A 121,896-nucleotide genomic window follows, 5' to 3' on the forward strand; every position below is an offset into this window, starting at 1 on the left:
ATAAAACCTTCTCTTTGAGATCTTCCTTTGCTCTATGAATTATTATGTATGTAAATTATTGTATAGTATTTTAATAATAATTCAGCTATCTAAGGCTAATGGCTAGCAAATTAATTTATAAATGTGTTTAACCTAAGTTAATATATTCAATCATTTTATTTTCTATATTGTTCATATTATTTTGGATTAATTTTATCAGCCTATATAATCTATAATAATTAAAATTAAACCTAGTAACATATTAAGTATTAATGTTTTTATATCTTTTAGGGAAAATTGTGCAATAAAATATATAGTAATATAAGGTTCATAGCTATCTTGCTCAACTTTTACTCATTGATCTTCCATTTATAAATATTTCCCCTAGAATTTATACTTCCAATTTTTGCTATACTTGAGATCCTTAAAAAGCCTATTTTTCAGTATCTCCTAACACCTATCCTGTTAAACCACACTATTTCCTTCCTTCCTCATCTCCCACTTGTTAGTTTCTTTCTCTTCAGCTTCTCTCATCAACTCCTTAAGAGATAATTAACAAAGAATCATTTTTACTTAATGCACTTGAACAAGGAAAAGGGAAGAATATACACGTTGCCAAGATGTGCAGGAAAACTGATAACCTTCCTAGAACTTGTCTTCCCTATTGACTAAATTCAAACAAAAATTTGAGGTCATGAAAAAAAGATAGCAAAAGTTGAAAACTGAAGTATGGTTTTTTCATGGCTGACCAAAAAAGGGTAATTCTGACACCTATTACTCATAGATGGTGTTTATGTCCTACACAAGTTTAGCTTAATAGCATATTTATAAGCACTCATGCAATACTTTGAATAGTGACAGTACATACCAGTTGACATATTGAATCCAAAGCTTTAAGGAAAAAATAAAAAAGAAATGCTCTATGAGAAATTTCCAACTATGTAGCTATCATACAGAAAATATTTCAGATTTTGCATTTTTTAAAAAAGACTTTTTAAATTAGAAAGGCAGGAATTACCAAGAATTTCCTGGTGATTTTCTGAATTCTTCATTTGTAATTATACCAAACTTCTTAATTCTCATATTAAGTCTCTGAAAATGAATAAAATATTTTATAAGTTTAAGAAACTGTAGTAACATTGGAAATAAAACATAACTAAAAGACAACAGTATTCCTAATAATAGTTCTCAGGAAAAAACGACAGATAAAATAATTAAGAACAGTATTTCAAACCTCAGATAGCTATATAATTTGTAGAGAGTAAGTAGTAAAGAAAAATAAGATTTTAACACATGAAGATAAATATAATCTCCTAGGCTCCAAAGAAACATAAGGATGGAAATTTACCTTACCTTACCAGATATTAAAATTTCTTACATAGCAATAATTATAAAAAGTTTGGTTCTGATCATAAAATAGAATCAACAATGTTAATAAAAATTAACAATAATTGATTTATTGAGCATATACTGAGTCAATGTGTTAAACAGTATACATGTTTTATTCATGTTTACATTTGATTTAATGACATATTTAGTTCTTGTAAAAAAATTTATCTCAATTTTATAGATAAAGAAAAGTGCAGAGGTTAAGGGCACAGAGCTAATATACTTGAATGCATTATAATTTAGCATATAAGCAAGGCAGCATTTCAGGTAAACATGAATTATTTATTAAGTTCAAGAGACAACTGGCTAACATTTTAGAAGAGAAAGGTAGATATTCATGACACTTCTCATACCAAATGTATTTCCATAGTTAAAGATTTTCATTAGAAATTTAAAAGGACCACGGGGTGCCAGGGTAGCTCAGTTGGTTAAGTGTCTGATTTCGGTTCAGGTGATGATCTCAAAGTACTGGGATCTAGCCCTGCATCCATCAGGCTCCCTGCTCAGTGGAGAGTCTGCCTGTCCCTCTCACTCTGCCCCTCGCCCTTCTCTCTCTCAAATAAATAAAAAAAATTTTTTTTAAGTATCAGAAGAAAACAATAACATACATTTATATAATTTTGGAATTGTGATTATTTGCATTAGGAGATCAAGGAAAAAAACACTAAAAAGCTCTCTAATATATTTGATTACATAAAACCCCAAACATCTACATGATAAAATACACCACCACAATGTTAAATACACATAATAAATGGTAATTTTTTTTTCAACGTATAGAACAAAGTTTTTCTCTCTCCAACATAGGAGTTTTACAAATACTAAAACTACTGATACTCTAAATAGAACAATAAACTGGTAAAACACAGAACAGGACATTCACAAGAGAAGAAATAGAATCGCAATTAACATATGAAAATATTTTCATCTTCACTAGTAATCAATAAAATGCGTACTAAAATAATATCAAGGTATATTGCTTGCCTGAGCAAAGATAACTGGTATTGGCAAAGGCGTAGGAAAACCTCCACTGACAATTATTGCTGATGTGAGAGTTAACTACCACCATCTTTTCTGAGGGTAAATGTGGTGATGTGCACAACATCTTTTTAAAGAATCATATTCTTAGATGTAAAAATTTCACATCTTATGAATTTAACCCAAGCAAATAAACAAATAGGCATACATTTTCTGTAAAAATGTCTGAGGGCTGCGTTGGTTATAATGGAGTGAAATAAGTGGAAGCAAACAAAAATCCAACAATTCAATCCTGTTTAAGTTCAAGCAAACCCATACGCTATACTAGACTATGATTAAAATGGTTACACAAATCTACATACACGGATATGAAAAAGTGTTCACGCTTATTGATAAGGAAAGCAAGACGGAGACCACCATGTTTAATACTGTCACAATTTCACGAATACTGTATATGTAGACTAAAAGACTAAAAGAACAGAAATTAGGTCTGGGTAGGAATTTAGATAGCCTTTCCCTTATTTTGAATTTCCCACTTTTTCTAAAATAAATAGCAGCCCTTACACAAATAAATTAATTGAAAAAAACAAATAGGAAGTAAAAAGTAGAGAAGCAAATATAGACAATGCTTTTATGATAACAGGTTATAAAGGAGAGAGAATGAAGGTGATAGCCAAGGGGCTAATATATGAATAAAAAAGAAAGTGCACTCATAGATAATAGGGATGAGAAGGGCAATAGCCAAAGGAAAACACACACAGCTTGCGCCACAGAAAAAAATATTTCAAAATTATTATAAAAACAGGCTTCAAAGACCCTTGAACCAATTAGGGATCAAAAAAAGTGGAAGCTAAAAAACCACATATTATTCCATTTCTGACAATATAGTCACCAATGATATCAATGAAAATAATAATGTGGTGCCTTAGGAAACATATGAGTTAATATTTTCCAAGAGTCTATATGAAGTACAGCAGTGAACATAAAACAGAATGCTTAAGCTGATACATATGAAAATACTTTGTAAACTGCTCAGATTTATAGCAATGATAATACTAATCTTAAAGACTGAGTCAATGAAGTAGGCTCAGAATGAAAAAAATGGCTTATAAAAACTATTGAGGCAATGTAAGAAGCTTTTTAGCTAAGCTTAGAGCAAGAAGAGGAACCAAAAATTTCTGTTTGTTTCAAATGATATATAACTCTGAGGAAAGTGGCATAGACAAAATAACATAGATCATTCTACTCTGCTTCCTCTTCCTCGTCATACTAAAAAAAATCAAATTGGAAAAGGTAGAACAAATACGCAAAACTGAAATTGCAGATACGATATAGATACATTACAGAATCCTACAAATTCTTTGAATTAAAGATCTCCAAGTAAAATCTAGATCATTCTGATACGAAATATATGTTATAATAAAACACTGGCAGCTCAGCCAGATCCTAAACCTTTAGAAGCAGGGAGATATATATATATATAGATCGATCGATCGATCTATCTATTCCATATATGCCCCATATGAGCCCCAGTTCTCAACAAGGAAAAATTAATAAATGCTATTATCTAGAACTAATGTAGCTTTCATGTTCATGGGTACATGGGCACACTGAATCATGACTTAATTGAGAAGAATATCCAAATTTCTTGGAATATACATGACTTAGGTCTCCACTCCTTGCAGCTAGAAATAAAGTACTCTAAAGAAGCTAGACAGACACGAAGAAAATGAGGAAAAGCAGCTGAAATCTGTTCCTCTACCAGCAGTTAAAATGCTTCCCAAAAGTAACAGGACTATATGATGCGTATTACTCTAGTGTTAAACATAGCTAAGGTATGTACCTGACCTCAGCTAGAAAGTGGTCCTCAATGCTCCATTCCCATCAGTCCCTATCTTTATTTCCTCCTATCTTGCTGGATCCCAAGTCTATCTCATTCTATTAATGATTCCCTCTCTTCTGTACCACTTTTGCCCATTCTTCTCTACGCCACTTTCCTAATATATAAACATGTTAAAGTTTTTTTTTTTTTTAACATATTTAAAACAAAAATTCTCACTTGGCTTCATATCCCACTTTGGCTAACACACTCCCCTAATTATGTTATGTTTTATGTTTACACTCTTTCTTTCTTTTCTCATGAACTTCTTAACCCACTATAAGATAGCTATTTTTCCTGCTCTACTGAAAGTGCTCTTGCTAAGTTCCCCAATGATCTCTAAACTGCTAAAACTAAAAGATATTTTATAATCCTTGTCTTATTTGACCTCTCTTAAGCATTTAATACAGACTTTCTTCCCTCCTTCCTCAAATTATCATTTCCCTTGGCTTCTAAGAACACGGATGCTTATCTCCCCTGCATCCACAACATCTCTCTGGCTGCCTCTCCTCAGTAATCTTGTTGGGCTCATCCTGTCCCTTAAAATATTAGTGCTGGTCAGGATTCCATTCTTATTTTTCAACTAAACATATAAATACATGCCAATTCTAAGTTTTCTTTCTCTCCATATGTCCTTTGAATAACTTACCTAGAGACTTCACTTATACAACTATTACTTCAAGTCTGCATTTTCAGCTCTACCCTCTGTTCCAAGCCATATATACGGCTTAGTAATCATCTCATTGCAGATGGTCCCTAAGTGCTTCAGGGGGATAAAACCAAAAGAGGGTAACTTTTAAATTAGTATAAAACAAACAAACAAAAACCTTCCACTGGAGCCAGAAGTAGAAACATGCAAAATCACAGTGAAAGATTTTAACATCCTCTTTCACTATTCAATAACTAATAGAGAAATAAAAAATGTTCATGTATGTTTGTGTTAACAACACAATTAATGAGCTTGATCTGACCTAATGAAAGGTCGTGTGTGTGTATAAATCTGCACTCAACAAATGGATACTCTTCAAGAACATGTACAAGAGATTTATTTTATAAAGCTGTAGTAAGTAAAAACAGTGTATTAACTCTGAGACAAAAAAACCAATGCAACAGAATAGGGAATTCAAAAATCTGTGGAGGAAGGATGTACCCTAGTAACAATAAATATCATTAAGATATGGGGTGCCTGGGTGGCTCAGTGGGTTAAAGCCTCTGCCTTCGGCTCAGGTCATGATTCCCAGGGTCCTGGGATCGAGCCCCACCTCAGGCTCTCTGCTCCGGGAGCCTGCTTCCTCCTCTCTCTCTGCCTGCCTGTCTGCCTACTTGTGATCTCTGTCTGTCAAATAAATAAATAAAATCTTTAAAAAAAATATCATTAGGATAATTGAAAAACGATAATCTATATGATTAAAAAAACGGAATATATACAAAATAAATTCTAGATGAAATCAGTGCTTGAGTGTAACAATGTTGAACTTCATCTGAACCCTGTGTTCTCTGAAAGGAGTGGTAGTTGAAAAATCCCACCACATTTTGTGTTCCCAGAACTGAGTAACTACAAAAGACCACTCTGTTCTAACAAGCTCTCTCCGTCCCAAATATGACCCACTTTTACTCTTCCCCAGTGACATAACTTCCTTGTTTACCTGCCTTTATAAAACTCAAGTCCCCTTCTTTTGAGATGTTCTTAATGATTGCTGTCACTATTGCAAGACCCTCAATTAAATCACCTTCTTGTGTGGTGCCTCTGACAAGCATGAAAAGCAGAGTGAAAACACTGTGAAAAGAAAATGTGAGAGAAAATCTTGGTAACACCAGGGCAAGTAACAATTCCTTGACTAAGACGGATTAACTTCATTAACACTGTTCAAGTTAAAAAAAAGTTGCCGAAAAAACCTTCATTTATATAATTATATAAAACTTTAAAAATGTGTGTGCATGTGTGTGTAACTAAGGATCCAAACTTATGTGACAAAAATTCAAACTGTGGACAAAAAGGATACATATCAACTTTTGAACAGTCATCTATTGTGAGAGAGGGAGGTGAACAGCATGGGAGAGGGGAAAGTTTGGTTGGATATAGATCTTCATTTTATAATTGATTTGCATCAAAGTTTCCAATAACTTGGGAATTCTGTTAAAATACAGATTGTGATTCAACAGGATCGGGACTGGGGGTGGTGCTGAGATTCTGCATTTCTAATAAACTCACAGGTGCTGTTAATGCTTCTGGGCCATGGACCACACTTTAGATCCTTGAATTTAAAGACAATATGGCTAACTTTATTAAACCTAGGTGGTGCATATAAAAGAGTCTATTATTTTCTGGTATGTTTCAACTGGTTCATAAGTAAATATAAAGTTGAAGAGAATTTCTACCAGCTTCATTGAGGTGTCACCACGCAATGGTGAATAATCCCTCTCTCAACTGTATATACATATAGCTTAAGGCTGTTCTCATTTTGTGGCACATACAATACTACTTACAAATACACAAACACATTTGAAAATAAGGAACTCACGTGGAATTCTAAAAAAATATCAGGACAGTAGCATAGATTCTTAGAAAATTATTTTATTAATTTAATTAATCACTAATAAAATCAATAAACTATTAATAATTAGTAGTAAAATTTTACTTTTTTGTCATTCAGTCCCTAAAAGTTGACAAATTTCTTAGTTAATTTAATCCTAACCTCTTCATCTGTCATTGATGAGATACTCCTGAGGGATACTTTTTGAGGTGTTCTTACACTATAAAAAAATGGAATAGCATTAATTCAGATTAACATTTAGAATATAATTCAGATTAGTACGTAAAGTAACATATGTAAAGTGCTTCACAAAAAAGAGAAAAAACTCTGCTTCATGAATGGATATTTTCTGTATTTGAAGAAATGGGTTTAGGAAGTTTACATCAATTCATTAAGACAATCGTTAAGCATAGAATGAAAGGTCTCTAAAGGCCAGATCGTTGGTGTGGTTGGTTCTCTGTGATTTCATCAGCATTTAAAACACTCCTGGTTTATAAATGCCCTCAACAAATAACTGCCTGCCTGTTATATAACTGTCAAATAATTGTCTGTCAAATTAACTGTCAAATAACTGTCAAATAAATAAATAAATTTCATTTACTGATTCCAATGTACCAGGATATTATAAAGGCTATAAAGATAAACATAAGACAGCCTTGCCCTTCAGGTGTCAAAATCCAGTGGGGATGACAGACAGAATTAATTTATATCTTATATATTATAAAATTACATACTAATAAATAATATTGACATATATAGAAATATACATATTTTTATACAATAGGAAGAAAAGTATGGTCACCTAAAAAAGGAGGAAAGACATGTATTCAGAGACAGGAATGATATATAAAGTCATATATAATGTGAAAATAGGTAAGGTGGCAAGGATGGTAAAATACGTACAAGATGCTATGAAAAACCATTAAGGAGGGAATGCTCAGTTTGCTCACGGAGATCAAGAGTCAATTCTCAAGAATTAATTTTGAGTCTTGCAGGATAAATCAAAGCTTGACGGGTAGCCTGGGGTACAGCAGGAGGGATTAAGTTACTGGGAGACAGATATTCGAGAAACAGGAATGTATAGGAAAGCAGGAAAACCAAGGTTTATTTTAGAAAACTGCAAGCAATTTAGCATGTCAAGGTTTAGGGTAGAAGAGAAAAAAATGATTGGATATGAGGCTGAGAAGGTATACTGAGGTCAGACTATGAAGTGCTTGATACATCATGCTAAGAGATTTGATTTGTAACAATGATTATAACCACTAAGAGTGATTTAATTAGACTTGTATTTGAGAAAGATTCTTTGGTAGCAACAGGAAATATGAACAAGAAATGGGTAGGAATAGAGAAAAAGAAAGGTCTTTCAATATGGTTGAGGCCAAAAGTGAGTAGAGCTTGCTCTAAGGCAATAGTTTTGATGAGTGAGAAGAGATTTAAGAGCTTTCGGGAAGTGAGCTGACAAGATGATCAAGCAGATGGTAAAATGGCTCCCATATTCCTGACTTGGAAGACTGGGTGCGGTGTGCAACACGATTTTAAGTGCACTGATGCATGTGTGCCAAAAGCATATGCATGGGACAGAAAGAAGCTGGGAACAGAGAAGCATGTCAGCACACAGGAGAGATGGGGAAGGCAACATACAAAATGAAGCCTGTGGACGTGAGAGAAAAGATGGCAGCAGATGGGAAAATGTTTGTGGGGAATTTTTTTTTTTTTTTAAAGCAGTTCTCATTTTCATTTCAAGTCACCTAAAACCTATACTTAAAATTCAGGGAATGTCTAGTTCTCTAAATAAGTTAACATATACAAAGGGCTTAGAATAGTAGTTAGTAAATAGTAAGTTTTAAATGAATTTTAACTATTTTATTATTACCCTGAACCGTTGGAGAGCTTTCGTCCCTGCTCTCAGTTTTCTACTCAATTCTGAGTTCCAAAGAAGATTTGGTAAAATCTCTGGGATAAATACAACTTTCAAATTCTTCAACCTTGTCACCCAATTAAAGCATTTTGTTGAAATAAAGACGGTCTCTTTAGTCAAAACAAGGAGAAATTGGAATAAGAGCTTTCATTAACTGTCAAGATTTGCCCCAGGAAATGTATAAAACTTACCCACCCCACTGTAGCTATTACAGTGACAGTGGTTTCAGATCTGCCTTAGAAAGATACTTTACATCATCGAAGAGTTGATGCAATCTGTTTCTAAAATGGTTATGAATGAGAAGAATTTGAGAAGAAAAGGATAAAGAAATTCAATAAATTTCCAGAATTGCTTGAATTGGACCTTCAAAATGTTCTTATTCTTTTCCTTGAAGAATTAGACCAAAAATATCCATATACTACAGCAAATTTCAAAGAAAATATAAATTAAACTACACAGAGGCTTTCTTTCATTAGCTTAGTAGAAAATTAACTGTAAATTCATAGTATCAAATTACTGTCAGCATCTAATTACTCTAAGATACTGTAATGATGAGTAACTTACCAAAGATGATATGCATTTGTCATACTTAGATGTACAGTGACAGACTAAGCATTTTTAAAACACTTTGTTTTAAAAAAAAAAAAAACAAAAAATGAAGGAAGGAGGCAAGCAAGCAAGCAAGCTGGTAGGGGCAGGGCAGGTGGGCAAAAAAAATAAAATGCTTTGTTTTTTAACTGTAATATCTCTTAAGAAATAGGTGAAAAGAGATAAGGGATATGAACTAATATTCACTGGATATCTACTATGTCCTAGGTATTACACTAGTCACTTTACATTTTCCCTTATTTTGTCTTTAAAAAATTGGCAAAGTATTATCTGCATACAATAATATAGAGGGGGCACACTGACGTTAACAGTTTATCATAACAGAGCTAGTAATGGATAAAGCCAGAATTTAATCCTGAAGCTTTCCAACTCCAATGCCCACAGTCTTACAGCATACTGTGTTGCTGACTCTTAAATATAAGATATATATGCTTTATATTTGACTAAAAGTTATAAATTTTAAAGAAATTTGTATATTTCACTGACATATCATGTGCTTCTTTTGAACTACCATCTTCACTTATAGTTTCTGTTTCTTCCTCCTTTAGGGAAAAGAAAAATGTAATATTAGGACCAGTCTTAACATATATATGAGAGTAGGCAGTTTTCCCCCAAAATGTATATCCCTAAATTGCCTGAAATTTAATAATTTAGAGATTAATTTCAGAGCAACTGTTTCATTTTAAAGTCCAAATATCCTAGCCATTCACATCATGGTTCCCCCCCTTTATGATAGAATGTTTCTTTATGCCATTCACATTGATATAAATCCCTTTTAATCTAATTCTTTCTAAAACTTGGCTAAGATCAACCAAAATAAGAAAAAGGAAGTGTAATCTGTGGTTGGGAAAGAAAGAACAACCAAGAGGTATCTAGAAATATTTAGGCCCTTATAGAATGCAGCAGAAAGTACAGAGACAGCAATAAGGACATGGAACCCATAAAGTCTATAGAGAAGGATAACAAAATATACATTTCCCCCCAAGGCAAAACATCAGAATATTTGCTGTTATGAATATTAAGAAAAACTAAATAAATTTAAAGCTTTTTTTGTCCATGTGCACCATAAACTCAACATTCTTTTTTTTTAAAGCTTTTTTTTTTAAAGCATTTTTTTTTTTAAAGCTTTTTTTGTCCATGTGCACCATAAACTCAACATTCTTGTTAAGTATGGTTTGATCATCAACCAAAGTCACTAATGAACACATTTTACTGGCAAATATTAAAATGGAAAAATGGAAAATAAAAGTATGTCTTAAAACTTACTTTGAATTTAAGTTTAGAACTAATATATTTTTATACCTCAAGAATGTCAAATTCTTCTTCAAGCTCTTCTAAAGAAACTTCTTCTTCTATGTTGAATGAACACAATGAAAATGAGATGACTAAGACACTTATGCATAACATAAATGGAATTCTAGCAGTGTGATTTTTTTCAACTAACCTTCCTTACTCCTTCCAATTCATTTTCAACATGTTTTAAACTAATATTCTTAATGTACCATTCTAATAATGTTATTTTTCTAGTTAAAAACTTGTAGCTACTCTTACTAAAGTCAAAAATCTTTAGTCTGACATTCAGGGCCCCTCAAAATTTGTTTCTAAAAGAATGTCTAATATTATTTCCTGTGACCCTCCTTTGGATGAGGAGTAAGAGTACTGGTTAGTCAATATTTGCATATTTGGAATTAAAGAGAAAGAGTGTTAAATAAAATGCTATCATTCAAATATACAGATAATTGTAGATTGCCTTTTGGGTTAGGTACCATGCTGCATGATAAAGATAAGAAGAAGTAAAACTATATATAAGAAATATTACAATACTTAGTGACTTTAATACTAAGTATACCAAGCACTGAATGAATGACAAACACAAGTGCTAGAGTTTAGGATTTATTTCATTGTTTTGGAAAAAAAATAAAAAATAGAAGGAGGGGTGCCTGGGTGGCTCAGTGGGTTAAAGCCTCTGCCTTCAGCTCAGGTCATGATCCTAGGGTCCTGGGATCGAGCCCCGCATCGGGCTCTCTGCTCCGCGGGGAGCGTGCGTCCCTCTCTCTCTGCCTGCCTCTCTGTCTACTTGTGATCTCTCTGTCAAATAAATAAATAAAATCTTAAAAAAAAAAAATAGAAGGAGGCCCAGCAGAGGTAAGCGTCCTATAAGCTATGAGTGAGAAGAAAATGAGGAAATAACTTTTGTGGTGATGAAACACAGGTTCCCTCCAAATCTAGGGCTTCTTCCTTTCTTCCTATTGACTCTGGCTGTTGCTCTCCACCCACAGAGCATTTTCAACTTATTTTTTCTGTATTCTTTCACATTCTTTTACTATTTAATTTGAATGTCTTCTTCTATGTTAATGGTTTTAAATTAATTTTATTTTTTAATTATAATTCACTGCAAATCCTTTTTGGAAATAAAAAGTGATTAAGTCACATTTTCTTTACTGTTTCAAATTTTTTTTTTCTTCAAAAAGCAAACAAACTAATTAAAAATGTATCTGAACAGACTTTTTTTCCAAAGAAGATGTACATATGCTCACATGTACATGAAAAGATGCCCAACATCATTAATCATCGGGAAATGCAAATAAAAACCACGATGAGATATCACCTCACACCTGTTAGAATGGCTATTGTCAAAAAGACAAGAAACAATAAGCATAGGCAAGGATGTAGAGAAAAGGGAACCCTTGTGCATTGATCATGGGAATGTAAATTGGTAAAACCACTATGTAAAACAGTAAGAAGTTCCTCAAGAAATTAAAAATAGAACCATATGGTCCAGCAATCCCTACTCTGCATATTTATCAAAAAAAAAGAAAGAAAAAGAAAACACTAATTTGAAAAGATATATGCACCCCCCTGTTCACTGTAGCATTTATTTACAACAGCCAAAATACAAAAACAACCTGTCTACTGATAAATGAATGGATAAAAAAATATTGTGGTATATATATATGTATATGCCTTAGAATGATACTTTACATCATCGAGAGTTGATGCAAGCTATTTCTAAAATGGTTATGAGAAGAATTTGTATATGTATACATGTATATGTATATATGTACATATATAGTTGTATATGTATATATGTACATATGTGTATATATGTACATATGTGTATATATGTGTATATATATACATATATATACACATAAACAAATTCTTCTCATTCATAACCATTTTAGAAATAGGTTGCATCAACTCTCTATATTATTTATTGCTAAATAATATATATATGTACATATATGTATATATGTATATTATTTAGCAATAAAAAACATTTGTCACATTTGCCATTTGAAACATGGGTGGACCTAGAGGGTATGATGCTGAGTGAAATAAGTCATTCTCTGATCTCTTAGATGTGGAATCTAAAACACAAACTGACAGATACAGATTGCAAACTGGTGGTTGTAGAGGATGGAGGTAGGAGGAGAATGGGTGTACTGTGTTTCGTAAGTTTAAATAAATTGAATAAAAAATTATTTTTACAAGTATACCCAACATTATATAATCATCATGAAAGAATGTGAAAATATTTATTCAAAATGTTAAGTGTGAAAAAATAAAGTGAACAAAAAACACGCAAGAAACTTTAGGAAAAAAACAAAACAAAATAAGAAAAATTCCCAGCCCCCACAGCCCAGCTGTGCAATATTTTTCATGAAGCTGATCCCCCTTGCTGATGTGATTTGCATTTATTCTGAACCTTCCTCCATATTTATTCCTCTCATTCAACAATGACTCTAACAGGGTTATTTGTGGACTATTCTCTTTTAATAGATCAAACCTTCCTGGAGGCAGAGATTATATTTTATTAAATTTTGAATCCCTCTGTGTCTTGAATTCCCCAAGGTGGTTTTGATAGCTGTCTGGTAAAAACAGAGTGAGTGAATAAATCTGAGTAAGTTTTAAAATGTCACTAAAATAATTCTTTATGAAAGAGGTAAAGCCCAAAGGAGATTGCCCTTATGAAACTATTACAGGGAATAATATCTAGACAAGTCATAGCATGAATCAAAGATAAAAGAAAAGTTAATATTCAGTAAAAATTATTAATAACTTTCTCACTCATAATTTGATTCCATGGATAGGTAACAACATGGGCAGGTAAGAATGGAAAATTCTAGTGATTAAGTGGAAGAGCTGAAAATCAGATCTTCAAATAATCCTCAAAAGTAATATTATCTCCAATCTCAAAAACATAATCATAATTTAAATATAAATTATTTCTTAAATATAAATTATTTAATGCTAGAACATTTTCATGAGAAGAAAATAAAATGTGGGGCTGGGTGGCTCAGTTGGTTAGGTGCCTGACCCTTGATTTCAGCTCAGGTCGTCATCTCAGCTTAGGTCATGATCTGAGGGTCATGGGACTGAGTCCCAAGTTGGGGTCCTCACTCAGTGAACAGACTGCTTCTCTCCCTCTCCTTCTGCCCTTTTCCCTGCTCATGTGAACTCTCTCTCTCTAAAGTAAATAAATAAATCTTTAAAAATGAAAAAAAGAGAAAAGGAAAATGCTAGATATTTCATAAATAAATTTATATTAAAAAAACTATAACATTTTTGTATGAAAATTTCAGATGAATTTGCAACTCCTATACTGATCATTTTCTCAAAGATCAACATGACATTTTGGTAATAAACATTCTCAAACTGGCATAATGTCAGTGTTCTGTTTGTCTATCTCTGTATAATAAACCATATCAAGACTTAGTGGTTTAACAATTTATCTTTCATTGTCCTGGGGGTTGATGAGCTCAGCCGGGCAGTTCCCACTGGAAGTATTCCATATAGTTGTCACAGATGGCAACTAAGGCTAGAGTCACCTGAAGGCATCTTCCCTTATTACGTGGCACCTGAGTTCCAGAACAAGTGGAAATGGGGAGTCAAACACCTTTCTCCACTCGGCGAGCTTGTGCTTTCTTTTAACAATGACTTCTTATGAGGTGACCCTAACCCTAACCCTAACCCAAAAAGGTACAAAGAACTTCAAAATAGATAGGTACCTTATGTACATTTAGCTAGTTATATATAAAGACACATGGAAATGTTTTTTACTATTATTAGTGAATTACCTAAAATATATTTTTGGGCAGGATAACATCGCTGCCTTGCAAGTTAACTTGCTGTCATTTGCCAATGTCTTTAGATTAAAACAAAGCAAACTTAAAAACAAAAATGTCCTTTTTAAACAAATAAAATTAACTTTTGAGAACATACCATTTTCTCCCAAAAATATGTTCAATCCATTCCCAGTCTCTTGCTTGTTTCTTCTTAACTCATCACTCATCTCTATGATCTAAATTATAAAACATAAAATACCTACAAGAAAGTTCTTAAAAATCAAATCAGTTCAACATTAAAGATAATTTTTAATTTGCCAGCCATTATTTTGTCTTGCTAGGAAATTATATTTGAATACTGAAGTCCTTTATAAACAAAACTATTTCATTAAAGGAACAGCTAGAAACTTTAGGTTGGTTTCCAAAAGACCCAGATACAAGCCTAGATTACAACTTAGACATCTGATTTAATAATTTTCTAAAAAGATATCAAATGATTTTCCTAGTCTGTGAGAAACTTAAAAGAATTAGCTGCAATTACACTGATGTCTTAGTAAAGACATCCTCCATTCCTCTAGTAATCCGACCTCACCATAAATTAGCCAAATGAGAGACTTCTCCAAAAAGACATGGGAACTTTAGTTCTATTATGGCATCATATCAGAGAATCTAAACTGAAACCCCCCCATAAGGCTATGAGGGGCCTCAATGCCTGTCAAACAGACTCTCTTACTACAGAGCTTTTATCTCTATCCATTTGGATCACTTGCACTGTCTGAATTCTTAAGTAGCCTGCTAACTTGTTCTATCTGCTTTTAACTTGGCTAATTACTTCCAAACCTTAAAGTGTACTTCCCTGCTTAAAAATGTTAATGGCTTCCCACAGCCCTTATGATAAAATTTTCCAAATCCTTTGGGCACGTGGGTTGCTCAGTTAGTTAAGTGTCCGCCTTCAGCTCAGGGCCTGTGGGAGCCTGTGTCAGGCTCCTGCCCCGCAGGTAATCTGCTGCTCCCTCTCCTTCTGCCCCTCCCCCTGCTTGTGGTTTCTCTCTCTCTCTCTCAAATAAATAAATAAAATCTTTAAAATTTTTTTTCCAAATCCTTAGAGGCCTGAGACCCTTTATGAACAATGTTCTACTATTCTAATCCAATCTCCATTTATTCCTCAAGATCCAATGATGTAGAATTCCTTGCATTCAGCAAGGCACTGACACATGGTACTCTGTCTGCCTGAAATACCCTTCTTTTCTTTCTTCTCCCAGATCATTCCTTATCAACTTTCAGCTTACTAGTTTCTCCCACAGGTTTCTCCAAGCCGGAGTGGGTGCGCCTTTATGCTTCCATAGTGCATACTACATGTCCTCCTAACATTCATGTTATACTGCAAGTTTTTCTCCTTTAGAGGGCAAAGAATGTTTTCATAGTCTGTGTTCAGCACTGAGTGTGACACTCAGTAAATGTTACTGAATAAACGAAGATATGAATATGCAACTGAAGTAGAGAGGGAGGGGTTTGTTTTAGCGATTTCTAGCCCAATCTGAGTAGGGTGGAAGAAATCTACACCCTCAACCCTCCAACACAGATTAGTTTAAAAGATTTTATGGAAAGGGGTGCCTGGGTGGCTCAGTGGGTTAGAGCCTCTGCCTTTGGCTCAGGTCGTGATCCCGGGGTCCTGGGATCGAGCCCCGCATCAGGCTCTCTGCTCAGCGGGGAGCCTGTTTCCCCCTCTCTCTCTGCCTGCCTCTCTGCCTACTTGTGATTTCTGCCTGTCAAATAAATAAATAAATAAATAAATAATCTAAAAAAAAAAAATTATGGAAAAAGTGGCCTAGATCACAGGCACTTAAATATGGTTAACAGTAATATAGTAATAATTAAGTGAAAAGAGGTTATTCCAGGTTCTGCTAATGAATGTTCAAGACAAAACAGGGAGAAACAAAATTACGGCATGTTACAAAAGATTGTGCACTTAGGGGTCAAGTTCAGGGTCTTCATTGCAGAAGTGAAAAATAATAAGCTAAAAGAGATGGATTTGAGATTCTTGGGGGAACCGTGATATAGGATAGGGCAGTGGTTCAAATCTGATAACCCCGGGACAGGATTTTAAAAACGAAAGAAAAGATCATTATATTAATGTGTCGTGGCTTAAAGAGGAATAAAAAGTGTAATAAAAAATAAGCAGAGAATCTCAAGGCAGCAGTGGTGAGACTTAAGGGCCAGTATTCCTGGAAACAATAATGGTTTCGAAGATTAAAAAAATTTTTAAGTTTAGGTGAGATGCACCAAAAGATCTAGACAAGGTAATTATTAATTATTCATGCTTATAAAGTAATTGACAATATCAAGTCATTTTTTAAAAGATTTGTCTTTGCAGTAAAATTTATTCTTTCAGTACTTACCTTTGTTTGGTTTACGGCAGTAACTTCTGAAGCAGAACTAGCAGAGCACTAGACCATCTGTGGGCCCTGAGGCCAATCATTTAATTATTCGCCTGTAAAACTGTCCGGATTAGATCACATCAAAGACTCTATTCACTGAGTCCACCAACACTGGTTTGCCACAATCAGTCTAGACGGCTCCAATTCCAAGAACAAGTCTAATTCACTTCATCACCTTCATGTCACTATTGGTACTTCAGTCTGCTTGGCCACTTTGGTTTTTAAGTTGGTGGGGCTGCATTTGGGCGTCCAGTAAACACGTCCTATCTGCATTTTTGGTTAAGAACCGCAGGCCGCCGGCGAGAGGGGCCGCGGTGCCTGCCACCCCAGCCACGCCGCCGGGAACGATCGCGGGGCATCGAACGGCGTCAACGACGGCACGAGCCTGGCCGCCGGACCGAAGGCCTGGTCCGCAGGTCACACAACCGGGACGTGGTGGGCACGGCCGGGCCCCGCACCGGAGCTCCCAGGCGGACGGGGCGGCGCCGCGCCTGCAGGCCTTGCCTGTGCGTGGCCCCGGCGTCCCTCGTGCGGTGGCTGTGCGGGCGCCGAGCTGGGCCTCAGGCCTCGAGGGCGCTTCGGGACACCCGCACCGCGAGAGGCCTCCCCTCCCCAGCCCACCGGCCTCAGGAGGAAACGGGCCGTTCAGGGCGGGCTCTTCCTTCTCGCCAGCGCTCCTCCCCTTGCCTTGAGCCCCAGCGCCGACCTCCCCAGCCGCAGCGGCCCTTACCTCCGTCCCGGGAGCCAGGGCTTGGCCGTCGCCGCCGCCCGCTGCCGCCATTTTGTCCCGCGGGGCCGCGGCTGCCGCAAGGGCTTGCTGGGGGGGTTGGGGGGGGCAGCGGGGCAGCACGCGGGGGCGGAGCTTCCGGGGCCTCCTGGGGAGCCGGGCGGGGGGGGGGCCTCAGCGGGCTTAGCGGGAGTCCGCCGGCCCCCAAACTGCGCTGGAGCGGAGCCGGCGGCCCTTCCGGGGTGCCGGGGCGCTCCGCTCGCTTCCCCCGGACGCTGGCGGAGCGCGGCGGCTCCGGGGCCAGTTGGAGGCGGGCGGTGGGACAGCGGCACAGTCCCAGGGAAGGAGGCTCCGAGGTGCCTACGATCCCGTCTGCGTCGGGATTAAAGGAGATGAGACAAGCTAAGAAGGCGCACAGCGTATCCGGCAAATACGCAGTAGCATCTGCCATCATTACTACCGGCCTGATTGGGCACAATCAAAGGCTAAAAGAAAAAGCAAAATAAGTTTATTCGCGTTACAGGTCGCCATACGATCTCTCGCAACGATGGAAGGTTACCAGCTAGAAAATGAGTCCTAAATTTCCTTTAGCGCCGGCCCAACGTGTGATGCAAATTTCGTCATCTTCTGTATCTCTGTGGGCTTCTCTCTCCTCAGTTTACCCAGTAATTTAAAAAGGATTACTCTCAGAAATCTCTCTCAGAGAACGGCCCCAAACTTCCAAAGGGAATAATGGAAAAAATACAGTATTTGGGTATTATGGGTAAGAGGATCATATTGGCAGGGAAAAAAAGGCCTGCCTACAGGTAGAATTCCATGTATCACAACTTGTACCTCTTACACAAGGTCCTTAAGAATTGAAAACTTCTTGAGAATTATGGGAGATGGTAGAGTATGGAGATAGTGGATCCAGTATAACACATCTTGCTTTATAAAACAAACATACCCATTAAAAATGTTTCAACTTTTTGGAAATCAAGTGTTTTAGTGCAGTATGTGTGGGACCTAGTTTTTTAAAGGACATAATGAATAAGCTTACCTAAAAAAAAAAATTTTTTTTAAAGATTTTATTTATTTGACAGAGATCACAAGTAGACAGAGAGGCAGGCTGGGGGGGGGGGGGGGGAAGCAGGCTCCCCGCTGAGCAGAGAGCCCGATGTGGGGCTCGATCTCCCAGGACCCTGGGATCATGACCTGAGCTAAAGGCAGAGGCTTTAACCCACTGAGCCACCCAAGTGCCCCTTACCTAAATTTTCTATTAAATCTCTGGATCTTCCTTTCTTCTCTTATAAATATTGACCCCAATGCCCAATAATATCCATATAAGAGATAGCAATTTCTAAACTGTTATCCCAAAATAGAAGTATATGGCAGGATTTTGAAAGCTAAACTTTCTTCCTCTAAACTTTATTTTCTCACTTTCTCCCACTCTGTCTCTCCATCCCATTTTAAACAACATGGACAACTTCTGTTAGATATGCCCGCCCAGTCTTTGACTTCTCTTGGCATAGAACTGCTAAGTGTATTAGTGCACTCAGGCGGCCATAACGTCATACCATAGACTGGCTGGCTTAAAAAAAAAAACAACAGACATTTATTTTCTCACAGTTCTGGAGACTGGAAGTCCAAGATCAAGATGCCAGCATGCTTGGTTTCTGGTGAGAGCTCTGTTCCTGGATTAGAAATGGTCACCATCTCTCTGTATTCTCACATGGAAGTTGGTGAGAGAAAAGGGAGAGTGAATAAAAGCTCTTGATGTCTCTTCTTATAAGGGCACCAACCGCACCATGAGAGCCCTTCCCCTCATGACTTCATCTAAACCTAATTACCTCTGAAAAGGCCCCATCTCCAAATTCTGTCACAATGGGGGTTAGGACTTCAACATATGAATTTTGGAGACATAATTCAATCCACAGCCTCTAGTAAATCAACCAGCCAAGAATACTAGGTAATTTCAGTTTGGAGTTTACAACGAATAATTATTATGAAGGCTGGTTCTTGAGAATAAATTGAATAGCTGACGTTAAAGTTTTCAAAATCTTTTAAAATATAAAAGTCAGTGAAGCGTCTCTTATAAAATAACTAACACATGATAGTACAAAGATAGTTTAAAGACCAACTCCTATTATTTTATTACCAAATCAATTTCAATAGTAACAAATTTTCTTAAACATATTTAATCAGGTATCTTCTGGAATATTGGTTAAATGATGAAAAAATGGGCGACCATGAACACACCCTTTAATTTCATTTCCAAATTGGTCCTTCATTCTGTAGATAATGTCTTGGACGTCCTCTTTGGATAAGTACATGGGCAACTGTCTAGATAGACGCACTGCTTCTCCCTGTGAAAAGAAAATCACATGTTATACCATGATACACCCTGAAGCAGAAAACACGTTATTCCTGGCAAGAAAGAAGACAGAAAACAGATTATATTATTATTCACTCACGCACATATTAAACACATGTTCATCACTATTGTACGTTTTACACACAGTGGAGAATAAGACAAGTATCCCTGCTCGTGTTAAACTTATATTCAGTGCAGAGAAACGAAACAGATAAAAAGACAAAGAAAATTTTGGGGCGCATGGGTGGCTCAGCCAGTTGGGTGCCCAACTTTTGATTTCAATGCAGGTCATGATCTCAGGGTTGTGGAATAGAGACTGGTGTTGGGCTCTACACTGGGCATGGAGCTTACTTGGGATTTTCTCTCTCCTTCTCCCTCTGCCCCTTCCCACACCCCTCTCTAAAAAAATAAAAATAAATAAATAAATAAATAAAAAAGAGTCCTCACACATGAACAGGAGGTAAAGTCAAAACCTGTTGATGGGGCACCTGGGTGGCTCAGTGGGTTAAAGCCTCTGGCTTCAGCTCAGGTCATGATCCCAGGGTCCTGGGATCGAGTCCCACATTGGGCTCTCTGCTCAGCCGCGAGCCTGCTTCCCTTCCTCTCTCTCTGCCTGCCTCTCTGCCTACCTGTGATCTCTGTCAAATTAAATAAAATCTTTAAACAACAACAACAACAAAACCTGTTGATGAATTGGTAATGAAGGATATGGAATCAAGGGTAATGTCTACATTTCTGGTATGGTCATGCTGTTTTCTGAGATATGAAAACTGAGCACTTAGGGGTAAATGGTATTAGGAAAGCTGGTTCCTTTTAAAATTTATTTAAAAACAAATTGTGCTTCAAAGAGCTTGAGCCTAATATTATTCTCTAACCGCATACCCTCTTCCATCATCCTACTCCTTTCCAACTAAACCTATTTTTTCCTTCACTTTGACTTTTAATCTCCTCAGTCCCTCTTTATTGCTCTGCCGCACCAGCAACCTTCTTGTCATCTTTCCCTACATAAGGCACAGACAATAAGCCATTAAAGATACTATTTCTAGCTTTCTGTATTCCTTTTTGATTCCTACTACTAGAACCTAATTCATTTTGAAAGTCTTCTAGGACCTGGGGCGCCTGGGTGGCTCAGTGGGTTAAGCCTCTGCCTTCGGCTCAGGTCATGATCTCAGGGTCCTGGGATCGAGTCCCGCATGGGGCTCTCTGCTCGGCGGGGAGCCTGCTTCCTCCTCTCTCTCTCTGCCTGCCTCTCTGCCTACTTGTGATCTCTCTCTGTCAAACAAACAAATAAATTCTTTAAAAAAAAAAAAAATCTTCTAGGACCTAACACAGTTTCTTGTGTATATTATGGGTTCAAATGTGCTCACTCACCCCCTTGTTCTACCATATTCACCTTATAATCCCTATATTTGGATAAATTGTACCATGTACTATTGAAAATCACCAAACTATCTTGGCTGGATCCAATACCAATGTTAGCTCTTATCAGTGCTCAATGCCATTTGGACATCTTAGTCTTCTCTAATCAATCTTCTCTTATAGTACCTACTACTCTTATTTTTGGATCTTTTCTACTATACTCAAATCCCCAATGCCTTCCTAGCCTCTTCATTCTCAGTAGATAACTTCTCCTATACCTTTATCACATGTATCATACATGACTTCTCTCAAGTTTACCTGAAAATAGTTTTACTTCCACTTTCCTTCCCTTTTGCTCTTGATTGAGAGAAGTTTCTCCTTTCTAAAACTTATATCATTAACTCCCATCTTCCTTCCTGCCTCTTTTGGAACATCTGCTTGCCAATCTTTCTCGTCAGTCTTTTCCACCAATAACAAAGACAAGCTAATCTCTCTTTTCTTCTTTTTACCACCACATGACTTGCTGCCTACACTGTTTCACTACTGCCCTACTCTTTCGCCATTGGCAAGTCTCGCATCTGGACTACTTTTCTATCATCATTGCCATCCAGCGACCATACCAAATGGTCTTCAAGCAACTATTACCCTATAAAGAATCTGCTACTACTTTCTCATTTTTAAATTTCTTTCCTCCCTTGACCTTTATATCTACTCCTCTACTGGTTTTTTTTTCTGGTTTTTATTTTTTTTTTTAATTTTTTTTTGTTTTTTTATAAACATAAAATGTATTATTAGCCCCAGGGGTACAGGTCTGTGAATCGCCAGGGTTACACACTTCACAGCACTCACCATAGCACATACCCTCCCCAATGTCCATAACTCCAACCCCCTCTCCCGATCCCCCTCCCCCCAGCAACCCTCAGTTTGTTTTGTGAAATTCAGAGTCACTTATGGTTTGTCTCCCTCCCGATCCCATCTTGTTTCATTTATTCTTCTCCTACCCCCCAACCCCCCCCATGTTGCATCTCTACTTCCTCATATCAGGGAGATCATATGATAGTTGTCTTTCTCCGACGGACTACTTCACTAATCCTCTATTGTTTTTTCTTTCACTCTCCTGTCTTTATTTCTGATTCGTCTTATTCAGCTTGACTTTAAACGTAAGTATTCCTGTAGATCTTACAGAAGTTCTCTTTTTTCCCTAGACTCTCTTCCAAAACAATCAATCCACAACTGACTTAATGTAATGAGGTATAATATTAGTAAAAATATTTATACCTAATGCCACCCACTTTTTTTGTTGTTTCTGAAATCATATTTCTTCCCACATGGTTTTTCAGTATACAAAATACTACCCTCCTTCAACCTTCATTTAAGTTTATCCTATCTCCTTCACAAGAAGATTCCTTTGAAGTCATTAGAAACTATTAGTGTTAAATTGCTCATGCAATAGGCTAGGAACTTCCACAAGTCAAGGCTCTTGAAGGACTTATAGAATGCTACTGAATACAATCTTTAGAAAGGGTAAAAAGTGAAGTCTGGCCCTCAGAATACAGTGGGGACATCATGATTATATTCTAAACAAAAATGGCCCATTTTTTTTTTAAGGGAGAAAACAAATCTTATTTATGTTCAGGTCTGTTTTTGAAATAATACCAAACCTGAGGGAGAGAATTCAAACATTGAGACACTCACTATTACTTTCCAACAACTATCCTACACTTGGACATTTAAAACCTTATAATCTTCCTCCATTCCATATTACATCAGAACTTATTTTTTAACCCACTGTTATGTTTCTCATTTGTGGTAGATATTCCTAGGTAACTAAAATTTCCTTTTATTCAATAATACATCTTTCACTTTTTCTTTTTGCTCTTGCAGAGATCAGGGATTTCGTTTTTTAGTAGTATTTCTTCTTAGAAAAAATAATAGACCTACAGAAACTTTACTATTTTGAAAACTTACTGTTTTATTAAGAAACAGTTAAGTATGTTAAACTCTAACCAACCTACATAATCTAATAATAAATACCTCTAAGTAGCTTATCACTTTGCGAGGTCTACATTCATAAACTTCCTTTGCATTTTTGTTTAATATAGCATTAAGAATTTCTTTTAAGTCCATCACTCCATAGAATGGGAGACAATTAGCCATTTCTTCTATTTCCAAGTAGTCTTCAGCAATGGAAATGCCTAAAAGAAAAATAAATAAAACCACATGTAGCTATAGTTAGTTTTGTTTAAATTATATTCCAGAAAATGTCTATTAAAAACAAAATCACTGTTAAAAACATTTAGTGAAACTTCCTTAGAATTTAATGTAGTCAGGACAAAGTTCTGTTCCTTTGTTGGAGAACAAATAGTAATTTCCCATAGGACTTCACATTAAGTCATAAGCGTCATAGACACCACATGTGCTTTATATCATTTAATTTAATCTTAGTTATTGCACTTCTGTTCCCTACATTTGTTTAGAACATTTCTTACTTTGGAGAGAAAATGAAGTCCCATGATATTTATTAAAATAAAACTGGTTTAAGTGTTTTAACAACTGCTGCTGTTCAAAGTCTATTCTACTAGTTTAATACGAACTTAAAGGCCTGAATTATTTCTGATTATTTTAACTTATAGTTTATAAAAACGCTCATATAGTAATTTATTTTTTATGTTTTTATTGAGATATAATTGATAAACACTAAGTTTATGGTATGCATAGTATTGATTTGACACACTTACATACTGCAAATAGTAACATTAATATATTACTAGTTTGAGAATGAAATACTGTTTAATCAGTAATGTTTACTCAAAATATCTTAGTAAAATTAACATTATTTATTAAACTGCCTTAAATAATTTAGTGACTAAAATAAAACTAAAAAAAGCTACATGATTAGATATATCATGAGGTAAAATATCCATAAGAGCATAAATTCCAAAGGATCAAATTTGGCTTTAGAATGCATTTTAAGATGTTGCAAAACTGCAGATATTGAACTTCTTGGGCTCTATCTGTGTAACAGTGTTCTTAATATTTAAGTCTGCCCATGTTATATAGAACTAAGAAAATGAGACAGTTCAACGTTGGGTAAGTGGCAACTATCAACAGATGAATAAAAAAAGAGGAGTGATACGGCTTGAAGAGTTTCAGGTCCTGAGACATGAGTGAGCCTATCCTTAATCTGTTTCCAGTTAGAGATCACTTTCTTGACCTGGAGAAGATGCAATGGTGGTACACTAAACAGAGAAGGCATCCCTGGAAACAACTGGAGAGTAATAGAAGATCTATAATCATGCATTGAGGAGTAAAACACAAAGTTTGGTCAAGGAAGACAAAATAAGAGTTTGAGCAACCAGGGGAACTTAAATGGGACTTGAAACAGGATTTACACAAGCAAAGAGGAAGAAGCAGAATATTATAGTTCACATCTTTTTGCATATATAGATAAGGAAATTACAAAAATATTAGCCCAGAGACTTTTCACTATTGCTGGTTCTTTACCTTTTATAGAACAATTAGACTGGAGAGTCTAATAGTGACTAGATTTGCCCTGGAAAATCATACACATTTCACAGAATTACTTGTGGATATAGGTATAGTATTTGGCAGTAGATGAGGAAATTGAGCAAATATTTTAATCACCATGTTTGTAAAATTCTGATATGGGAAATTTACAGACATTTGGAACCACGTAACAATAAACTTTTAAGAATTTTCCATAAGATTCTGTGAAATGCTTCCCAATTTTCAGGGAAAATATTTAAAATGAGTAAGTGGTTTGACAAGTTTTCACTTTCTTAAAATACAGAATTCTTATTGATGCAGAACAAAAAACTAATCCTGTGAATGAGCAAAATTCTTAGGATCACATTCAGAATCTTTTTCCTCAGAGTCAGATGTATTCCTCCTCTCTTTTAAATGTCCTTATCATTCAAAGATGTTTAGTGACAACTGGCAAACTGCTCATCCAAAGTTCATCCAAGAAAACAAACTCATGAAGAGGAGAAATGGTTTTTAAGAAAACATGACATAAAAATTAATGAAGGAAAAGAAAGGCTTAAAAAAGAGGAAAACAGAGTTTTAAATTTGATCTGTTACTGCTGAGATAAATAATACTGATGACAATCTAAGAAAATTAATTCCAACCAAATCAAGTCAGTTTGCAGGTGACTCTTACTCATTTTTATATCTCTGGTGCCTTGTAAAGTACCTAGTATTCAACAGGACTTAAAGAACACTACCCACGGGGTACCTGGGTGGCTCAGTCTGTTGGGCGTCTGCCTTCGGCAAAGGTCACGATCCCAGGGTCCTGGGACAGAGCCCCGCATTGGGCTCCCTGCTCAGCAGACAGCCTATTTCTCCCTCTCCCTCTATGGCTCCCCCTGCTGTGTGCTCTCTCCTTGTCAAATAAGTAAATAAAATCTTTAAGAACAAAAATAAAAAACACTACCCACAAGCTAAGAGCTGAAAGCATAAACATGTTCTTAGAAAAGACAGGGAAGTAGTTATTCTAACTTTAAAAAAAAATTGCTGTGATACCATCTTTTATGAAAAAAAAAGTGGCACCTGCCAGCAATACCACACAGTTCGTTAGAAAAACAGTTTAAGAAAAAAAATATCTTATTACACACAAACCTACACACAAACACACCCCTTGTTTCACACTTCAAATAAATTAAAAAGATGCTAGGGGTCTTGAGGAAGAAAGATTTCTGGGAGGACTAAAAGCAATGACAGAAAGGGGTACTAGAAGATGGGAAGAAAAGAGAATATCCAAACACCTACCACTGGCAAGTACTATGCTAACTGATTTCCCTAAGTACCTCTCTAGTGCTCACAACTACTTTATGAAGTATCTATCTCAATTTTTGTAGGAAACAATATAACAAATTAGTTAAAAGCTAGACTGTAAATGCACTTGGGTTGAAATCCTGGTTCTACTACTAACTGGTATCCTTAAGCAACTTCATTGTGTCTTGATTTTTCCATCTGTAAAATGGAGACAGCAACAGAATCTACTTCATAGAGCTATTAATTAATATTAATATATTTAATATTTAGAATAGTGCCCTGCACATTATAATTATTTGATAATTATTAGTTGTTATGATGAGAAAACATTGAGGCCACTCCAAATCTGAGATAGCTAAGGTAAGAAGTCCAGTTCTTAAAAGTTCTTAAAAGTTCCTAAAATTGCAAAAGTAGGTAAAATTAAAGTTTGGAGCACCAAACCATTTTCTGTATATACTTAATTTCATAGCTTCGTACAATTGTTTTTACTCATTTTCTTTTTATATCTAAATAAAACATCCCTATAAAAATCTTCAACACTGTTTCGGTTGAACTTTTTCTGTATATTGGTTATGACAAGTTTAGTGGCAGGCAGGAGAGTGAACAGTGGCATCACTCTTCATGATACCCTTGAGACCAGACAAAGGGAAAATAATAGGACAAGACCAGCCTAGGCAGAGCAGAAAACAGTTAAGTATGAAAGTTATGAAAGAATAGAGAAGGGACCAACCAGGAAAACAGAAGTCTGCTTCCCTGAACAATTAACTTTTCTCTCCACCCAGTGACTTGCCATACAGAGAAGATAGTGTTACACAGTCTTTTTAGCAAAGCAATGGAATCAAATCATTCACTCTCCAAATAGTAAGACTGTTGATGTTACCAATCTAATTGGCAAAACAGGAAAAGAGACGTCCATTTTTGTTAGACCTTTCCGATATACTACACATTTATTTCTTTCATCATCCAAAGGAGTATTAAGTACTTTATTTACTTATTTATTTATTTATTTATTTGACAGACATCACAAGGAGGCGGAGAGGCAGGCAGAGAGAGGAAGAAGCAGGCTCCCTGCCGAGCAGAGAGCCTGATGCGGGGCTTGATCCCAGGATCCTGGGATCATGACCTGAGCTGAAGGCAGAGGCTTTGACCCACTGAGCCACCCAGGCGCCCCAGGAGTATTAAATACTTTAAACACACTAGGCATATTGTGCCAAAGATTTCAAAAATTACAATGAAACTTCTCGATTAGTTATGAAAACACAAATGCAAGGTAACAGACTGAAAGGGATGCCAAGCTTCATCATTTCAGGGATTACCTTTTTGAAATACGATTGTTTTTACATAGCTGACACTGTACTTTTGGTGATACAAAAATATACTGGTATGTGGATTATGAAACCCAAATGAAACTTCTGGAACTTCTTTTTCTAAGTCAGGAAATAGTAAACCACATTGTCATACCTGGTATCCATTTTATCTTGAAACCATTTGCTGTAAGACGAGGATCGGACAGGTAAGCTGATCCACTGTATCTCTGATCGTCTGTGGTCATTTTACATAAAATCTCTAAATAATGAGATCCATTAAAAAGACTGAAAAAGAAATTATGGTCCTTTAACTTATTAAATATGTAAAATGAAGTAAGAGGATTTATGGAAAAAAGTTAATGCAAGGGCCCTTTAAAAATGATTCGTAACAAAATACAAAGATGTAAGGAGCCCTGTGAGAAACTACTTTTTTACATCTCCGTTAATATCTCTTAGAAGACCTACTATATACAGCATACAGAAAGGAGGAAGAATGGATACTAAAGACAGTTTCTATCTTTTAGAACATTATGAACTAAATGTGAGATCAAAAACTGTGCTCTCTCTATAAAATACAAGTGAAAACTATAAATAATGCCATTGTTATATTATTATTCTATCATAAATTGTTGTTAAGATCAAAGGGTTTAGTAAAGTTCCTGTCATATGGTAAATCCTCAACAAACATTGGCCGTTGTTGTTATTACTGAGCTCCTATTTTGTATTTTATAGAGATCTAAGTTACGCCATTGAGAGATAAATGACACAATCTGCATTAGAACCATAGTAAGGACACTGAACCCAACTCATAATTCCTGTCTTTCACTCAGTTTTGAAAAACTTATATTAATTGTGGTGGGCATGTCACATTTCAGAAGAAGGGTGAAAACAATTTTGAATTCAGTTTTGTTGCTGTCCGTGTTCAATTAAGAAAGCTTTATTATCAGGCTAGTATGGGTCCCAAATAATAGTTTTTTATTTTTTTTTTTCAAAGGTTTTACGTATTTGACAAACAGAGAGAGAGAGAGAGATCAGAAGTAGGCAGAGAGGCAGGCAGAGAGAGAGGGGGAAGCAGGCTCCCCACCAAGCAGAGAGCTCGATGCGGGGCTCGATCCCAGGACCCGGAGACCATGACCTGGGCCAAAGGCAGAGGTTAAACTCACTCAGCCACCCAGGCAACCCGCAAATAATAGTTTTTAATGTATATGTTTTTGAATAACAGAATATCATAAAGGAAAAAAATCTTTAAAAATGTTTAATTTGTAGAAGCACAAAATGATTTTTAAAATATAAATGAAAATTCACAAATAGCCATTTAGAGAAGTAATCACGTTTAAAATTTCAGGTATACCCTAGTTATTTTTAAGGGAAGAACAGAAAGTACTATCAGATTTTTGAACTGTTTAATACAGGCCAAATCTGTATTAATTCTTTTTCTAATTCTTTGACAGTTTGCTAAGCCAATCTCAAAGAGAATACTATGAAAGATGCTGGATTTAGGTAAATGTGATTACTGCTGTCTTAATTAAAAAGACAGCTCTGGGGGCGCCTGGGTGGCTCAGTGGGTTAAGCCTCTGCCTTTGGCAGAGAGCCTGCTTCCCCCTCTCTCTCTCCCTGCCTCTCTTCCTACTTGTGATCTCTCTGTCAAATAAATAAATAAAATCTTAAAAAAAAAAAAAAAAAGACAGCTCTGATAAATGTTTTCCTGTGTCTTGGCCTTATTTTTTCCTTCTGGTAACAGGGATTTTTCTTTTTTTTTCAAAATACAAAATTGTATTGTATTTATATATATATATATCAAGAGCAGATAAATAGATGATGAAATTTAAAAAATAACCCCACTTATATTAGCATCAAAACCCAAAATATTTGGGAAAAATTTTTTCAAAAAAAATACCTCTATACTGAAAACTACAAAATACTGCTGAGAGAAATTAAAGAAGACTTAAATCAATGGAGACCACTGTGCAGGGATTGGAAGATGCAGTATTGTTAAGATGGCAATTCCTCCCAATATGATCTACAGGTTCAAAGCAATACTGATCATAATTTGGTAGCAGGGCTTTTTAAGAAAAAAGAGTTTTAATATACTTTATAAAAGATTTTTTTATATATTCTTGGGAGTTCTGAAACAGAGTTATCTAGTGACATGTCCTAGAGAACAAACCTTCAGTATCTTTCTAATTTCAGGTTTTTTTTTTTTTTTTTAAGATTTTATTTATTTATTTATTTGACAGACAGAGGTCATAGGCAGAGAGGCAGGCAGAGAGAGAGAGAGGAGGAAGTGGGCTCCCGGCTGAGCAGAGAGCCCAATGCGGGGCTCTATCCCAGGACCCTGGGATCATGACCTGAGCCGAAGGCAGAGGCTTTAACCCACTGAGCCACCCAGGTGCCCCTAATTTCAGGCTTTTATCTCTTTTCATATGTATGATTCTTTTCTCTGTCAGACCAAAGAAAGAAATAATAAATATAAAAACAGGGAAATGTTAACAGGTTAGCTGTTAGCTATTCATTTTTACAGAAAATAATTTGCTCATGTAGGATATTAAAGGGAAATACCCCATTTTGCAATCTATAATAAAATCAGTTCAGGCCAACAATCATCAATGGATGAAATCATTAGACGGAAAGGTTGACAGGGAATTTTAAGGTATGAGAGCAGCTGTCAGTGGCAGAAACCAGTGACAAGTGCCTTCTGATGTGATGAAACAAGAAGCACATAGCACAACCTATTAAATAGTCACCCCAGAAAGTAGAATCGAAATCTATTCAATCCTCCAGGGTTAACTTCTGTTTAAACATGGGAGAGGAAAAAACAAGGAACCACGAGGAAGCAAAGGGACAAACTGAGACAATAGGATATTCTAAAAAACAAGTAACTCAGTATCAACAAGTTAATGATGTGATATTAGAAGAGATTTAAGAGACAAAATGTAACAGCTGGACCTTGTTTAGATACAAATTAAATTTAATAATTTAAAAACTATAAAAAAGACATGTTGAGACAATGAGGTATACTTTCAAGGAATTAATATTGTGTAAGATTGGAAAAAGTCATTGTGGTTAGGTAAGTCATTTTTAAGAGAGAAACCGAAAGATGTTTGGGTGGAAATTGGCTAAAAAATTTAGGAAAGAAAAAGAAAATATGTCTCTGTGTGTGTGTATGCATAATATACATATATATATTTGAAAGGACAAATAAACAAATGTGGCAAAATCTTGGTAATTGTTGATAAAGGCATTCATTGTATAATTCTATTTTGGTATATATTTGAAATGTAAAGTATACAGTGACAGAGTCATGGTAACCTAACTTCAGAATTGTCCTAGGCAAGTCACTTATGAACAGGAGAATTGAGGCTGATATTTACTAACTGCAGAAGTAAACTAGCTAGAATATTCTAAAATTACTTATTCAAAAACAATTCCATTGAAGATTAGAAAATCAACTTTAAAAAAGATTTCTTTAAACTTTTCTCTACCAGAAAACACTTCCAACTTTTGCTTTGAATTTCTAATCTAGTATGGATTGATAAATGTTTTGAGAGTTAAAAAAAGAAATCTATTATTTCAACATACCTCTCTGTTAATATAATTGGCTTTTCCAGCGGCTCTGCAGGAAGTTTATGATTCTCAATAAGTCTTTTAAATAGCAGGGCTTCTTCCACTCTGTAAGGATTTAATAGCATTACCTCTGTTTTGGATGTAATTAGCCACGCATCAGGAAACTTGAGATTGTGGAGCAAGCAAAGTTCCTCCTTCTCTTCTAAGTCAAATTTATGTTTCTCAAAATTTTTTTTTAAGTTTTCCATAGAAAAGGGGATCTGAACTATTTTAATGTTTTGGTTCTTTTTTTCAATTTGGGACTGAAAGAGCTCATCAAGTTTTGGCTGATTAGATAATGAAGTTTTCAATTTGTGCTTCTGTGCCAAATTCCATGCATTGGTGGGCTTTATCTTTTTTCTGCCATCCTTAAGTGATGTTTGTGATTCCTGTTCAATGGCTCTCTTGATTTGCTTATTGTATCGTTCCAAATCTTTAGTAGCTTTCTCTTCGTATCTGGGAATAAAGATAAAATAGAACTAATGAGGTCATAATCAGAAATGTATTGGCCATCTGAAGTAAATTTTATAAAAAACAAAGAGCTGGTGTTCCAGGTCTGATAATAATGAAGGAGCCTATATTGGACTAACCTTCCCTACATAACTTATAATTCTGAATAAAATACAGAGATCAACTATTTAAAATGGACATGGAAAAGCAACCAAAAATAGGCAGATATTGGAATGATTCAACATTCTAAAAAGAGATCCATATTTATATAGCTTTTACCCAAAGGGCAGTTCCTAGCATTAAAGGGGAGTGGGGGAAAAAAAAATCAAGCAATAAGCTGCATTCTTTTTGAAAAACAAAAACAAAAACAAAAAAACCAAAAAACCCCCTTTTTTTTCAAGATTTTATTTATTTGACAGAGAGAGAAACAGTGAGAGGGAACACAAGGAAGGAACACAAGGAGGGAGAGGGATAAGCAGGCTTCTCACTGAGCAGGGAGCCAGATGTGGGGCTCCATCCCAGGACCCTGGATCAATACCTTAGCCAAAGGCAAATGCTTAATGACTGAGCCACCCAGGTGCCCCATGAAAAAGTTTCTTATTTAAATAATTTTTATTATTTATTTTTATATCACATAATATTACATTATAAAAGTTGCACTCTTACTAGCTTGAATAACTAGAACAGAGTTCCTTGCTTCCAAAACAACTGGAAATGAAAGGAGAAAAATCCCAGAAAATTCCATAAGTGGAAGCCTGGTAGATGTTCAATGAGCTAGACACAGATTTTAGTGACTACCTATGGCAGAGTAAATGGAATTTAGAGTTTGAATTTTATATAATTAGATGGCTTAATAAACGCTTTGCGCTTTAAATTAAAACTGGATGAGGGCTACATCCTAGGGTAAGGGAAGAACTATGTCCTAGAACTAGGAAAGCTGCCCCAGGGTTGGGGGCAAAATTTAAACAGTCTCTCTCTAAGGAAGTATAAAACAGCCTTCCAAGCTCAGTGTGATCTGTCAGTAACTTAAATGGTTGCAGAACAAACACCAACACTTTTCAGAAAACAACAGAATCTAGAGTTTCTTCAATGCATCACCCACAATGTCCACTAAACAATTAAAAGTTATCATTCAAGCAATAAAATGGGAAAATGTGAGTAATGATCAAGAGAAAAACTGGTTAGTAAAAACCTACCTCAACATGTCTCAGGTGTTGGAATTTGCCAAAAAAAAAAAAAAAAAGTTATTTTTGAAATAAGTTTTTATAAATATTTAAGGACTTAAAAGAAAAGATTATCCTAATGAGAGAACCAAAAGGAATGTAAATGGGGAAGGGACATTATAATAAAGAACCAAAGGGAAATTCTACAACTAAAAAATACAAAATCCGAGATGAAAAATGTCAAAAAGAAAGCCTGAATAGGCTTAACGGCAGATGAGAGATGGCAAAAGAAAGGGTCGGCAAACTTGAAGGCAGAGCAATAGAACTTATTCAATCTAAACAAGAGAGAAAAATGAGGATTAAGAAAACATCTCCGTGGCCTATGGTACAACAAACAACCCAACATATTTGGGATCCCAGATAAAAATGTAGTTGGAATCCCAGATAAAAAATGCGGAAGTGAAGAAAAAAAATTTTGAAAAAAATCATTGATGACAATTAGGCAATTTGGATAAATGAAACATTTTACAGATCCAAGGTCAGTGAACCCGAACAGGATAAATACAAAGAAATCCACAGCTTGATACATTAGATCAAACTGCTGAGAAACAAAGACAAACAAATTCCTTGAAAGCAGTGAGAGAAAAAAAAAGACATTACAAAAAAAGAATACCACAAATGATAGATATAACTTATTAGAAGCAATGTAGAGCCAGACGGCAGCAAATTACATTTTTTAAGTGCCAACAGAATCCAATGATACAAAGCAAAAATGTCCTTCAAAAATGAAGATGATATAGACATTTTTGGATAAAAGAAAGCTTAGAATCCATCGCCAGCATAAATGCACTATTAAGAGTTGACACAATAGAAACTGTGATCTACAGGAAAAAATGATAAGCACCAAAATGGTAACTATGTAGGTAAATAGCAAAAAAGGATCTTTTAAAAAAATTCTCATTTCTTTGAAAGATAACTTTAAAATTTTTTAAAATAGCATTTTAACCATATGATTTCACTCATATGGAATTTAAGAAACAAAACAAATGAACATAGGAGGAAAAAAAAAAAAAGGGAAGGAGGTAAATCAAAAAGCCTCCTAACTACATAGAACAAACTGAGGGTTGCTGGAGGGAAGGTGGGTGGGAGGATGGGCTAAGTAGGTGATGGGTTTTAAGGAGGGCAGTTGCTGTGATAAGCAGTGGGTGTTGTATGTAAATGATGAATCACGAAATTCTACTCCTAAAACTAATATTACACTACAGGTTAACTAACTGGAATTTAAATAAAAACTCGAGACAAAAATAAATAAAGTTTTATATTGTATGTAGATATAAAACATATGACATCTACTGCACAAAGGACAGGAGAAGTAGTGATGGAAGTCAAAACAGTGGCTGTGTATGGAAGCTAGCTGATAAGTGGCATAAGTGAACCTTCTGGGGTGGTTAAAGTATTCTGTATTTTTTTTTTTAAGATTTTATTTATTTATTTGACAGAGAGAGATCACAAGTAGGCAGAGCAGCAGGCAGAGAGAGAGGGAGAAGCAGGCTTCCTGCTGAGCAGAGAGCCCGATGCCGGGCTCAAATCCCAGGACCCTGAGATCATGACCTGAGCTGAAGGCAGAGGCCCAACCCACTGAGCCACCCAGGCTCAGTATTCTGTATTTTGTTTGAGGCAGTGGTTACATGGGTGTACACATATAAAAATGCGTTGAACTATATATAAAGTTAAGATCTGTGTATTTCACAATGCTACATTTTACCCAATTTCAAAAACCATTTATGGAAGCACTGAAAACACAAACACTAAAAAAAGAAAAAGAAAGATAAAGAAAAAACTTATAAAGAAATAACTAAATAAAACAGTTAATTCTACATCTGAAGAGTTCCTTACACATTTACTGTAACATCAACATGGAATAAACAATTTCCTGAGCACTACAAAAGAAAACTTGTACACAATACTCCATTTACTAATCAGACACTGGTAAAACTAAAGTTACTCTAGGGACGCCTGCGTGGATCAGTTGTTAAGCGGCTGCCTTTGGCTCAGGTCATGATTCCAGGGTCCTGGGATTGAGAGCCTTGCATTGGGCTCCCTGCTTAGTGGGGAGTCTGCATCTCCCTCTCCCACTCCCCCTGCTTGTGTTCCCTCTCTTGCTGTCTCTCTTTTGTCAGATAAATAAAATCTTAAAAAAAAATAAAGTCACTCTAATGATAACATGCAAAATAAAGATTTTATGATTAAATCTGTAATGGATTCATAGCTAAATATTAACTTTTTCAGTTGCTATTTATTTCTCATTTTAGAGTCATCAGTGAAAAAATAAACTAAAAAAAAAAGAACTCAATACATCCAAACTATTTAATTTAATTCAGTTTCAAAGTTACAAGATAATAGACAATTCAAAATTATCCTGGGTAAAATCAAGACATCTCTTCTTTTGGGTTAATGAAACTCCTACAGCCAATCAAAGACAGTCTAGCATAGTGGTTATAGAAACTGTTTCTAAAAAATTGAGATGCCTGAATCCCATCCTTAAATTTTCAAATTCTCCAGGCCGAGATTGAGTTTGAACAATACTCTTTTTAAAAGGCTCTATGGATAATTCTAAAGCACTCCGAAAACTGAAAACTACTCTTAGGTGTTCAGTAAATTGTAGTGGTAAGAGCACAGACCCTGGAGACTGACTGACTGGTCTGGTGCTGCCACTTAGAAGCTCTGTAAATCCACAAAAATTATTTAACTTTTCTGTGTCTCAGGATAATCATTCATTATAGATAATCTACATCTACTTCTAAGTTTTGATATGAGCAATAAAATGAGTTAAAATGTTTCAAGTACTTAGAATAATGCTTGGCACTACAGTAAATAATTATAAACATTTGTTATCATTGTACATCAAAGAACACATCTTATAATGAATGAGGCACATGACTGACTAAAGGCTGGTAATTAAGTAACTTTACTAAAAAAAGTTTTCAAACGCAGTTTTAAGTTTGAGACTGAAGAATTAATGCTCTTTCTAATCTTAAGTAACTCAAGAAACTGGCTAAATTCTATTGTAGCTAATATACATGAAACATTTTTAAGGAGAAATTTATATAGATATGTGTTAGGATATAAAAATGGCATTTTTGGGGTGAACTGTATTAAATGTTAAAATTGAGACTAAAAGACAAGAGACCATATCATGTTGTGTAGTTTGTACTCAGTGTATGTTTGTTAAATACAGAAATGTTAGCTGGATAAGAATGTAAAAAAGACCTTGTGTCACTGTAAACTAGATGAAAAATGCTTCTCTGGTTACCCACCAGGCTATATTCATAATTTTGTATATGATTTTTTCCCATTTCTATTTAGAATCTGACATTCAGGATTAGCTACATAAAACAGATAATTTTCAACAGTTTCCTTTCAATAGGTACTTTAAGTAAGTATTTTTAGCTCTTGGACATTCCAATTCAAGATTTTTCCCTTACGGTTAAAAATGAGTTCAAGATGAAGGTCACCATTTGTAATTAATTACAATGTGCAAATTTTCACATATGGTACGAATCTTGTGATTTACTCAAGAAGTCAACTTAATTAGTTCCTTGGGAAATATAAAAAGCTATGTCCGAAGGAAGATTAAGCAAATGTTAAGTAAAAACAGCTGCTACCTTTGACTTACTGTCATTAAGGGATTCAGTAACCTGAATGGAAAATATTAATTTTGATTTGACCAGTAATCAAATCAAATGCTTTTGTGACTAAAGATTACATGTAATTATAAAGTTTATTTACCATTTTTAATACCCCAATTACAATATTATTCTTATTTTAAGTAGAAGTATGTTCATAGTATGCAAATGAAAAGTTCACGTTAACATCAATTGACTGAAACCCCAGTGGGCAAGAGCAGAGGCCTAAATCTGGCTTCTAAACCATCAGAGGAAAGGAGCAAAGCAAAGGAAAAATATCTGGAAAATAAGAACTAAAAAATGAAGTACTCCCCACACTGAAGTCTGTCCTAAGCTCTCAGCATAAAAACCCTGATCCCAGGGCTTATTCAAATTCTTTGTTATGGTTTACAGAATCTTACATAATCTGGCCTGCTTTCCTTCAACTTATCAGACTCTCTCATATTCTGTTCCTGTTACAGAGAGCACTTTAATTTCCTCAATAACACTATTTTCCTTTTAGCTGTTTTATTTAGGAAACTCCCTATACCTTTCTGATTATTTTTACTTAGGAAATCATTTCCTGTCTCACAGATGAAATTAAGCCCACTGCTAAGTATTTTCATAACTCTTTATATTTATTTTAAAACTGACTCATTGTACTCTATGATTACTTTGTTTGTGTTTTCCTCATTATACTGTATCATTTGTAAGTAGAGAAAGTATATTTTGTTTATTACTATATCTGAAGTGATTAGCTAGAATGCATAGGGCCTTGTATACAGAATGCCCTTAATAAATATTTCCTAACTGAAGACAGGTAGAAAGGGAGGGAGGAAAGAAGGGAAGGAAAGAAGGAAGGAAGGAAGGAAGGGAGGGAGGGAGGGAGGGAGGGAAGGAAGGAGGGAGAGAGGGAGGAAGGAGAAGAAAAGAAAAAAGAAAAGAAAAAGGAAAGAAAAAAAAGAAAGGAGTAGAGGAGAGGAAAGAAAAGGAGAAAGGGAAGGGCAAAGAAGAAGGAAGGGAAAGAAACAGAAAGAAAAGAAGAAAAGGAGAAGGGAAGAGAAAAGATGAAAGGAAGGAAGAAGGGAAAAAAACAGGAAGGACAGGAAAAGAAGAGAGTACAAAAGAAGGGAGTACAGAGAGAAAGAGTAATTATCCACAGAAGAGGAGTCTACTCTGACATCCCTTAGCATTTCCTACAGAATTTAGGATCACAGAAAGAATTCCAAGATAAATATTACAGAAAAGTGGTGGTTAGTGTGATTGTTGAGTGTGATATCATTTTTGCTACACTTTCTCACTGATCATAATTTTGGACACAGCCATCATGGTCCCCAAACCCCTGGCTCTCAAAGATTCTAACATATTTTGTGACATACAGTAAGCTCTCTGATTCCAAAATACTTATATTTTCTTCTATTTATGGCCTCCAAATTAAATTTAATCTTCACTAAGCAAGTGAAAAATAATGTCAATCACAACATAGAAATTTTCTTTTCACAGGTTAAAAATTCTAAGATCACGAACAATGTGCCAGTCATTTTTCTTACATCATAACACATAATATCTTATTTAATCCTCACAACAATCTAGGAGATACAGTCCACACATTTTTAAAAAAAGCCAGCAGAGAAAGAAACTGGAGTTAAAATCCCAGTGTGGTTTCAGAGGTCTGCTCTTGCCCAACACTGCCTCTTTTGTTTACCTTATGGCAGTAAGACGGAGAAAACTTTGGATTCTCAAATACTGCCTGATGATAAGCAAATTTTTAGATGGGGACTATTACCCATAATCCTGTACCCTGATACCTTGGGGCCTACAAGAAGAAACAATGCTGACGCTCCCCAAAAGTCAGCTGGAACAATACCTGTTGTGAGGCTGTGAGGGAACAGCCATCTTTTAAGCTGTCACACTGTCCCTACCTTCCACGAGAGGGGAACATTTATGCTTTTTTCCCCTCCTTCTCAGATAATACATCACCTCCCTGGTCAACACAATTCAACTTCCGTGGACTTGCTGTACTAAAAGTTAAATGCACTGATCTTAAAATGCCTATGCCATTTAGATAAAACTAAAGATAATCACAAGGTGTGAACCTTATTTGCATCCAGATTCAAATAAACAAACTTAAAAAAAAACTGGTATTAATAAGAGACTCTTACTCACAAAACAAACTGAGGGTTGCCAAGGGGAGGGGGGTTGGGGGAGGGGGGGTCACAGACATTGGGGAGGGGATGTGCTATGGTGAGTGCTGTGAAGTGTGTAAACCTGGCTCATCCACAGAACTGTACCCCTGGGGCTAATAATACATTACATGTTTATAAAAAAATTAAAAAAAAAAAAACACTGAATATCTGATGATATTAGGAATTCTTGTTTAAAAAATTATGATGATTGTATTATGGCTATATTTAAAGAAGGAATGTTTTTACTCTTTACAGATACACAGCAAAATGTTTATGAAATAGATGATATTACCCTAGGATATACTTCAGCATAGTAATAGCAAAAAGGGGAAGTGAAGTGCATGGAGGTATGGATAATATGAGACTGACCATGACATGGTGGTTCATGAAACAGGGTGATGGGTTCACTGTACTCTTTTGTCTATTTCTGTGCATGCCTGAAAATAGAAAAAACACAACCCTCCCCACCAAAAGAAAGAAAGAAAGAAAGAAAGAAAGAAAGAAAGAAGTAAAGAGAGAAGCTAATTTTATGGAGGTTTTGCCTGTCAGTGTTAATAGGGACACGTGATGTGATGAGCACTGGGTGTTATATGCAACTAATGAATCACTGAAAATTACATCAAAAACGGATGTACTGGGGCACCTGGGTGGCTCAGTGGGTTAAGGCCTCTGCCTTCGGCTCAGGTCATGATCCCAGGGTCCTGGGATCGAGCCCCGCATCGGGCTCTCTGCTCCGTGGAGAGCCTGCTTTCTCCTCTCTCTCTGCCTGCCTCTCTGCCTACTTGTGATCTCTGTCTGTCAAATAAATAAATAAAATCTTAAAAAAAAAAAAACAAATGGATGTACTATATGTTGGCTAACTGAATTTAAATTAAAAAAAAAAAAAAGAAAGTTGCATTTTACTCCCACATACAAAATAGTGGTCATTATTATTTTAAATTGATGGTGTCTTTATAAGATTGAATAAGCTAATGAAAAAGTAAAAAAAAAAAATCGGTCAAGTGTCCATGTTTGTCATCAAATAAAAACTCTGAATGATAAGTTATGTTTAAATTTTCTTCAAGATATTTACCACATTATTGAGATACCATACATAATATATGGTTGGAAGTATAATTCCACTGTTTCATTTTCTGGTGGGCTGGATCACTCAAGACATACTTCTCTGTATTTACAGTAAGTGCCCTAAGTCAACTATAAACACTCATCGTATTAGTTTATAATATTTATTTAGATCTAGTCTAAAAATGGCAAGTAATAAGAAGTTCTTTTCATCAAAGATAGATCAAACCACCTATTGACCTACCAAAACACCCCACCATAGTTTATAAGTTGCCAACAAATAAATAAAAGATTTTAGAGGAAGCCTTCAGTTTATACTGAATAGGGACAGTATAGATTCCACTAAATTGAATCTGTAAAAATACTGTAATTTTCATTTTGTGTTACATATTTTGGAGACCAATTTAAAAAAGGGAATAGTCAAGATATTTCTTAAAACTACCACTGTTGTAACTCTTCTAATGCATAAGCTTAAAAAAGAGAAAGTCCTGTCATAGAACGATTCTTTAACTTAAGATAAAAAAAAAAGAAGAAAATATACTTTTAAATTAAGAAGCATGGAAAAACCTTTAACTTCAAATTTTAATAGTAAGTAGTGAAGGCCTGTACCAAAAACAAAAAAACCCAAAAAATAAAAAATAAAACACTAAAAACCTCTAAATTTAAAAAAGTGATGCCAAAAAGGTACTCTAGCCAAACCAAAAGGCATTTTCCATTCTGGTTTTCCATAAATAAGAAGTTAAACAACCCAGTGAGTCATATAGAATGGAAATATCCGAGCAGCAGGTCACAAGCAAGCTCTGGAAACTTACTTCAGTTTCTCCTCTTCACTCAATGTCTTCCACAGTTCTTCAATTTGTACTGTTGTATCCTCCAAATTGGTCTTAGAATTTTCTGTGAGAAACTGAGCACGATGATCTTGAATAAAAAGGGCGCTTGCTGACATGGGTTTTCTGATTACCCGATTGCTAATTAAATCATAGGCTGTAAGCTGTCCAGATTTGTTATCTACCACATTTGATTTTTTGTTACAGGAACCTTCACTGAGATTCTTTTGTTCAGGGCTTGGATAAGCATTATTATTGAGTTCACATGCTGAACTTTCTTGAGGCACTAAAATTTTCACAGGTTCAATGTTTTCTCCCATTGAATTTTTAAGTGCATTTCCCTTGCTCCAGTCATCTGCACAGATTTCCAAAGACTTCTCAGGAACTGCTGCTTCCTCATTTTTCCCACTCCCAGCGCTATTGTTTTTATTGCCATTTTCTGATTGGGTATGCTTAACGGAACCTACAAAACAAGTCTCACTACATTCCTTCCGGACATCCTCACAAGATAAATTATTCACTGGGATCTCTTGAAATGTATTTCTACTGTTTCTACCAATGTTAGAATTTTCACTATTAAAATGATCATCATAGTGGCCATCAACATGTATCTGATGATTTAAACAATAATTAGTGTTTTTCCCAGATTTATCATTATGCACATCATTTTGGAAAGGAATGGCTGAAGTATCAACATTTGGATAATTATTTCCAGATGATTCCATCTTATTAAAAAGTACATCTGTTTCTGTTGTATTACTAACAACCATGTCAGCTGAGGAAACATCTGTTTTATTATTTTCGTAAGAATTTGTACTAGGTAGTGATCCATAACAAGTCGTCATCAGATTTTCAAGAGCAATTAAAACAGATTCCTAAAAACATAAATTAACAAATGTTAGGGAAAATTACAAAAGATAATAAATAGGCAAGATGTAAAATATTTAAAAATATGTATAAATAAGCAACTTTCCCATGTGAAAATGGTTAGGACTGCGTAAGTTTGTAAATAACATAAATAAAAAAAACCAACTATCCCCAAATTTACCTTATTCTGTAATAATACTTGACTTTTATCTGGTGTTAAATTTACGTCCACATCAGCTGTAGGAACATCAATTTTCAGAAAGAAAATGGGATACAAACGAGTAGGTTCCTTTAGGCACTTCAGATTGTAATGATGTCGGATTAACTAGAAATAAATGTAATAAAGAAAAGATAAAAATACCACGTAAAGATAGTACTGACGTCCTTAATTAAAACCAAAAAAGTATAGTCTGCTGAGAAACCGAGTGGATGTAACTGCTAATGAGGAAAAGCAGTATCTAAATGGTAATACTCATTTGAAGGCCTTGAACTTACATGAAGCACCAACATTCATTAAGAAGTACAACTCTCCAGTGCACCTGGCTTCACGGTTAAAAGATCAGAGAGTCATGGATGTTTTCAAAGTCCAGGGTTCAAATCCAGACTGTTGCTTTCTGGCTATAATGGGCTTCTTAGTCACTAACTTCTTAGTCACTAATACTCCAGTTTCTTCACTATAAATAAGGATAATAATTCATCACAGAATTGTTGCGAAGTCCTATGTATGTAAGACACCTAGCACAATGCTTAATAAATACTAGAGTATCTGTTTATCTCCTTCTCCTTATTTTAGAGCAAATCCTTGAAGGAGTTCTTACAACAAGTTGACAAATGATAGAGCTAGCTTTTATTTCTGATCCAAGTAATACTTTTTTTTTCTAAAATAGATTACCTTTAATATGTCTTTTTGATGTATTGGTCGTTGGTTTATAAAGATAAAACTCCTTTCTGGCGTTGAAAGACTTGTTAAAGAGTGGTCTGCATCATGCTTTGGAAGAAATCCACTTAGATAAATCTGCAATTATAATAAATAGTTACAGAATTAGTATACAATGTCAACAATGAATGTGTTTCCAGGGGTCTGACTATATACAGTACAAAAGGTATAAAAAAATAAAATGGATTTTCATTTTACGGTCTCAAGAGTCTTATACTCGCTGATAACCATGTCTTGAACATTAACCTTCAATAAAATACAGAAGCTTATTACACTGGTGTTCTTGGCCTCTAACTCTCTCTTCCTACAATCTTTTTAAGGAAAAATTGGCATTCATAAAAGCTTCATGAATGGGCATATGTTTTACTGTCATAGGACATACAACATAAATACTGCTGTCTGTTCAACCCTATCTTCTTTCTTCTTAAAATTTCTTTACTGTCTAAAAATTCTTCATACTGTGACTTTCTTTTAGATGTTTGTCCTTTTCAGCCATCTTTTCCTATAAAGAAGTGGCTGTTTCTATCTTGTGGAGTCGATCTGACTGTGTTTTCATTTCTCATTTAAAAATCCCTTTCAGGGGTGCCTGGGTGGCTCAGCTGCTAAGCATCTGCCTTTAGCTCACGTCATGATCCCAGAGTCCTGGGATGGAGCCCCACATTGGGCTCCCTGCTCAATGAGAAGTCACCTCTTTCTCCCTCTCCCACTCCTTGCTTGTGTTCCCTTTCTTGCTGTGTTTTTCTCTGACAAATAAATAAATAAAATCTTGAAAAAAAAAAGAGCACTCATATATCCTTTCAGAAAAAATAAAAATCCCTTTTACTCTTTGATATCAATTGTAGTACTTTATTTTCATTTTTGTTCAGAGAACTTTTCTACAATCAACCCAATTATTTTTATGCTCTTTGTTTTACAAATGTATAAAAAGGAGGGAGAAAATGATAAAGGATCCTAGAAAAAAATACCAGAGAAAAGAAAGAGACTGGGGAGATAGAAGCAAAGAAAAAATTCTCCTACTTACTACTTCTAAGATAATACAGAGATTTGTTAAGAATATAAGACAGAGCCAGACCGACATGATTTACATCCTAGCTCCATTACTAACTATGTGATCTTGGTCAAGTTATCTAAAATATAAGCCTGTGCTCTCTTATCTGAAACAACTAGAAACAGAGGTATTTATATTAACCTGTTAAGAAATACTAATAGTAAGATTTCAGCTTAGGTCTAGGAAAGTGAGAGTGTCAGTGGAGATGCTATTTTTAGGTCAGGAAAAACCATGAGGCTCTTTACCAACACACTGGGTAGGCTGCCCTCTATGTCTATGGCTATCCCTACTCTTGGAAATAAGTGTTTAAGGAGATGCATTACCAATTTTAGAACACTAAGTGCATTATTGTCACAGTGCCAAACTATGCCAATTTAAAAAATAAATTAATAAAGCTGGATAATCTATTACAAAATACTACTTAACTGCAAAAGTTCACAGCATTTATAAATGGTTGCATAATTTACCAGGTAACCTGAGATCTTTCTTAAAGCACCTGCTGAGCATCAGGAAGCACCTGTTTAGTTTCTGAAAGACTTACTGGGTTTGTGGACTTAAAACTGCCCCAAATAGGCAGGAACGAAAAATGAAATGAGGAAAAACTGGTAATATTGCTAGTATTTTCCTTTTATACCACCTTAGTTGTCCACTGAATAATTATCATTTCCAAATACTGAGCTTTAAAAATGACTTAGGATGACCTTAAGAAGAAAGTATATTTAAGTTATATGGAAAAGTAAAATCAAAGAGCAGTCATAAATGCTCTAAAAATGAAAATCAGGGTACCTTATGGAAAAAGAATGTCTGTTAGAGACCGAAACAGTGCCAAAAAGAGAGAGCAAGAGAGAAAGAGACTAAATCAGTGCAACCAAATAAAAAATTTGACCATACAAGATTCTGACCTAAGTATTCCTCAACCTACAAAGCAAAACAAAAATGAAAAGGCAAAAATATAAACAAATACTTCTCTCCTGATTGCCTTGCAACTATGAACCTCTCTCCTTCCCTTCATCATCTCCAATAATCCCCTAGAATCCCCTATAATCTGGTTTCTACGACCTCCAATGGACACTCAGTCTTTCTCTTATTTGATTCTCAGCAGACCCTTGAGAGGGTCCAGGATGGCAGAGGAGTAGGAGACTTAAAATTTCGTTTGGTCCCAGGAAGCCAGCTAGATAGACATCAAACCATTCTGGACACCTACGAACTCAACCGGAGAATGAAGAAAACAGCAACTCTATGAACAGAAAAGCGACCACTTGCTGTAAGATAGGAGGTCGGGAGAAGTGAATCTGAGGCGATATACGGGAAGATTCTCTGCAGAGCCCAACGCCGATGACAACTCTGTCACTTGGGAAGACTCTCTTGTGGTCTCTCTGCTTCCTCCCTGACACTTCCTCTGTAGTCTGGTTTGCTGATTTCTCTCCCTTTGCTTACCACCTATAAATGATGATGGTTCCCCTGAGTTCCATCATCAGAGCCTTTCTTCTTGGACTGGACTCTCTGAGTAATTTCATTCACATCCATACACATACACCAATGATACTAAGATACAGATGTACAGCCTCTATTTCTTTCACCCCCAAATGCTTACTATTTTTAACTAGCAGTCACAAATATAGCTTACTATTTTAAACTAGCAGTCACAAAAATCTTCTCAGTCTCACGACATTCAAAACGTAATAAAATACTTCATGCCACTGCTGCCCTGCTGTGCTACTGGCTCCTCCATATTTCTTCAGCATGATAGTGAGCCCTGCCACCAGCCCAATCTGTCAAACCCATCTCCTCCCCTCTCCTCTGAGTCTACTGAAGTAACCCTGACTGGTTTCCTAATTGTAGTTTCCCCTTTCAGTAAACCTCAGGAACACCAGGGAGTTACGTTTCTAAAATAATAATTTAAGTAATTCTGCTCAGGAGAGTGGGACAAATTCATGCAGAAACTCCCTTCTCCCAGATCCCACCTGCAAATACATAACAGTGATAGACAAAATCAATTTTTACAAAAATCTAAAGACTGAACCATTTAAAAGGAAGACAACATAAGATGTTAAGGATGCAAAACAGAAGGGATAGTGACGGCTGAAATCAAAAGTCTTATGTGCTCTTGGATCACAAACCAGCTGTGTCAGAAAAAAAAGGTTTTTGTAACCATGCATGGTGATGGATGTAACCAGACTTACTGTGGTGATCATTCTACAATATATACATATAACTAACCATTTTGTTGCATGCTTGAAACTAATACAATGTTATATATCAACTATATCTCAATTAAAAGAAGAAACCATCTGCCAGGTGGAGATTACATTCTGATGTGGAAATAGGAACAGAAAACACATACTAGGCAAGAGATTAATTAAAATCAGTCTTCCCATGTGAAATGAGCCGCTGAAACAGCCCTCTTCCTCCCCCTCAAAAATGCTTAAAAAATACTGTGACCACTGTTTATGGAGCTGCTTGCAAGGGTCACAAGAAAGAACACGCATAACTCCAAAACCAAAAATAAAGCTAAGCGAAGTCAGCTAGGAAAAGGGGTCGATAAAATCTTGGCAGGACAGAAGGCATGAACTACTAAGATTAGCACCTGGTTTTGAACTGGGGCCGGGAGAGGGGTGGTACCTGCCAAACCACAGGGAGGAAGAAAGTGGAGTGGATAAAAACAAAAATAACAAAACAATAAACCTGCACTCACAATGACTGTGTAAATTAAAATTTCAAAGCGTATAAAATAGCAGGGAATGAGAGAATATTCTCCCAGAAAAGTAGAAATGACAGAGCAACAGAAAAGAACTTTGAAGTTAGTACATGTACTATGCTTTCAAAAGAGTAAAGAAAAGTTACATCCATTATTTTAAAAATCAGGTGATTAAAATAATCAAGACTCACAGCTATAAACAAGTTTAGAAGAGAACAGGAAAACAAATAAATTCTGAATCCTGGAAATATACAGTTTTGGGAATAAAAACCAGGCAGCATTGAGGAATTCACCCAGAACTTGGTATGGAAAAACGCAGAGATAAAAATATCAAGAGAAGACAGTTATCAAAAAACAAACATTAAAAAAAAAAAATCTGAGGAGCTCCCTTAAGCTAACAAAGCCACACTGGGAAACTCCTAATAAATGCCATCATAGCAGTGGTTCAGCTGGGCTCACCATCCATAAATAAGAGATTCTCCAACATTAAGTGGCTCTAGGAAAGAAAGTGACCCTCAACATTATGGGAAGAGATAGAGAAAGATTCTCTATATCCAAGGTTCTCAGTGACAAATGCATTTGCCATCCCAGTACAGTGAAGGTGTCTTGGTGGCCAAGTTTCACACCCTGAAGATATGTAATAGGGATAAGTGAGGTGAGATGGGGCAACTATTAGCAGTAGGCAAGCAACGTAAGTTGCTTTTGGCCAGGAATAAGAAAGGGTCAAAGAAACTCTGATACAGGATAACCCTCCTTACAAGTCCAGAAAGCATGGAGTGGTGATGGGGAGCTACTGGCAACATACATACAACACCCACTTAGATACACAGTACATAAATAGAAGAGAGATTTGGTTAGATGGTCACTCTCACTAGAGACACACTCAAAAGTTCATCATTCTGACAACCCATGGAACTGGAACTATTCAGCAACACATGCTTTCCAAATTCCTCCATTCTTCTGTGCAAGGATAACCACATTAAGGTATAGCAAAAGTTTTGGTATCTACGATAGATTACCAGCAGCTCTCACCCAATTCAAGGGAAAATCTAAAAATCAATGGGCAAGCATATCTGGCAACACATCTCAATATAGTGATTTCCACTGGGAAAATGACTAACAGGACAGTTCCAATCACACATGAAATCATAACTGACCAAGATCTACATCAGTGTTTTTCATACTTGAATGTGGGGGCCTTGTTAAAATGCAGATCCTGACTCCCTACGTCTGGGATGAGGTCCTTTATCTCTAACAAGCATACAGGTAATGCCAGTGCTTCAGACCAAACTATGACAGCTAGAATACCTAGAGCACAATACCAAGATCATCAAGTCTGGATCTCCTGTCATGAGCTTCCTGGGTTACCAGTGTAGGCAATGAAGTCCCATGAAACCACAAGGAACATGGGGGAATTTACCATCCCGAGACAGTACCTTTATTATCCCAAGTCAGCCACCATAACGAGTCTAAGGTGGCACTAGGGTATATTGAAACTCCTTAGCAACTATTAAGGAAGCTCTGAAAAACAGGACCTATGTCAGATCATGGCCAGTGCTCCAGGCACCACAGCTGGCCACTAAGGCTGGCCTGAATCGTTCCTCAGGCAGAGGAAACATCAATTGAGCACAAGCTTCCAACCAAGACTAATAAAATGATAATAATTAAAAACGCAATACTGCAAGGAGAATAGAAGAACTAGTAGCAGAAAAGAGATTTCAACAAATTATGAGAAAAGAGAAGAACAAAGAAACCAAATGTCCCACAGAACACAGAGCCTTCAGGCTTCAAGTGAGCAGACAAGCAAAAACAAGCAGATTCTATTTTATAGACTCTTCCATAAAGAAACTGAGTAAGGATAATCTGTCACGAACCAATGACAATTATCTAACTTTGTGCTAGGAAGAAAAAAAGAAAAAGAGGAAGGAAAGGAGGGGGTGGGGAGAGATGAATTTCCTGAGACCTCGAGCAGTGAGTATGGGTGCAATGTGTTAAGCCCCCACCCCATGATGGCACTTATGACTCCCCCAGACTCTGGGAACAAGACCAGGATCTTGATTAACACTCAACTGAAGCCTGACACTCAATAAGCCAGCCACAAACACGAAGTTCCCAATGAGACTTCTTATGCAAGAAAAAAATGGGTTGGAGGAAAAAGACCCGAAAAGCAAAATAAAACCGACCTCCTCCTAAAAAAGAGATAATTTAAGGAACAAATAATTTAAAAATAGAAATAAAACTTGGTATCTCTAAAGAGATTCAAGATTTTGTATCCATAAAACAACAGTATGAAATTGTAAAAAAGCAGTAAAATTTGAAAACACTCTTGGAGGGGCACCTGGGTGGCTCAGTCGGTTGGCTGAGCATCTGACTCTTGATTTCAGCCAGGGTCATGATCTCAGGGCCGTGGGGTCAAGCTCCGCATTAGGCTCTGTACTGGGCATAGAGCCTGCTTGGGATTCTTTTTCTCTCCCTCTGCCCCTCCCCACCCTCATTCTCTCTGTCTCTTTCTCTCTAGAAAAATAAAAAATAAATACTCTTGGAAATTAAACATAAAACGTTCAAAAAAATCCAGAAGGGGTAAAACAGAGCCAGGCATCTCCATAAACTTACAGAAAAAGGAAAAGATACAAAACTTGAGAAAAACAGTAGGAGAAAAATAACAGAAGATCCTAAATCAATAATAATGAGTTTCATTAAAAGAGAAAAATGATCAATGTTATGACAGATAGAAGTATATAACCCAGAGCTTAAAAAGAAATGAATTTTCAGATTCAAAAGGTCTCACAAGTGCTCAGCATAATAAGCAAATGAATAATAAAAGACATGCATCTTGAGACATTCTTGCAACAGAGACCAAGGAAAGATCCTAAGAACATTCAGAAAGAAAAACACAGAAATAAAGAACTAGAATGCATTCATCTTCCCATCAGCAACAATGGATGGTCTCAAAGGTACTCAATGTCTTCAAAGTTCTGAAAAATTATCTTCAATCTAGAATTCTAGATCTACCAGACTAGAGAAAGTCAACAAGAGAAAGTACAAAATAAAGTCATTCTCATACATAAAATCTACCTCTCATGTTGCCTTTCTGTGGTAGTTAACTAAAGATGTATATGAGAAAAATGAGAACGAATACTTCTCAGGAAGACATGGGATATATGAAATAATGTAAACAGCCAGTATTCCTTTGAAAAAAAAATTCCAGAATGGAGCTGTACAAAACACCTGGCATGTAATCAGTTCAACTAAGAAATTAGGTTCTAAATCTAATGCTTTTAAAAAATGGAACAGAATAAATTACCAGCTATAGCTACCAGAATAAGTAAAAGAGCTAGATTTAATTGTCGACATGATGAAGAAAATTTCTTCACTTAAGAAAGGGAAAAAACAAACAAACAAAACCCAAACCTTGGAAAGCCCAGAAAAAGCAAAAACTATATAAGATAGTTCATATATAAAGCAAATTTTGAGCAAGTGACAGGAGAACAAGAAAGGAGATTCCATATAATTGCAACACTAGAAATAGTCTCATTTGTATAAAATGGAAACATAACATGGATTCTTAGGAAATGCAATCCCAGTACAATACTTGGCTTTGCACTGAAATTTATTTGTAGATACGCAGTATACTCCAAATAAATTTTCAACTTTTGCTGTCAATTTCCAAACAAAAGACGGAGACTTGAAATTGGCTGCAAAAGAAAACAAGTCATTAAGCTTGATAATATAAAAGTAGGGCTGACATGATATAAAAGTAGGGCTGGGAGTGTTCTTAATTCATAACCTCATCGAGCATTACAGGAATTCAAGAAGCCCTGTGTGAAGCTGAGAGATCAAGAAAAGGAAGCTGGAGTACGTATTTAGAATTGTTAAGGGAAAACAAACGTGAGAGAGCTCAACTCTTAACATTTTTTTAAAAAGATTTGTGTATTTGAGAGAGCAAGCGAGACTGGGGGGAGGAGCGGAGGGAAGGGAGAGAATCTCAAGCACACCCCCTGCTAAGTACAGAGCCCAATGTGGGGCTCAATCTCATGACCATGAGATCATGACCTGAGCTGAAATTAAGAGTTGGACGCTTAACTGACTGAGACACCCAGGTGCCCCAACTCTTCTTCTCTCACAGCAAAAAGCAAATGGATAAGATCCTTTACTGAAAAACATTATAAAAAAATAATGTAACCACAATGTTCCAATAAAAGAACAAAACCAAACCAGGAAGTAGGGCTAGGGAGAGAGGGTTAATATAAGTTGTAAATGTATTTTCTTTTTTTACCTTATACATACATCTCATTAAAATGTTACAAGAAAAACTTCTTGCCAACCCAAACACCGAAAGAAAAATAATTTGGCAGTTTCAGTGGTAAACCAAAATTATTTAAGAACATTTTGTGGTATACCTGAGATTCTTCAGAGTGGTACTGAAAGGGTTCCATATTGCCCATAACACCAGTCCCCAGAACAGACATGAGAGCCATCTTATGATCAGATACTCTATTTTTCTGCCAAATAACTGCCTAGGGACAAAAAAACACAGACAATTTTTAACACAATTTAGATTTACTAAACTCAAACACTTACCTCATTTATTTCCATATTTAGCATTCATCCCCAGCTTATAATTTCAGTATCATTTAGAAGAGATGCATGGGCTATAAAGTCAGAACTCTGGTTGTGAATTTTAGTAACTGTATATGTTATGGTATAAAACCTATTTAACTTCCCCATACCTCAGTTTTCTCCTCACTACAAAATGACTAAGAATATTTATCTCCCAGAGTTGATGAAAGATGAAAATAAACAATGTAGGCAAGCACACAGGACAGTGCCTAATCCTAACCTTTAGAGTATATACTTTAAAGTACATTTAAATTAAATCGTTATTCTCAGTAAGGTATTACTATTTTATTGAGGATGGAAAACTAAGCTGCAAGAATTCTGTAAATAGTCTAAATGGTACAAAAATTTGGGATAATGCATGCTCTTTAAAATTATCTTTGCAATTACCTTGTACATACAGACCACTTAAAAAAGCTAACTGAACCTCATAGACATAAAAAAGCTGAATAATGAGCTTGGATTTTTCTCACTGGAAATATGTAGTAGGGTAGTTTAAGAAAACCATGGTCCAGAGAGACTGGACCAAAGTTTGTGAAGTGCACCATCAGATATAATATATTGCAATTTGTTCAGTTAACAAGATCCAATTATAGTAAATCTCTTGAGAAACCACCAATACAGGCATAATTTGTTCATTAACAAACATTCACCTGGCACCTCCCAAATCCTGACAAAAATGTGTAAAGGACCTAGGAGAAAACATCAACATTCAAGGGACTTGCAGAGGAAGAAGAGACTGAAAAGGAGTAGTGTCGACACAGAGGTAGGTCGAGCTATAGGACAGTACGGTACACAGAACAAGGTAACTTTTTAAGAAGCAGTCACAGAAGACCAATGTCAAGAGACAAAGATATGAACAGAGTTGTGGCCACAGGATTTAACCATCAGAAGACTGGGGCAGTTCTAGGGAAGGAGAGTAAACGAAACCAAATCTCAATGATGTATAGTGAATATGGGGAGAATGTAAAAAATGTGAACCTAGGGGCGTCTGGGTGGCTCAGTGGGTTAAAGCCTCTGCCTTCGGCTCAGGTCATGATCCTAGGGTCCAGAGATCGAGCCCTACATTGCGCTCTCTGTTCAGCAGGGAGCTTGCTTCCCCCTCTCTCTCTGCCTGCCTCTCTGCCTACTTATGATCTCTCTGTCAAATAATTAAAATAAATTTTCTAAAAAATGTGAAACTAGACAGCATTTCAGAAAGTTTCACTGTAAACTGAAAGCAGACAGAACTATAACTAGAGGCAGGTGTGGATCAAGGGTGGGTCTTAATACGACACATCCCAAACTGGAAGCAGTAAAGAAAGAATGGGTATATAAACAAGTAGGTTTGTAGATTCAATGGCTAGAGGTTAAGAAGTTCCTTATATTTTACCCCTGTAACATAGAAAAGTTATATTTATTGTGAGTGAAAAAACTGTGATTTAAATATCTGATTGTAGAGGAGAGAGAGAGACTCTGACTAGACCAAACTAGACCAAAGGATTCTGGCCAAATGAGCTCCTTAATATGAAGAGAAACCGACAAAGGCAGTCTGAAGTACTAAGAACATTATATATAATAAAATGAAAAGTGAAAAGAGTGGATTCAGTGTTGCCCTCTAACTGGCACACTGGGGGATAGCAGTGAAGGAAAGTGCCCCTCTGGACATGGCAATTAGCACTGACCCTGCATGTTGATGTGTTAAGATTTTTAGAATCTTAAAGACAAACCTGCTTAGGAAAACAGAGGTAGTGTAGCAACTACTCAACAACTACTCAACAATAAATAACCTGAAATTCAGTGTAACAGGAAACCTTTTACCTATTCCCAGAGTTTTATTAATACTAATCACATAGGAGTTATGATTTAGAAGAACTTACTTGGCACTACTATTCTAGAAACCACTGTTAATTTTCACAACTTTTTCATGTAGGTATTATTATCTCATTATGCAGAGGAAGGCACTGAACCTCAGACTGACTGATTTATCCAAAAAACTTAGATAGTAGGTCATGGAACCATAATTTATACCCCATCTTTTTGGCTCCAAACTTACTATCTTTACTCTGCTAACATCTCTCCCCTCTCTAGTCAAAGACAGTAATAAGTTAGAGCCAACATCAGACCCTAACTTGGAATTCTCAAAGACAAATGCATTTTCATGTATGATTACCCTCCACAGCCATGTGATATACTCTCTACTCTCCAATTAACTTGAGGATATTCATGTATTCTCAAACCAAAATTATTTTTAATCTATTCACTTAAAAATAAATAAATAATTGGGGTCCCCAAATCAAAGAAACCACACCAGAATAATGGAAGTCCAAAAAGACTGGGAGCTACTATCCTAGCATCCTAAAATCAGAATATTTTTGAATGCAGTTGTCAGTACTAACCTTAATCTTATAATACAGATCCTTATACCTAAGAATTTCTAAATTTCCAGTAATTTTCATTCATTAATATTCATAGAAATACGGATGTGCAGTAATTAGGCCCAAAGTGCACAGCAAAACGACAGAATTAGGAAAATAATTCCGGTATTGCTCCATCCTCAATTTCACCTTTCCACTATTATGTATTGCTTTCAAAGTGATCTTAATTAGAAAAAATAAAGTACATGAAGAAATCAAAGTATAAAAATAAATTGTAAATAATTTAAAAAGAGGTATAGGTTCAATGTGTGTATTTCTCTCTCTCTCTCTCTTTTTTTTTTTTTTTTTTAAGATTTCTTTATTAAAGACAGACACCACGGAGGAGGAGCGGGAGGAGAGGCTGAAGGAGGGAGAATCCCAAGCAGACTCCATGCTGAGCACAGAGCCCAACATGGGCCTCCATCTCAGGACCCTGAGATCATGACCTGAGCCAAAACCAAGAACTGGATGCTTAATTGACTACACTATCCAGGTGCCCCCAATGTGTATATTTCTAAACAAAAATTATGTCTTGGTAACTATATTTATACTCACAGGACAATATATTAGACTATCTAAAATTGGAACTGCTTCAGGAAATATGGGATGTAGAGTCACAAATATATTTTTAATCTTCAACTTTATCACCTATAATCTATAAATACTTTGGCTAAATTAAAATTTTTGGAGGAGCTCATTTCGAAATTTTTTTGAAGATTTATTTATTCATTTTGAGAGAGAGAGAGAAAGAGAGCACATGGGGGTGGGGCATGAAGAGAGACTCTTAAGCAGACTCTGTGCTGAGACCAGGGGGCCAGACGGAGCCCTCAATCCCATGACCCTAAGATCACAATCCAAGCTGAAACCAAGAGCTGTAGGCTTAACTGACTGCACCACCCAGGTATCCCACTCATTTTGAACTTATTCAGCAAATATTTATTGAGCATCTACGTCACAGCAGATTCCATGCTAAAAGCTGGGAAATTAAAGATAAAAGGGATAAGGAACTGACTCTCAAGGAGCTAAAAATACAAAAGGAAAATAAGATATTAAAATAATTATAATGCATTATAAAAACTGCTCTTACAAAACACAGCAGACGCATTGTAGTAGAAACCTAAGTCTACTTCACAGAGCAACGGTAGGTTCAGAGAAACCTGAAAGGAGTCTGTCACCCAAGACCCATGGGATAGGCACTGCTGACAGACAGAAGGGCACATGCAAAGGCACAGAAGCACAGAGAATACGGGTTGCTGGAGATGAAGCTGGACAGACAGGAGCAAGACCATGAACAACGGATCATATCACACAAAGGAGTTTAGTTTGTCTTATATGCAATGCAGAGTCACTGAAGAAAGACATCTAACTGGGAAAATGCTTGACCAGATATGGATGTTAGAAAGAGATCTCTGGACTTTTAGGAAATTATGTTAAGTGAGAGAAGTCAGATACAGAAAGACAAATACTGTATGATACTGTTCATATGTGGAATCTAAAACCAAACTCAAAGAAACCAGAGAATAAAATGATAGTTACAATGGAATAGAAGGTGGGGAGATAGGACAGATGTTGTTTAAAGGTACAAACTTGCAACAAGTAGTAATTAAGTCTAGAGATCTAATGCACAATATAGCAAATATTAACAACAGTACCGTATAATAATCATCAAACTTGCTAAGAGACTGAACCCTAATTATTCCAACCACTAAAAATAAATGATAATTACGTAATATGATAGAGATGCTAATTATTGCTACAATGGCAATCATATTGCAATATATAAATGTATCAAATTAACATGCTATATACCTTAAATTTACACAATGTTGTATTGTCAACTATATTTCTATAAAAAAGATCTTTTGTAAGAACGATTTAGTGAGAACTGAAACTAAAGCAATATGAGTTTTTAAAAATGTGATTGAATTTATCCAGCTCAGAGATTCTCACTTTTCCTGAGGACATGCTACAATGAATGAGTTCACATTCACAAAATATTTCAATAGGCAGTGAAGATTGTGTATAATTCTTGGCACACTAGTTATAATGCTACCACTTTTTCTTACACTTACAAAAAAGCAAAGTGGAATGCAAGCCAGTCAGTGTGACAATTACAGGATTATTCTTCGAATTTTTGTTTTAAGGTAAAACATTTGTATACATTGGTACTTTACTAATATTAACACTATGGCTGAGGGGTGCTTGAGTGGGTGGCACAGTCGGTTGTCTGACTCTTGGCTTTGGCTCAGGTCATGATCTCAGGGTCGTAAGACTGAGCCCCACGTTGCGCTCTGCACTCAGCATGGAGTGTCTGCTTAATGCTCTCTCTCCTTCTGTCCCTCCCCACCATCAAATACATACATACATACATACATACATACATCTATCCATCCATCCTGTGGCTGAGAATCACTGGACCAGGTGACAGAACTAAGCATATTGCTAAGAGGGAAAAACGGCACAGTGATCAACTAACGAATATGAAATCGACTTGGTGTGACTTGGTGATGGCATGTAGAGAGGAAGAAAAGAACAATCGGGAATGTGACTGCGTCCCTCGTATCAAGAACAGTGTCAGGTGTCCAAAAGGGCACAATAAACAATTTGCTGAAGGAATGAACATTTGTAGAATACATTTTTCTAGAGAAAAGTAACCCCAGTGGAGTTGAAAACTACCTCTTTATTTTTAAAAATTAAGACTGCTGGTTGTCATACCACTACATGGGTTAGAAATTATAATCTTTTTCTACTCTTTTACTTTAGGAAATCCAAAATAGCCTTCATTTTTCTTTCATTTCTTAAATATTACAGTCTTATTGAGATATTAATTCATAGACCACACAATTTGCCCATTTTAAGTATATAAGTCAATGTTGTTCAGTATATTCACAGGGTGATGCAACTGTTACAACTAATTATAAAACCATTTTATCATTCTAAAGAGAAACCCTGTACCTGTTAGCAATCACTCTCTGTTCCCTGCCACCTTCATCTAAGGCAATCACTAATTTACTTTCTGTCTTTATAAATTTGCCTACTTTAGGTATTTCATATAAATGGAATTATACAATACATAGTCTTTTGTGAGTGGCTTCTTTCACCTAATGTAACGTTTTCAAGGCTCATCCATGTTGTACCAGTACCTCGTTCCTTTTTAATGGCTAAGTAATATTCCATTGTATGGATACACTTTTGAATTATCCTTTCATTGGATGATGTACATTTGGGTTATTTCCACTTTTTGGCTATTATGAGTGATGTGCTATCAACATTCATAAGCAAGTTTGTGTGTGCAATATATTTCCACTTCTCTTGCTTAATATTATTATTAATATTATTAATATTATTTAACAGTAATATTACTGCTGGGTAATATGGTAATTCCTTTTTTTTTTTTTGAGGAGCTGTCAGACTGTAATCTTTGCATTTCTTAATGTGTATGTTTGTGTGTGTGTGCATATGAGTGTAAAAAGACAAAGAAGTGCTGGCTTCTGATATTATAGCTGTTATTTTAAGCCAGCTAGTAGCCGGTGTTTTAAGGAACAATATTCAAAATAACACCAAGCAGGTAAGGTTCTGAACAATCTGCTGTATGGGAAGTATCCTTGTTTTATACTTACCATATCACAACTTCCTTTAAACAAGGACCAGCTGAGTAATAACAACTTATTCATGAAAAGTTTATCTCTTTAAAGCTATGCTATATCTCTGATACATACATGTAAATATATTTAAATTAAGTAGTCAAGAAAACTTTCAAGAAAGCTAATGTTTTAAAATTCCAAAATTTCCTGTGTTGATACAGATACAAAGCCTGGATTAGTTCTAATGTAAACATCATATTATTTTAGTTTGTATTAGAGTGCTGCCTCAGGTGATGCCTAAATATATAAATCTTAGCTGCTGATTAATGCAAAAATGTTGTTTCACTGCCTGACGTGCTGAGTAGCTAGTGCACAGAATTGTAAAAAGATCACTTGAAGAAATGGGTTAGTTCTAAAAAAGCTGTCAAACATGAGAATCATTAAATGTAGAATTTCATTTTTAACTAAATACTGCTAGTAGTTCTAGAACATTATTTCAAAGTAGACAATTACTGCATCAGGTCAAGGTGGGTAATTTAGGAGCATTTTCTAAATTAGTTACAGTTGGGACAGCAATAAATGATTACAGAGGTCTGCCAAAAAGTTAAATCTTTGCTATTGCTCAGACAACTAAAATTCATTTTCAAAACAGCACTCATTATTTAAAAATGGATTAAAATTTTTAAAAATATGGTAATTAAAAATTAAGGATCTTTATCTTTTAAAAAACCAAAAATTTTTAAATACCGTATTTACTACAGTAAATAGTTTTTAGTGCTTTTTCTACCATTTCATCAATTCTATATTATTTTCTAAAACAGAGATTTTCTTTCCACTTCCTAAAGTTTTGCATATATTTTGCCCTAAGGCAGAAAGCTTAACTTGCTAAAAATACATGCACATACTCCCATATGTTTTCTATCTAGGTCACACAAAGTTGGAGCATCTGGATGTGCCAAGTAAGAATCTGACTCTAGTCAGTATGATGACAGTGCAAAAACGCCTCAATAAAAAATATATTATTACATGCACACCAAGTAATTGATTGACATTAGCCAAATATATCTTGCCACTCTTCTACTTCATCAACATATACTATTTGAAGGAAATGATTAGATGAGAATACTCAGTATTAAATTAATAAGCCTCAATTGTGAAGGCAATCTGTGATAGCAGGAAAGAGGACGTTGCAAACAGATGATATACAATTAACTAAAAGTGCAGTGCTACTAAGACTGCCTGAACAAAGGTGACTCCAATCAAACTTTTCATACAAATTATATGCACAGGGGCGCCTGGGTGGCTCAGTGGGTTAAGCCTCTGCCTTCGGCTCAGGTCATGGTCCCAGGGTACTGGGATAGAGCCCCACATTGGGCTCTCTGCTCGGCAGGGGACCTGCTTCCTCCTCTCTCTCTCTGCCTGCCCTTCTGCCTACTTGTGATCTCTGTCAAATAAATGAATAAAATCTTTAAAAAACCCCAAAAACAAAAAAAAACAAAAACAAATTATATGCACAGATATACTAATAAGTTCACATCTGAATTTCTTTAAAAAAGCTTTAACTACTTCCTTTACAATATCATTACTATTATTAAAAGAATATCACATTCTATTAACATAAGCATTCATATGATTATGAGCTGGTCTTGGGTGGCCACAAGGTAAGTAGATCTCTGCACCCACTCTCCTGAATTTTAAATGTCTATATAAATAAGGCCTTAACTGGGTTGTCTCACACAATGTCCAGATGGTCTCAACAACGCTCTACTCTCTGAAGGCTGTGCCCTTGGAACAGCTCCCACTGAGGAAATGGCAGGCAGAGCAGGCACTGGGGGAAAAGGGGTAGGAATTGGAAGGGCACACTGAGGAGCTACCAATTGCCCAGGGTTCAGTTCAATGGTCAACTGGTGGTCATATCCTCTTGATTACCCCTGCAACATGAAACTACTTATTTTATTTCCTTTGGCCACATGGCAAGAAATCCACACTCCCATATAAGGTAAACAAGATCCTTTAGAATCTAGACCCAAGCAACTTTCCAGCCTCATTTCCAACTTTCTACACCAGCTTTCTCTGAGCTCTGAGGAGTCTTTGGTTTTGCATGTGGTTTCAAATGCCTGTGCTTAACTAGTCTTTCTCAAAAACCAGTTCTAAGGCTACCTCTTCTGAAAATAATTTTTGAACCTGAGAAGCATTTAATAATTACCTCCATATTAATGTCCCAATCCTGTTTACAGAAAACCCTTCAGATCAGCCTTTCTGACAAGCTCTTTCATCTTGGAACTCTTGAGGCAATCATTACTTCCACCCATATTTAACTTCACTGAACAGGTTAGGTACAAATCAAGCTGCTATTGCTCACAACAATATCTCATTTCAGCTTTTCCTCTTTATTCTCACTGAATAGAATACCTTAACTATTAATTTTGTTTTTCATGAGATTTTTTTTTTCCAAACTTGGTTCATACTTCTAAATGAAGTTACTTCAACCATCTCTTCTGAAATCCAACTTCATCCTCCACACAGTTCTCTAGTTGGTACTCTTTTCAGATCAAGACCAATAATGGATAGAAAATCCAGACAGAAGATTAATAAGGAAATAGAGGGGACGCCTGGGTGGCTCAGTTGGTTAAGCAGCTGCCTTCGGCTCAGGTCATGATCCCAGCGTCCTGGGATCGAGTCCCGCATCGGGCTCCTTGCTCAGCAGGAAGCCTGCTTCTCCCTCTGCCTCTGCCTGCCACTCTGCCTGCCTGTGCTCGTTCGCTCTCTCTCCCTTTCTCTCTCTCTGACAAATAAATAAATAAAATTTTAAAAAAAAAAAAATAAGGAAATAGAGGACTTGAACAACACTACAGACCAAACAGACCTAAAAGACATATACAGAACGATCTACCCAACAGCAGCAGAACACATATTCTTCTCAAACTCACAGATCTTTCTCCAGGATAGACCAAGTGTTAAGACAAAACAAGTCTTAACAAATTTAAGCAGAATGAAACATACCGATTTTTTTCTGACCACAAAGGAATGAAACTAGAAATTAGTAGGAAGCAAAGTGGAAAATTTACAGTATATGAAAATTAAGTAACACACTCTTGATCAACTACTGAATCAAGAAACAAAAAATATTAGAAAATACCTTGAGATAAATGAAAACACAACATACCAAAACTTATGGGACGCAGTAGAAGTAGGACAGTTTATCTACAGTAATAATGCCTACATTAAAAAAGAAAGATGTTAAGCAAACAACCTAACTATATACCTTAAGGAGCTAGAAAAACAACAAATTAAGATTAAAGTTAGTAGAAGGAAGGAAATAAAGATTAGAGCAAAGCAAAGATAAATGAAACAGAAAATAGAAAAACAGGAAAAAAACCCTAAGTCTTGGTTTTTTCAAAAAGAAACAAAATTGACAACACTTTAGCTAGAATAATGAAAAAAAAAACCCAAATAAAATAAAAAATGAAGTGATATTACAGCTAATCCCACAGAAATAAAAAGAATCATGAAAGACTATATGAACAATTATATGCCAAAAAAACAGGATAACTGAAGGCTCAATTCCTAGAAACATACAACCTACCAAAACTCAATCACGAAGAAAGAAAAAATCTAAACAGAATTATAACTAGTACAGAGACTGAATCAATAATCAAAACTCCTTCAACAAAAAATGCCTAGGACCAGATGGCTCACTGGAGAATTCTACCAAACATTTACTTAAGAATTAACACTGATCCTTCCTAAACTCTTCCAAAAAACTGAAAGAAGAAATACTTCAAAACTCATTTTATCAGGCCAGCATTACTGATGAGGGAGCAGGAAACTGGCTGAGGACAAAGCAGAAGCTGGCACCTTGCACCCCCTCTCCACCCGCTCCCCTCCCCTCGGTAATATAGGTGACATTCCTCAGGCACCCCTGACTGCCATAAATGAGAAACAAATAATTAACTTGCAGAGATCACAATCCTGCAAGACAGGAGTCTCCCTTGGTTTACAAATGTCCTTGAGATTTCCAACAAAGAAGTTACCTTATCAACAGCCCAATTTCCAGAGGCACATAACTCAGTCCCTCAAGCCCTAACATCACCCTCCCCTCCATAAAAACTGAAGGAGGCTGAGGTAGAAGGATAAGTAAATAAAGTTAAATTTTTTCTAAACCTAAATCTCACTAACAAGGACGCTTGATAGCAGGAGACTCCCAATTGTCTTTATGTTAGTGCCTCATTAGAGGGAAAACGGCCTTGGCTTGATAGTAACCAGGCCTTCAATATCCCGACAGTCTTCTTTACCCTGACAGCCCTTCTGAACACCCTCTTTGTCCTCACCTACCCAACTCCTGTGTATATAACCAGCCACTCCTCACATCCCCCCGGCAGCAGCTCTTCCTGCCCACAGGTCCTGCCCACGGGTCCCGTCCCCGTGTTTTAATAAACCACCATTTTTCACCAAAGATGTCTCAAGAATTCTTTCTTGGTCATCGGCTCCGGACCTCAGCCCACCGAACCTCACCTAGGTTCTAGAACTTCATCATTACCCTGATACCAAAGCCAGACAAAAACAGTGGGAGGAAAGAAAGCTACAGGCCAAATCCCTGATGCATATTAGATACAAAAATCCTCAACAGAACACTAGACACTCAATGCAACAATGTATTAAACAGATCATAAACCGATGGTTCAACATTTGCATTTCAATTAATGTGATACACCATATTAACAAAATAAAGGATAAAAGTCACATGATTGTCTCAATGGGTACAGAAAAAGCATCTGATGAAACTTAATACCCTTTTATGATTAAAAACTCAATAAACTATGAATAGAAAGAAAATAACATAATAAGAAGCCATCTTTTTGGCTTTTATCTCACTGCAACCATCAAACTCAATGGTAAAAAAACTGTAAAACTTTTTTTTTAAGATCAAGACATGGATGTCTATTCTTGCCACTTCTATGCATCATAAAACTGAAAGTCCTAGCTTAAGCAATTAGGCAAGAGAAAGAAATAAAAGGCATCCAAATCAGAAAGGAAGAAGTAAAACCGTCCCTGTTTGTAGATAACCTGATCATTCATTTGGAAAACCCTGAAGACTCCATCAAAAAACTGTTAGAATTTAGAAATTTAGTAAAGTTGCAGGATACAAAATCAAGATACAAAAAATAGTTTTGTTTCTATACACTAACAATGAGCCATCGGAAAAAAAAAAAGAAAAACAATCCCATTTACAACAGCACCAAAAAACAATAAAATACTTAGCAATAAATTTAACTAAAGAGGTGAAAGACTTGTACACTAAAAACAAGGGAGCACTGATGAAAGAAATCAAAGATGACAAATGGGAAGGTGACCTGTGTTCATAGATCCGAAGATTTAATATTGTTAAGATGCCCAAACAACCCAAAGCAATCCACAAATTCAATGCAATTCCTACCATACACCCTAATGACATTCTTTACAGAAATAGAAAAACACAATTCTAAAACTCATGGACCCACAAAGGACTACAAAAAGCCAAATCAATCCAGAGATAAAGAACAAAACTGGAGGCATCACACCTCCTAGTTTCAAAATACATTACAAACCTACAGTAAACAAAAACAGTATGGTACTGGCATAAAGATATAAAGGCCAATGGAAAAGAATAGAAAGTCCAAAACTAAATCCATGCATACATGGTCAACTGATGCCTGACAATGGTGTCAAGAATACACAATGGCGAAAGGAGAGGCTGCAACTAAGAGCGCTGGGAAAATGATATCCATATACAAAAGAATGAAACTGGACCCTTACCTTACATCGTACACAGACATCAATTTGAAAGGGGTTAAAGATTTCAAAATAAGACCTAAAATTGTAAAACTCCTAAAAGAGAAAATATTCCTGACACTGATCTTGGCAATGATTTCTTTGATATTACACCAAAAGCAAAGGCAACAAAAGAAAAACAGACAAAGGGACTACAACAAACTAAAATGCTTCTGTACAGCTAAGGACACTATCAACAGAATGAAAAGGCAACCCATGGGATGGCAGAAAACAAGTACAAAGCATTCATCTGATGGTTAATTTCAAAGTATACAGGCATTCCTAAAACTCACTATTAGAAACACTATTAGAAACACTAGTAACACAAATAAAAAATGGGCTAAGAGCTTGATAGACATTTCTCCAAAGAAAATACAAATGGCAAACAGGTAAGTGAAAAAAATGCTCAGTTTCACTAATCATCAGGTAAACGCATATCAAAACCACACTGAAGTACCAGCTCGCACTTGTCAGGATGGCTATTATCAAAAAAGGAAAAGACAAATATCGGGGAAGATGTGGAGAAATTGGAATGCAAATACTATAGAAACAGTATGGCAATACCTCAGAATATTCAAAATAGAGCTACCATATAATCTAGCAATCCAATCTCATGCCAGAATATTTATCCAAAGGAACTGAAAGGAGGCTCTGGAAGAGATACTAATATCAGCACTCCCACGTTCACTGCAGCACTATTTACAATAGCCAAGACGTGGGAACAACAAAATGTCCACTAATAGATCAATGGTCAAAGAAACTGTAGTATATACATTTGACAGACTATGATTCGGCCTTAAAAAGAAATTCTCCAATATATGACAACATGGATGAGTCTTAAGGATATCATGCCAAGTGAAATAAGCCAGTCACAGAAAGACAAATACTACATGATTTCATTTATGGGAGGTATTTAAAATTGTTAAATTCAAAGAATCAAAAATTGGAGTGATAGTTATCAAGAGGATGGGGGAGGGGGAAATAGGGAGTTACTAATGAATGGGCATCAAATTTCAGTTAAGAAGAAAGTTCTAGAGATCTGCTGTGTAACATCGCACCACTAGTCAACAATACTGCACTGTACACTCAAAATTTTAAAGCAGCTCTCATGTTAAGTGTTCTCAACAAAATAATGGTTAGAGAGAAAGAAAGAAAGAGAAAAAGACCAAATCCTTGGATTCTGACCTTCCAACACTCCTATCAGCTAGCTCCCTGGTATTCTCCCAACGGTATTTCTCTTCTCATGCATCCTGTATTATTCAGATAGACGTCCCAATAATAACATTATTTTTCCAATTTTGCGCCTGCTTTTAAAAAACAAACAGTAAGTTTTAAGGCTAACAAGTAATATCCAGCCTAGACATGATTAGCTTTTCTTTCTTAGTTGACTAGTTAACAAAACCTCTATGATGAGGTAACAATAACTACAATAACTTCACTTTAAAACTTCCCTTTTTGTTTGACTATATTAGCTTTTTAGAGTGAAATCAAAATTATGTCAGAATAATACACATGAAGGTAACTACATTTTATTAAAAGTGATGTTTATAGCAGCAATGGCCATGGTTGCCAAACTGTGGAAAGAACCAAGATGCCCTTCAACGGACAAATGGATAAGAAAGATGTGGTCCATATACACTATGGAGTATGATGCCTCCATCAGAAAGGACGAATACCCAACTTTTGTAGCAACATGGACGGGACTGGAGGAGATTATGCTGAGTGAAATAAGTCAAGCAGAGAGTCAATTATCCTATGGTTTCACTTACTTGTGGAGCATAACAAATAACATGGAGGACATAGGGAGATGGAGAGGAGAAGGGAGTTGAGGGAAATTGGAAGGGGAGGTGAACCATGAGAGACTATGGACTCTGAAAAATAATCGAGGATTTTGAAGGGGCGGCGGGTGGGAGGTTGGGGGAGCCAGGTGGTGGGTATTAAGGAGGGCACGTATTGCACGGAGCACTGGGTGTGGTGCAAAAACAATGAATTCTGTTACGCTGAAAAGAAATTTAAAAAAAAAAAAAAAGTCAAAGTCATAAAAGTCAAGAAAAGACTGAGGAACTATTCCGGATTGGAGATAATGGAAGAGAAATGTCAAATAAATGCAGCATGCAATTCTGGTTGGGTTCTTTTTCTGCAAAAGATCAGGACAATGCGTGAAACTTAAATGAGATACAAGAGGAGACACTAGTGATATCTCAATGCTAGTTTTATACCTTGGTGATTAGACTTAGTTATTTAGAAAATGACCATTTCTTCAAAAGGTGCAGGGAAAATAAATCCTAACATTTTTAGAGAAAAAAAAAAAAAAAGTGAAAGGGGGCACCTGGGTAGCTCAGTCAGTTAAGTGTCCGCCTTCGTCTTAGGTCATGACAATCCCAGGCTCCTGGGACGGAGCTCTACATCAGGCTCCCCCTGCTCATGGACAGTCTGCTTCTCCCTTTCCCTCTGCCTGCCTGCCTTTTCCCTGCTTGTGCTCTCTGTCAAATAAATAAATAAGATCTTTAAAAAAATAAACAAAACTGCAAGTCAGACGCATCCATCCAGGGATTAAAAAAGGGGTGGTGCCTTACCATTTTCCTAGGCACGTAAATTAAATAAATCAGACATTCTCAAATCTTTTCTATTCATTTTCCATATGCAGTCAGCCAACCAGTCTCATTGATTCTTCCTCGTAATAGCTATCACAGATACCCTTTGCTTCCTATGTCCAATATATTTATCCTAATTGAGGCCCATAGTGCCTGGATTTCTGTTATAGCTTAAAGCTGTAACACTCATTGCTTAAAGCCTCCTATAATTCTTCCCTGCACACTATTGCCAGAGTTAACACCTTGACCAAGTCAGTTCTCTACTCCTGATAGACTATTAAAAAAAAAAAAAAAGCAAATAAGATTCAGCTTAGCAGCAAGACCCTTTATAATCTAGCCTCAAACTTTCTCTATCTTCCTCTACTCCTTTATACAAAATACCTGACTCACCTAAATCGACTTAATTACCTCTAAATGTGCTCTGCACTTACCTGCCTATACCTTTTATGTTCACACTATTTCTCTACCTAGAATGACCATGATCCTTTTATCCACATTAACAAATTCTATAATATATTGGCAAATACTGTAACAGAATACCCCTATGACTCACCTACCCTGGAGAGGGGGGGGTGTCCTAGATGAGATCACTTTTCCAGGTTCTGAGTCTACTCCACTGAATCAATAACACTCACCTTTGCCTAGTGACCAAAGTGAGCTCTCCCCCTTCGGAGACCTTCTAGAAGTATCCAGAAGGAAAAGGAAGTGTCTCAGGTCTAAGAGCCGGTATTTGTTATTATGCCACTTCTCTATTCCAGTTGCTGTCTTTAACCCTTGGTGACCGAATCTGCCAGTATCTTAAGTGCTTAAATACCTATGTTCGCAAGCTAGAAGGCACTAGGGCCGCACATGTGATGGAGCCCTCCTGTCCTCCATGCTCAGAAACCTTGATTACATTCATATACCACATGTTTTTTGAGCACCTGTATAAAAGACTACTGCAGGCTCTAGGAAGACAGCCATGAAACAATAGTAAAACACCTTTACCCTCATGGAAATTATATTCTAGAGAACAGAAAGGCAGTAAATCGAGATAAGTATTATATAACATATTAGACGGCCATGAGTTTTAAGGAGAAAATTAGAGCAGGAAAATGTGTATGGGGTAAGGGAAATGGTTGCAATTTTAGGGTGGCTAAAGAAAGCCTGAGAAGTTTTAAAAGATGAGACTGTGCCACATAAACAGAAAAGTGTTCCAGGCAAAGAAACTATAAATACAAAGGTCCTGGGTTGAAAGTATGACTGGCAAGGTCAAGGAAAAACAAGGAGGCTAGTTCAGTTGAAGCAAAGTAAGTGAAAGAAAGAAATAAAGGAGGTTAGATACGATGATGGGTCTGATCATCTACAACAGGGATAAGCAAACTACAGCGTGAGGGCTGAATTGCCTTTACATTCTTTTTTTTCAGTTTTACTGCCTATGGTCACTTTCATGCTACTTCAGCAGAGCTGAATATTTGTAAAAGACTGTATAGCCCACAAACCCCAAAATATTTATTATATGGCTTTTTTTTTCATAAAGAATGTTCTCTGACCCCAATATAGAATTCACAGGCCCTTTATAAAGGCTTTGACGTTATTGAGATGGAAACTCATTAAAGAGGAGTTGCATGATCTGACTTACATTTTTACAGGGTCACTCAAGCTGTTGGGCTGGAAACAGACTGAAGACAGCAAGGAAGGACATGGGGAGATCCAGTTAGGATGCTATTACAAAAAACCAAGTGAGAGCTGATGGTAGCTTGGAACGTGGTGGTAGTCACAGACACTGTGCAACCTAGTTAGATTCTACATGTGTTTTTTTACATATATTTTGAAGGTAGACCTACAGAATTTACTCTGTGGCAAATGCTAATAAGTAAGACAAGGAGTGAGAAGTGACCACTGGATTTAGCAATTCGGAGGTCAATGGAAACCCTGACAAGAACAGTTTTGGGAGTGACAGAGGAAGCCTGAGAGAGAGTGGGTTCAAGAGAGAATGGGAGGACAGTAACTGGAGACAATGAATAAAGACAACTATTTCAGGAAGTTTGCCCAAGTGAAGGGACTGGCTTTTCCTGGGAACACGGCGAGTAGTACATTCACAGTGATGAAGGGAAGGCGGAATCTATGAGCACAACTGCAGACAGGTGGGTGCTTTGTAGAAGTTCTCTTTTTATTGCTCCAATTTTCTCACTAAAACAGGATGCAGATCAGATGACAGTGAAGACAGAGAAGGTGTTGGCTGTCTGAGGAGAGAAAGGATGAAAGAGCCATTTGGGGCCTCACCATTCGATGCGCGCTTCACAATCCAGCAGCAACCACATCAACTAGAGACTTGTTGGATGCAGAAGCTCAGGTTCTCTCTAACCTACTGATAAGAATCTGCATTCTACCAAGATCCCAAGTAAGCTGCACGCACACTAGTCTGTCTAAAGCACTGATATAGGAGACCAGGAGAGAAAATGCCTGAGAGAAACACAGTGTAACTACCAAGCAGCAATGAATTTAAAGTGGTACTACTTAGGATGGGTGTGTTTTCTTCTATCACATTCAGCTTGGTTCAGGCACCAAGAAGGCAAGAAGATGGCTTTAACCAGGATTCGCTTAGTCAAGCAAGTACAGTTCAGGGAGAGAAAAGCAATGGTAATTATTGACCTGTCATTTAAGAAGAAAACTGAAAACATCAAAGGCAAGAAACAGCTAAAAGATAGTAGGATCAATGGATCACAGGTCCAGCAGAGTCTGAAGACAGCTGGAGGGAGTAAGCTGGAGAGACAGAGGGTGATGGTGAGACAGTGAAACACTTAACACTGAAATCATGGGGGACGTGAAGTTTTGGGCAATGACAAGGTCTATGGTAGAGTCAGTCACTGGAATTTATGGCTAAGGTAACGTGGAGGAAAAAAAAAATCACCGGAGAAAAGGTAAAAGATTTGAGAAGCTAGGAAGGACTGTGTGGATACTGAAATCACCAGAGTGATAATGATCGAGGAATTTAAAGACCTGAAATTTAAATCTGAATGAGATTTTGGGTTGAAGAAAAAAAGGAATGGTCTGGAAGTTGCCATGAGGTAGAACGAGGTGAGGAACAGATGAGAGAAATCAGTTACCATTTGAAAGGGCTGCAGAGGATACAGTGTTCTCAGGAAAAGCCAGATTTCAGAGCAAGAACATCAAAGAAAAGGCTAAGGATACAGGGATTTTACTCATGACTAATCATGAAATGGGGCATTTCAAGACATGGAGATGTGTGAGGCAGAGAGAGAAAGCAATGATATGTATGTATGAGAAAAGGAGTCCAGGGCTCTGGGTGGCTCAGCTGATAAGGCCTCTGCCTTCAGCTCACTCAGGTCCTCATTCCAGAGTTCTGCAATCGAGCCTCATGTTAGGCTCCCTGCTCAGTGGGAGTCTGCTTCTGCCTAGGCCTCTGCGCCCCCACCTCCACTCATCTCTCTGTCTCTCTCCATCAAATACATAATAAAATCTTAAAGAGTCCAGGGTAATAAGGATTGAATTGAGAGATTCAGGCTTCCTGTGTTAACTGACATAAATGAAAATAAAAACATGAGATTAGGTGGTAGTCCCAAAGCACTTTGTAGTTGCAAGCCTGACTTTTAAGGGAACGGGTAGAAAGGTCTTGCCAGGACTGAGAGTTCTGGGAATCCCAACTGATACCTGCAGACAAAAGCATGGAGGAGAGAGGGATGATTTTGTTCTCGCAAGTGAAGATGCCCTAACGGTAACTACCAGTGGACATCTACACCCTATTGCTCTAGGCTCTCACCTGCCTCCTATCAATAAAAACCTAAGAAGAAGTTTTCCTTTTTGTATATTAGATACCTTGCCTCACTCATGGGAATTTTTTCAGAGATTTTGCCGAGCTGCTCTTGTCTTACCACCTGTTTTTAGTACAGAACTGAATCCCAACTACAGAGAGGATTTAAGCGTATTTTCATGAAGCTCTTAGGCCTTAGGAATGTTCTCTGAACATTTTGTGACAGGCAAAGAGACATTTTATCTGTTCAGAGCAAGAGAGAACTTTTATTTAGGGGGTCAAACCTATCTCCACACACTGATCTACCCCAGCCAAGACATTTGTTGAACATCCACACAAAGATACAGATCAAAACACATCCACCACACACAAAGACCAGTGGAACAGAGCAGAGAGCCCAGATATGGACCCACAACTCTATGGTCAAATAATCTTTGACAAAGCAGGAAAAAATATACAGTGGAAAAAAGACAGCTTCTTCAATAAATGGTACTGGGAAAACTGGACAGCTATGTGTGGAAGAATGAAACTCGACCGTTCTCTTACACCATACACAAAGATAAACATGAAATGGAACAAAGACCTCAACATGAGGCAGGAATCTATCAAAATCCTAGAGGAGAACATAGGCAGTAAGCTCTTCGACATCGGCCACAGCAACTTCTTTCGAGATATGTCTCCAAAGGCAAAGGAAACAAAAGTGAAAATGAACTTTTGGGACTTCATCAAGATCAAAAGCTTCTGCACAGTAAAGGAAACAGTCAACAAAACAAAGAGGCAACCCACGGAATGGAAGAAGATACTCACAAATGACATTACAGACAAAGGGCTGATATCCAAGATCTATAAAGAACTCCTCAAACTCAACACACACAAAACAGATAATCACGTCAAAAAACGGGCAGAATCCATAAGCAGACACTTCTCCAAAGAAGATATACAAATGGCTAACAGAGACATGAAAAAATGTTCATCATCATTAGCCATCAGGGAGATTCAAATCAAAATCACACTGAGATACCACCTTACACCAGTTAGAATGGCCAAAATTAGCAAGACAGTAAACAAGTGCTGGAGAGGATGTGGAGAAAGGGGAACACTCTTACACTGTTGGTGGGAATGCAAGTTGGTGCAGCCACTTTGGAAAACAGTGTGGAGATTCCTTAAGAAATTAAAAATAGAGCTACCCTATGACCCTGCAATTGCACTACTGGGTATTCACCCCAGAGATACAGATTTAGTGAAAAGAAGGGCCGTATGTACCCAATGTTCATAGCAGCAACGGCCACAGTCACTAAACTGTGGAAAGAACCCAAGATGCCCTTCAATGGAAGAATGGATAAAGAAGATATGGTCCATATATGGAATGGAATTTATGCTTCCATCAGAAAGGATGAACACCCAACTTTTGTATCAACATGGACGGGACTGAAAGAGATTATGCTGAGTGAAATAAGTCAAGCAGAGAGAGTCAATTATCATATGGTTTCACTTACTTGTGGAGCATAAGGAATAACATGGAGGACATCGGGAAATGGAGAAGAGAAGTGAGTTGGGGGAAATCGGAGGGGGAGACGAACCATGAGAGACTATGGACTCTGAGAAATAAACTGAGGGTTTTGGAGGGGAGGGGTGTGGAGAAGGGGTGACCCTGGTGGTGGGTATGATAAAGGGCACATATTGCATGGAGCACGGGGTGTGGTACATAAACAATGAATCTTGGAACACGGAAAAAAAAATAAAATTAAAAAACAAACATCCCTACATCCACTATGAAGTCTTCCTTGATTATTCAAGCCTGATGTAATCTTTCCCTTCTCTTACTTTTCATAGTATTTATCAGTGTCATTCAATAATCAGCAAGTTTTCATTATTCTTTTCATCTGTTTAAATGTTCATACACTTTCACATCTTCCTCACTTATACTGTAAGCTCCTATAACATAATTATTCCAGAGGCCATCATATAATTATTCCATGGCACCCACTCAAAGCTCTGTATCTAGTAGCTGTGGAAAAGCTATAGTAACGGCGAATGAACGTTACAATAAACTCCAAGAGAGCTGAACTTTAGCTCATTTTATGCTACATTAAACATTTAAGTTATTGGGCAATGCACACAAACTCTTGGGATCACATGAAGAGAAAACAGAAAGAGATTAGAATAAAAAATACTCTACTTGCTAAAAGGTTTGTGACAGAACAAAAAAAGATTTTCAGTGGTCTTTTCCAGACATAAAGATCTAGGAATCAAGGAGGTATAAACTCTTATTATTTTGTGATTTGATATGTGAATCAGCTCTTTAGAACTTTTAGTAATGGAAATGTGAAACTCCAATTTTGTCAGAAAGAAATGGAAGTACTCAAGATACATGTAGACCTCCGCAAAAATCAGAGTGTTAGGGGCACCTGGGTGGCTCAGTTGGTAGAGTATGCAACTCCTCATCTCAGGTTTGTAAGTTTAGCCCCACATTGCCTGTACACATTACTTAAAAAATAAAACCTAAAAAAAAAACAAAGAATTTAGAGTTGAAAAGGGCCTTAGCAATCAACTTTTACAGGCCTAGACTCAGAAAAGCTGGATTTGTGCAGAATTCTCTGGATATTACTGATCAGAAAACTACTGTGTTAAAGTAGAGAAATATATTACAATAAATAGTAAATATATAAGATGCGTTTGATTAGAGGATCTGTAAAGGAATTAATTATATACATAGTTCCATTTAACTAAGTTAATGGAAACAAAACATATTAAATTGAAGGCTCTTAAAGACTATGTCCCTGTCAACCGTTTCCCCCACTGCCCCATCCATGCAGTCTTTATTTATTTCCTGACTAGTTCTAATGAAGACGTGTCATTGACTTACCTGCCAGAAAAAGAAACAGACTAAAACAGTATGCAGCAATACGAGTGAAAATATACTCTGTAAAAATGTAAGACGTCATTGGAGAATCCAAAAGGATGAATCTTCAAAAAAGGATTCATTTCATATAATATGAGGAAGGTCTGAAAGAGGCCAGAGTGTTTGAAACTGGAGCTTTATAAATTTATGTGATTTTTGAGTTTAGCACCATCTACTTCATTTAGCATATTATTCTGAGCTATGCACTGAGTATCAAGGGAAATCTGAGTAAGATACAGCTCTTCTTCCCACAAGAGTCTACTGAGAAGGAGAAACAGGATGCAAATCACTGCCGACAAAGCAAAAATGACATAATAGAAATATGAAAATAATGTTATCGAAGAAAATGAAGAATAACTATGTCATCTTGCTGGGGATGGGGAAGAATTCAGAGATTCCTTCAATAGTATGGATAAACATCAAAATCAGAAATAAACTACAGTAAAATGTGATTTCTATACAACCATCATGTTTTCAATATAATAGTCCACAGAAATTAGGTGAAAAGTAAAAGAAATGAATATAAGAAAGAAGAAAACATGAGAACCATTTAAAAAATTTAGTTATCATTAATTTGCAAGCAGCAAACACAAAACAAAACAAAAACAAAAATCCCAACCAACCAGCCAAATGAGATTGATAATCAGCTTCAAGCTAACCTACCATATTTGAATGGGCCTCTACCTTTGTTCATTAAAACAAAACAAAACAAAACAAAACAAAACAAAATCCACCCAAACTTTCAAGGTTGGAACTGAAAGAATAATTTCATCATAAGAAAAGGACATTTGAACCACACTCCTGAACTGGAATTTCTTGTTGACTATACTGCTTCCATAACCTTGTTTCGGATGTGGGAGGGGGTTAACCCTTTAACATTGGTCCAACTGTGGTCTTTTTCTTGATTCCTCATACGGCACAACTGAAACAAAACTAAGACATTTAACAATATTTGAGGAAAAGGCTAAAAGATGCAAAAAAGAATAAAATGAACAGAGAATTACAGGTTACAATTTTTTTATCTTCAGTTTATAATCTAATAAAGTCCCCCTTTTTAAATTATTCTTGACACCTGCTTCCTCCCCAGTCTTCAGCCACCACCACAAGAGTCTCCCTCCGTCCTAGAGACCCAGAGAACTGTATGTCAAGAGACAGCCACTACACCCACTACCGAATTTTCAAGGCCACTTTGTTGGGTTTCTGTTCTCTAAGGTCCTGCTCCTTCCCAGAGTGACTGATGCCAGAGATATTCAACTTTTCGAAGCTGTGTCATCATTCTTCCAGACCTCAAAAATAAACAAACTGATCCCAATAAGCTTAACACTCATGTGACATGGAGGTGGGGTAGGTAGGTGGGAAGTCACTCCTTAAATTACAGTAAAAACCCTGCATCAGTGACAAGCCAATTCAGCTTTTGTAATACAGTGGGCTTCTAATTATCAAAACAAAATTCAACTCAAAACAATTTTTAAAACCACGAACAGTATTTTAGCCAGAAGAAAATATTCACAAAAATCGACAAGCATGAAGTATGAAAGTACCCCTTATTTGAAATCACCATTTACATAATCTTCTCAATTAGCTGTCTACAAAATTATTCATGCACATATGAAAGAGCTAAAATACTAGTTTCAGACATTATCACACTGAGGAAAACTTTTAATTCTAGGAAATAGCTACTTTATAAATGAAAATATACACAGCAGGACCTCGGAGGAATTCAGTTATTACAACAAAAGCTGAATACTATAGTGCTTTTTAAGGAATGGCTCCAGCAATTTCTCCAAATAATATCTACTTTAAATAAAGTCACTGAATCCACTTGTAAATTATTTCCCTTTAGCTGTCTCATTATTCAATATGCTTTCAAGGAACATGGTGATGAAAGAAGAAAAATACCTCTTTCTAACATAACCATACTGGCAAGAACATCAACATTATCAGTATTCAAAGAATGTCTTGGCAGGTTAAACCTTCATAAAAAGAAGGAACACTATCTAATCCAAGATGTCAAAATAGCAATAGTACTTCTCATATTATGTACAATATGATTGTTTGTTTCTAAAGAAGAAAAAGACTTCAAAAAAAGATGGCAATATTGCCATGTGTAAATATTAGGCAAAAGCAAAAATTTTTCAGAAAAGCACATAAAGAATGATAAACATGTTTAAAAGAAAAAGGCTAAGAGCAGAGTAGGACTCAATGTTCAAAGAGATTTACGACATGAGCCACTGCTATTCTGGGAGGTTTAACAATATATTTCAACATCTGAGGTAGAACAGTACTATTAAGAAACAAAAGTGGAACAATAATTAGTACTAAGAGAAAAGAGCTTGAAGACAGGTAGCTTATTCTAATTCAGTCCTTGATTTCCTTGTGTAATAATAGCTAACACTTAATTGCACATTAAGACTTTTTATAATCTTACATTATTTTTACTGTATAATATTCTCAGCATACTCTTCAGGATTTGAATTGCATCTGAAATTACTGAAGGATATGAAAGGACTTGTGTTTGTTCATTATCAGTTCAGATGCACTGTCCTCCAAAAATAATAAAATGCAGCATTTCATAAAATACTACTTTCCATTCTCAAAAGCTAATGCATGCACTGATGATCTTAGAGTGGTTGGGAAAATATATATAAACTTATTCAAAACTTAGAAAATATGCATTTGACTTTTAAGTACTCACTTCCATTACATGAAGCAGAAATCTTGGTTTAATCTACTATTATTTTCTCATACTCAAAACTTTCCTCTTTACAATTGCTTTTCTTTTAAAAATATGTAGTTCCTATCATCATATTTTATGCTTTTCCATATGTTTTCCCTTCCTGATTCGTCTGTCCTTGATCTTTTTTTAACTTGGGTACATTTAACTTTTGATTGCTAACTGTCCTTTGGATCAAGAGGTCAGGGGTTATTTATACTAGCAGGATGAGCCTCCATCTATCAACATCCTGAGGAATCACAGCACAGTAGAGCTGGAAGAGATCTCAAGGTATCATGTGGTTGAGCTCTACAGCACCAGGAACAGGTGGCTGACTAATCTTAACGTTCTTCTTTCTTTTTTGTTTTTTTTTCAGGATGATCAGAGATTTTGATCATAAATATTCTATCACAGCTTGGTTTAATACAGAATCATCTCAATAACAAGTAAACACAGACTAGAAAGAAAACTGGATGAAAAAGGGTTCTGACCTATTAATTGCTATTAAAATATAGAACAATTTCTTTGATTACTCTGAGTGTCAGGTTCCTCATACAAATAAGAGATAATGCTGTCTAACTTACAAAGTTATTATGAGTGTTCTGAAACCTGGAACAGAATTATATAAATGCAATATAGTTTTAAAATGGGAAAACAAGACAGTAGAGTGCAAAGAGCCTGCACTCTTTAGGCATGTTAAGTTTCAAATCCCATTTCAACAATTTGATAGCTGTGCAATATAAAGTTTTTAACCTCTCTGAGTTCAGTTTAGAGGACAACGTAAGTTAATATGTCTACCTCACTTAGTTGTTGCTATGGATTACAGGAGTTTAATGGACTTAGGATATGATGTAGCATTGCACAGGCCCTCAATAAATGTTAACTCTCAACTCCCCTTGAGGTTTCCGTAATTCTGCTGTGTGGTCCTGCTCTCCTTCCATTAACTATTTCAAGTGCACATGTGGAACTTTATGAAAAACAAAATAATCACAAAATACATAAACTTTTCTTCCCACCAAGACTCATCAAGCAACAAGAGTTTCTTAGTCAGCCTTGCTTTGAAAAATGGAAAGAAATGAGATAGAGCTTCCTTAAAAAAACAAACAAACAAACAAAAAATCTCCTCCAAAGAAAAAACTGTAACAGAAGGTGAAAATAGCACTACATTGTGAACTCCTAAAGGAAAACATGTCTTACTCATCTTTATAAAACATTTCTTGGGGGTGCCTGGGTGGCTCAGTTGGTTGGACAACTGCCTTCGGCTCAGGTCATGGTCCTGGAGTCCCGGGATTGAGTCCCGCATAGGGCTCCCTGCTCAGCGCTGAGTCTGCTTCTCCCTCTGACCCTCCCTGCTCTCACGCCCTCTCTCTCTGTCTCTCAAGTAAATAAATAAAATCTTAAAAACAACAACAACAACAACAACAACAACTTCTTGGATGTTTCCTGGCAGAATCACTAATTTCAGTAATTACGAAATGAAAGGTTCAATCAGATTTCATTTAGATATCAGATAAGAAAGTAAAGACGCTCTTTATAAAGATAAAACTAAAGAAATGTGGACAAATTTTTTGCAAGAAGACTTTACACATCTGATTTAGATAAAATACACTGTACCTTTATAATAATATCACGTACCAAAAAATCTTACAGAAGCATAATAATGGGGACACCTGGGTGGCTCAGTCAGTTAAGCGTCTGCCTTTGGCTCAGGTCATAATCCCAGAGTCTTGGGATCAAGGCCCACATTGGGCTCCTTGCTCAACGGGGACCTGTTTCTCCCTCTGCCTGCCACTCCCCCTGCTTGCTCAGTCTCTCTTTCTCTCGCTGACAAATAAGTAAATAAAATCTTTTAAAAAGCATAATAATGCTTACCTTGTTATGTATAAAAACAATCCTTAAGTCAGGCTTAAGTAAACCATAGCTTATGAGGAGATCCTGGACCTTTTTTATTTCATCCTTACATTTTTTAGCAGTTGAGTAGAACTGCTTTCTTACAGGGAGATTCTTAAACAATCTTAAAGCAGTTACAGTTGTACCTGTTGGCAGACAAGAGAAAAGCACATTTAGATGTGAAAAGAACTTCACAGATCTTCCAATCCATATATACCAGTATTTAACCCCTTCTAGCACTTGTGTCTATTCTCTCTTTTTTAGGTCTCATAAAGCATTTGTTGTTTTTGCAAGAAAACATTTCTGAAACTGTTGTTTATTCCTGCAATCAACACATGAATTACCAATTAATACACAAAACTTCCTATCCAAATCTGGGGAGGCCATTAATTATAAGCCACAGCTGGTTTTCAGAGATGTCAAAATTTGACAAAACATGCACCTTAGAATTGACTAAAATATATTATCTGAGACCTACAGTATTCAAGTTACATAATAAAAGCTTATTCGATATCATCACGTGGATGTCCCAAAGCCACCTCAAACCAGCCACACCCAGACCTGAACTCATTATTTTCCTCCTTGAGTCTGATACTTATACCTATTCTCTTTCTCATATAACATGGACATCCAACAGTTTCCAAGACATATACTCTAGCTTTAACTGATTCTCCCCTCTACCTCTTACTACATAAGTCTTCTAAGCCTATCTATTCTATCCTAAAAATCTCTCTCAAATCTATGTAAAGTCCCTTTCCTTCCTTCAAAACTTAGTTCAAGACGACATGTCTTATAATAAAATATAATTTATGGTATTATAATGTTCTACTGGTTAATTTTATAAGTAACATAATATTCATCCTCTACCTAAAGTTTCAGTGGCTCACTGTTGGCTATAGAAAAGGTATAAACTTTTACTTTCAGTTCTAGAAATTTCACTTGGTTCTTTTTTAGAGTTCCATTTCTCTGCTGAAATTTTCTACCTTTTTACTAACTTTGTCCATCTTTTCCTCTAAATTCCTTAAAAGTTGTTTTTTTGTTTGTTTGTTTGTTTGTTTTAAAAGATTTTATTTATTTATTTGACAGACAGAGATCACAAGTAGGGTGAGAGGCAGGCAGAGAGAGAGGGGGAAGCAGGTTCCCTGCTGAGCAGAGAACCCGATGCGGGGCTCAATCCCAGGACCCTGAGATCATGACCTGAGCCGAAGGCAGAGGCTTTAACCCACTGAGCCACCCAGGCGCCGCAACACAGTTGTTTTAAGTTCTTATCTGCTAATTCATACATCTAGGTCATGTTTGTGTTTGCTTATATTAACTATTTTTTTCTCTTGATTATAGATCCCATTTTATGTTCCTCAATATTTTTGTTTTTGCCAGATATTGCATACAAAAATAAATACTGAAGTAGATAATATTTTCCCCCAGAGAAGGCACTTCATTTCCTCTGTCAAGCAGCTAGAGTGACGAGAGGATCTCTTCAATATAATTAGGAATGTATCTGGGTTGGAGCTGAGCTGTCCCTTTATTTAGCTCCAGTTCACTTCCAGTTTCAAATGTCGTTAAGGATGGAATTAGGTCTTCTCCTCCAGCAAGGCTCTGGGATCTAAGCACTGTAAGACTTTAAGATCTTTGTCGATCTCAGTCCCCATTTTCTTTATCACTGCCTACCCAGGGAAAGTCCTGATGAGATGTGGCATCCAGGGTGAACCAGCTGTATTTGAGGATCCCATCCTCCAATCTGTCATGTCAGTTCACATGTGGCTGGTAAAAATCAGCTGGTTTCTTCTAGGTCCGTAAAAGATCCCTTATCCACAACAGAGAGCACCTATGCCTCCAGATTCAGTTAATGCTCCCATGGATGCAAGTAGCCACTAGTCTCTTCTTGTCTAGGAAGGGGTATCTTTCTCTTGAACTTAGTTCATTTAACTTCTTTCCCCACTCCCCCAAGTTTTCATTTAAATTCCAGTTAGTTAACATACAGTGTAATATTAGTTTCAGGTGTAAGCTTTAGTGATTCATCACTTACATAGGAAACCCAGTGCTTATCACAACACATTCCCTCTTTAAAGATTTTATTTATTTATTTGACAGAGGGAGAGAGAGCATGAGAAGGGAGAAGCAGACTCCCTAAGGAGCTGGGAGCCTGATCTGGGACTCGATCCCAGAACTCCAAGATCATGACCTGAGCTGAAGGCAGTGGCTTAACCAATTGAGCCACCCAGGCATCCCCACATTCCCTCTTTAATAGCCATCACGTATTTAACCCAACCCCATACCCACCTCCCTTCCAACAACCCTCAGTTTGTTTTGTACAGTTAAGAATCTGTTTTATGGTTTGCTTCTCTCTTTTTTCCCCTCTATGTTCATCTGTTTTGTTTCTTAGATTTTACATATGACTGAAATCATATGGTATTTGTCTATTTTATGGCATAGTTCTTCAGTGGATTTTTAAAAAAATATAGGTTTTTAAAGGTATGTGCTCTTTTCCTTCATCATTCCTCTCTTGCTGCAAGGCTGAACTCCCAGCCCTTCTCACCTACCATCTTCAAACTCAAATGATAACTTCTCTGAAAAACTCCATAACCTTCCTCTAGGCAACTGGTGGCTTCTATTTACTGTCACTACTTTTCTAGTCATCTCTGTTCCCTTCTATTTTGTGAGTTCCTTTAACTCATCTGTGTTCTCCACGAGCTGTGACAGATGCAATGGCATATATTGTAGCTGTGGACAGATGGTGAGAAGAAAGGCAGACAAAAATCAATAAAGTCAAATATAAATGTATTTTTGAAAAGAAAAGATATCTGTTGTTTTTTAAATTTGTAATACATGAAAGATCACACTCTAATTAATACATATGTTGATAAATTATTGCTTCAGCAGATAAAAATGCTCTCTTAGAGCAAATTAAGAATTATCAATAAGCCAAGATTGTATGTTTGGGTAAAACCTTAATGATGGAAAACTTTGCTGATTCTAAATGAAATGTGTACCCTTAAGAAAAGGACCAAGTAATACTGGCCAATAGGGAGGAGGTCCTAGTATACTATCATATTTTACAAGAGAACTGCTCACCTCTCTAACTTTAGCACATTCTACAAACACCAGAATTAAATTGCAGTCCTATAGTATGGCTCCCTGTTATATTTTTACATGACCCTATGTTATGCCATTTATAAAGGCAGCTATTTATATTCCTAATGCAAAGATGTATGCTTGCTTGAATATATGAAACCTTTCTTAAACTGGTTAATGACAAAGTTTCATTCTCCAGATGAAAAAAATCTTTCAATAATGCACAATCATACCTAGCAGGGATTTACAAAGAACACGATGCTCTCCTCTAATAACAGGGTAAGGAAACGAACTACCCTGATTACTTTAAATATACTACTTTTGATATCTGAGAAATTCCTAAGGCAGAAGTACTAGGAGGTGTTAAAAGAACTTGTCCAGGAGGGTAAATCAATTTAGAAAGCTTATACTGATTAGGGTAAAGAAAACAGAAGTGATGACAGAAAAAAGATAGGATTAAAACAAGTAATTTAATAAGTTATTGGTAAAAATGATTTAAAAGCTGGGGACTTATTTTTACATTTGTTAATTTTTAAAATGTCTTAAAATGAAGTGACCAGAAGGGTAATTTAAAATGACATAAAATTAAGCACACATATCATTTTAAATGGCTAAATTAATCCATAAAACAAATACCTACACCCAAAAAACCCAGAACTGGAATCTCCAGTCAACTATTTTTAAACACTTTAAATGTGTTTTTTTAAAGGGTAACAAATTTTCCAATGCCTAAAAAAGATTTTGCTGTAAGCTGTCCCTGCATCTACAGTTAGGTTGTCTACAGGTATCATTATCTGATCTATCAGACGACATGAGGAGTAACTGCTAAGCAAGGATGTTCACACCACTGCAGAAATTAATCTACAAGAACCCTAAATGCACAGCTATTAATTAAGATGGTTGTACTGTAGTTTTATCTTACATAGAAAATATTTAAATGGAAGTTGAATGACAGCTGGTGGTGAAATGTGAGTCTGTGATTCAACCACTCAAAAACTATCAGCACTGGGCAATATAAATGTAAAAGGCTTTTAAAAGTATTTGCATATTTCTATAAAATGTCCATCTACAGCAATTTGAAACTAAGAGCTTGATTCTTTATTGCTTTCCTAGCCGGCCAACTGTAATTAGGAGATAAAAATGAATGATGAAAGGCAATTACTAGTTTCAAGTATAGTTTCTTAAGAGGAATATGCAAAAGAAAGTAAGGCTCATTTATTGACCGCAGAAATTCTTTAATATGCATACTTAGTCTCAGTGAAAGTAGAAGACTAGGTCAGCAAAAAAAGAAAAATCAATCAGCAAATGGGCAAAGATCAGAGAGACTCCATATTTAATATTGCTATTTCATATTTCCCATGGAGATGAACATAGGAAAGTATGAGAAGAATGAGTGATACAGAGCAACAGGCCATCCAGATTAGACTGGCTACTACTAAGATAAAAATAAATACATTTAAGTTTTAAAATGTGACTAGATTACTTCAAAGTACCCTACTGAACAGCCACACAAAAATCTCCTAATGGTTTCTTAATCTGAACTCCTAAAAATTGGGAGTCAGAGCATTTCTAGAACTAGACCATACAAAAAAAAAAAAAAAAAAAGCCTTTTCTTTCCTAACTTTCAGTACATAAAAAGAATCGCTATTATTTTTAGTTAAAATATGTACAATATTATTATACATCAAATTAAACACTACTAGACTTGAGCTAATTTTAATTAACTGAATAAATGAGAAAAAAGTATTTTTTAGAGTTCCTACTAATTCTTTCCTTTTATAAAAATATAAAAAATAAAAATATAAATAATAAAAAATATAAAAAATAAAAAAAATATAAAAATACTACTCTTAATAAGCAAGAATAATCAGTAACTAATTTGAAGATTTATAAAATAATAGAAAAAGTGAATTTGGCATCAGTATTAAGATATAAGAAAAAATATATATGTTTAAGATTTTATTTATTTATTTGAGAGAGAGAGAAAGCATGAGTGGGGGGAAGGGGCAGAGGGAGAGGGAGAAGCAGGCTCCCTGCTGAGCAAGGATCCCAATGCAGGCTCCATCATAGGACCCCAAGATCATGACCTGAGCTGAAGGCAGATGCTTAACCAACTTAACCACCCAGGCACCCCACAAGACAATATTTTTCAATGAATAAAGATTGTAATTATTAAAAAAATAAATCCAATAATATTAAAATTGAAAGAAAAAACTACAGAAAAAATAATGAACTTTATTAGATACAAGGGACACAAAATTAAAAAATAAATTTATGATACAAATTGGAAGGGCAAACAGCAATTAAAAAACAGAAGTCCCTTTCAGATCAAATAATTCTTTTGAACATGATTTTAAAGAGGTCATATCTTCAGCATTTCCTCAACTTTAAACATTCCATTACCAGAAGTTAGCAATATGAAAAAAATTAAGGGAGATACAAGAAACTTAAACCTGAAGAGATTTTCTTTTTCCTTATAAGTAAATGGTAGAAGAACTTAAAAACATAAGATGTCGATTAAAATGTAATAAAATTACATAAGTGTATGAAACACTAAAGAAATATATTACAAATAGCAACAATAACTAATACATTTATTTTCTTCCAATAATACAGAAAAAGGAAGTAGGTATTAGATGAAACAACATTAGCAATGGGTGGACAATTGTTGAAATTGAGCGATGGGTACACTATTCTATTTACTTGCACATACATATGAAGTTTTCCATAAATAAATATATTTTTATTATTTAATCATAGCATCTTGATGGTATGGTTTATTACCATGATTACCAAATCAATAATGTTTTAGGCATTTCAATAAGCTATCGTTCTTCACATATAAAGAAAACACTAGTGATGCAACAATAGTAAAACTGTTCTTACAGTTTTACAGAAGGGTGACTAATCCATATTTTGTCCTAAGGCTTTTACACAGTTCCTTTTGAGAACAATTCTAAGTATTTAAGAAATGGTGACTAAAGAAAGGGTTGAATATTCACTTGGAAGTAAAGGAGCCTGTATCAAGACCAAACCTGAAGCAGCACATTTGAATTTAAGGGATAACAATGTTTTAAAAAAAGACAAGAAAGGCAAAGATACAAAGCTACTCTCCTACCTTGACCAAGATGTGAAGGTTTTTGAGAAATTATGTGGCCGCTGCCATCTAAAACATACTGGGTGCTAAAATTATCAGAAGCTGTCCTTGTAGTAATTAAAACCTGGAATATAAAAAAAACACTAATAAAATTATTATTTTAGATACTGCAGTGGACTCATTATCAAATCAGATTTAAAATAACTATAAATTTACTTAAAATTGAAAAAAGTTTTATACTTGCTAATCTATTATGACCACTTCTCTTGTAATATTCTCTTAGAGTTATATTAATAATAGGCTAACATTTTTTGGGGGGGCAAATCACTGATCTTTGAGTATTTAACTTTAATTAAAATACTCATACATAAATCAGTATATCTGAAATGGCTATTTGTGTTATATAACTCACATCTGTAAAACCAATATTTTGATTGCATTAGGAAAACTTACTTTTTAAAAGACAATTCCCATAAATTTGTTGGTAATGTGAAAAATCCTTTTGTAAAATGATAATTCCCTTCCCTTTTATATTCTGTATAAAACTACACTCCTTTTAAGCTAAAGGTTCAAAGAATAAAAAAATATAAATCATACACATATATTTATGCACAATTTTTTTTTAAAAACAAACTTAGAACTATTTAAAGGTAAATTTTCTATTAATTGAAAAATACTTTGGCATTAAGGCATGTATGTATAAGAAAGGATTTTACTGACCATGAATATATTTTCTAAGATGTTAGGGACAGAAATAAAAATTTAAGAGTATCTGCATTCAGGGTGCCTGGGTGGCTCAGCTGGTTAAGCCTCTGTCTTTAGCTGATTTCTAGACCAGCGACAGGCTTCCTCATCAGCTGGGAGTCTGGCCATTCCTCTCCCTCAGCCCCCCACCCAAGCCCGCTTGTGCTCTTTCTTCATCTCTCTCTCTCAAATAAATAAATCTATTAAAAAAAAAAAAAGTCTGCATTCTTCTGATTACCTATTTTTTGAGATGAGTGGGAGAGTCTAACAATAGTGAACCTTCCAGTATCAGAAAATACCATAGGTGGAGAGTGGGGATATCCTAGGAAAGCACAGTGGATTCAGAAATGGGTGGCCTCTTCACATATTTTGTGAGCAATGATAACGCAAACCTGGAGCAATCTTTCTTAGCCATTCTTGGACTCAGCACAGCCGACTGTGTAAATTAGGAAGAAGCCATAAAGATCCAGCTCCACTGCTGGAACTCACCTAGATCCAGTTGGATCTACACTGGATTTGATGGTTCTACCTCTCTGTTCTAACCATGCACTAACTTACAGTAGGCCATATGGCTACAGAACACATGGGTACCATGCAGGAAATAGCAGTCACCCCCAAAATGGCTTCTCTAGCTCATAATACTAGTAGAATCTATTATATTCTCTCTAGGGGTAATGTCCATCAAATCCTTACCGGGGGCATTGCCTCAAGCTGCCATTTCCATAATAACTGTTCCTCAAAAAAGCTGCACCTAACATAAAGTTGTGAGCGTCTATATAATCTTAAGTGATTTTTCTACTTCTTCCAAAAATATATTCCATAGTTCAAAAGTTGTATAATTTTTAAAGTTTTCCTGATAACTGACCTTCATCTTCCCTGCTCCATCCCAATTCTATTCTATCCAGTCATGATTTTTTCTAACAAAGTTTAAAACAAAGAGTACAAAAAATTTCTTTTCTGTCTCTAATTTAACTACTTTATGATTGTCCCTTTAAATTTAATTCTAAATTTAACCAACCACTTCTCAAAAATGCTAAGGTCAACTAAATTCTACTTCTATTCTCCAAAGAGCTAGCCACCTAGCCTGAAGTTGGAGTCATTGAGCAAAATTAGCCCTGAACTCTGAGTTCTAGTACTAACTATGCCAGCAGCTTGGTTAGATGGCCTTGAATAAATGATTACTCTACCATCTTTAAGGGGAGGGCAATGATAAGATGAAGATGATGCTACTTTACAAGGTTACATGGGTATTTGTTCTGACTACTTTCAAAGCATTTCATAGTTACTAACTTGTTCATCCTTTAAACATATTAGTTAACAGTAAATACACTCCAGCCTAGATGAATAAACTGATAGGCTAAAAATCAAAACAGGACCTTATTGGTCCCATTGTAATAGTTGCATTAAAGTAAAAAAAAAAAAAACACAAAAAAACCAGAATACAGTATTATTTTCCAATGTTAAATTCTTTTAAAATTAGAATGTGTTGGGTACTTTGAAAATTTATTTCAATAGGAAATGCTTTGCAATTCACTGTGAAAGACAGTGAAGGATAACACATAAGCATGTTTCACAAATTCATGAAATACAATGTGTTCCTCAGAGGAAGGAATTGTATTTCAAGAGTTCATTTCATCATATGACCCTGTGTCCTGGGCAGGAAACCTTTTTTTGGACTAGGCACAAGCTTAGAATGTGTTTGCTCTGCAGGAGCTAACAAATTTGAACCCGTAGTAACTCTACCATCGGATGCATCTCTAACATTATAAATTATTACTTGTGCTTCTTACTAGAGACATTAATGAACTGTGGCAGAATGAATCTAGTGGTATCAAGAGAAGAACTAAATAAATTTATTTTAAGAATTTTTAAAAGTTTATTTTAAAGTTCTCAGAGAACCTTATGGGTTATATTAGCTATCAGTTATTAAAAACTGACTTTTCGGTCCAATTATTGAGTTTTAAGAGAACTACAATACTAATGAAAAGTTAAATTACATAAAAGCATTTAAACTTTAAATAAGCATAACGTTTCTCAATATTTTAGATAAAACTAAAATTTAAAACTTAGGATATGTCCTCTTAATTCATGCAAAAACAAACAAACAAAAAACCTCTCTTGGCAAAAATTCATTTGAGATAATTTTGTTAAAATTTTGTTTTGTTTTTTTCTGACTTTTGGATGAATACTTTGACACAGAAACAGGAGTCTGAAAATTAAGGCAAATGGTCTTCATGATTCAGGAGAAATATCAGCTTTGCCTGGATCACTGAAATGTCTTTTCCTTTCTGGGTGTGAATATGCCCACCTGTGCAGAGTTGTACACTAATATAAGAGCTCTGACGTCAGAACTCCTCCGGGATAATTCACTCTGGGAGACTAACAGGGAAATCTTGGCTCTGACTTCTCTCCTTTCAAAAGGGTTCCATTACCTGTGAGGAGGCTGCACTTAGAAAGGAGGATACCCCGCTGCTTCAAAAATTCCTTAGAAACCAGGATACCCCACTGGTTTAAGAATTCCTGTGTCTATTCTAATTAAAATTCTATCACCATGGCTTTAAAGAACACAGGATGTATCCTACAGTATGGAACAGGAGGGAGGAAATCATCAAAATGATTCTGGGGCTTCCTCCTATCTTTTACAGCTATGGGGGCCCACAATTAAGGAAGTCCCAACTTTCATATTCAAAAGAGAATCATATAGCTTCCGATTTTGCCCCCTTTAAGCCATGAGGTTTAATGAAATGTAAAACAAAAATGAACCTACAAGAAATAGTGCAGACGATCACAAGGAAAGGGAGAGAAAACTGAATGGCAGAAATCAGAGAGGGAGACAAACCATGAGAGACTCTTGATTCTTGGAAACAAACAGGATTGCGGAAGGGAGGTCTGTCAGGGGATGGGGTAACTGGGGGATGGGCATTAAGGAGGGCACACGGTATGATGAGCACTGGGTGTTATACGCCTCTGAAGAATCACTGAACACTACATCTGAAACTAATGTTGGCGGTTAATTGAAATTAAAAAAAAAGAACCACATATCATATAATGAACTTCATGGATCAGAATACTACCTAGCACAAGGTAACCACTTAAAAAAAATGTACTCTCTGCCCAAAGATTTTCAAAATAAATGAGAGCCTTTAAAACAAATATGTGATGTCTATATGTGAAATATCAGTTCTGAGTGAAGAATATTCATTAAATTTAAAAAGTGAACTTTCCTCCCCCAAAAGCACTCATTAATAACAATAATTTCTCAATAAAATTTTTTAAATCTAATTGACCTTAACAAGCATATATTAGTTTCTGTATTTCTGAAATACTATTCAGAATCCTCCCACATAAGTTCCAACTTGACTACTCCTTGATATCATCTACTGAGCTTATGGCTGCAGGCCTGAGTATATTCACTATTTTAGTACGAGGTATTTTTAAACTAATAAATATCTCTCCAATCATACTAGTAAGAAGGCAGCATGACCTATTGTGGAAAACTCAGTACTAGGAGACATGATATTGGAACTGAATTCTTGGCTTTGCCATGGACACATTATATGTCCCTAAATAGGTCACAATTTTCATATTCCATTTACTGCCCTGGGCACAGTTCTTCTAAAGTAAACTACTTAGCACAGCACCCTGTATACAACAGACAAATAGTAGCTGACTGATTATTAGACTATGTTTCGAAGTTGGAGTAAGAAAACCTGGCGTTTGGCTTCATCAGTAATATGAGACAGAACCACAGAAGATCTGCATTTTAGGGTGGCTTGCCCATAATACAGATTGAGAGGGACACTAGTGAGCAGGAAGCTCATTGTGGGTGCTCCCAAGATGATCACTTGGGATGGCAGGGCAGAAAGAGATGTGGGGCTCTGCAGTCACAAACAAGGACTTGGCTGACCCTGGAGGGTCACTTTGGCCCAGAGACAGCACGGCAGAGTTGTTCTGAATTGGAATAGAACATTTATAATCCCTCATTAGTCAGTCACTGGATGCAGGTTCCCCTGTTCAGCTGAGGTAAGGGCAATCTCCAGAGGGAGACTTAGTTTTGAGCATTCAGGTGCCAATACTAGGGAGCTAGCGGAATGAGTACTCCGTCCTGATGAGGGGGATCTGGCAGTGAACCAGGGTCCTACCAGGATCCCTTCTGAATCTAAATTTTTGATGATGCTCTAGCTTTCAGAAACAATCAAACCCAAATCATCATTATGAAATCTATGACAAAAAAATACATATTATAAGATTTCATTTACATCAAGTTCAAGAACAGGTAGAACTAATCTATATTGATAGAGGTCAGAATAGCTGTTACCTAGTGGGAGGGAGCATGAAAACACCTTCAGGGGTGCTAATCATGGTATATATCATGACCTTGAGTCCACATACGTAAAATATGCACACATATATTTATGTGTGGTTTTCCTAAAGATTTACAAGAAGAGATTACATAAAATGCTGTTAATATTTTTTAAGATAAACATTTGACTTTACAATGTGTAAACTGAATATAATTTTTAAGACATTTACAGTCTTATATTATTCTGGTAGTCTGACAATTCCTTTATTCCTCCTGTAATTCTGATAAATTATTTTAAGTATTTATACTCAAGGCATTCAAATGCCTCAAAAATAAAACAAAAGACAAAATGATAAACTTGGATATCAACTGGGCTTAAGTAGTCAAATAAAGAAACAAAATAGAGTGCCACTGGACAGAGACTTGCAAAACTGCCATTTAAAATCAGAACTACATTAAAGACTTGGATAAATCATATGGCTCATTACCATGTATTTTAAAAAGACTAAGTATAGTGCTGCCACCTAGTAGACAAAGCTGATAATAACCAACGTCAGTTCTGAAGAGTTACATACATCTTACAGAAAATACAGAAATGACTTTTTGTTTGATTATTCATTTGTAGGTTCCCCCCCTTTAGATTCCACCTCTGAATAAAAGCAGATACTGGTTTCCAATTATATGGACCGAATAAGTCATGGGACCTAAGAGGCACAGCTTATGCTCTTATGTAATCAACAATGTAACAGTGATATATCTAGACACGTTAGCTACAGTTGTAGCGAAGACAGCATAATGTATAAACTTGTCAAATCTCTATGTTGTGTAACTGAAACTAGTATGTCAACTACACTAAAATTAAAAAATTAATTTCTGAAAACCCAGAAATGCTAAATTTTACGTTATTTAACAATACTTTGCCAAAATATACCTTAAAGACTACCAAGTTCAGAGGCGCCTGGGTGGCTCAGACAGTTAAGCGTCTGCCTCTAGCTCAGGTCACGATCCCATGATCCTAGGATCAAGTCCCACATCAGGCTCCCTGCTTAACAGGGAGCCTCCTTGTCCCTCTCCCTCTGCCTGCTGCTCTGTCTACTTGTGTGCTCTCTCTCTCTGTTAGGTAAATAAAATCTTAAAAAAAAAAAAAAAAAACCTATAAAGTTTGGACAGCAGCTAAAAAAAAAATCAAATAATTATGTTCTCAAACAAAAAAAGAAATACATGATTTCTGGGACACCTGGGTGGCTCAGTTGGTTAAGCCATCGGGCCTTTAGCTCAAGTCATGATCCCAGAGTCCTGGGATTGAGCCCCATGTCAGCCTCTCTGCTCAGCAAGAACCCTGCTTCTGCCTGTCACTCTGCCTGCTTATACTTTCTCCCTCTCTTTCCCTCTCTGTCAAATAAATAAATAAAATCTTAAAAAAAAATAAATTATATGATTTCTAAAATAGCTACCAGGAGTTCAAACACTAGTATGTGCTAGTACTGGGAGTTTCAGAGGTTCCCTGGTATAAATCTGAACCCACTTAAAAAACACACTTTCTGCAAGATGCCAGGGCTGTAGGTTCCCAGATATGGTCTCTAGGGAGAAAAATGGGCAATGCCCAGTTAGCTGTACCCTCTAATTGCTCTTCCCTAAAACCTATTTGGAGACTCAGTGAACTCTAAATAAAGCAAGTGCTGGGACAGATACGAAAGCACAGAAAGCAAGGGTTATGCAAGATTTTGAATAGAGGTTTTAAGCAGAATGCACTTAAGGACAAGGCTTTTCCTACTTTAGCAATGTCTGAACATCTGGATTCTTCTTTTTATTTATTTATCTGAGAGAGAGAAAGAGCCTGTGTATGCGAGTGGGGGGCAGGGGTGAGGGGAGGGAGAGAAAATCTGAAGCAGACTCCAGACTCAGCACCAAGCCCAACAAACACTGGGATCCACATCACAACAGCGAGATTACAATCTGAGCCAAAATTAAGAGTCAGACGCTTAACCAACTGAGCCACCCACGGGCCCCTGGACGTCTGGATTCTAACACACAAGGGCCCCTAGTCTACCTCTGTAGTAGAATATCAAACTCTCCCGCTTTAAAGTCCACCTCCTTCCCCAACCACAATTTTTCTTCGTTACTTCGGCATCACCTTACAGAGTCCAAAAGACAAAAGTGAATACTGAGCAGGGGCTCTTTTCACAAAAAAATGGAGAAGACCTATACCATGCCAGCACTTTAAGGGCAGAATGAAAGAGGGAAGACCACAGTAAGCATAGAGATTATATGACTGCTGTGAGAATGGATGAAAAGTAACAGCATCTCGTGTACGTGACACTTTTCTGAAACAATAAAGTTCTATCAATTGATTGTACCTGAGCATTCTCACCCAAGTAGAGATGGCCAGCAAAGCACAAATGCAGGGATACACAGCCAGTGGACACACACAGGACACAGATACTATCACACTATAAAATACAGCCTAATACACAGAATTATATAGTATAGCACAAAAAACTAGTACAGAGCAGTGTGATCAAACACTACTAGATGAAGGTTCTAGACAGACTTTGACACAAACTAGTTATGAAATCCAATGCAGAGACAGTGAAATATAATTGGTACTATGCAAAAAAGTTGGTCAACTGAACTGAGGGGTTTACAAACACTGAAAGCACCTAACTAGGGTCAGGAGAGCAAAGTTCTGGAACCCAATCCGCCTCTGCCCAGCTAGGGTTTAGAACAAGTCAAGTGAAGGGGCACCCGGGAGGCTCAGTTGGTTAAGCCGCTGCCTTTGGCTCAGGTCATGACGCCAGGGTCCTGGGCTCGAGCCCCGCATCAGCCTCCCTGCTCCATGAGGAGCTTGCTTCTCCCTCTCCCTCTGCCTGCTGCTCCCCCTGCTTGTATTCCCTCTCTCTCTCTCTCTCTCTCTCTGTCAAATAAAAAAAAAAATCTTAAAAGATTTTATTTATTTATTTGACAGAGAGAAATCACAAATAGGCAGAGGCAGATGAGGGTGGGGGGAGGGGGGAAGCAGGTTCCCTGCTGAGTAGACAGCCTGATGCGGGCCTCGATCCCAGGACCCTGAGATCATGACCTGAGCCGAAGGTAGAGGCTTAACCCAGGGAGCCACCCAGGTGTCCCAAATCTTTAAAGAAAAAAAAGTGGAACATAATGAATAGCATGGAGGACATTAGGAGAAGGAAGGGAAAAATGAAGCGGGGGAAACTGGAAGGGGAGATGAACCATGAAACTATGGACTCCGAGAAACAAACTGACGGTTTTAGAGGGGAGCGGTGTGGGGGGATGGGTTAGCCCAGTGATGGGTATTAAGGTGGGCACGTATCACATGGATCACTGGGTGTTATAGCAAACACTGAATCATGGAATACTACATCAAAAACTAATGATGTACTGTATGGTGACTAACATAACATAATAAAAAAATGGGAAAAAAAAGGATTAAATGATAAATTTTATGTTATGTATATTCTACCACAATAAAAAAAGTCCATACTCTTTGCCAAAAAATCCGTTCATTTTCTCTTAATGCTATCACTCTGTGATTATGAAATCACTAGAGAGGTCAATATATATTACCTTACCTCAGCTACACAGCAAATTGATCCCAAGGCTTCTCCACGAAAACCATAAGTTGTCAAATTTTCAAGATCTTCATGACTATTTATTTTTGAAGTATAGTATTTCACTGCCATCACAGGTGCATCAATGGCCTTGATACCCTCACCATTGTCTCGTACCTCAATTTTATCAAATCCATAGTTCTCCTACAAAAAGAGAGTATTTTTAGTATATAAAGACAGTCAACTGTTACCCACTAGAAACAGAAAGAAACACAAGAGAAACAATTGTGTCATTTATTTTTTTATGGAACCTTAATATTAAGAAAGTAAGAGTTCAAATTCTTAACTCTATTAATTCCTAACTATGGTACAATGGGCAAGTCCCTTGTTTTCCCTGGTCTCAGATTCAACTGTGAAAAAAGAAGATCAGTCTAATCTTTAAGGCTCCCTTGAATTGTTTCAGCATCATGGATACTTGTGTTTAAATTCACACTTAAACTTGACTAAGAAAATTCTACTAAATTATATATACTTTTGCATATATAATCTCTCAAAAACAAAACAAAACAAAACAATACTATCACCATCAGCAGCTGGTTCTACCCACTAAGAGTCTAGCAATTAACATTATTCATCCTGACTTTAATACTTTCTCCCTTTAATGACTTATTGCTTTCCTATGAATTTTAAATATTTACCACATAATGACTTTCTAAAGTTCTTTTTGTAAACAGAGAACAGAAAGATGCTAATACACTAATTTGGCAATCTCTGTGAGGCCTTCATTTGAAAAATGAGGGCAAAAACCCCCAAACTCAACTCATAGTCTAGTATTCGTAGTCCAATACTAGTATGCATACACACAAAAAACAAAATCTAAATTCCTATAGAGATCTTCCTATAATTACAATGACTTTATTTAAAAATAATAACCAACAAAAACCTAAATTTATATAATTCTGTATGTGTCAGTACTTTTTAGGTCAATTAGATATGCAAGGTATTGAAGGGAAATCTTAAGATTTAGTTCCTCATCTCTCTCTCTTAATCAAAAATTAACATCCTGGAAACAGTCTGGCACCTTCGTTTTTTTTTTTTTAATTTTATTTATTTATTTCACAGATCGAGATCACAAGTAGACAGAGAGGCAGGCAGAGAGAGAGGAGGAAGCAGGCTCTCTACTGAGCAGACAGCCTGATGTGGGGCTCAATCCCAGGACCCTGAGATCATGACCTGAGCCAAAGGCAGAGGCTTTAACCCACTGAGCCACCCAGGTGCCCCTGGCAGCTTCATTTTATAGAAAAATCATTAACTACAGAAACACAAATCTTGCAATACAAATAAGAACTCCAGGCATCTGAGTAAAATAACACAAAGATCTGTTTAAATTTTTAAATTATATCAACTGTAATTAATTATGAAAATATTTCTAGTCAGGACAATTATTATGATACATAATCATAATAAAACAGGTCTTACTGTATAAAGCAAAATAATATAGTCTAAAACTCTACAAAACAGAAACTGATAAATATTAAGACACTAAAATATAAAGCCAGATAAAAATGTGTACTTTACTTTTCTAAGAGGAGTTCTGTTGGCTTTCTAACAATAGTTTTAAAAACATGTTTTTCTTTCAGAGAGCTTTAAGAATAAATGTCTGTCTGCCTAAGTAAGATTTGTAAGTGAAATCTACCAAATATAAGTATCTAATCCTACTTATTATCAATTGTATTCTAATCACACTGTACTATAGGAAATGCCTTAAAAAAAAAGTTGCCTTTCTTTGGGTTTAATGAATTTCCATGTTTATAGAGCTTACAATACAGCTGACCATGGAATGTAGGGATTAGGGGTACTGACTCCCACATCATCAAAAATCCACATATAACTTTTGACTCCTCAAAAACTAAACAGCCTACTATTTTTAAAAAATTTTAATTCCAGTGTAGTTAGCACAGTGTTATTATTTTCGGGTGTATAATATAGTGATTCAACAGTTGCATATATTACTCAATGCTCAACAAGGTAGTGTACTCTCAATCCCACTCACCCATTTCACCATCCCTACAGCCACCTCCCCCCTAGTAATCATCTGTTTTCTGTAATTAAGAGTCTGTTTCTTGGTTTGTCTTTTTTTCCTTCACTCACTTGTTTTGTCTCCAAAATTCCACATATGAATAAAATCATATGGTATTTATCTTTCCTTGATTTATTTCGCTTAACATTATACTCTCTAGCTCCACCCATGTTGCTGCAAATGGCAAGATTTCACTTTTTATGGTTGAATAATATTCCATTGCATATAAACACCACTGCTTGATCCATTCATCTATAAATGCACAGCTGGGCTGCTTCCATAATTTGGCTATTTTAAGTAATGATGCTATAAACACAGGAGTGCGTTTAGCCCTTTGAATTAGCGTTTTTGTATTCTTTGGGTACATACCCAGTACTGTGATAAGCTAATTACAGGGTAGTTTTATTTTTAACTTTTTTTGATGAACCTATATACTATTTTCCATGGTGACTGTACAGTTTGCGTTTCCACCAGCACTGCGAGAGGGTTCCTTTTTTCCACATTCTTTCCAATACCCTTTGCTTCTTATTTTTTAGATTTTGGCCATACTGACAGGTGTGAGGTGATATGTCATTACAGTTTTGATTTTCCTTTTTCTGATGATGAGTGATGTAAACATCTTTTCAGGTCTCTTTTGGCCATCTTGATATCTTCTTTGAAAAAAATGTCTGTGCATGTCCTCTGCCCATTTTTTAACTGGATTATTTGGGTCTTGTGGTGTTGAGCTGTAACAGTTCTTTATATATTTTGGATACTGTTTACTGGAAATGTCATTTGAAAAGATCTTCTCCCATATGGTACATTGTCTTTTATTGTTTCTTTTGCTTTTTTTGGTGATGTAGTCTTAATAGTAGTCAATTACTATGGTGATTTAACCCCAAAAGTTTATTCTTGCTATATTTCCCTTGTCTCAGGAGACATTATCTAGAAAAAATGTTGTTAATATTGTTACAGCCAAAGTCAAATTACGGCCTGTGTGCGCTTCTAGGATTTTATGGTTTCAGGTCTCACATTTAGGTCCTTAATCTATATAGAGTTTATTTTTGTGTATGGTGTAAGAAAGTAGTCTAGTTTCATTCTTTTCTAGTTTTCCCAACACCCATTGTTGATGAGACTGTCTTTTTCCCATTGCATGTTCTTGACCCCATTGTGGAAGATTAACTGACCATGTAATTATGGATTTACTGCTGGGTTTTCTATTCTGTTCCACTGATTCATGTGTCTATTTTTGTGCCAATATCATACTGTTTTAATTTTTATTTATTTTTTATTATTAACATATATTATTTGTTTCAGGGGTACAGGTCTGTGATTCATTAGTCTCACACAATACACAGTGCTCAGCACAACACATACCCTTCTCAATACTGCTTTCATTACTACAGCTTTGTAAGTCTGTAATTGTGATACTTTTGGTTTTGTTTTTCTTTTTCAAGATTGCTTTGTCTATTTGTGGTCTTTAGTGGTTCCATCCAAATGTTAGGATTGTTTGTTCTAGTTCTGTGAAAAATGCTATTGGTATTTTGATAGGGACTGTATTAATGTGTAAATTGCTTTGGGTACAATTTTAACAATATTCGTTCTCCCAACCAATAAGCATGGAAGGTCTTTCCATTTCTTTGTATTGTCTTCAATTTCTTTCATCAATGTTAAAAGTTTTCAGAATAGAGGTCTTTCACCTCCTTGGTTAAATTTATTCCTAAGTATTTTATTATTTTTGGTGCAGTTGTAAAAGGGATTGTTTTCTTAATTTCTTTCTACTGCTTCATTATTAGTATATGGAAATGCAACAGATTTCTGTATGTTGTTTATTGTGTGACTTCACTAAATTTATCAGTCCTAGTAATTTTTTTGTGAAGTCTTTAGAGTTTTCTACATACATTAGCTGCAAAAAGTGAAAGTTTTACTTCTTCCTTACCAATCTGGATGCCTTTTACTCCTTTTTGTTGTTCGACTGCTATGGCTTGGACTTCCTGGAAATAGGCTGAATAAAAGTGGTGGGAGTAGACATCCTTGTCTTGTTCCTTACAGTAGGGGAAAAGCTGTTTTTCACCACTGAGTGTGATGGCAGCTGTGGGTTTTTCACATATGGCCTTTATTATGTTGCGGTACGCTCCCTCTAAAATTACGTTGTTGAAGGTTCTTATCATGAATGGATGTTGTTCTTTGTCCAATGCTTTTTCTGCATCTATTAAAATAAATCATAAGATTTTTATCCTCTTCATGTATCACATTTATTGATTTCCAAGTACTGAAAAACCCTTGCAACCCAGGAATAAATCCCACTTGATCATGGTGAATGATTTTAAATGTATTATTAGATTTAGTTTACTAAGATTTTCTTGAGGATTTTTGTATCTGTGTTCATCAGAGATGGTGGTCTGTAGTTATCTTTAATTGTGGCGTCTTTATCTGGTTTTGGTATCAGGGTAATGCTGGCCTCATTGAATGAATTTGGAAGTTTTCCTTCCTCTTCCGTTTTGTCAAATAGTTTGAGAAGAAAAGGTCTTAACTCTTCTTTAAATGTTTGGTTGAATTCCCCTGTGAAGCCAGCTCATTCTTAATTTTTGTTTGTTGGGAATTTTTTGATTACTGATTAAATTTCATTGTTGATAATTAGTCTATTCAGATTTTCTCTATTTTCCTGTTTCACTTTCCATTAGTTCATATGTTTCTAAGAATTTATCCATTTCTTCTAGGTTGTCCAATTTGTTGGCATATAATTTTTCATAATATTCTGACAATCCTTTGTTTTTCTATGATGTTGGTTGTTATTTCTCCTCTTTCATTTATGACTCTTTTTTTTTTTTGATGACTCTGACTAGTGGTTTAACAATTTTGTTGATCTTTTCTGAAAACCACCTCCTACTTTCATTGATTGTTCTATTACATTTTTTTTAGTTTCTGTATCATTTATTTCTGTTCTAGTCTTTATTATTTTTGTTCTTTTTCTAGGTCCTTTATTGTAAGGTTAGGTTATTTGAGATTTTTCTTACTTCTTGAGGTAGGCCTGTATTGCTACAAACTTCCCCAGACTCACTTGTTCATCCCAAAGATTTTGAAGCATTACATTCTCATTTTCTTTTGTCTCCATATATATATATATTTATTTCTTCTCTAAGTTCTTGGTTGACCCATTCATTGTTTGGTAGCATAGTATTTTACCTCCATGTAGCTGTGCTCTTTCCAGATTGTTTCTTGTGGTTGTTACCTAGTTGCATCGCATTATGGTCAGAAAAGATGCATAGTATATGACTAATCTTTTTGAATTTGTTGAGACTTATTCTGTGGCCTAATATGTAATCTATTCTGGAGAATGTTCCATGTGTACTTGAAAAGAATGTGTATTCTGTTTTAGGATGGAATGTTCTGCATATATCTATTAAATCCATCTGGTCCAAAGTGTCATTCAAAGCCACTCTTTCCTTGTAGATTACCTGTCCATTGATATAAAGTGGGGTGTTTTAAGTCCCCTACTATTATTGTGTAACTGTTGATTTGTTCCTTTCTGCTTGTTATTAAGTTGTTTTGTGCATTTGGGTGTTCCCATATTGGGTGCATAAATATTTAAATTGTTATGTCTTCTTGTTGGATTCTTCCCTTAGGAGTTTATAGTGTCCTTAGCCTCTTGTTACTATCTTTGTTTTAAAGTCTGTTTTGTCTGGGGTGTCTGAGTGGCTCAGTTGGTTAAGCATTTGCCTTTGGCTCAGGCCATGATCTCATAGTCCTGGGATCCAGCCCCACGTCAGGGAGCAGGGAGCCTGCTTCTCCCTCTCCCTCTGCCTGTTGTTCCCCCTTTTTCTCTAATAAAAATAAAATCTTTTGAAAAAATAAAGTCTATTTTGTCCAATATAAGCATTACAACCCCAGCTTTCTCTTGACATACATTTTTATGAAAAATGTTTCTCCACTCCCCATTTTCACTCAACAGTTGTTTTTAGGTCTGAAATGAGTCTCATAGGCAGCATATGGATGGGTCTTGGTTTATTATCCATTCCATCACCCTATGTCTTTTGATTGGAACATTTAGTCCATTTACATTCAAAATAATTATTGATATGTATTTATTACCATTTTGGTACTTGTTTTATGGTTGTTTTTATAGCTCTTCTCTTATCCTTTCTTTTCTTGCTCTCTTTCAAGGTATGTTGGCTTTCTTTAATGATATACTGGGGTTCCTTTCTCACTGTTTTTTTGCATATCTACTTCTAGTTTTTGATTTGTAGTTACCATTTGGTCTGTACATAACATTTTCTGCATATAGTAATCTATATCAAGTGGATGGTGATTAAGTTTGAACCCATTCTTTACTTCTCTCCCCTAATGTTACAGATACATCATATCATATTTTATAACCTTTTGTGAAACCCTTGACTGATTTTTACAGAATACTTTTTTTTAAATTGCTTTAGTGCTTCCTACTTTTTTTGTTCCTACTTACGGTCTTTACTTTCCACTCAAAGAGTCCCCTTTAACATTTCTTGAAGTGCTGGTTTAGTGGTCATGAATTACTTTAACTTTTGTCTGGGAAACTCTTCATCTCTCCTCCTATTCTGAATGATTGCCTTGATGGATCCAGTATTCTTGGCTATCAGTCTTTTCCTTTCAGCACTTTGAATATGTCACGCCACTCTCTTCTGGCCTGCAAAGTTTCTGCTGAAAAATCCACTGATAGGCTTATGGGGGTTTCCTTTGTTTGTAAATGTCTTCTCTTCTCTTGCTGCTTTTAAGATTCTCTCTTTATCACTACTTTTTGCTATTTTATTATGTGTCTTGGTGTGTGCTTCCTTGGGTTGATTTTGTTGGGGGCCTTCTGTGCCTCCTGAATCTGGATCTCTGTTTCCTTCCTCAGATTAGGGGCATTCTCAGCTATTAGTTCTTTCTTTTTTTTTTTTTTCTAATATTTTATTTATTTATTTGACAGACAGAGATCACAAGTAGGCAAAGAGGCAGGCAGAGAGAGAGGGGAGGAAGCAAGCTCCCTGTTGAGCAGAGAGCCCGATATGGAGCTCGATCCCAGGACCCTGGGATCATGATCCCCAAGCTGAAGGCAGAGGTTTCAACCCACTGAACCACCCAGGTGCCCCACAAATAATAAATTTTCTCCCCCCTTTTCTCTCTTCTTCTTCTGGGATCCCTTGAATTCGAATGTTACTATGTTTGATGGAGTAGCTGAGTTCACTAAATCTATTCTCATTCTGTATAGTTTTTTTTTTCTCTCACCTGTTCAGTTTGATTACTTTCCATTACTTTGTGTTCCAGTTTGCTAATCTGCTCCTCTGCATCCTCTACCCTACTTTTCCATCTAGTGTATTTTTAACTTCATTTATTGGATTCTTCATCCATGGTTCTTTTTCACCTCTTTGTTAAGGATCTCAATGATGTCCTCCATTATTTTCTCAAGTCCAGTGAGTACATTTATGATCATTACTTTAAATTCTCTATCAGGCACATTACTTCTGTTTTTCTTGGGTTTCATACGGTGGTTGGCCCTGTTCTCTCATTTGGGACTTATATCTTCTGTCTCCTCATTGTGTCTAATTCTCTGTGTCTGTTTCTGTGTATTAGGTATGTCATCTCTATTTCCTGCTGTTAAAAGTAATGGCCTTGTGAAGAAGTCCTATCGTGTCCTGTAGTATAGTGTCCCCTGTTCACCAGAACCCGACACTTCAGGGGGTGCCCTGCTGTTGTGTCCTGGCCACTTTTTCCTTTGCTGCAGCACTCTGCAGAGACTCTCTTTTTCTACTGTGGGGAGTGTTTTGTCCCCAGCTGAGGTCAGGTGTGCAGTTTAAACAAAATGAGTACTGGTCTCAGCAAAATGAGACCTGCTGCCACTGTGGGACTAGGTACTGCAAAGTGCATGGGTTGGGAGATGCAGTGTTAGGAAGGTCTGCACAGGTCTTCTAGGGGACTTGAAATGTGGGGACTGAGGCATATGTAACCAGGAAGGGTGGATCTGCTCAAGTGTGGTGTTGGGGGGGTGAGGAGAGCTTGGTGCAAGCACGTTAGGTAGTGTCAGTGCTACGGTGGTTCTCACAGGTGGCCATGTGTTTACTATGCTGGGGGAGGGGGCATGGGAGAGAAATGGTGTCTGCCCACTCCCTTGTTTCTAAAGAGTCCCTCAGTGACCCCTGACCTCTGGGACATGCTCTGAAATGAGTAAACCACTATCCCACCCATTTTCAAACTGCTGCTTCTAAGCTGTAACTCCGAGGGCTGTTTGTTGTGCTCTCTTTAAGTGCAGGGATTCAGCTTCCTCTTGCTCTCCAGGCTCTCCCAGAATGGAGCCTCCTCATTTTAAAAAATGCGGGCTTTAAGACCTGCTCGTTTTAAGAATTCATGAAATTGAGCCCCTCTGGCTTCCAAAGCCAAATAGAGGGATTCATCTTCCCCGTGCAGGTTCCCTAGTGTGACATAGCTTCTCTCCCCTTTCCATGCCTGCTGCTTTCCCCCCTCCATGGAACACCATGGTCTGTTTCACTCCCCATTGCATCTCTGCCCTTCTTACTCTCTTCGATGTGGCCTCTTCTCTAACTTTAGTTATGGAGTTCATTCTGTCAGACTTCAGGTCTTTTCTGGGTTATTTACACTGATGTGAGTGTTATCTAGTTGTATCTCTGGGATGAGGTGAGCTTAGGATTCTCTTAGTCCACCATCTTCCAAGCCTCCTCTTTATAGCCAACTATTGACTAGAAGCCTTACCAATAACACAAAAAGTCAAATAACACATTATTGTGTATGTTATATGTATTATATATATTCTTACAATAAATTTTAAAAAAGAAAATGTTATTAAGAAAATCCTAAGGAATAGAAAATACGTTTACAGCACTATACTGATAAAAAAAAAAAAAATCCACGTCAAAAATTCATGCAGTTCAAACCTGTGCTATTCAAGGGCCAAATGTATATTATTCACAACAAATACAGGTTTGGTATGGTATAGAATAGCAGTTCTCAGCATCAACAAAAACTTGCTGCAAATGTAAATTCTTGGGCCCCACATAAAATCTGAAATTCTAGAGCCCAGTAACTGTTTTAATAAACTCTCTAAAGTATTCTGATGTACCCAAATATTATTAGAACCACTAGCACAGAGCAAAGATCTTGAGTGAGTTTTAGAAACACAAAGATCTGAACTGAAATCTCAGATTCACTACTTACCAATTACAGGACTTTGGGCAAGTTCTCAGAACCTTCATTATTGTTTAAAAAAAAAAAGGTATAGTAGTAGATAAATCCCAGGGTTTTTATAAGGAGCAACTGCAACTACATATATATCCATATACATGCATTCTATATATAAGCTATCTCTATGGATATATATAGAAAAAGTAAGTCTCTTTACTACAAACATTTTTATCGCTATTATTTCTAATGTTGTAATACTAAATGTAAATATATGATAATTAAAGAGCACAAAAAATGTATTCCTATATTTACTCAAACAATTTATTCACCATTTATTTACCACGTACTGGCCACATATGGAGGACACAAAAATGAAGAAAACATAGACCTCACCTCTACAAACTAGTTTATAATAATGGAGGTAGATATGCCCAACTAATTTTAACAAACCATAAAAAGTGTCATAAGTCATATTAACTCAAACAATTTAATATATAGCATTTAAGATCTTTAAATATAAAAACTATGACACAATAAGGGCTTTAGTTTTGAAATCAGATTAGGTGGAAAAGATAAAATGCAGATGAGTATAAAATAAATAAATGTGAAAAACCAACAATAATTAGTAGAAAATATGGACAAATTAGATTCACATTTTAGGTGATGGAGTCCTAAAGAATAAGTTTTCTTTTAGAATTTACTTTAGTGTTATTGCAGTGTCGATTTAAATTAAAGTTTATTTTTAAGAATTTCCTCTTAAACAAGACAAAAAAATGCAACATCCTCAAAATAATTTATTAGTACAAAAAAAGAAGAGAAAGGTAATCACTGTAAGGAGAAATCATCTGCCCAGCCCTTCTTTTCTTTAAAGTATTTGGTTTCTCAGGGACACTCACCAGTTTAACATCTATGCTTGTGGCACCTGCATCCAAGGAATTTTCAATGAGCTCTTTTACCACACTGACCACTGAAGTGATTATTTGAGAACTTGAAAGGAGGCGCACTGTTGCTGCAGGCAACTGTTTCATTCTAGCTTTTAGTAGAGTAGCTAAAGATAAAATGCAAGCTGTAAACAAAAATTGTTAAACATTTCTAACTAACAGAGCTGATAGCAACAACAATAATTAATCGTAGCTCACATTTACTGAACTTCCCACTATGCCAGGTTCTATTGTAAGCCCACACAGTATGAAATACTTTATTTATTACACTATTTTTAAAAATAGGTGGCATTATCACCTCCATTTTATAAGACTGGGACACAGAGAGGTTGTGGTAAATCCATACTATGGTAGTAATTAAAGAACAGTAAGAAAAATTGTGCTATAATGAGTGTAATATATGATCTACCAGGGTAGGAATGACCAGGTGGTACTGTCCCCTTGGGATGTGGATGTTAGTCATAAGCCTTAATGGCAATCTCAAAAAATCATTAGTCATCTATATGTTTTGATGAATTATAATGTCTTTTTCAAATATTAAGTTTTATTGGAGTTAGGCTGTTAATCTAGTCAGATATCAGACACATCAGACAGCTCTATCTTCTATACTACTGTGTCTAAATCATCATTCTAATCATGTGGCTCCCCAAGATACAGTTCAAATCTCTGTGCTGGCATTCAAAGTCCTTTAAATGCATTCCAAACTTATCTCCAAAAATCTCTCTGCCACTGTTTTAGTGGGGGAAAAAAAAAATCCTTTGTTTAAAACCCTTTCAAACAAAGAACAACAACAACAACAAAAACCTCATATGAACCCCACATGTAAACATGCAGGGAGCAGTGTTTACTTTTGCCTGAATTCTTAATTTCAGAAAAGATTTCAGAAAAATAAAAACACTAGGTTGACAACATGAAATTCCTCTGTAGATTCAAGACAAAAAAATGGGGAAAAGGGGAACCCTAGGTACTTCTTTAACTTACCATGACTCACATGTTCACATGTTTTGATCTTACGGAATCTAAATCCGAACAAAACAGCAATGCCAAAGATAAACAAAATAAAAAGATACCCATTTAGGATTCTTTCTCAGGCAAATTAAAACACAGAAGAGCAGAACCATATAAAAAATAGATAAGAAATGGGAGTACAGCCACTATAATAATTACAGAGGAATGCATTTCTGGGAAGAGATCAACACACTGAGTTTGGAATGATATTAACTGGTGACAGTTAATAAATATATATTATTATATAATATATATTATATACATTTATTATAATTTATATATATTTATTATTATATAATATATAAATTATATTATTATGTATAAAATATATTTTGCTTTGTACGAGGCAAACCTGATCAGCACAGTAGAAAAACATACCACGCTGGAGTCTAAAAAAAGAGGTTTAGAGGTTCACCTTTAACACATGTAAACTGGGGGCACCTGGGTGGCTCAGTGGGTTAGGCCTCTGCCTTTGGCTCGGCTCATGATCTCAGGGTCCGGGGATCAAGCCCCACATCAGGCTCTCTGCTCAGCAAGGAGCCTGCCTCCTCATCTCTCTCTCTGCCTGCCTCTCTGCCTACTTGTGATCTCTGTCTGTCAAATAAATAAACAAAATCCTAAAAAAACAAACAAACAAACACGTAAACTGAAGCAAATCCCTCCCTCTGAAAAATCAATTCATTACCTTCATAAGCGGAGATAGGGCTTTGTAGTTTGTTGTGAGGATCTAATAAGCAAACACATATAAAATACTCTTAGGGGTGCCTGGGTGGCTCAGTTGGTTAAGCGTCAGCCTTCGGCTCAGGTCACGATCCCAGGGTCCTGGAATTAAGCCCCACGTCTGGCTCTCTGCTCAGTGGGAAGCCTATTCCTCCCTCTCCCTGCTACTCCCCCTGCTTGTGTGCTCACTCTCCCTCTCTCTCTCTATGTCAAAGAAATAAGTGAAATCTTTTAAGGAAAAAAAAGATTAAAAAATAATCTAAAATTAAAATAAAATGTTCTGTAAATGATAAGGCTATATAAAACGTACAATATTGTGATCCAATATCGTTATGGAAAGAAATGTTGGAAGTTTTTAATACTTAGCAATTAACTTCTAATTAAGCTATATATTTGATTTAGTTTTAGGGTACAGTTTAAGGGAGAGTAGCTGTAAACAACTACCTTTCAATGGCTTTTTGTGGATCTCAAGTGCTGGGAGGCTTTTCTAGTCTGGAAAAATGTAGACAGGTAGGTTGCTTTACCATTCTACCATTCACACAAATGAGTGCTATCACAAGCAAAAGGCACCCTCTGCATGCTACCCCAGGTTCAGACTGCAAACAGGACTAAAGATCTAAGCTGCCTTGTCCAACATGGTAGCCACTAGACAAATGTGACTGCTGAGCACTTGAAAAGTGGCAACTCCAAATTAAGATGTTCTAATACACTCTGGGTTTCAAACTTAATATGAAAAAATATATATAAACTTGCACTAATTTCTTACACTGACTACAAAAGGAAATGATTTTCTGAATATATCAGCTTACCTCAATATATTAGCTTCGTTTTTTTACTTGTTTTAATGTGACTACGAGAAAATCTAAAATTATATATATGTGGTATACATTATAGTTTTATTCAACAGTGCTGTACAGAGCAGTGGTTAACAAAGCAGGCTCTGAAATCACATCACTTGCATTATATGCTAGCTCTTATGCTAATAGTTACATAATGCTAATAATTAAAGTCTAAAACTCAATCATCTAATCTATAAAAATGAATAATAATATCATACAATTGTGGTGAGGAGTAAATAAGATAATGAATGTAACTTTTTACAGTGTTTGGCATACACATGTTAAAGAGCCTGGGATACATGGGCTACACTGAGTTCCTCTAAACTCTTAAGAGAATAGGTTTCCTACCCCCTTCTAATCCCTACTCCCACAAAGTTTACATGGCCTGCAATTAGATAAGGGTTGAGTTGAAGAGGTCTTCTACCTTAGTTTGAGAATGCCAAGGATCTAAGAAAACACTGATCAAACTTTGGATATAAGTCTAGCATTGCCTCATCTTTTACTCTTCCTGAGCAAGCTCCTTATTAACTTCAGCATTTTTGCCTCATTCTCTACAATCTGTCTTTCAAAATCTATTTTTACCCCAAGTCCCTAATTCCATCCCAATACTGACATCAAGGCAGACCATAATGTGAAGTCTATCTTCACACACATCTTACCTCCTCCACCCCAGTGTCCTCTGGTTTCTTAAAATGTTTACACCTCTGCCCACACCCGTCTTCCCTAACTCCCAGGTCTCTGTCTCTTCTCCTAAGAACCTCCACCTAATTTCTTTAACCAGTCTGCCCTTAGGCATCTTGACCTTCAATGCAAAAACAAACAAAAAATTATTCCCTCAACCCTATTACCCCAGTGATTATCTTCTTTCTCTATGAAGCCAAACTAACTTCTAAAACTATATCCCCAATAGAGATCTCTGTCTTTCCACATTAAAATAGGAATTTCTAACAATCAGTGTCAAGGCTACCTCAAGATAATTATTTGTAAAACAGAATTTATCTTCCTGCTCCCCTCCCCCTACCCTCTACTTCACTTTGCTATTTCCCTTAATAAACACTATTCTTTTTTTTTTAAGATTTTATTTATTTGTTTGACACAGAGAGCGCGATCACAAGTAGGCAGAGAGGCAGGCAGAAGAGAGGGAGAAGCAGGCTCCCTGCCGAGCAGAGAGCACGATGTGGGGCTTGATCCCAGGACCCTGAGATCATGACCTGAGCTGAAGGCAGAAGTTTAACCCACTGAGCCACCCACATGCCCCAAAAAACGCTATTCTTAATGAATAAGATCAAAAACCTCAATCTTCCTTTGCCAGCAATCCCATCCTACTTGTATCTCTACTTCCTCCTAGTGCAATCCTATCTATCATCCTAGAGTCAGTTCCACAGCCACTTGTAACATGGTCCTTTCTGACCACCCGATCAGGAATGATCCTTTCCTCCCCCTACACTCCTAAAGAACTTGGTTCGCATTACTTGTCGAATGTTTATCACACCCCTGTCCTGACCTGTACAACTTCTGAACACAGGCAATTATATATTATGTATTTCTAGATGCAACACAGAATAATCAGAGTACTTCACTCTCAGTAATCACTTGAAGAATACTAAACAAGGGCCACACACAAAAAAATTTTATCAGCATTTCAACACAAACATTAGGGAGAGTGTCCTCCTTCCTAGCAGTTCACCACTGCTTTAATTCCTCCCCTTTATAAACTCTATTTTAACTGGCTTCCATGTTATCTCCTATCTCACCTGTATTTCCTAACCAAGACTTTTTTCTGGACCTCATTTCCAAGAACCTTCTAAATATCATCATTTGGACAACTTCGAGGAAACTCACGCTTAAACATGCCCCAAACTCATCTCAGATCTTTATTTAACTGTTGTTGTTCTTATATTTGATAATAAAAGTAACAGCTACCATAAGCAACTTTACATATATATACATATAACATCCCATTTTAATCTTCACAACTACCCTATCACTCCTCTATCACAGATGAAATTTAAGTTTTATAAGCTCGAAGATCACAAGACTCAAGATCACAAAACTAGTCAGTGACAGATGCACATGTGCTTACCCTGACATGTTTGACTCCAAACGCCAGGCTCAGCCAGTCTCACAGGCCAGAATTAGAATCCTGCAGCCATCCTAGAAATCCTCTACACTTTCTACATCCTGCCACACAATCCCCTCTACTACTTAAATACTTCTCAAACTAGTCCTCTCCTCTCTACACCTATAACCTCTGCTCAGCCCCTGAACATTTCTCCTGAAGTAGGGCAGTAACCACCTAATTGATAGTTTGCGTCAAATCTCAACCAATGACAGGGCTCTTTCCATATTCGAATCTCAGGAGGTTGCTCTCCTGCTTCAAGTCTCATAAAGAGTTCCCACCGCTAATCAGGTAAAGTGCAAATTCCTTAACACCTGGACCTCTTCCTTTCTGATCTCATCCCACTAGTCCCTAAGTGCACAGGAAACTCGTCTCTCGAAACGCGGCGGCACTCGCTTGTTCCTTAGCTCACAAGGCTCTCTCTGCACGAGGCTTCGGACTCCCCTTCGGACTCCCCTTCGGACTCCGATCCCTACCATCCGCTCAGGGAAGCATTTCCTCGCTGCTCCAACTTGGAGCCCTCCCCGCCCCAAGAGATGAGGCATTCCTTCCTGGGTACTCCCCACGGCAGGTTTTCCTTATTTCCAACCCGAAACTCATCCCGGGCTCCCCCACCTCTCGTTTTCGTCTCTTCCGCCCAGCTCAGAGTTCTCCGGGGACAGAGACTTTATAGGGCTCTCGGCGCCCCAGCGAACCTGGGGAACCCGGCAAGCGCTCCACCACCGGTGCACCGAGTGGCGGCTTGGGACCGAGGGAGGGAGCGGCTTACGTCACAAGCACGGAACGGGCGCGCCGCGGGAGTCCGTCTCCGCCCACGCTCGCCGGCGGGAGCCCAACACGCCCGGGAGAGACCGTCCGGCGAAGTCGGTGAAGGGCCGCAAGGAGCCTAGAAAAGAAGCCGAGAGTGCGCGGCGGGAGGCAAACAGGAGGAAATCCCTTCCTTTACAGACAGTAAGCGCAACCCGGCCGACTCCGGAGCCCGCGGAAGATCAGGGTGCGCAGACCGGGTCGGGCTTCCCACACGAATTCTGAGCATCACCGCACGCTCCCCCCGCAAGACCGGTCACAGGGTCTGAAGGACCACGGCGACGAGGCTCGATTTCCGAGGTAAATCCGAGCAGCCTGACCGTCTTTCCATCCTCAAGTAAGATCCCTCTGCAGCTCCCACCTCCTCGGCCCGTCCCCCAGGCGCCCTCCCCGCCCTGGGGCGCACCCACGACACCCGGCGACATCACGGCCAAGCGAAGTTCGCTTGCGTCCCGTGGGCGCCGCCACAGAACGCCACACGCGGCCGCTCCCGAGCCGCGTCCGCCCGCAGTTACCGCGTCCGCCCGGCACAAACGTGAAATCCCGCCCTCGGAAGCCCCCGGGCCACCGCGGCAGCGAAGCCCCCCGGCGTTCAGTCAGGAGGCGCCAAAGCGGACAGAAACCGGCCGAGCCCCGCTGAAAGGCCGCGCTGCACGCGCGCCCGAGCCCGGCGGCGCCCGCTTCCCGCCCCTTCCGGGCTGAGGGCAGAGCGCGCGGGCGGCGCCGGGCTGCCGGATGCTCCCACGCCAAACCCGCCGAGCTGAGGGGAGGGGGCCCTGGAGACGGACAAGAGGAGAAAGAACGCCGTCAGGCGCACAACACTACCTTCTCGCTCGCGCGGGGGGGCGACTCCCCTCCACTGGCGGACCAGCCGGCGCCCCGCCGAGCTCTCAGGACCAACCTCCCGGGCCCCGGACTCGCCCCCAAGCGTGCGCGGCGGGGCGGGCCCGGGGCGCGCGGCACTTAGTCCCGCCCCGCCCAGGCGGCGTGGGATGGACGCTGCCCGCAGCCAATCCCCGGGCGGCGCGTTCCGCTCCGAGCGCTTCCGCAAGCTGTGCTGCGCGGCGCCGCTCGGAGCCGGTCGCGGGCGCGCGGCCCTGAGGAGACGCCGTCGGCCCGGAGCGGACTGGGTTCCGAGCGGGCCGCCGGGACCGAGGCGGCGGGTGAGTGGGCACGAGCGGCCGTGGGGGCTGTGCTGCTGTCGGCGGCGCTAAGGCGCTGTTGGGCAGGGGGAGGCCGGAGGGGGGGGGAGGTGGACTGCGCCTGCGTCGGCGGCTCCCGGTCGGCGGGCGCGGACCGAATGGCCTCCGAGGCTTGTCCCCAAGTCTTCGTCGCTCGCCGTGGTCCTGTGGGAGGGGCGGCCCCGAGAAGGAAGGGGCGAGTCGGGAGGCGTGCGGGGGGAGCCGCCGCGGCGTTAGCGGAGCTTCGGCGGGCCGCGCGCTCCAGCCGTCGGTGGGCGCTGGCGAGGAAGTCCCCGGGAGGCCGTCGCCGCCCTCGAGACCCCGGCGTGGGCAGAGCCGAGCGGCTCCTCCCAGTCGGAAGCCCTGGAGGAGCGCGGCGGACGCCCGGGAAGGCTTTCTGCCCTGGGTGGGGCGCAGCCTCCCGGCGCAGCCAGGAACGTTCGGCCTCTCTGGAGCTTTACTGTTTTCCTTCCAACCTGTGGACGGTGGGCAGAGTGTGCTGTGGCTCTTCCGAGTACGGCCTGCGGCTTGGGAAGGTGATGGACGCGGTGAAACGCGCCTTTAGGTCCGCAGAAGCGCGGACGCGCGGCACCTCGAGCCCCCGGCGTGCCGCGGGCGTGCGGCGCTGCCCTCGCGGAGCCGTGACGCGGGCCCGTGGGCTCTTGCGGAGCGAGTGCGGCCTTCCGTTCCGGAAGCGCTTGTTGGATGGCGTCGTGAGAAATTCCTCTTTGGTGCCAGCTCTGTGGGAGAAAGCGGTCGTGGGCTTCTCGGACCTGTTTTCCGGGCGCGCCGTCACCTCCCGCCCTGCAGCCTCGCGGGCGGGCGCCCCCGGGGCCGGTGGACGTTCTTCGGGGTCGCTGTGTTTCCTTCGAGGGAGGCTGAGAACCGAGGAAGCGTCGGCATTACAGTCCCTGGGAACGAACATCCCGTCTTCCTGTGGTGGTCATCTCGAAGGCAGTAGAAGGAAGAACTTAGAAAAATCAAACAACTAAAATTTTGGGGAGGATAAAGAGTTAAAAGAGGAAAGACTCGTTGTTGTAACTTCCCTGTATCATGAGACTGAAAAACAAACCTTAGCCCTTGACCACGTAGGTTTCCCACCACCCTAAGTTCTCCCAGGGTCAGCATTTAAAAAGCAGTGATTTGAACCCGACCGCTCTTTGGAAACAACGTTACATTAGATACAAGAGTCTGGCTCCTCAGAATATGACTGGCTGGATCCACTTTGCCTTTTTTTGTCTTTAATTCAGTTATAACTAACAAACTGTTATATTAGTATCAGGTGTGCGATATAATGATTTCACAACTCTATACATTCCTCAGTGCTCAAGATAAATGTCGTCTTAATCCCCGTTATTTATTTCACCCATCCCCTCTCACCAACCTCCCCTCTGGCAACCACCCCCAGTTTGTTCTCTGTATTTAAGAGTGCGGTTTTTTTTTTTTTTGGTCTTTTTGTTTGTTTTGATTCTTAAATTCCATATATAAGTGAAATATATGGTATTTGTCTTTCTATAACTTACCTCACTTAGCCTTATATCCTCTAGGTCCATCCATGTTGTTGCAAATGACAAGTTTTCATTCCTTTTTATGGCTAAATAATGCTCTATTATACATATATTTGCATACACACACATCTTTATTCATTCACATGGGGACGAACATTTGGGTTGCTTCCATATCTCAGGTATTGCAAATAATGCTGTAGCTTTGTTTTTTTATGTTAGTTTTTTCTGTTCGTACATTTTTCTCCTGAGCTTTCACTTTGGTTTCATGATATAATAAAGTATAGGTTTTCTCTTTCAGTTTGAGTTTTCCTGTCCATTATTTCATTTAGTAAAACCAACATGCTGGAAGACAAGCTTTAGGAAAGGGATTTTAATTTATTTTTTCAATAAGATCCATAAAAATAAGTCTTGTTTGTCTTACCCTGAAGTCAGATGTTAAAAATTATTTACTGCCTTCATTAGCATCTGCAAGTAGTATGTTTTGGTGGGTGTGTTTGTTCTATTACAGAACAACTAGAGAAAAATGACCCCAGTGACACTTACTTTATCATGCCAGAATGAAGACTGTTTAGGTTTCCAGTTATATCATTGTTGATTCATTTCATTGCTTTCCTGCAGAGCAAACATGAATGTTGGAGTTGCCCACAGTGAGGTGAATCCAAATACCCGTGTAATGAACAGCCGGGGTATGTGGCTGACATACGCGTTAGGAGTTGGCTTGCTTCATATTGTCCTACTCAGTATTCCCTTCTTCAGTGTTCCTGTTGCTTGGACCCTAACAAATGTTATACATAATCTGGTAAGAATTTCACTTTATACAAAGCACCTAAAAACCCAAGGTTTAGTATTTGTCAGGGACTGAGGGAAGAAGAAAAAGGGAGTTGCTGTTTAATGGGTACAGTTTCAATTTTGTAAGATGAAAAGAGTTCTAGAGATGGATGGTGGTGATGGTTGCATGACAGTGTGAATGCACTTAATACCACTGAACTGTACACTTAGGAGTGATTACGATGCTACATTTCATGTTATGTGTATTTAAACAATTTTTTAAAAAATTTAAAGCTTTATGCTATAAAGAAGAAAAACACATGACTTAGTTTAATAGTTTTATTGAGATTTAATTCATAATTATATAGTATAGAATATAAAATTTGCTGACTTAGAAGTGTACAGTTCAGTGTTTTTTTAAATATATGTGACAATTTTGAAGAATTCTAACCTGGAATAGGATTATATTTTTTTCTATAATACTTTATATTTAAACATTGGGCCGTTTTTCTAAGTAAGACCTTTTTTTCCTCCTTATGGTTTTATGGAATCTAGAAAATAGTAGGTCGTTTTAGCAAAAATTACAAGACGCTAATTCAGGCTGCTATAATATATTGACTAACAAGAATGCTTCAGAAGTAATTATGGTTTTTGATTAACTGGAGACTAATAACCATCTTTGATTTCAATCCTTATTAAACTTCAATCCTTTCTAAACTGTATACATATACTCTCCTTCAGTATAGAAATTTTGAGCTTAGGTATATCTTATGTGATTGAGGATCTTATGGTGCCTTAGCTTTTTCATGTTGACTGTGGTTCTTCTGTATTATAGGATAGCACTGCACAGTATCCCACAAAGGTTCAGTTGATTCTACTGACCAGATTATGCAGCCCTGGAAATTGTTTAAAAAAAAATTTTAAAAACCTGATAGTGACCTCTCTTATCTTTAACAGTTTCAGAAGGCAGAATGAAAGAGGAGAAATCCATTAGTTGAGACTTATAACTGACTCCAGATTAATTATATTTTTAAAGATACCCAGAAAATGAAGAACATGGAATATTAAGGCAGGAAAATATAGGAGAAATAGTTCTTTTTAAAATTAGTATTATTTAGTTCCTATCTTCTGAAGGGTATTTGAGTTTGATTGGAGGAGAACAAGGATAATGTGGTGATGAAAATAAATAAATGTCCATTTAGTCCATTTTATGTGATGGACTTTGGTAGAACTATTTTTAAGTAGTGACTTCTCTGAAATACTTGACAGGAGTTATATCCGTTTTACTAGAATTCCTTCTCTTTGGCTTTCATGGGATCACTTTTTCCTAGATATATTTCTAATTTCCCCTTTTCTCTTACGTGTAAATTCTTCCTTCTGTTTTCCTCTCCTAAATATTTCTGCCCCCAAGGTTCAGTTCTTCATCTCTTTTTATTCTGTGTATTCTATCAAGATTACTTCATCTATATTGCCAGATCACCTTGTACCTTAAGCCAAACAATTATAAATTGAACTCATTCCTGGTCTCCCCCTTACTACTCACAACCTGTTCCTCTGGCTTTGTTCCTGATCTAATCTAAAGGCACCACTGTCCGTCCAGTAAGTCAAGCCAGATAGCTGAATGTCAAAGGTAAAGTGATTCATGTAAAGAATTATCCCAATTGAGACTGTTTTGAGAGTAAAAGGGAGCTCTAGTAAAAACTATTCCAAGAAAATAGGTGTAAATCAGGACCATTCATGCTATCTAAGATACATGGTTACTCTATTTTAGATTAACTCCTTTTCCTCTGCATTCCATATCCATTTAGTCAGAGCCCTGTTTTACTGCTTTACTGTCTCAATTTGATCCCCACTGGCATTGCTATAATTTGTGCCCTTATTTTTTTCTCAGGTGGATTACTCCAGTAGATTAAATGGTTTCCTTGTTGTTCCTCTACCGTCCTCCATTCCAACTTGGCAGAGAGCTATTTTAAAATGCATATATGCTCAAGTCATGCTCTGAGTCCTTCTATGAATCATTATATTCATAGTAAAATAACAAGTTCCTTATGTGGCATACAAGACCAGTTGATAACAGTACAGAGTCAAGAAAAGGACTCAACCTTATCTCAGTGTGTCTCCAAACATGAGTATTACTCTAACAATAATGAAAATTATCTTATCACCTTTTTATTTTGGCTTAGGCTCTTTTCCCACTATTTTAATACCCTTCCTCCACCCTCCTCTGCGAGCAGATTTCTACTTGTCCAGGAAAACTCCTCAAATATCTCCTTCTGCAGGAAGCTACAAAACTCCCATGCTGCATTCTTTTAAGTGTATATATCATCGTTTTATAATTAGGAATCTGTCTCCTTATTTCCCATATCTCTAAAGACCTATGTAACTGCTTGCTGAATTAGTCTGTGTTCTCATGTAATTTTCCCTTCTCCAGTGGCACATGTATTAAATATACTTTAGAAGTCACCCTCTCCCCTTGCCCAGATGTTTTCAGGTTGGTTCACTGAGATTTTGAAACACAGTATATGGCTCTGAACAAAGCATAGGTAATTGACAACTTGTTGGAAAGCAAACTTTTGACTTATTAGTTCACCAAACTAAAAACCTAACTACCAGCCATTGATGTAGCAATTCACATGACTTCAGATATAAGTTTCCTTTGAAGACAGAGTACATTAAGCCAATAAAATATTAAATAGTCCTGAGACCTTTTAAATGGGAAAATAGACCTACTTGTTACCTGTGGTTAGAAAAAATACTGCCTTTAACTTTCTGAACCATAGAGTAGAAGCCAACAGTGATTGTTTTTATTCATTTTTACAGTGCTGTAGTTCACTTTTAGAGGTATTAATATTTCACAGAATTCTCAGCCTAGCTTTTTAAATGAATGAGAATGTTCTGCATTTTGAGCCAGTAAATATTAACAGCTAATCATGAGCTACATATTTTCTTCCCCAATTTTTTTGATTTGGGTATAAATCTTCCATCACTAAATTTTGTAGAATAACTTAAAAATAATGGGATAGAAGACGTATGGTCAGATAAGATTTTATTCTTTTTAACTGAAAAGGATATAAAGATATTCTGTTTGAATATTCTAAACACTAGTGATACATGTAGTTTGAAGAGAATAATAGAAAATAGCAGCTGTCAGAAGCTGCCCACTTTGCTTTGTCTCTAGCTCGCTCTCCAGCTTCTGCAATTTCTCCCCATGCCGACCTGAGCCTCAGGAGTAATCAAATCAGTAACTGATATTCAGAAAGTAGGTATAGGCTTAGCTGAAGTGGCTTTTGTATGTTAATTAAGTGTTTTATGGAACCTCTGAGATCTCAGATGACACTCGGTAAATATTCCTTACTGAGTCCATGGACTCTGTGAGCGGGTTCTGTATAATAAAGCAATTTCAATGTCCTGACAGATGGGCCATAGAAATTGACTGTGTGGCTATGATTCCAACAGATTATATACAATGAAAAATCTGGACAATAAGTGCTTTCTCTGCTTGTTGCCTACGTACTGGTCACTTTCTAGAAGGGAAGAACTCAACTGTTTCCAGTTAGTATTACAGATAGAAGAGGGGTTCTGAGATGTTTCCAGTTCCTTTGTCCTGGCATTAAGTTAAAAAAAAAAAAATCTTCCAGTTCTGCTTCCTGGTTCTTAAATGAACTATTCAACCCATGAAAAGCCATCCGTAAAACATTTATCAAAAGGATGGAAGCGATAAATCCTCCCTTCTCTTCCTGAATTCAGAGCCCTCTTTTTCTCTCTGATTTCTCTGTTGAGAGCCTGCTCTAGCTTCTGTTGCACCTCCAGTTCTTTAGGACCAGGAATGCAAATTCTTGAGATGAGTTCATGCACATAAACCCTCCACATGTGCAAGTGCACGCATGCGCTCGCTTCTGCTCACTCCCTCTCTCTCCAGGAATTCTCTAACCTTACAATGTGAGACAAGATGTTAGACAGCTAAATACCCATTAAGCAAAATATTTTTAAAACATCTACATAGAGATCTTTTTAATTTGCACAGAGCAAATTCTAGCCTTTTAATCTGTGAATTTTGCTAACCTTGGATAACTGGATTAAAGAATAAAACTTCAGTATTTCCTGAGCCCGTCACAAAGAGACAAATATATGATTCCACCTATATGAGATGCTTAGAGTCATCAAAATCAAAGGGACAGAAGGTAGAATGGTGGTTGCCTGGGACTGGGGACGGGTGGGGATTGGGAAGCTACTCTTTAATGGCAGAGTTTCAGTTTTACAAGATGAAAGAGTTATGAACACGGACAGTGGTGATGGTTGCGCAATATCATGAATGTATTTTAATACCATTGAACTGTACACTTAAAAATAGCTAAGATGATAAATTTTATGTTATATGTATTTTACCACAATTTTAAAAATTGGGGGGAAAAACCCGTAAGAGGAAATTAAAAACAAAACAGAAAATTTTTAATTTCTAATACATGCATGGGTTAGAGTAGAGATTCTTAACTTTCGGGGTCCTATACTCCTCAGAATTTAAAAGCATACAGTTTCTGTTTAATTGTCTCCTGTAAAGCCCATGCGAGAATGGTTTCCTCATGCTTACAGAATAAACATTCCTTAGCTTAGTGTCATCTTGGCTTAATATCTAGTACTTGCTGTATACCAGCCTTTGTTCCTGAGGTGTTCAGGCTAATGGGAGAACAAACATGTAAACAGTTCTAACAAAATATATTGTGCTAGAGATAAAAGTATTTTTAATAAAATTCTATACAAGCACATAAGCTACTACTAATGAGGGAGGCTTCACTAAGGAGTTGTCGCTTGAGCTAAATCTTCAAGAATGAGATAGTTGACAAGGTAGCATCATAGCTTTTGCCTCAGTAGCAAAGAACCTTTCCCTCTTCTGCATTGGCTATATACTCTGTACCTTTGATAGTGGTTTCTGCCCTACATTCTAGTTGCTCATGCATCTTTTTCTTACCATCTCTTAGAAGATTGCATTTTTTTCAAGGCTGTGGACATTTCTCACTTAGTTTCATATTGTGCATACATGTCATGTGTCCTGTACATATAAGCCACTTATTAAATGCTTTTTGAGTTAAATCCAATTGAACAAGAGTGTGTTTCTGTATAGCTTAGGTGTCATTGTAGCTAAACAACTTTTGAAATGCCTGATGGAATAACTAAAAAGTAGACTCGCTTTGAAAAGAATGGCTCTCTTAACCTAGTTAATAATATAAAATTTCAAACCACTAATTTTTCTTTTTTTTCCATATATTTATTAAAAGTTGAAGAAGCAAAAAGGACACCTTATTTTGACTTCTAAGAGGAAAACTGATGATAATATTTAGGCAAGAATATTCTGTTACTGGTGCCTCAGTGATCCACCTTGCAATGAAGTACTACCAGTGATCTAAATAGAATCATAATATCAAGGATACAAAATCTAGCATATATTGTTTTTTTTCCTAATGACAAAATTAGATGTTCAAACATATCCCCAGACAGAATGGATTTTAGTAATGTTTTTTACTTTCAAAAAAGCTAACTTCAGGGCCACCTATGTGGCTTAGTTGATTAAGCATCTGACTCTTGATTTTGGCTCAGGTCATTATTTTGGGGTCCTGAGACTGAGCCCCGCATCTGGCTTTTCTCCCTCTCCTTCCGCCCCACCCCTTAAATCAATAAATAAATCTCTAAAAATTAACTTCAAAAGAAACACTAGTGGGGCACAGTGGTGATTTTAAAACCAAATTGAGTTGAACATTGTATCTACTATATAACCATCTTTGTTGTGTTAGAAAAGAACCATTGAGACAAAGACAGTCTTAATATTTTCAAAACCATTTTCCCCAATGCAGAAATTTTATTATTATTTACAAATTTGTATGTTTTTATAATTTTGTAAGTATCATCAGATTTATTAATATGACACTAAACGTTCCTGTACATCAGGGATAAGATATTCCTGTTTCCTTAGTCTGGGTGGTTCAATTAGTTAAGGTGCTGCCTTCTCTGCCACTCCCCCTGCTTGTGCTCTCTGGCTCTATCTCTCTGTCAAATAAATAAAATCTTAAAAAAAAAAAGAAAGAAAGAAAGAAAGAAAGATAATCCTGTTTCCCAATAGGAAAGGTATTAGAAAACCTAAATGTAATGATGTAAAGTTATCTTGATTTTGTGTGTGTGTATTTTTTCAGTTTAATAGAAGATGAAAACAGGTTACTTTCAGTTGATCTTTTACTGGTTTTCACCAAATAATATTCATATGCCTCTGGAAGTTTTATTTTGCTTTGAAGAAACTGGCCACAGCCTTTCACAAATATTATGAAAGCTTAAAATTTGAGCTGTTAAGTTGAATCACCCATACTATTATAAGCCCTCTGGAACTATCTTAATGCTTACTGACAAGTACTAATTTTATATTTGATATTGATTATATATCCCCTTGCTTGTTTTCCAGGGGATGTATGTATTTTTGCATGCGGTAAAAGGAACGCCTTTTGAAACTCCTGACCAGGGTAAAGCAAGGCTCCTAACTCATTGGGAACAGCTGGACTATGGAGTACAGTTTACATCTTCACGGAAGTTTTTCACAATTTCTCCAATAATTCTGTAAGTGGTGGAAATTTCTTAGGTATGAAGAAGATTGGGTAAGAGGGAGCTGTCCTTTTATTAGGTTGAATTTCAATTAGAAACAGTATTTGTTGAAACATCTACCAATAAATAGCTACCACAGAGCATAAAATACAGGCAAAATTTTTAACAGCTGGTAATGAACCATTCTTACCTCAGTCAGTAATATATAGAGACAACATAGTGGGCCTATTAGTATGTTTAGACATTCTGGGATATACAGGTCAAATACATTCTAGCTCATAGCCTTAAGTTGCTTACAAGAAAGCTAAATATATCATCTTATTCCGTATTCCACTACCAGTAATCTCCCTAAACAAGGATTTGGATGATTTCAGATGAATTTCATTGACCACCCCCCCCGGCCCCGCCCCCAATTTAGATGTTCAAACTCCTTGGGAGAGACTGCTGTATAGTTTATAGACAAGAGAAGTTAGGCTTTCATTGTAGAACAGATCTCGGTTGAATCCTGTATTTATCACTCACCCTGCTTGGTTTGTTCATAAATGAAATTCTAACCACTACTACATAGCTCAGTTTGATGCCGTAAGAAATAAATGAGATAATATCTACCTGTAAAGCATTCAACCTTAAGTTACCTCCTTTTACCTGATATTCAGGGCCCTTCACAGAGTGGTTCCTACCTCATTTTTCCTCTATGTGAATCTTTTACCCCCATCCACCCCCCATCTGGTCAAGCTTTTCTAAACAGCATTTCTTGAATACTTATATGTAGTCCTATTTCTGTGCCTTTGTTCAAATCATTTCTCCTACCCCGGTTACCTTCTCCTTTCTTAATTTATCATTCTTTCAAGATTTAGATCCTACTTCCTCAATAAGGTCTTTTCCTTAGCACCCATCCTTAAGTAATAATGGTCTGTTTTGAGCTCCTTTAGTAGTTATTACATATCCCTTATTTATGCCACTTTGTATTATCTGTGATTGTAAATGATTTGTTTGTGCAAAGAATTTGTAAGTGCATAGATTGCTTTGAATCCCACGCTCAGTGTAGTTGCATGCATATAGTGGACATTTTACATATATCTTAGTCAAACACTGGGTACCTCATAGCTTATATATAGTAATGCATCCATGATAAAATCAGTGCAGTCCGGAATAACTGGAAAGATTTCTTGGAGGCTTTAGGATTCCTTCAATTAGGATTTTAGATAGATGAGCAGAAAAAGGAAGGATCTTTCGAATGAAAAGAATAAATTGATCATAAAGTGATTTCTTTTTTCTTACATTGATAGCACTTTGAGGAAATTTTTAAAATTTTTGTTCCAGCCCCATATAAAATTGAACATCAAAAGATAAATGATTTCTATGATGTAATAAAGATAAGTAAGTGCAGTAACAGGAATGATAGTTATACAAACAGCCCTAAATTTGGATTTTAGCTCTACTGCTTACTAGCTGCATGACTTTTGGCTATTTCTTTGAAAGCCTCAGTTTCCTCATCTATAAAATGTTGAGGACTGCATTATAATTAATGTAAAAAGCTGACATTTATACTGAATTTTCAGTAAGAGCTATCACAAAATAGTCAACTAAGATGTACCTGTGTACAACATCCATATTTCTAAAAATGTATTTTTGACCCACAGGTATGATTTCAAATATTCTGTGATTAAATTCCTTACATAACTGAAGAAACAACATTAAAGCCATCTATATAAATTGATACTTTTCAGAGTGCTTTCATATTTTCTTATTTGATCATCATTTGTCAGGTAGGTGGGGCATGCAGTATTATCCCAGATTTTTAGATAAAGAAATAGGCTCAAATGCGTTACCTTATTTCAGTCTTACAGCTAGTTAGAGTCCAGAGCCCAGATAAAATCCTAAACTTCAATATAGGTCTCTTTCCAGTATATCCTTTGGCAACTGGAAATTGGCAAATGGAAATCTGGCATCTTGCAGTTAAATAATCCCCACCTTGGTTTTGCATCCCCTTGGAGGGTTGTCTTGGTTTTTGTAAGAACCAAGTAATTTTCCTATCATTTACACACAAAGTTAGTTTTTATTAAAAGACATAAAGGGGGGCATGTGCTACCGTATGAGAAACCATTCCAAGAAGATATACTATTTCCAACATATCAGGTTATACATTAAACCCATAATGATTGTAGGAAATCAGGTATGCTTACTAAATGCAAGTGGTACGCTATTTTATTCAGTGAAGGAAGTATAAAAACAGTCTTCAGGTATATGAAATGTGGAAGAAAGGGTTTAGACTCAAGGTTGAAGAGTATGGTTTATTCTCCAGAAGTATTTTCTGATTATAGTTTATGAAATAGGTGGAAAATTATAGAATTCCTCAATTTAGATGATTCTGAAAATGATATATGCAGCTCTCTGTGATGTTTTTAGTTATACCTGAAAATAGCTGTTCTTTTCTAACCATCTTATACAAGATGTTTTTTTCCCCTTATTAGAAATTAATGTCAGTACTTAGAGGAAAGGCTACTAGGATACTTTCCTATATCCTCTAATAGTACTAATTAGATGAACAGCCATATCAGAGTAACTTCTTAGTTATGATCAAGTAAAGTATGATATTTTAGTCTTTACATCTTATCTATAGTAGGATACTCTCAGTGGCCAGATGATGTGTCTACACTCTGATGTACCCTTGGGTAAAACTAGACAATTCTCACTTGATGGTTTATGGTCCTAAAGGTAGCTTAGTCTTATTAAAACACATTCTCAGATGTTGAATGTCTTTAATATGCACCTATGTCCAATTCAGCAAAGTAGTTGGAATTTTACAACAGTGTCTATCAGTTTTCCAGTTAAACTGGTTGTCAACCTGTACAGCTACAATATGGAAATGAGAACATCAAAAGGGCGATCAAGTATTTGATTTCTTTCAAAGATACTGAATTGTACTAATGTACTAACACCCCATTTTCACAACTTTATAGCAGTAGTTTTTAACTTTTTGGTATGTCACAAAACCTTTGAAAATATGATAGATGCTTTGGATCTGGATCTTCTCTTCAGAAACATACACATAAATACAAAACTGTACCTGAAATTGACTTACACTTTAAAGGATACTAAGTAGCAAACACATTGTTTTCTTTTAAGATTTAATTATTGATTTTGCAGAGGGAGAGAGAGAAAGAGCATGAGCAGGAGAGGCAGAGGGAGAGAGAATCCCAAACAGACTCCATGCTGAGCACGGAGCCTATTGCAGGGCTTGATCTCACAACACCGAGATCATGACCTGAGCCAAAACTGAATGTCAGACGCTCAACCAACTGTACTACTCAGGTGCCCCACAAACACATTCTTTCAAATGCATTTAACATAATGGCAGAAATGTAAAATGTGCGTATATGCCTCTGTTAAATCAATTTTTAAATCCCAAATTAATTTAGGCCACAAAGGTATTTATTGTTTCAGTGGCCTTTTTTACCTTTAAATTTTTTACCAATTTTACATGTTACATATGCTTTTAATTTTTATTTCTGCAGATATTTTCTGGCAAGTTTCTATACGAAGTATGATCCAACTCACTTCATCCTAAACACAGCTTCTCTCCTGACTGTGCTAATTCCTAAAATGCCACAGCTTCATGGTGTTCGGATCTTTGGAATTAATAAGTATTGAAATGTTTTGGAATAGAACAAAAATGTTTACAGCTACTGAGTTTTCTGTAAGGAAGGAGTGGTTAGGAAACTGCACTGTTTCCATGATAATGTGAAATGAGAAGTATTTACATTGGAGCGCCAGTTGCTGGTTCTTCATATGCTGTTTTGAAGGGCGGATATTTACTAGAAGATGCCTCTGTTTAATGCATGTGGTATCTTTCTAAAGAGAGGCTTTATAGGCAGGCTGGGCAGGCCCAGCTTATAAGTTAAATGGCTGTAAAGTGAGGGTATAGTAGATAAATCCAAAGAAAGAAGAGATTTATAAGATAATAAGACCACCTTAGCTTATAATGAGTGGGCATTATGTTAGGAGGAGAAAATTTCCAATCATTCAGTCAGTTTAAGCAGACATACATATAAACCAGAATCATCTCTTTACAAGTTTATTACAGATCATTTTTATTACCGTATATATTCCTCTTGTGTTACATAAGAGGATATTCCCTCTTGTTTTATACAAGCCAATCCCTACTTTATGATTGTACTTTTTTGGTTTTGCTGGCTCGATATTGTGTTGAAGGATGAGGTCATTTTTACATTAATTAAGTTACTGTGAAGCACCTTCATGACTGGTTATAGAAGACAGCCAGGCATCTTACAAACAGCCTCTGAGTCAGCCTTCTCATTTTGGAGCAGAGTGGGTTTTGTTGCCTTTCCAGACAAAAGGCTGCTAATCCAGTGAAGAAAATAATTTATTTCACACAGTTAAAATATATAAGTTAAAGCTCTCTGCTTATTTGGTTGATCAATCTGATTGTTAAAGACTGCTGTTGTTTAGAAAAGGAAACAAAATGGACAGCTATTTAGCCGACCTGTGGTCTGGCAGAATCTGCTTCTCTAGCAGTAGTACCAAAGTAAATAATGGAGTCTTCTTTAGCTGGATTGCAGTAAAAAAAAAAAAAAATTCTTTTCTTACACCCCCTGCTCTCAACCCCCATATTTTGCCCATTAATGTTTTGCCTTTCAATACATGAATCTTATGTAGATTAACCCAGAGTGGTAACTGTTTCCAAAGCAGCAACCACATTGAATTCTTGTGGCTTAGAAGCTTCCGATAGCTGACATTAATTATAAGAAATAACTTATACTACTTTGAGAAGGACATATGTCAAAAACAAAGTTCTGATATGGGATGAAACTGAGAAGTCCAGTAATATTTGTAAACAAAACTGAGTAAAAAGAGTTATAGACCAACTGAAAAATCAATTTGTTTCAATAAACTGACTCTTGGGGGGTAATGATCATTGTTTTGTATTTCAGAAGTACTGAGTGTAGAAATCAGTTGTGTGATAATGCTTTTGTATGTTTGTCTTTTCCCATGTATTTTTAAACCAGTAATCTATACTTGAATAAAACTTTTCTTTCATGTAAGATTATTGCAGATAATCTCCAAATTCAGTCAGCAATGTCATATTTATTTTTCAAGGTTCTTTAAGCAACTAAATTTGTAAAATGAAGGTAGTTAAAAATGTTTCTTTGCTTTTCTTCATTTTAAAAGCTTACATTTTTGCACAGACTTCAGAGATAGAAATCTACTTCTGTTAATGCAGGCCTTCTGCCTTTTCCCCCACTTATCACCCACCCTTCAAAGTTTTAAAAATATTTATTCAATAGATATTTAAGGGCCCAGTCTCA

The 121,896-nt window shown here is 36.9% G+C and overlaps 2 protein-coding genes across 5 annotated transcripts; one reads left to right on the forward strand and one right to left on the reverse strand.

Annotated features, from left to right (window-relative positions):
- Nucleotides 1-19,624: 19,624 nt before the first annotated feature.
- Nucleotides 19,625-107,465, reverse strand: PMS1 (PMS1 homolog 1, mismatch repair system component). 4 transcript variants are annotated; one of them, XM_080798578.1, is made up of 14 exons: nucleotides 107,353-107,465; nucleotides 106,490-106,606; nucleotides 100,990-101,141; nucleotides 90,904-91,086; nucleotides 82,291-82,393; nucleotides 76,083-76,246; nucleotides 50,240-50,356; nucleotides 42,049-42,171; nucleotides 41,338-41,481; nucleotides 40,275-41,164; nucleotides 30,913-31,392; nucleotides 27,488-27,618; nucleotides 23,267-23,427; nucleotides 19,625-19,865 (listed from the first exon to the last, which is right to left on the reverse strand). In XM_080798578.1, exons 3-14 carry the CDS (start codon nucleotides 101,119-101,121, stop codon nucleotides 19,701-19,703), a joined length of 2,793 nt encoding a protein of 930 aa, XP_080654704.1. In that variant the 5' UTR covers nucleotides 101,122-101,141; nucleotides 106,490-106,606; nucleotides 107,353-107,465; the 3' UTR covers nucleotides 19,625-19,700. The 4 variants fall into 4 exon arrangements, with proteins under 4 accessions (XP_080654704.1, XP_080654706.1, XP_080654705.1 ...); XM_080798580.1 differs by having other exon boundaries at nucleotides 100,990-101,159; nucleotides 107,353-107,456; XM_080798579.1 differs by lacking the exon at nucleotides 107,353-107,465 and adding an exon at nucleotides 106,934-107,212.
- Nucleotides 107,234-121,632, forward strand: ORMDL1 (ORMDL sphingolipid biosynthesis regulator 1). The gene is made up of 4 exons (XM_080798583.1): nucleotides 107,234-107,690; nucleotides 109,835-110,015; nucleotides 116,430-116,581; nucleotides 120,085-121,632. The coding sequence occupies exons 2-4, from the start codon at nucleotides 109,842-109,844 to the stop codon at nucleotides 120,218-120,220; spliced, it is 462 nt and encodes a 153-aa protein (XP_080654709.1). The 5' UTR covers nucleotides 107,234-107,690; nucleotides 109,835-109,841; the 3' UTR covers nucleotides 120,221-121,632.
- Nucleotides 121,633-121,896: the final 264 nt, after the last annotated feature.

The sequence above is a fragment of the Martes martes genome (genome assembly GCF_963455335.1).
Source record: "Martes martes genome assembly, chromosome: 3".
NCBI classification, from domain to species: Eukaryota; Metazoa; Chordata; class Mammalia; order Carnivora; family Mustelidae; genus Martes; species Martes martes.

Bases quoted from the DNA above. Each gene is read 5' to 3' on its own strand.
- PMS1 (XM_080798578.1), bottom strand. From the start codon at position 101,121: ATGAAACAGTTGCCTGCAGCAACAGTGCGCCTCCTTTCAAGTTCTCAA. The intron at 27,619-30,912 runs GTATGTTGAAAT...TTTCTTTTTCAG, and splicing joins CCAATTATATTAACAGAGAG to TCTTTTTAATGGATCTCATT. The intron at 23,428-27,487 runs GTATGACAATGT...TTTTTCTTTTAG, and splicing joins CAAGATAAAATGGATACCAG to GCATTTCCATTGCTGAAGAC.
- ORMDL1 (XM_080798583.1), top strand. From the start codon at position 109,842: ATGAATGTTGGAGTTGCCCACAGTGAGGTGAATCCAAATACCCGTGTA. The intron at 110,016-116,429 runs GTAAGAATTTCA...CTTGTTTTCCAG, and splicing joins CAAATGTTATACATAATCTG to GGGATGTATGTATTTTTGCA. The intron at 116,582-120,084 runs GTAAGTGGTGGA...TTATTTCTGCAG, and splicing joins ACAATTTCTCCAATAATTCT to ATATTTTCTGGCAAGTTTCT.